At 54.4% G+C, this 127,105-nt stretch overlaps 3 protein-coding genes and 1 long non-coding RNA gene across 21 annotated transcripts; 3 read left to right on the top strand and 1 right to left on the bottom strand.

The window, feature by feature from the left end:
• Positions 1-8,154: 8,154 nt before the first annotated feature.
• IFI6 (interferon alpha inducible protein 6) lies at positions 8,155-11,774 on the top strand. Of its 2 annotated transcripts, XM_086330939.1 has the most exons (6): positions 8,155-8,221; positions 8,494-8,581; positions 9,628-9,731; positions 10,093-10,167; positions 10,254-10,403; positions 11,525-11,774. In XM_086330939.1, exons 3-6 carry the CDS (start codon positions 9,659-9,661, stop codon positions 11,629-11,631), a joined length of 405 nt encoding a protein of 134 aa, XP_086187065.1. In that variant the 5' UTR covers positions 8,155-8,221; positions 8,494-8,581; positions 9,628-9,658; the 3' UTR covers positions 11,632-11,774. The 2 variants fall into 2 exon arrangements, with proteins under 2 accessions (XP_086187065.1, XP_086187058.1); XM_086330932.1 differs by lacking the exon at positions 8,494-8,581.
• Positions 11,775-34,544: 22,770 nt separating this feature from the next.
• On the top strand, positions 34,545-54,588 carry FGR (FGR proto-oncogene, Src family tyrosine kinase). 11 transcript variants are annotated; one of them, XM_086330888.1, is made up of 14 exons: positions 34,602-34,796; positions 37,904-38,065; positions 42,429-42,491; positions 43,462-43,691; positions 44,165-44,267; positions 45,036-45,134; positions 48,676-48,779; positions 49,237-49,386; positions 50,064-50,219; positions 50,335-50,514; positions 51,284-51,360; positions 51,596-51,749; positions 52,592-52,723; positions 52,832-54,588. In XM_086330888.1, exons 4-14 carry the CDS (start codon positions 43,472-43,474, stop codon positions 53,038-53,040), a joined length of 1,584 nt encoding a protein of 527 aa, XP_086187014.1. In that variant the 5' UTR covers positions 34,602-34,796; positions 37,904-38,065; positions 42,429-42,491; positions 43,462-43,471; the 3' UTR covers positions 53,041-54,588. The 11 variants fall into 11 exon arrangements, with proteins under 11 accessions (XP_086186983.1, XP_086187009.1, XP_086187014.1 ...); XM_086330857.1 differs by lacking the exon at positions 37,904-38,065 and having other exon boundaries at positions 34,545-34,796; positions 43,459-43,691; XM_086330883.1 differs by lacking the exon at positions 37,904-38,065 and having other exon boundaries at positions 34,600-34,796.
• A 6,927-nt stretch (positions 54,589-61,515) lies between these two features.
• Positions 61,516-126,775, top strand: AHDC1 (AT-hook DNA binding motif containing 1). Of its 7 annotated transcripts, none has more exons than XM_086330766.1 (8): positions 61,516-61,814; positions 62,122-62,261; positions 62,506-62,603; positions 105,315-105,492; positions 110,767-110,878; positions 111,010-111,047; positions 111,448-116,358; positions 126,121-126,775. In XM_086330766.1, exon 7 carries the CDS (start codon positions 111,522-111,524, stop codon positions 116,313-116,315), a length of 4,794 nt encoding a protein of 1,597 aa, XP_086186892.1. In that variant the 5' UTR covers positions 61,516-61,814; positions 62,122-62,261; positions 62,506-62,603; positions 105,315-105,492; positions 110,767-110,878; positions 111,010-111,047; positions 111,448-111,521; the 3' UTR covers positions 116,316-116,358; positions 126,121-126,775. The 7 variants fall into 7 exon arrangements, 6 of the variants coding, with proteins under 6 accessions (XP_086186892.1, XP_086186905.1, XP_086186889.1 ...); XM_086330763.1 differs by lacking the exon at positions 61,516-61,814 and adding an exon at positions 61,817-61,876; XM_086330765.1 differs by lacking the exon at positions 61,516-61,814 and adding an exon at positions 61,830-61,872.
• On the bottom strand, positions 64,185-73,362 carry LOC147377492 (uncharacterized). Its single transcript, XR_015138618.1, has 3 exons — positions 73,226-73,362; positions 72,850-72,968; positions 64,185-64,316 (listed from the first exon to the last, which is right to left on the bottom strand). It is a non-coding gene; the product is annotated as an uncharacterized LOC147377492 (long non-coding RNA).
• Positions 126,776-127,105: the final 330 nt, after the last annotated feature.

Raw genomic sequence — 127,105 nt, 5'->3', positions numbered from 1 at the left:
GGAGCTCTGGCTAGCTAAGTAAAGCACTTAGCTTGTATTTCTTTCCTTCCTTCTCTGTTTTAGTTCTCTTTTCCCCCCTCGCTTTTGCTTCCTTGGGATTACAAACCCCAAGGAAGTATTAACATACAATCTTTGATTCAGGCTCCATTTTCTAAGGAATGCAGGCTGATATTTAGTGCCAGAAGAGGTTCTAGAAAACAGACCTTTGGGTGTGATTTTGTAGTTGAATTTCTCACACATGTGAAAGCAAGAGGGATCTCATTGCTGGTAGCAAATGGAGTGATAATAACTTTGCCCTTCAGTTGGCATCACAATTAGTAAAGCTTTCACTTGTGGTGAAAGGAAAGCTACATGGGGAAAAAGCACACCCAATCACGTTTTAAGTGGCAGAGTTGCAAAGGTCTCTACAGTACAGTGTCAGTTGATGTCCTATATCAGTGTCACAGTCCTGATAGGGAAAAAGTAAGGCCCTGAGACCTGGGTTAGGAACATCAGGGTAGGCAAACCTAAAACGCTTTGGCTCATAAGTTCTCCTGGGTGGCAGAAGCAGCTCCTGCCCTCTTGCTAAGGAATAACAGCTTCTCCTTATCTTGAGACTATACAATAATCTCACATGAAGCAGCTCCCTCATAAGATATTTGTTCTCTTCAATACAAACGTCATTCCCATCACACACTCAAATAACTGGGGTCAGTTCCTAGCAACTCCTAAGTGGGGAGATTTAAGTGCTGACCCAGGAAAAATAAGCTACAAATCAAAGGAATCGAAAGGTCTAGCAAAAACATATGGGAGTGGCCTTGGAAGTTTTAGACATGGCAGTAGGAGGCAGGCATAGCAGAATATCAGACTGGCTAATGGGGAATCCATCATCACGGACCATGTTGTTCACTCGCCCAGTCACGTCTGACTCTTTGTGACCCCATGGACTGCAGCACTATGCACACTAAGTCGCTTCAGTGTGTCTGACTCTGTGCGACCCCATGGACTGCTGCCCACCAGACTCCTCTGTCCATGGGGATTCTCCAAGCAAGAATACTGGAGTGGGTTGCCGTGCTCTCCTTCAGCGAGTCTTCCCGATCCAGAGATCAAACCCCATCTCTTACATCTCCTATATTGGCAGGTGGGTTCTTTACCACTAGCGCCATCTGGGAAGCCCTCATCATGGACCAGTCTCAAGTAAATCAGGCTTTAATATGCATGCAAGGATGCCTGAGCTGGTCTCTGGTAGTTTCCAAAGCTGGTAACCATTGGGACTTCCCTGGTGGTCCAGTGGATAAGACTCCATACGTCCAGTGAGGGAGGCTGGGACTGGATTCTTGGTCAGGGAACTAGATTCCATACGCCACAACTAAGACCTGGCCCAGCCAAATCAATCAATAAATAAATGTTTTAAAAATCCAACAAAGGCAGTCATCATCACTTCCTTCCCTCCCTTTATGTACACGCCACCCCTCACATGAGAAAATGGCATTTTTTTCTCTGCCTCCTTGAATTTGGACTGGCCTTATGACCTGCCATAACCCACAGAATATGGCAGAAGTGGCACTGATCCAGCTTCAGACCTGGCCTTTGAGAAGACGGGCAGCTTTCATGTCCTCCCTCTTGGATGCCAGCTGCCATGTAAGAAATCCAACCACACGGAGACACTCACACTGAGTATGAGCTAGCCATGCGGAGACACCATACTGAGAAAGAGAGATGCCTAACCAGCCAAGATGTTCCATCCATTCCAGCTGGGCTGCCATTTATGTGAATGAAAAGGGCATCCTGAACATTTTACCTCCTGCGACACCTGCAAACAACAGATGAAGCATCTGAACACTCACTTGAGCCTAACCCAGACTGCAGAATTGTCAGAAATAATAAATTGTTGTTGTTTTAAGCCTTTAAGTTTTGGGTGGTTTGTTATTCAGCAATAGATGATTGAAATCTGATCTTAATAGGTTGCAAGTATGCTTGGTTAAAACAGGGTGATGACCTACAATAAATGAGGTCAAGATGCTAGAACGTCCTTGGTAGAATATGTAGGAAGAGGTCAGAAAGTTTAGGGAGGTGGGAATGTAAGATCTAAGAACTCAGTACCAACATTCTCTAGGAGGGTCCACAGGACACTCTTCACTAAGTCAGTAAGGGGTTCATGATAAAGGGGACACCAGCATTCTGAGTAGCTCAGTGGTGACTGTTTTGGGTACCCTAGGATCAAGAGTAAGAGATGCTGCTGTATAATTGGGATCACTAACGTCAATAGTAATGTTGGGATTCCAGAATGGCAGAGGTGGCATCCAAGATCAGGTGAATATAACTGCTGTCAAGGGCAATGAGACCAGAGTGACAGTAAGGATGCCTCAATCTGCAGGAATCTATGGCAAGTTGATTATGGGGATGGGATGGGTGGATAGCTCAATGGATGATCCTTTATTTTTGCTTTTTTGCTTTTTTTTTTTTTAGCAAGAGCTGGTAAGCAGAAGAGTGACATCAGCTGCTACAATAGAAAACCACCACAGTCCATCATCTAGATTCTAGATCTAAATTCACAGAGCCAGAACCCCTTGGCTACAGGAGAGGCCATTTCCCTTCAGAAACAACTCTACAGTGAGGCCATAATTATATATAGTAAATATTCCTCCACTCCCTCCCCAAAGGAATCTGGTGCCATTTTCCAGGATAACTGTGTGTTGGAAAAAGGACAATATTCAGAATTTTAAAAGATTGTTAAATAAATGGAGTCTAAGTTGACACAAAACACCATCACAGTTCTCTGGCTACAGTGGGGAGTAAAGGAGGCCAAGTGATACAGATGGAGTTTGGTCTAAGTCCAGTGGGTCCCGTAGAAGCTGACAGAATCCTGTCGTTGGTTCCATGATCTACGGAGTAATGGCTATTATGACAGGAAGAGCCAAGCAGAAGCTCCTGAAACTCCCTGCTTTAGTCAGAGTTCTCCAAAGAAACAGAACCAATAGGGAGTGTACATATATAGAAAGGGAGTGATTTATTTTAAGGAATTAGCTCATGCAATTGTGGAGGCTGGCACGTCCACAAGCTGCAGGATAGACTAGCCACCCGGAGAGCCAGGAAAGAATTGATGTTACAGCTGGGCCCAAAGGCAGACTGCTGGCAGAATTCCCTCTTCCAAGGAGGAGTCAGTCTTTTTGTTCCTCCTAAGGCTTTTAACTGATTGAATGAGGCTCACCAACATTATAGAAGACAATCTGCTTTACTCAAAGTATACTGATTAAATGTAAATCTCATGTAAAAACTACCTTCACAGCAACACCTAGAGTAGCGTTTGACCAAATATCTGGGTACTGTGGCCTAGCCAAGTTGACACATAAAATTAACCACACACTGCCCTACAGATGATTTGTGCAGTATTATTTCTGATCTAATACTTTGGCTGAGTTTGGATTCCCCATCATATCCCCATTCAATTCACCTGTCTGGCCTCCAGGAAAACAGATGGATCCTGGTAGATGATGAATAGACTGCTGTGAATTTAATCTTGTGAGAGCCCCCATCAGAGCTGCTCTTCAGGATGTGGTACCTTTACTGGAGCATATCAGCACAACTCCAGCACGTGTGTGTGTGGTTGTTGATTTAGCAAAAGCTTTCATTTCAAAACCCATGAGAAGAAATGATCAAAGGCAGTTAGTTTGCCTTTACATCAGATACTACAATGAGCACCTTTACTCTCTCCCCTAAGGGCTTTGTTAGCTTACCAGCTCTCTGTTATCTATAGTCTTCAGGAACTTTGATCACCTTGAGATCCCACAGAACATCATATTAATCCACTATATGGATGACATCATGCTCACTCACTGGATATGAACAGGAAATGGAAAGCAGCATGTTCGCCAGAGAGTGGAAGATAAATTGCACGAAGATTCACGATCTTGCTACAACTGGGAATATTTTTAGGGGTTCAGTATTTTTTGAGGCATGTCAGGGCCAGTTATCTAACCCCACACATCTCTTAGAAAAATGCAGTTTTTGGCCAGAGCAGTAGAGAGCTCTTTGGATTTTGGAGCCAGAATATATACCCTTAGAAGTACTTCTCCAACCCTTTATTAGGTGACCTGGAAAGCTGCCAATTTTGAGTGGCACCCAGACCAAGAGAGGGGTTTATAGCAGGTTCAGATCATAAAACAGCCAATGCCACTTTGGATTATATGATCCTGCAGAGACAATGTTGCTGGAGGAATCTGTGGTGGATATAGTTTCTGTGGGGAGTCTCTGAAAGCTCAGATAGAAGGGCTACAGTGAGGACCCCTAGGATTCTGGAGCAAGGCCATAATTACCATGGTCCATTTGAACAAAAAGGTTCTTCTGTGTCTCTGGGTCCCAGTAGTGACTGAGCATGTGACCACCAGAGGTCAGGTGGCTATATATCTAAAGCTAGATGTTATCAGTTGGGCACAGCAGCAATCCAACATGATGGAAGTGGTACATTCAGGGCTATGCTCAAAGGATCCAGAGGCATGAGTAAATCAAATGAACAGACATCTCAGACTCCCATGACATCTAACTCTGTGGATCTGACACTTCTTTAACTCATACCTATGGCCTCATGGAGGATTCCCTATAACCAACTGATAAAGGAGGAAGAGAGTAGAATACATTTTACAGATAGATCATCGTAGGCAGAAGATGCTTGCTCCTTGGAAGGAAAGCTATGACAAACCTAGTCAGAGTATTAAAAAGCAAAGACATCACTTTGCTGACAAAGGTCTGCCTAGTCAAAGCTATGGTTTTTCCAGTAGTCATGTACAGATGTGAGAGTTGGACCATAAATAAGGCTAAGGGCCGAAGAATTGAGGTTTTTGAATTGTGGTGCTGGAGAAGACTCTTGAGAGTCCCTGGACTGCAAGGAAATCAAACCAGTTAATCCTAAAGGAAATCAACCCTGAATATTCACTGGAAGGACTGAAGCTAAAGCTGAAGCTCCAGTACTTAGGCCACCCGACGTGAACAGCAGTCTCATTGGAAAAGACCCCGATGCTGGGAAAGATTGAAGGCCAAAGGAGAAGAGGGTGACAGAGAATGAGATGGTTAGATAGCATCACCAACTCAATGGACATGAACTTGAACAAACTCTGGGAGATAGTGAAGGACAGGAAAGCCTGGAGTGCTGCAGTCCATGAGGGTCAAAAAGAGCTGGACATGACTTAGTGACTGAACAACAGCGACAGAATAGGCACCAGCTGGAAACGGACCACTCTATTACAACCCCAGGTAGGGGCAGCCCCCAAGGACAGCAGTCAATCCCCCCTGGGAGCAAAATTCCAAGCAGTATACTTTGTCATTCCCTTTGTGTGAAGGAAGCGATGGGCTGAAGCACAGACATACACTAACTCCTGCTGCTGCTGCTGCTAAGTCACTTCAGTCGTGTCCGACTCTGTGCGACTCCATAGACGGCAGCCCACCAGGCTCCCGCGTCCCTGGGATTCTCCAGGCAAGAACACTGGAGTGGGTTGCCATTTCCTTCTCCAATGCATGAAAGTGAAAAAATAAAGTGAAGTCGCTCAGTCGTGTCCGACTCCTAGCGACCCCATGGACTTCAGCCCACCAGGCCCCTCCATCCATAGGATTTTCCAGGCAAGAGTACTGGAGTGGGTTGCCATTGCCTTCTCCGACACTAACTCCTACTGACTAGCAAATGGCTTGGCTAGTTGGTCAAGAGCACAGAAGAGAAAGGGTGGGATTTCAGAGATAAGCAGGTGGGGATAAGGGGCATATTAGATGGACTTATGGGAGTGGGTGCAAGGCATGCAGATCTCTGTGTCTCGCACTAACACTCACCAAAGACCATCAAGGCTCTCCAGCCAGAGGGTCAGATGTCCCATCTGTGGATGTCAGCCATCCTCTAAACTTAGCCACCCTGCTGTTTTGCAAAAGACCCATAAAAGGATAGCCCCAGTGGCAAGGATGGAGGCTATGAATACACCTGACAACTTGGGCTCCCTTTCATCAAGGCTGGCCTAACAACAGCCAACAACTAGCCAACCAGGCAGCAGCAGGCAGCTGCACAGAAAAGTTGGTTAGGGAGAGCAGCCAGTCACCTGGGCACAGGTCAGTTACATCAACCCCCTTCCAGCTTGGAGAGGCAATGATTCATCCTTACTGGAATTGTTCAGTTCAGTTCAGTTGCTCAGTCGTGTCCGACTCTCTGTGACCCCATGGACTGCAGCACACCAGGCCTCCCTGTCCATCACCAACTCATGAGTTTACTCAAATTCATGTTTATTGAGTCGGTGATGCCATCCAACCATCTCATCCTCTGTCGTCCCCTTCTCCTCCCACCTTCAATCTTTCCCAACATCAGGGTCTTTTCCAACGAGTCAGTTCTTCACATCAGGTGGCCAAAGTATTGGAGTTTCAGCTGCAGCATCAGTCCTTCCAACGAATATTCAGGACTGATTTCATTTAGGATGGACTGGTTGGATCTCCTTGTAGCTCAAGGGACTCTCAAGAGTCTTCTCCAACACCACAGTTCAAAAGCATCAACTCTTCCGCACTCAGCTTTCTTTATAGTCCAACTCTCACATCCATACGTGACTACTGGAAAAACCATAGCTTTGACTAGACAGACCTTTGTTGGCAAAGTAATGTCTCTGCTTTTTAATATGCTGTCTGGGTTGGTCATAGCTTTTCTTCCAAGGAGCAAGCGTCTTTTAATTTCATGGCTGCAGTGATTTAATTTCATTTGCAGTGATTTTGGAGCCCAAAAATATACTGGAAAAAAACCTGGAATTATTTACTCCAAATATGGGTTGCATTCTAGTTCTTCAATCATCACCATCCAAAGGTTGAAAGAATGCTCAATCCAATACCTAGGGCCGGAAGACCCACTTTATGGCAAAGGATCTGAGACAATGGCCTCATGAACATGGGCTTCACTGGTGTTACTACATACCCATCAGCCAGAAGCAGCCAGGTTGAGAGAACAATGGAATGATTTCATTTCCACAAGCTTTAATCTCATCTGCAAAACACGATTATAAATAGTGACAGTACTTCTCAAGACTGTTGTGAGACTGGATATCTTTCCTGGACCTTGTGTGCAGCAAGTGCTCAATATATGACTTGTTTAGTCACTAAGTCGTGTCTGGGTCTTCCCCAGTGACTCAGTAGTAAAGAATCTGCTTGCAATCCAGCAGATGCAGGATATGCAAGTTCAATCCCTCGGTCAGAAGATCCCCTGGAGGAGGGCATGGTAACCCACTCCAGTATCCTTGTCTGGAGAATTCCATAGACTGAGGAACCTGGTGGACTACTGTCCGTGGGGTCTCAAAGAATCGGAAACAACTGAAGCGACTGAGCACACACGCATGCAAGTCATACTTGACTCCTTTGTGATCCCATGGACTGTAGCCCACCAGTCTCCTCTGTCCATGGGATTTCCCAGTATTCCCAGAATACTGGAGTGGGTTGCGATTTCCTTCTCCAGGCGATCTTCCTGACCCAGGGATCAAACTCGAGTCTCCTGCATCGCAGGTGGATTCTTTACCTCTGAGCCACCAGGGAAGCTCTTCAATAAATGGTAGGCATTATTATTAATTCAATTAAATTGTGAGAGACTTTCTGCCTTAGGAGGAACTGGTGGTCTGGCTTCACTAAGCCCAGTAGGACTGTGGATCCCAGTCTAGTTTGACCTGCTTTGAATACTTTGAGCTGTTCAGAAAGTCTCCAGCTTGAATTACATCTTTTAGCTACTAGGCAGCTCAGCAAAGGGAGAAGACAATGGCACCCCACTCCAGTACTGTTGCCTGGAAAATCCCATGGATGGAGGAGCCTGGTAGGCTGCAGTCCATGGGGTCGCTAAGAGTCAGACACGACTGAGTGACTTCACTTTCACTTTCCACTTTCATGCATTGGAGAAGGAAATGGCAACCCACTCTAGTGTTCTTGCCTGGAGAATCCCATGGACGGAGAAGCCTGGTAGGCTGCAGTCCATGGGGTCGCACAGAGTCGGACACGACTGAAGCGACTTGGCAGCAGCAGCAGCTCAGCAGAGATGCTGTCCCTGAGCAGAACTGGAAGGGAGGAGAAAAGATGCTGCAGGGCGCGAGAAACTGAAACTAGAAACTCTGATGCTGATTGGCCACTTAGAGGCAAACTGAAAGGGCTATAAAAAACCAGCCTGAGGACTGTTACTTCACTGCTGCTCCCTTCCAGCAGCAGGCTCCATCCAGGCAGGAAGATTCTTTCTCTGCTCTCCTCCAAGGTAAACCCAGAAGCTATAAGGTGTGGGTGTCAAGCTGCCAACCTCTGCCAGGCTGCCTGCCTGGGAGCCTCATTCCATAAGAGCTAGAATGCCCATTCCTCAGGGAGGCTACATTCCTGACTGCCTTGGACTAAGACTGGTCTGAAGGGATGGGTTGGTGGGCTTTTAGGGGCTTGGGTTGCAAAACCCAAAGAGTCGTGAGATTTAGCTTATAGGTGCCATGTCAGCGGTCTATGGCCTTAACCCTGTCACTTCATTTCTCTGGGCTTCAGTTCTGTAAACATGAGGATCAAGCTACTCCACCTGCCCAAAGGACTGGATGATTTCTGAAACCCCTTTATTATAGGCTCTAAAGTGATGGTGAGTTTATCTTTGAGGATAGATGTAGTGATTGGAAGCAGATGTTCAAAGTGTGGGTGTGGCATCAGTTATCTGTGGCTTTAAATCTTGACTCTGCTTCTTCCTAGCTGGGTAGGTTCGGAAGTATCCCTTTTCTGAGCTTCAGTTTCCTTATTTATAACATGTGGTTGAGAACAGTGGCACCTACCTCATGAGGTTGTTATAGGTATAATTAACCTTGTGCCATAAAGTGCTGAGTAAGTGCTCAGTCCAGGGGAAGTTTTGGGGGAATTTCTGCTTGTTTGTTTTTATTTCAAGGAAAACGCATTGAATGGACAAAGATCACATTAAAGGTAAACTGTGGTGGGGGCAGGGAACTGTGTTTCTATTTTGTGGTATAATGGAAAGAGCATAGGTTTTGGATTCTGACGGTCTTGAGTGTGTGTCTAGGCTGCAGGATTTGGGTGTGACCTTGGGCAAGTTCCTTTACCCCTTTCTGCTTTCTGAAAAATGAAGTTAATCTGAGGCAGTATTTGGTGCCTGTACATATTCAATGCATTGGAAGAATAAATCTATCAACAACCATTGTTTAGAAAATGCTATGTGACAGGTACTGTTCTAAATGCTAGGGATCCAGGGGTGCACAGTTGCAAAAACCCACAGCCACCCCCTAAAAGAGGCTCTATTAACATCCCCACTTTAGGGTTAAAGAAACTGAGGCTCAAAGAAGTCCCAGGTATCCTGCTTAAGGTCACACATCCAGAAAAAAGCCAAGTACAAAAACCACAGTAAGGATACTAGCTGACTTCTGGTGAAGTACATGCCAGGCATAGTATCAGAAGGGGATTCTCTCCTGTAATTCTCACGACCAATAGAGTGGCAGAAACATCAGCGCCGCTGGTGCAGCGAGGAAACGAAAAGCCTGCGGCTCCTTAGAGGGGGTCCTGGGCTCAGTTCAGAGCATCTTGCTGCTTTTTGTGGACTCATCCTCGAATCGAAAGGGAATTACCACCGAACGGGCGTGGTTCCAATAAGGGGACCGTCTCTTTCCTCTGCCCCTAACCCAGATACGGTGACAAAGCCTTGAGCTGCGCCACCATGCGGCAGAAGGCGGTATCGCTCTTCCTATGCTACCTGCTACTCTACACCTGCGGCTGCTGCGAGGAAGAAGGTAAGGATCTTGGGGCACCTAAGGATAAAGAAGCGGAGAGTTTCAGGATCCCTCGTTTAGAGACTCAGGCATGCCTCTGAATGAGAGGAGCTATTCCAATGGACAGCGCGGGGTGGGGGTCGGGGGCTCCCTGTAGCCAGAGTCCCAGGTTCTAATCCCTTCTCTGTCCGTTGGTCCATTCTCTCGAAATGTATTCAAGCCAGTTCTGTGCCAGGCCCAGCGACCTGGGAAAAGCCGCTATCCTTCACTGAGGAGCTCCAAAATGGGAGGATGGTGGTCCTACCTGTCCGGGTGGTCTGGAGCTTCTGGCACAGAATAAGGGACCTTGCTCCCCACTGGGCTTTGTCCATTCTCCTTCCAGACGAAAAAAGATACTCAGAGGAAAACAGCGACTCGAGCTTCTGGGGCATGGTGACCTACATGGCCGTCGGAGGCGGTAGGTCTGCAGGGTGGGGAGCGCGGGAAGACGCGGGCGGGCCCTGCAGCCGGCGTCCCTCACCCACCTGCCTCCTCTTCCTCCAGGACTCATGGCCGCGGCACTGCCCATGCTGGGCTTCGCGAGCACCGGCATCGCCGCCAACTCGTTGGCCTCCTCACTGATGAGCTGGTCGGCCGTGGCGAACGGAGGCGGAGTGCCGGCCGGGGGGCTGGTGGCCACGCTGCAGAGCCTGGGTGAGTCCTGGCGGGGTTCCTGGAGGAGGGAACACCCAGGCCAGGGGCCTCCTTTACTGTCCTGAGCCCTTTCCACAGCCTAACTCGGCTCTACACACCGTGGGAAAACTGAGGCACCCACCTGGGGATTAAGGAATTGACTCAAATTCTCCCATATAGTTAGTACCACCGCCAGTATTCAAGCCCAGTCAGTAGGCCTTCTTGCTTTCAGCCTGTAAAGCCAGAGGCCTCACTGATGCTCTGGCCAAGTCACAAGTCTCAGTTTCCCCGTTAACCAGGATAAGCATCCTCAGTTTAACACTTTATGAATCTCATCCATCCCGGAAAATCAGAGTGGCAACGAACCGGGGAGAAGTGACCCAATTCAATCTCATGCTCAGCCTGGTCTTGCATTTCTTGAGCATCATTACGGGGACAGATACAGAGCACAGAGTGGTGCTTCTGGAAAACATGCTTTCACTTCTCTCTCTGTCTCCCCGCCCAGCCCTGTCTTTTCTTTTTCCCTCTCTCCCTCTCTCTGAGGCCTCCCACATCCTTCAGAAAAACCACCCCTGACAGACTGCCCCTCTGCCTTCCCCTCCATCTTCCCTAAGTTCTGGATGACAAAAGCCCAAAGAAGCGGCTCAAGAAGACAGGGCCCTTCTCGGCGGGGGCAGCGGGAAGACAGCCTGAGCCATACCCCCAGCGGTGGGAGAGGAAGGGTGTGGGCAAGCCGAGCAGCAGTGCTGTGCTGTGAGATGGCCGTCCTCTCACATGTCACAGGATTGTGATAGGTTGTCCTGTCACACATGGCGGGGGAAGCTTGACATATCTCACTTGCAAACCACCAGCACCCACTGAGGCCTCCACCAAGGAGGCGGTTAGCGTTACTAATAGTACAGTGTGTCCACTGCAGACATGAAGAGAATGCGCTCTTATTTTTGTCATTTTCATCTCGGATTTGAGATGGCAAGTTGGGAGGGTGGCGATGGGAGTCCCTTTGCAGAAGTCCTGTCCCCTCTGGGCCTCTGTTCCTCTAGCTGGAAATAAAAAGGGTACACTTGACCCGCTGTTTCCCGACATTTGGATTCCCGGGCCTGGTGCCTGGGCTCCAAGGGACCGGGCTGTCATTTGCATTACAGGCGCTAGCGGTGGCAGTGCCCTCATGGCCAAGATCGGGGCCTTTCTGGGCTATACTGTCCACAAGCAAGTCGAAAGCAGACAGAAAGAGAGCAAGGAGAAGAAGTAGCCGGCAGCTGCCTGGAAGCCCCGCCTTCCTCCTTGTCTTCCTTTTCCAGCTGCAGTCCAGAGCTTCCTCTGTCACACTTGGCAATGACCAAGGTAAAAAAAAAAAACACACACACAGAATAAACGTCTCTCAGAAAACACTCAGTCCTGCTGTGAGTCGTGGTTGCTATGAGAAGCCCAACAAGATCTGGCTCTGGTCTGCCTCATCCACACACCCCACCCCCATTTCCCTCCCCAGAGCCCATCACAGCTCCTGGAGCACAACCAGCTGGTTTTGCCTCTGAGCCTTGGTGTGTTCTGGTCTCTCGGCCTAGGACGTGCTTCTGAAGCTCACAACCCACCTCAGACATACCTCGTCCTCCGGGACTCCTTCCTGGCAGAGCCTTCCTGCTACCCCTGTCACAGCCTGGGCGCCCAGGCTCCATTTCACAGGGTGCCTGGGGAGGCAGATCTGTTCTCAGTGAGCGAAGCTTCCAGCTACGTCCCTGATCAGGTAGAGATGGAGAAGCCAGATCTCTAGTCCCCAAAGAAGCGCTAGACGGGTCTCCCTTTGTCATGGGGAAACGGTTTAATAGCAGCTTTTGGGGGGTGGGGGTGGTCAGCGAGGCCTCCCTTCCTTTAGAGAGCTCTGGGGACAGGGTGGGGAGTTTGCAGCTGGAGCCCACACGCCTTCTGAGGGGGAAGGGGAGGCCCAGCCCTTGGGAAGATCTGAGGTTCGGGAGGCCTGTCCAGGGAACCAGAGTGCCAGGACCTCGGCTGAGGGGAGAAGGGCAAAGAGGCCCCGGAAACCACTCTTCAGTAAAGCTCGGGGTGGTTCTGGCACTAATGGAGAGAGAGACAGACTCGAGCTCTGGTTCCGGCCTGAGTGGGCGTGCCAGACGCGATTCCAGACCAGCCTTCTAGAGAGATCCGCACCCCCGGGGAAGTGGCCATGTGTGAACCACAAACGCCGGTCACTAAAGGGCCCAGCCAGCTGTTCTCAGGCCTCCCCCACCCCACCCCACTTCTAACCCAGAATTTCTCCTTGGATTGCCAACGTGCAGAGGCGGCTAAGAGGCTATATCGTGCTCGCTCCTGTCTCCCGGTCGGATGCCGCCCTGCGGGTGGCAAACTGTTGGCCTCAGCTGGCTCACCCCAGGGCCCCAGAGAAGCCGGGTTTGTGAAAGAGGGGGCACAGGTGCTGGAGGCCCCACCGGCACCTCAAACACACAGATCTCCACAGTTTGTTCCAGGAGCGGAAGCTGAGCTGAGTGCCCTGCCCTGAGAGTCACCACAGGGCATCAGCTGAGCCCCACCTCGGTGGACTTCTGCCCACGTCTCAGGCATCACACTCCCCCAGGCGTGCTAACTGCACCCCAGTTTGTCCACAGAGTTGATATCCCAGAGATGGACGTGTGTTCCCTCAGCCCCTTCACAGCAGGCACTGCATCTCTTTCATCTCGCCTCCCCAGTGCCTGGCATACAGCAGGTGCTCAATATATGTGCGTAGAATTGAACTTGAGGCCAGTCTCCTTCCATCCACCTGTCCCTTCACCTCACCCAACCTTCATGGGAGGCAGGGGCTAGACCGCTTGTTCTTTTCCTGGGGAGCCCTTGATAATACCCGCTGTCACTACCATGCAGGCCTCAACCCCCTTTAATGCTGTGGTCAGGCAAACACAGGCCCCTAACTTTTGCTCAGTATTCTCTAGCATGGGTGAGGCTGAGTTTTCCATGAAGCAGTGGAGCAGAGTGGTTCGGGGTGTCCCTCTGGAGTCCCACAGACCTGGGTTCAAAGCTGCCTGCCCTCTCTTACCATGCTTCGTGCCCTGCACAAGTTCCTTCACTGCCCTGTGCTGCACTTCCCTTCCCTGTAAACCGAGAACAATAATAGCCTCTCTGTGTTAGTTGCTCAGTCGTGTCTACTCTTTGTGACCCCATGAACAGTAGCCCACCAGGCTCCTCTGTCCATGGGATTCTCCAGGCAAGAATACTGGAGTGGATTGCCATTTCTTATGAGATTAGATGAAACCATGAACAGAGTTTAGCATGATGCCTGACAAATGCTAAACACTCAGTAAATGTCCATTATTATGACTAGGGACTTGCATAAAGCAAAGAGGAGACAGCCAAATAAAACCAAGAATTACATCATCTAACTTTGGAGCCTGGGTTTACATTCTAGCGCTCACAGCCCTGGATCTTCTTTTTTCCTAAGTGTAGGCATCCTGCCCCCAGGGGCATACACCGTCCTTAGATATCATATTGTCCTGAACAGCATTTAAGGCCAGAGAGAGGTGGACGACTCTGGCCCCAGATTTTAGATCTGAGGCCTCAGCAGTTCTCAAGCTGAGTGACACTGGCAATGATCCGTCTTTAAGGTGATCCTCTGCCTATCACAGGATCCCTCTGGGCCAGTGCAGGATAACTCTTGACTTTCATTCCACAGCATTTACTGGGCACTCACTCTGTGTCTGGCACTGTGCCAAATATTAAGGACACTGCAGTGGAAGAGATCCAGTTCCTACCTACTTGGAGCCCCCTGCATACAAATTAGAAGCCCCTCAGAATATTCATGACCCCCCCTTTCTCCTTCCCTGTCACCACCTCCTCGCCCCCATCTCTTTTCACCCATCCTGGCCCTTGTCAACTTTCATGGACCACAATCACCTTGTCTATAAAGTATGAGACAGAATGATGAATGTAAACCCAGAATTCGCTAGTGCAACAAGTCAGGAGATGCTAATCACCTTTGGACTCCTCCTTGGCAATGGTCTTCAGAAAGACACAGCACCAAATCCTGGTTCAGCTCCAGAATGGGGCACTCACCCTGCCCACTCAAGGAAGGTTACTTGCCTTCCTTGAGTCCCAGCTTCCTCATTTTTAAAACAAGGGGAGGTTGGACATCAGTGTCTCTGGGCACTTCCTGCTCTAAAACTGCTGAGCCTGAAGCACAGACTTCTGAATCCCCTATGCCTGTCATGTCCCAGCCCTCTGAGGTTTCATTTTTGGAAGCGGCCAAAAGCCACCTTGTAGTGCCAACTTCGGTGACTATGGTGCTGAGAGATGCCTATTTGGTCACAAAGAAGGGTGGCTAGAAACTAGCAGGGCTGTTCCTCACTCTGGGACCGCACCCTAAGACAAATCCAAAAATAGATCCCATCTGCGTGGCTGACTTGATGGAAAACAACGTTGAGGTCCCCTGACATCATTTCTCTCTGGACCTCAAGATCCTAGTCTACAAAACAGAGGATGGGGAGAGCTGGACTCTCATCTAGACCTAGAATGTCTTTCCAAAGTGCTCAAGTCAGAGGTGTCTTGCTCTTTGATAAAAATCCCTTTATCTAGAGATTTATTTTATTCTTTAAGGAGCCCCCTGGCCCCCAAGACCCTTGAAAGTCCACTCACTCCCTCTCAGGGCAGGCTTCCCACAATCCCATTGTGCTAGCACGAGTATGACCACCAGGTGGCAGTGCCGTCTCAGCCTGAAAGCCGCCTCGGCCTGACTCATCCTCCCGCAGCTCCACTGTGATCAACAGCTCTCCCTGGGGCCAGCCCCACCAAGGATGCTAGAGACTAAAATGATTCAGGCTCTGCGCCGGCTCTGCGGCAGGAGCTCCTGAAGCTCACAGGAGTGGTCAACTCTGAGGATGCCTGCAGGGCTGCCCTCTCCTCTCCTTCTAGGCCCTCGATCCTGCAATGCTGGGATTTCCAAACTCCTGACCACAGCAATCAGGACACCCTGTGACCAGGTTTCACTTCCAGGCTCACAGCCTGTGCTCCCAGACCTGAGTCATGCGGGATTTAAAGGCAATGAGAGGAGCACTCCACACAGACCCTTCTTGTCTGGGCAGGAGATGATGATTCCTGGAACAGGGCATCTCTGGACCCAGCCTTGAAGGGGACCTGGGCCAGGAAAGGGCTTGGGTCAGCAGTAGCTGGAGGGAGTAGAGGCAGAGGAGGCCTGTGGCTTCCTGTGAAGAACTGAAGAGCCACTTCCTTTAAGCTAGCCGGTTCTGGGGGAGGGGCAGAAGGTTAGGGAGCGTGGACTTCCTGGCTCAGGGGGAGAGGAAGGCCCTAGGAAGACCCTATGAAGAGGCCCAGAGCCCATATTTCCTTTCCCTCTGTGGTTTCCATGAAACGGACAGGACTGACAGGCAAGCTCACACCTTTTCCAGGTTCTGTGAAGCCACACGGAGGTCAGATTAGGGGAGGTTCATTTGCAGCACATCAGTAAAGAAATGGGGTCTTGATGGCTCAAAGAAATAGGCCCAAAGTCACCTCCAGGTATGTAGGAACCTAGGCTAGACATTTGACCAAAGGGGCCCCCCTACCCTCACCGACCTTCCAATGATAGCCTTCTTTACTCTGGGGTCTCCACTCCAACATCACCTACTCTGAGAAGCCCTCCTTGACCACACTTTAAAGGAGCCTCCTTTTTTCTCGCTACCATAGCAGTTCCCAAACTTATCTACAGCTGGAATTACCTGGAGGGATCAAAACATACTGATATGTGTCTTACTCACAAAAATTGTTATTTAACTAGTCTGGGGTGTAGCCTGGGCTTTGGAAGTTAAGAAAAAATCTCTGGGTGATTTTTATGTGCAGATAGACAAGTGTGGGAACCACTGGGCTAGCGTGTCATCCTGTTTTAATTTTCTGTAAAAGGCCAGTAAAGAAATGGAGACTTGGATGTCCTTGGTGGTTCAGTGGTTAAGAATCTATCTGCCAGTGCAGGAGACATTGGTTTGATTCCTGGTCTGGGAAGATTGCACATCCCTTGGGGCACCGGCGCCACAACCACTGAGCCTGCATTTTACAGCCCGTGTTCCGAAACAAAAGAAGCCACCGCAAAGAGAGACCTACATACCGCAGCTAGAGAGCAGCCTCAGCTCACCGCAATTAGAGAAACCCTGCATGCCGCAACAAAGACTCTACGCTGCCAAAAGTAAATAAATTTTTTAAAAATAAAGTTTTAAAAAGAGAACATCCTTTTTAAAAAAAATTAAAGAATGGAGCCTTGGTTGCCTCAAGAAGCAGACCCAAACACTCAGCCCCAAATTCAAGTCTAAGGAACCTCAGAACCTAGTCCCAAACACCCAGATCCAAGGTTTTACTTATATCACCTCATTTAATCCTTACCACAATCTCCTTAGATGTTATTAGGATCCTCATTTCACAGAAAAGAAATGAAGGTAGAGAGATGCCAAGTCACTTCCCCAAGGAAAACAGCTGGCAAGCGACAGGCCAGGACTTGAACCCAGTCAGCCGCACTAGGACAGTGCCTGGCCTCCAGAGGGGACTCTATAAGTAACTGCCCAACCAAGGGATTTAATTTTCATCTCCTTCTGCCTCACCCATCCAACCCCATTCAACTGAGCAACCAGGCAACCTGTAGATCTATTTTCTAATTATTTCTTGAGTCTGTTCACCAGTCTCCACCCACATGGCCCTCCTCTCAGCATCCAGGTCACTACCCTCAGGCCTAGAGGGAACCCACAAAGTCCTTCTAAGAGGTTACCCTGTGTCCACTCTTGATCCTTCTGTTCACTCTTATTTATTTTCCACACAGGGCCAAGAAGATCTGAAAACAAAGGAGATCAAGCAACACTCCCCCCAAAAACCCAACCAGTAGCTGCCCATCACACTTAGAATAAAGTTCTACTTTATTTTGGCCCTTGAGGTCTTTAATAATCTGCTCCCCCCAAATCTCCAGAGTCTTACCTCACTGTGCTTCCCCTCCCCCAACTCTTTTCCAGCCACACTGGCCTCTTTTCCCTTCCCAGAACCCTGCAAGAGCCTGCCAAGTTCAATGCCTTTCCACAAGCTCTTTCCTCTGCTTGGAACACTTTTATTGCTTCAGGAGTCAGCTGGAAGGTAACTTCTCGAGACCCGAGCCCCCAATCTAAATTCAACACTCCTTTATTCCGGCAGCCGGTTCCGTATGTTGCCAGAATTGATCACGGTTGTAATAAAAGCATGATGGGTGTAAACATTTGTTACTGTCAGACTTGCTCACTAGACTTGAGCGTTCACCAGCACCCAGCTCAGCGCCTGGCACACAAGAGACGCCCCAAAGCTTTGGCTGAGCGGACAGTTAAAATGGACAGCTGGATGCACAAACCGATGAATGGGTGGATGAGTGACTGAGTGAATAAATACACTTTAAAACTTAGAAAACGATTCACCTGCTTGTATATTTCTCATACATGCGCGATTTACAAGGGAGTTATTTTCACCCTTTGACAAGCCCCACCCACTGGCCCTTCGAGGCTTTTCCCAGGCCCGGCCACTGGGCGGGACTTCCAGGGCCGGATGAGTGACGTCACGGGGCGTGCCCGGAGTCGGCCTCTGCCTCCTGATTGGCGGGCGCCCAGGGCCGCGGCTCTCACCGCCACTGCCGTCGGCGTGGAAGCCGTGGGAGCTGAGCCGAGGGACCTCGGCGAGGTGTCCCCTTGGACCTCGGCGACGCCGTCTGCAGCTGCGGCGGCCTCGGCTCATCGGGGTCCCATGGGGCATGTTCACGTAGCGCTGAGCCTTTGGCCAGTCTCTCGCCCTTCTGCCGGGAGATGGGACAGCGCAGGGGGCCCGCGCTGCGGCTGGACCGCTCCCCGCAGAGGGCGGGGCAGAGAGCTGGTGACCAGACCCCTACGCGCTCGCCGAAGCGCCACTATTTCGGGCCTCTGACCTCAGCGAGGAAAGTCCCAGAAACACAGCCCTACACACCACCACCACCTCCCAACTCTTCTGGACACGCTTCATCTCTTCCCCAAACCCCCACCCCAAACTCAGACCCCAAAGACCTGAACGAGGAGTAGCACTGATTCCTATTGCCTCCGTCAGACTCCATGCCCGCCCTGTAAGGCGGGAGATGCTGTTCCCATTTTACAGACAAATGGGTTGGGGTTTCTGGTTGGATGCTCTTTATCTAAGGTCGCACAAATGAGATAGTGGCCAAGCCAGGGTAGACTTGAAAGCCCAGCCTCTTTCTTCTACCTCTCAGCTTGGTGCCTCTTGTCTACTGACCCTGCTACCAGAAGCATCATGAGGTCCTGAGGGTCCGCGGCTCCTGGATCCAGCTGGATCCCACCCACACTGGGGCCTCGGCAGCCAGCTAAGAGCTGACTGTATGCCAGGAGTCGCCCCTTCCTCTGTACTTGGTCACTCCCCAAAACCACGGAGGGACCTAGGCTAAAATTAGGCAGTGGCCAAGGAGCATTCTGGTAACCATCAAGTCCCTGAAACTAGACTGGGCCAGTTATTTCCTGCATGACCTTCAGTGGTTTCCTTTCTTGGAGCCTCTGTTTATCATTTGTAAAGGGGGAATATTATCCCTCCCCGGGGTCTCTGTGTGCCGGTCTTCAGGAAAACTGCTCTTCTCTCTCCCAGGTCTCCTACTACTATAGATAATAATGTTTAAATCCTCAATAATTAAAACACCCTTGTACCCTCTCAGAGAGCATGGCCTCCTCTTCAGGGTCCCTGTGATGGCAAAACGCCAGCATAAACTGCATATAACCTGGTCCTTGATGGAAGTCACAGACCCTGGGTGGGGCAGGCAGCAGGTGAGGGGGGGGTGCATAGCTTCCCCAGCTTCAGCCCCTCTTGGCCTCCATCTCTGCTGAGGAACCGGCTCTCTCATAACTTCGACTCACTCTCGGTTCTGTGGCCTTTGCAGAGCCGTTCCCCAGGGGAACCCTGACTCTCCTGCCGCCTCCTGTTATCCTCTCTCCCTTCTCCCCACCCCCCCAATTGTTTATCCGTGCCTACTCTGTGCATCCGTCACTGAATAAGCTCATTGCCAATGCTTGCAAAGGAGGAGACTGACAAGGAAACCGAGTTATAATTCATTCACCCATCCCCAGTGCTATTGCCCTCCCCGGTTCTGCCCTCAGCGGTGCAGTCTGCTCTCTACTCGGCAGCTTGAGCCATCCTGATAAAAGGGAGGTCAGAACATGTCACTCTTCCGCTCAACCCCCTCCCAAGGCTCCCCAGCCCAGAAGAAAAGCCAGCGTCCTTGCTGTGACCTGGACGGCCTGCCTGAGCTACCTCATCGCCTCCCACTCTCCCCTCTGAGAGCTCCATTCCAGCTGCACGGGCTGCCTTGCTGTTTTTCAACATGCCAGGCATGCTCCTGCCTCAAGCCTTTGCATTTGCCCTTGGTGCCGCTGGAATGTCTTCCCCAGATATCCAGGTGACCTCCTCCCTTCACTCAGGTGTCTCCAACTCATTCAAGGGCTTCCTTGAAATACTGAATACTACTTCCTACTTGCCTTCTGTCCTTTTATCTGCTTTATTGATGTTTTCTTGGCATTATCAAGCGACAGATAATTATTTGCTTATTGTGTGTTCCCCTACTTACAAGAGTGTAAGTCCCATGAAATCTCCTACAGTTTCTCACCCCTCAGGAAAAAAAAAAAAAAAAATGGGGGAGGGAGAGGAAAGAGTATCAGGAAACTATAAAAAAAGAAAGGCAACACTCACTATACTACTATAGATAATAATGTTTAAATCCTCAGTAATTAAAACAACTTGCTTTTGGTGCAGGAAGAGACAAAGGAATGGGCTGGACTAGAATGTCTAGAAGTAGACCCAACTGTAGAGAAGAATTTAGTACTTGATGAAAGCGGCATCTCAAAGTGAAGAATGGACTCTCTAATAAATAGCGTTGGGACAGCTAGGTAACCAATGGAGGGAAAATGAGATCTCTACCTCACATTACAGCATTAGGATAAGCTCCAAAGGGGTCAAAGTTTGAAATGTTAAAAAATTAAAAGCACTAAAGGAAAACAGGAGAGAATCTGTAATTTCATAGTGGGAAAAGTCTAACTGACGACTCAAAAACCAAAATGTCATTAGAAAAGATTGACAAAGTCAACTATATAAAAATAAAAAACTTTTGCATGGAAAAAAAATCATATAAATAAAAAAATCGCATAAATCAAGTCATAAGATGAATGACAAAATAGAGGAAAAGATTCACATCTCAGATCACAGACAAAGGATCATCTCTCTAATTTATAAAGAATTCCTGGAAGGCCACTAAAAGGATCAACAATCTAGTAGAAATAGGCAAAGATATGAATTGACAGTTTGCAGAAAAGTAAATACAAATGGCTTTTAAACATATGGAAAGAAGATCAAACACAGTTGAAAAAAATGAAAATCAGGAAAAACATGGTTGGATACCATGTCTTATCCGTCTGGTGAAAAATCCAAAAGTTTAATAATATACTCTGTGGGCCTTTCTGTAAGGAAACCATACTCTCACACCTGCAAATATAAATTGGTACAAGTCCCCAAAAGGGCATTTTGGCAAAATCTATCAAAATTACAAATGCATCCAGATATTCTACTTCTGGGAATTTATCCTTCGGATATACTTGCAGAAGTGAGAAATGATGTATGGACACGATTATTCTCGGCAGCGCTGTTTGCAATAGCAATAGACTGGAAACAACTCAACTGTCTGTTAGTAAGTGCTGGGTTAGGCAGAGTACAATCCATTCATAAAATGAGATACTCTTTAACTATGAAAGAGAATAAGGGAGATCCATGCATCCTGACAGGGAAAGGATATCTGTAAGGGATAGTAAGTTTTAAAAGCAAGGTACAGATACTTCCCTGGTGGTCAATGGCTAAGACTCCATGCTCCCAAGGCTGGTCAGGGAACTAGATCCCGCATGTCACAACTAAGACCCAACATAGTCAAATAACAAATAAATTTTAAAAATAAACAAATAAATTTTTTAAAATATATGTTAATTTAAAAAAGCAAGGTGCAGAGCAGCATATATGATATTCCACCTTTTGTAGGAAAAAGAGGGAGAATTATACATACAGCTGACCCTCTAACAATTCAGGGTTACGAGCTCTGAAGCCCTGCACGGTCAAAAATCTGTGTACTGCTATGTCTGCCTCAAAAACGAAGGAATTGATAATGACTCACACAAAAGCAGGAAGTGAGGAACCCCCTAGTGGTCCAGTGGCGAAGACTCTGTGCTCCCAATACAGGGGTGCTAGGTTCGATCCCTGGTCAGGGAACTAGATCCCACGTGCCACAACTAAGACTCTATACAGCCAAATAAATAAAAAATAAATATTTGAAAGAAAAAAAAAAAAAGCAGGAAGTGGGAACAGTTCAGATAGAATCAGGATTCAAACTTCAGTTCTTTTGATTCCAGATACTGGGATCTCTAATCAAACACAAACTTTCCCCCACACAATTAATTTAAAGATCTATAAAATGAAATCCCTTGAAGTCTCCTAGAGATCTTAATATACCCATTCTACAGCTGGAGTTTGTCCAGGTACCATATTTATTGGGGAAAAAAATCTATGTATAAGTGGACTTACACATCTCAAACCCATGTTGTTCAAATGCCGACTGTATAGTCATAATCTTACTGAGAGGCAGTATAACCAGTGATTAACAGCACAGGCTCAGAAGCCAGACTGCCTGAGTGCAAATGTACTTTTGGGTGCCAGGCTGGGTTCAGTAGTGTCCCACCAAAATTGATGTCCGTCTGGAACCTGGGAATGAATGTGACCTTATTTGGAAATAAGGTCTTGTTTGCAGATGTAATCAAGGTAAAACAAGGTCATTCCTACATTCAGTATGAATGGTATTCTTATAAGAAGAAGAAAATTTGGACACAGAGACAGGCAACACACATATGAAGACAGAGGCAGAGACTGGAGTGATGCATCTACAAGCCAAAGAATTCCGAGAATTGCTGGCAACCACCTGAAACAAGGAGATGAGAGGCTTGGAACAAATTCTCCCCAGAGCCTCCAAGAAGGACTGAACCTTGCTGACCCCTCAGTTTTAGACTTTTAGCCTCCAGAATTGTGAGAGAATAGATTTCTATTGTTTTAAGCTACCCCGTTTTTGATAATTTCTTCTAGCAACCCTTGAAGCTGTAGTGGTAATATAGCTACTTAGAAGCTGTGTCATCTTGGGCAAGTTATTTAGCCAGCCTCTCTGTGCTCCAGTTTTCTCATTGGTTCTGGAACCAATCCCCAGCAGATACCGAGGGACAATAGTCACCAAGTCTCTATATTCTTGGACAAATAATTCAGCCTCCCTGGGCCTCAGTTTCCCCATCTGTAAAATAGGAACAATGAGATTGACCTTTCTGTACATTTACTGTGCACAGTAACCCAACAGGCACCTCACATGCATCGTTTCACTTCATCACAAAGCAGATTTTATTAATATACCCATTTTACAGATGAGGAGGTTTAAGGAGTTTAAGCAGCTTGTTCAAGGTCACTTGGTCAGTAAATCGAGAAGTCAGGATTTGTCTAGAGGCCAGTGTCAGGGTTATGGAGAGAAGGCAGTGTGAATCAGTTCAAGCAGACCATGGGTCAGACCCCAGCTTGTCCATTCATTCACTAGTTGTGTGACCGTGGATAAGTCTCTGGAGCTCTCTGGCCTCTAACCTTATTAACTGGAAGAATGACTCTACTTTGTAGGGAGATACTGCAGGTAGAATGTTTAGAACAGGGCCTGGCACACAGTAGGTGCTCAATAAAAGAGGATCCCCGCCCCCTTCCTTCTTTGCCCTCTCCCTCCCTTCTTCCCCTTGTCTGGTAGGGATTTCAGGCCTGTGGGCTAACCTGGCTGAATTGAGACATTGTTGGTGTTCCCTCCTCCCATACTGATGAAGATCGGAGGACTTCTGGGGGCATACCCACTCCCAGGGTTTCTCCATTCCCAGGGAGCCTCAGCCTGCGGCCATCTGGGGATGGTCTCCAGTCTGATGTACACACAGCCCAAGCCAAAAGGGGAGAGCCCAGCTCCAGGCCTGACACGGAAACCAGAGCATTGTGCCACCTTGTTGCACAGCGTGTGTGTGGCTGCGGTGTGCACACAGGAGATAGAAGCATTGGCACTCTAGCAGGGGGTGGGTGCGGGGGAAGTGTCTGACCCTCTGCTCTATGTTGAGTGACCTGCTGGGGCCACAACCTGTTGGGAGGCGAGTGTGTTGTGTGGACGTCTGTTGGCACGGTCCAGCTGGTACTTGTCAAGTGACAGCCCAGTAGGTTGCTAAAGCTACGCATGGTGGAGCAAACAGGAATTGTGCCCCGAGGGCCTGAGCCACCCATACTGGCCCACTCTCTTCCGCCCACCGCCCATCGTCACCGCCTCACTTAGCACCCTGGCCCCCAAGGGCCTCGGGTCTCACAGGCTGCAGGAAATACCAGGGAGCACTGGGGCAGAGTAACCTCCCCCACCCCAGGAGGGCTCCTATACTCAGGAAATAAACAAGCCCCCCATAAAACAGGAGGGGCTGCAGGTAGACTGCAGACACACCCTTGGAAGCAAGGGTCTGTACTCAGCAACGCTCCCCACTTCAACCAGGAGTCCCATACTTGAGAAAGGGTTGCTGAGGAAAGGAAAGGAGTCCTGCCCAGAGGCAGAGGGATGGCCAAGTTAACCTGACCCTTATCTGGAAGCTCCAGGGTGCCAGTGGGATGCTACATAAGGACGGGCTTCTTCTTGGTGCCACCGACATGGAGGCAAATTGGATATTGGACCCCAAGGCCCTGGTCACCAGCATCACCTTGGAGGCCATACTGAGGGACTGCGTGTGGCTGAACTGGAGTTCGATAACCAGCCCTGAGGGGCAGGAGAGAGCATGAGACTGGACTTCCAGGGACTCCAGAATCGTTGGACTGCAGACTCAGGGCTGAAGGAGTTCTCTGGCAACCTCCAAGGCCATACACCATCTCCACCACTATTCTCACTCACCTCTGAAATATCCCAGTCCACCCCATGAAAAGACTTCAGCTGCCTCTGAAGAACTCCTGATCCCTCTGAAATAATCCAGCCTCCCCCAGAAGACTTCAACCTTCTCTCTAACATTCCAGCTTCTCTCTGAAATACTGTAGATCCTCCTCACTCCCCATAATACTCTGGCACAGAGGTCCCCGACCTTTTTGGCACCAGGAACTGGTTTCACAGAAGACGATTTTTCCACAGACCAGGGGTGGGAGGATGGTTTCAGAGTGATTCAAGCACATTACACTTACTATGCACTTTATTTCTATGATTATTTCTGTAATTATTTCATATTATCTCTATGACATCAGCTCGACCCTCAGATCATCAGGCATTAGATCCTAGAGGTTGGGGACCCCTGATCTAGCATCTTCTGAAATAACCCAGCCCTTGGTGAAGTCCTGTAGCTCACCCGCTCCGCATCAGACAATATTCCAGTCGTCTCTGGAGTACTCCGGCCCTTGCTTTGAAACTGCACTCCACTTTTAAACTGCAGCTCAACTTTAAATGTGTGCTCCAAGTTCAGCACTCTTGTTTTCTATCTGCAATATGCCAACGTCCTTAATACTCCTCACCCCACTAGAGTACTTTAGTCCTAACTCTCATTATAATCTCCATCCCCCATGAAGATCTTCCAGCCCCTTCAGTAACACTCCAAGCCCACTCTATAGCCCAAAACCTCTGGAATGTTCTGCCTGGCCCCAGAGATGGACTCCCAGGCCTGCCTAGGACACACTGCAAGGTAGTTCTTGCTCTGGCACTCAGTCTGCTGGTTCCGATGCCCTCCTGGGCCTCATATGGCTCCTGGACGTCCGCGTAGTGCACAGTGTCAGTATCCCTTCTGGGAGGAGGCTCCCACCAGCTTCCTCACAGTCCTCCAGCCAAACAGACTCTCCTTCTAGAAATCTTCCCCCGGCTCTGCCCAAGTTAAGAGCCCCACTGACCAAACATGATTGTAGTCCCCAAGGGTTAGGGGCACCCAGGGTCTGGGGGACAGCACACTGCTGACCTGCCTGGTTGACTGGTCAGGAGCTCCCTGCCTGGGTCAGCCACCCAGGGTAATCCTACAGGTTCAGCCCTAGCACCTGGCCGGTTTCCCCCTCGTGCTGCTCTGAGACACCTGTCCTGTGGCTCCATAGGTCTAAGATAATAAGGCAGATAGGCCAAGACCAAGTTGCCTCTGTTCAAAAAACACAGTGACCCACTGTGGCCCCCCACCAGGGAGCAGAACGGGGCCCATGAGGAAGGTTTGGGGGGCCACCGGCCCTTTTCTGTGCTTATGTAAGTGTCACCCACTGGGTCACCCTTATGTGAATGTAGCCAGAATCTAGCAAGTCCCTGACCACAAGGTGGCCCCATGGAAGGCGCTATTAATTATGGGTTAGCAAATGAAAGGAACTAGGTTCCAAGCCCAGCTCTGTTGTGTTACTTTAGGTAAATCACTTACCTTCTTTGAGCTTCAGTGGCTTAGCCTTTGGAACAGGTAATAATCCCTTTTAAAAAAAATATTTAGTTATTTGGCTGCATTGGGTCTTACTTGTGGCACTAGGGCTCAGTAGCTCCATGGCATATGGGATCCTAGTTCCCTGGCCAGGAATTAAACCGCGTCCTCTGCACTGAAAGGTAGATTCTTTTTTATTTTTTTTAATATTTATTTATTTATTTGGTTGTGATGGGTCTTAGAGCATGTGGGATCTATTCCCATGGCCAGGGATCGAACTCGGGCCCCCTGCATTGCAAGCACAGTCTTAACCACTGGACCACCAGGAGAGTCTCCAGATAATAACCCTTATCTTGCCCTGTACCAGTTTGCTTCAAGGCTCAAGTGAACTAGTAGTTAGAGAATGAATCTTTCATTTAATAAATATTTATTGAGTGCCTACTATGTACCAGATCTGCATCAGACATAGACATAATATATTTATTATTTCTCCCTGCACCAACCAGTCTATGAGCATGAAGAAGGTAAAGTATAGAGTGATAGAGGAGAGATTCCAAAACTCCAATTCAGACATCCCTCTCCGGCTCCTAACAGCCTGTTGTACACCTGCTATGTACAAGGTACTTTCAAAGACATCATATCCTTTACTCCTCATCCTGGAAGATGAGGAGTTCTGGTTTTACTGATGTAGAACTAAAGCTTAGAGTTGTTAAGTCATGGTCTAAGATAATATAGTAATTTATGGGGCCTAAACTTTGGTCCATCCTGCCTTTGACAAAGAAGAGGTCAGAGCAGCACCACACCCCGCTGCCCTTCACGAACCAGGTCTATTCCTGGAGCCAGGACCACTTCTGTCCTCTGAGAGTCCCTGGTCCATACAAGACAAGAAGACTAGACTCCAAGCCAGACATCTGGAGGTTGAATAGCCCTCATAGGGCATCTTGTCCCACCCTGTCCTTGTACAGATCAGGAAACAGAGGCCCAGAGGTGGGTAGACACTTGTTCGAGGTCACACAGCCCATGAGGGGCCCTGCCTCTTACCCAGGTGAAAACTTGCTGCGTACTGGAGTGGGTTGCCATTTCCTTCTCCACTGTAAAAGACAGAGCATGCCAATAGCCCTCCTTCCCAGGTGGTGCTAGTGGTAAAGAAGCTGCCTGCCAATGCAGGAGACATAAGAGATATGGGTTCGATCCCTGGGTCGGGAAGATCCCCTGGAGGAGGGATGGCAACCCACTCCAGTATTCTTGCCTGGAGAATCCCATGAAGAGAAGAGCCTGGCAGGCTTGGCAACCCACTCCAGGATTCTTGCCTGGGAAATCCCATGGACAGAGGAACCTGGCTACAGTCCATAGGGTTGCAAAGAGTTGGATAGGACTGAAGCGACTTAGCACAGTACAGACCAGAAGTGCTCAATGGCCAGAGAAGGGGAAAAAAGTACTGCCTGCCTATAAGACTGAGCCTGGGCAAGAAAAGAGGAGAGACAGGCTGCCGGTCAGGGGGACCTCTGGGCCAACGGTTGGCAATCGGTCTCGTGTGCATCACCAGGGGGTCCATCCCCTACCCATACATGAGGACAGTCCACGAGGATGCCCTCTGTGGCTCACCCAGGTGTCTCCTGAGACCAACCATTCTGCTGCTGAGCTATTCTGAGAACGTGGTTCTTCCTGCTCCTGAACTGAAACTCGGCCGCCCGAGGCTGCACCGCTGGTCAGAATTCTGTTGTCCGGGTCTCCAGGAGCATCAGCCCAGAGCCACTGGGGTAGGGGAGCAGCTCTATCAAAGTTCTTGGCAGTGAGCCATCTCCTACTTCTGCTTGAAGACCCACCAGACACTCCCTCCTCTAAGGAGTCATTCTTCTCCCTCAAGCAAGGTTCATTCCTTCCTTTATTCAACTTATTTTTATTTGTGGCTGCGCTGGGTCTTTGTTGCTTTGCCTAGACGCAGTAAGTGGGGTCTACTCTTCGTCGCAGTGTGCAGGCTTTCCCACTGCAGTGGCTTCTCTTGTTGCAGAGTATGGGCTTTAGGGCACGTGGGCTTCAACAGTTGCAGCCACTAGCTCAGCAGTAGTTATGGTCCATGGGCTCTAGACCGAGAGTTCAATAGTTATGGCACAGGGGCGTAGTACTCCGAGGCATGTGGGATCTTCCCAGACCAGGGATCAAAGCTGTGTCTCCTGCATTAGCAGGCAGATTCCTATCCATTGCACCACCAGGGAAATTCCTTTCATTCTTATTTTCAACCAGTGTCTATCTATTGATGTGCTGGGAACTATTGATATGCTGCGAAGATCTAGGGACAAAACCCCTGCCCTAGTGGAGCCAAAAGCCTAGGAAGGAGAGAGGAAAACACGTTGACCAATACACACCATGATAGCTGTGTTTTTCCCAAGAACTCTCTAGCCAAGTTTTATATGCTACATTTGGCAATGATGTTGTCTCTTTGGTCTCTTTTCATATAACACAGTGACCCCCATCTTGCCTTTAAAAAAAAAAAAGACAAGTTTTTAAAATGACCAGGTCAGTGGTCTTCCAGAATATTCCACATTATAGCTGAGTGTGAAGGTTCCCTCTAGTGTTGTTTATCCTCTTCCTCTAAATCCGGTATCACTTGTAAGTGGAAGTTAGGTGGAGAGCACAGATTGGCAAACATTTTCTGGAAAGGAGCAGAAAGTAAATATTTGGGGCTTTGCAGCGCATACCAGAGAAGGCAATGGCACCCCACTCCAGTACTCTTGCCTGGAAAATCCCAGGGATGGAGGAGCCTGGTAGGCTGCAGTCCATGGGGTCGCTAAGAGTCAGACACGACTGAGCGACTTCACTTTCACTTTTCACTTTCATGCATTGGAGAAGGAAATGGCAACCCACTCCAGTGTTCTTGCCTGGAGAATCCCAGGGATGGCGGAGCCTGGTGGGCCGCCCTCTCTGGGGTCGCACAGAGTCGGACACGACTGAAGCGACTTAGCAGCAGCAGCAGCAGCAGCGCATACAGTCTCTGTTGCAAGCATTCAGCGCCGCCGTTGTAGCATGTCCACAGCACACAAATGGAGCGTGGCTACGTTCCAGTGCGACTTTATTCAAGGATGTTGAAACTGAGATTTAATGCAGTTTTCGTATGTCACGCAATATTATTCTTTGATTTGGGGGGAACCATTTAAAAATGTAAAAATTGGGACTTCCCTGGTAGTCCAGTGGTTAAGAATCTGCTTGCAATGCAGGGGACACCGGTTCGATCCCTGGTCTGGGAAGATCCCACAAGCTGCAGGGCAACTAAGCCCATGTACCACAACTACTGAAGCCCCCATGCCTAAGAGCCTGTGCTCGTCAACAAGGGACATCGCTGCAGTGAGAAGCCAGAGCACAGCAATAAAGAGGAGCCCCTGCTCGCTGCAACTAGAAAAAAGCTGGATGTAGCAATGAAGACCCAGCACAACCAAAAAAATATTTTTTTTTAATGTAAAAACCATTCACAGTTCATGGGCTGCACAAAAACAGGCAGAGACCATCTTTGACCCATGGTTTGCTAAGCCCTGATTGGATTTAGGTTAAGCATCTGTAACAAGAATTCTTCATAATGATGGTGATTGTCTAACAGTTATTGAAGGAGGAGGCACAAGGGCCAACTTACACGAGTTATGGGTGAGTTACGGGATGTCCACTAAATCTCTCCATTGAAAAGAGAGAACCTCTTTGCAAAAGCCCAGTCAGCTGTGCAGGACTCCTTCTGCACTATGTGAACACTGCGTTCTTTACAACCTTTCACTTAGGGACTTCCGCGATGGTCAAGTGGTTAGGAATCTGCCTGGTAATGCAGGGGACACGGGTTCAATCCCTGTCCCACACGCTGCAGAGCAACTAAGCCCCGTGCACCACAGCTACTGAAGCCCACATACCTTAGAGCCCATGCTCCAAGACAAGAGAAGCCACCACAACCAGATGGCCGAACACCTCCAACCAGAGTAGACCTTACTCTCTCCAACTGGAGAAAGCCCACATGCAGCTATGAAGACCCAGCACAGCCAAAAAAAATAATAATTTTTTAAAAATTCAAAAGAAATCCCTTTACCTGGTGTTTTTGGTACCTTCGATGCACTGAACTGTGGCCTCCGTTTAAATTCCTAAGTCAAAGCCAGAACCCCAATGTAACTATCTTTGAAGATAGGGCCCTTATGGAAATAATTAAGCTTAAATAAGCCATAAGGGGCTTCCCAGGTGGCACAGTGGTAAAGAATCCACTTGCCAATGTAAGAGACACAGGAGACCTGGGTTCGACCCCTGGGTTGGGAAGATCCCTTGGAGGAGGAAATGGCAACCCACTCTAGTATTCTTACCTGGAGAATCCCATGGACAGAGGAGCCTGGTGGGTCTCAAAGAGTCAGACACTGAGCATGCATTCATATAACCAAAGCCATAAGGGTGGGGCTCTAATCCAAAGCGTATCCTTATAAGAAGAGACAGTGGAGAGTGCCTTCTCTCTCTGCCAGGTGAGGACATGTAGAGACGCTGGCCATCTGCAAGCCAGGAAGAGGGTTCTTACCAGAAACCCACGTTGATCTGGAACTGCTAGCTTCCAGAACCGTGATAAATAAATGCTTGTTGTTGGAGCCACACAATCTATGGCTTTGGTATGGCAGACCGAGGTGACTAATGCAACATCACTGAGAGTTTTTGCCTAAATCGATTATCAGTTGAGGCTACAAGATGGAGTTTTTCTAGTTCTCACATTCCTTCTAGTATATTCACTTCAGTTCAGTTCAGTCGCTCAGTCGTGTCCGACTCTTTGAGACCCCATGAATCGCAGCACGCCGGGCCTCGCTGTCCATCACCAACTCCTGGAGTTCACTCAGACTCACGTCCATCGAGTCGGTGATGCCATCCGGCCATCTCATCCTCTGTCGTCCCCTTCTCCTCCTGCCCCCAATCCCTCCCAGCATCAGAGTCTTTTCCAATGAGGCAACTCTTCGCATGAGGTGGCCAAAGTACTACTGGAGTTTCAGCTTTAGCATCATTCCTTCCAAAGAACACCCAGGGCTGATCTCCTTTAGAATGGACTGGTTGGATCTCCTTGCAGTCCAAGGGACTCTCAAGAGTCTTCTCCAACACCACAGTTCAAAAGCATCAATTCTTCGGTGCTCAGCTTTCTTCACAGTATATTAGGTGACATTTTTCTACAAAGAAAAGCTTTCCTTCAAGTAGCAATGAACAGCAGCCTCTCCAAAGAAAGGCAGGATAAATGCTACATTTTCCAAGGGAAAGTTTGGAGGTTTTTGTGTGTTTTTTTGGGTGGGAACTTCTGTTTGTATGCTGAGAGGTTAATTCTTTGGAGAGGGAGAGACAGGGTGCAAGAGAGGAGGTCACAGAAGGTGTGAAGTCCTAAAAAGGTGTGAGGATGTGGAGTACAAGTGGAGGAAGGAAGGGGAGGACAGAAGAAACGGTGTGAACTGGCCCTCTGGGTGGATGTACAAGGCCAGCTTACTAAGAAATGTGCCAGAGGATTGCTGGGCTTGGTTGCATGCATGCTAAGTCACTTCAGTCATGTCTGACTCTATGCAACCCTGCGGACTGTAGCCCGCCAGGCTCTTCTGTCCAGAATTCAGAATTCCTCTGAATTCTCCAGGCAAGAATACTGGAGTGGGTTGCTATGCCCTTCTCCAGGAGATCTTCCTGACTCAAGGACTGAACCCACATCTCTTATGTCACTGGCATGGGCCCGCAGGTTCTTTACCATGAGCACCGCCCGGGAAGCCCGCTGGGCCTCGTTAGTGTTCTTGGAATCTGGGAGCTGTCACCCTGTCTGTCTGGCAGGTGTTTTTCTCCTCCACACCCAGAAAAGGTAGATAGTTTGATTGCTGCAGGTCTGGGGCTTTCCAGGCAAGCACCCTGGGGGGTGAGGGGTGTGGCAAAGGGGCACCACCACAACTGACCACAGAATCCAATATGGTTGAAAACAGAAGCGAGAGCAAGAGTGATGGCTGGATGGGAAATGGATAGGAGTGCTCAGCTACTTGCTGGCCCTTGGTTTTTAGTTTTGATATCAGTTTTCAGAATTTATTTAAAGGAACATGCAAGCATGGGAACTACAACCACTAATGACAGTGAGAGAGGGTGTTCAACAGGCCCCTCCTATGGCCTCTGTGTCCTGCGCCCATCGTGGGGAGCAAGTGCCACATGGAGGGCAAGGACTGGACCTGACTCCTGTTCGAGCCTCTACCACCCAGCCTGGCACAGGCTAGTGACGGAGAAAGTTGAGTTTGATTGGCTGAATGAAAGAAGGACAGCAAACACTTTATACAGCGCTTACTATGTACAGGTCACTAGTACATATGCACAAGTCACTTGCTAGGTACGAGCACGCTGATTTCTCCCAAGACTCCTGGAAGGTAGACCCCCCCCCCATTTTACAGATGAAGAAACAGAAGCGCAGAAAGCTAAAATAATTTGTCCAAAGTCATGGAGCTAGAAAGAGGCAGAGCTGATCTACAGACCAGGCAGTCTGGGCCCAGAGAGTCCGTATTCCTCATGACCAGGATATTCTGAATGGATGAATGAGAGTCATAGAATCGGCTTATCTCTGTCCTGGGTGAAGCCAGGTATCTCTTGAGGCCAGAGCCCAGATCTGGTCAAGAGAGAGCCAAGTCAACCAACAATGAACTGAGAACTACTCTGTTCTAGATTCTGACAACTGCCATGAAGGAGACAAACTCGGTGCTAAGGGCAAGAATAAAGGGACCTCCTTAGATGACGTGGTCAGGGAAGGCTTCTCTGAAGAGGCAGCACTTCAGGTAAAGGATAGAAAGGAGCCAGTGCTGTGAAAACAAGGGAAAGAGTGTTCTAGGAAGAGGAAACTGCATATAAGAAGATCTTGAGGCAAAAAGTCAATGTATTCTAGGAACTGAAAAAGATTGCAGTGTGACTGAAGAGGAAGAGGGCCCAAAAGGAACTTAAGAGGTGGGTAGGGGCCACGACTCTTCCGAAGCCACGAAAAGGGTTTGGATTTAGTTATTTTTCGCTATTATTGAATTGTATTTTTTTTATTCTAAGCAGAATGGGAAGTAAGCCATTTGAGTTGGGTTTTTTAGTTTGTTTGATTTTTTGCCATTAGTGTTTTAAGCAAGGAACTTCTGTGGTCTGATCTGTATTTTAAAAGCAACAGTTCTGTTCTTCCATTCATTTGGATAGTCAGTCATTGATTCTTCGATATTTTCATTTGTTCTTTAATTCTTACATTCATTTATTTTTTCACTGGACTTTCATTTGTTTGCCTGCTAGTTCCTTTGCTTCTTGATTGACTCATGCACTCCTGTACTCAGAGAACCTGCCTCTCTGTGCCAAACCTTGCCCGGACTCCAGGGGCCTTGCCAAGAGCCAGACACAGTCCTTGCCCTTGAGAAAAACATATCCCACACCCCACACCCCAGGAACCAGTGGTCACCAAGCAAATGATGCTGAGTGTTCTGCTGGAGATGAGAAGCCAGACCTTGAAGGATGACAGAGCCTGATAGATTGGTGGGGCGGGGGGGGGGAGTCCCCAGGGGAAGGGACCAGTGCCTTCATGTCTATGGTCCCTAAGCCTGACACCTGACCAGCAATGATAAATATCTGTTTGTTAATTGAACAGGTGGGACAATGGTCAGGCAGGAAGTACTTGATGGTGTCCAGGAGGTGATAGTGTCCAGCCAAGGTGAAGCCACCCTCCACAAGTCCCTGCAACTCTAGCTCCTCCCCTGTGCCTTCTTCCCCACTCTTCCTCCAGTAAGAAAGGCATTCTTACCTGTACCCTTCTGTTCTCTGCTGCCCCGCAATCATATTGAGACACACCTGAACACAGGCATGTGCACAGGCATTCACAGCCATCCCTGCTCACACACAGAAACACACATGCCTACATAATGCGTCCCTGTTGTTGATTCCAAAATTGCAGTCATCGTGTTCATTGCCTACAACCACACACTCACACATCTGTGCTTACGCCCCCTCCCGGCCTCCCCACCATATCCCAACACACATCCTGCAACAAACAGCCCTCCCACACACATCTCATCCTCTTCTGACAAGAGAGATTGTTGTGGTCCTGGTTGAAGGCTGAACCCCAGGTTGAGGGGAGGGGCATCGAACCCTACTAGTTGGAAAGGCTAGAACTATTGTGATAGAAATTGCTATACTTAGTTTTTCTAAAAGTTGGGGGGTCGAGGGAGGCTGACACCTTCTTGTTTGCTCAGTGTAGCGGGATGACTGATTCCTTTGAAAAGCAAAGAAGGGTCTTCTGCTGCTCCTTGCTGTCCTAGAACCTCTCCAGTGCCCAGTCTCCAAGGATGGCAGAGCATGCTGACTGAAGACCAAGTGGCTCTAATGACAGCAGCCTTGGGTCAACTGGCTGTGAGAACTTGGGTTAAGGCCTGTCCTGGTGTGGTCTTCGAGTTTTCTCAGTTGCAAAGGCCAGAGAGCAGAGCAGTGGTGGAGAAATGCCCCCTCTTAACCTCAAATGCAATAATTCTAAATGAGCAGGTGCTTCTGGGTGTGAGGAACCTGCCCCTTTGAAGGGGGTCTCCGGGAAGTCTGTGCTAAGGGTTCAGGTCTGGGGAGAGGAGCCGGGGTGGGGTCGGGGGTCCGGGGGAGGCCTGGGAAAGCTGAGCAGCGGTAACTCAGGGGAGGTGGGAAGCGGGGGCGGGAGGGCCTGGGATGTGAGGGCCCCTCCCCGCTGCCGCCGGGCAGCTGGCTTGGGGCTGGGGCGTGACTGCAAATTCTCCCCGTCGCCACCGCCACCGCGCGCGCTGCCGCGGCTGCAATAAGAGAAGTCCGAGAAGTCCGAGGCGGCTTCCTCCTCCCTAACCAGAGGGGGCCGCGGTCAGAGGCGGGCAGCACCCCCGTTTGCTCGCCCCCACCCCTGTCGGCACTCGTGGCTGCTGGGAGCCCCGGCCGGCTAGCCCCGGGGTCAGTCAGAAGCGGTCTCGCCTGGGACCAGGTAGGAGCCGTCGGGGGAGCTGGAAGGGCCGGCGGTGCCCCGCCCCCAGTCCCTTCGTGGCTGGGAAGAAAGGGGGACGTGGGGTGCGGAGAGGAACCCCTAAACTTGGGGAGGAGAGCTGAGGGAGTTGAAGGCCAAAGGGTCCTCACCCCGAAAAGGACATAAGAAGGAAAACGGAGGAACCCTGGAAAGTGAAAAACTGATACAATTTGGGGAGAGGGCTGAGGGAAGGCGGGGAAAGTAGACTAAAAGGATCTGGTGGGAACCTGCAAAGACGAAGCTGGGAAGGGGCTGAGTCGGAAGAGGGAAACTGAGGGGATCCCCAAAAGGGTCTGGGTTGAGAAACTAAAAGGGACCTTGAAAGTGAGAATCTGGGGAGAAGCTGAAGGCTCTGGAAGAGAGGAACGACTTTTAGGTGGGTGGGGAGGGGGTCTGCCAGAAAGGAGTCAAGGAAAACCGTTTCTGGAGGACGCGGAATGTGGGTCGCAATCCCGAGGGTCCAGGAAGTCCCTCTATCCGGAATCGGCAGAAGTCGGAGGTGGGGTGAGGCCAGCGGCCGGGAGGGGAGGGGAGGCTGTCACAAGCGCCCCCCTAGACGCTCCAGCCTCGCACAGGTGGGCGGGTTCCGGCTGGCGAGGGGAGTCCTGCAACGCTCAGGAGGCGTGGGTCCTGGTTTCCTGGGGAAGTCCCCGCCCTCGGCAGGGATGGGCCTCTCTGGGTGCCCCCTCCCCTCCCGCAGCGGCGATCTCGGTCCACGTTCCTCGGGATCCGGGAATTGCTGGCCGCCCCGACGGAAATCCTGCCTTTGACCGCGATTGCCGGGAGGGGCTGTCTCCATGGTAACGAGAGGGCGGAGGGACCGAGCCCAGCGCTGGGCTGCCTCGGGGCTCAACGCCCGCGCTACCCTCTGTGGTCTCCTCCCCCGCCCCCATTTTGAGTCCTTAGTTCGGGGCGAGCTGCGGGGCAGAGGAGTAAGGCGAGGATGTGCAAGTGTTCAGGGATTGGGAAGGTGGGGGATCTGCAATCTCCAGGTCTTAGCCAGACTGGAACCTTGATTGCTGTGTGACTTTAGGCAAATTATGGGGCCTCTCTGGGCCTTAACTTCCTCATTTGCATTATGTAGGAAATTATCCCTGCCCCTACCCAGCTTCCATCCCCCAGCTTATCCCCAGTCGTGGGACTCGGGTGCACTAAGCAGTTTCCCCCACCCCCACTCCCCACCCGACCCAGTGTCCTGGGGGCTAGCCTCTTCAGTTTCTCATAAGTATAGAGTTGGACCACAAAGCCTGACAGGGCCTCCAGGGACCAAAACACAGGTGACTTCTTATAAAATAAATATTTGTGGGTCTGTTGAGGCCCCATACTGGGAAAGTCAGCCGATTTGAGACTGTCCTTGACCCTCCCCCTTATTTATTTTTATTTTTTTGGTGATTTTGTGTGTGTTTATGGTATAAACACTGGTTTGTCAGCAAGTTTTGCTCTTCTCAATTCCAAATAATGCAAAGTTCAAGAATATGCATTTTATTGAAACTTCATTTTCTTTTTTTAAATTGTTTTATTAAAAAAAAAAATGTTTGGTCATGCTGCGCGGCACGTGGGATCTTAGTTCCCCAACCAAGGATCGAACCCATGCCTCCTGCATTGGAAGCGTGGAGTCTAAACCTCTGGACTGCCAGGGAAGTCCTGAAACTTCATTTTATTGAAACCAGTGATCCCTGAGTCTTTTAATATCCTTCCGTTTGTGAGTGTGGTGGTGGGAGAGTGAGGCTCTGTTCCCACTTCTCAGATGGGAAGATGGAGGTTCGGGAGTGAATAACTGACAGGTCAGCAGTAGGGACCCAGAAGCTGGGCATCCTGTCCCTGATGTGGTGAAGGATGTAGACAGAACTGAAGCCTACATTCCCTCCTTATCCCTATCAAATTCCGTTGCCCTCTGGAGAGGAGAGGGGAGCCAGGGGGGCAGTGGTGAAAGAACATATGGGTTTCCTGGGCTGTGTGGCTGGTTCTTGCTTTCCAGTGGGTGTGAAGCTGTGAGTGAGGGTGGAGAGTGTTTTTGAGTATGGTTTGGGCTTTGAGTGAATGAGCTTGAGCGTGTGAGCATGTGTGTGGGTGTTTGGGTGTTCTCTGCAGCCACCTGGGGCTGTGGCAAAGGAAGTGGCCAGACCTTGGCAGGATGGGTAGGGGGACCTCAGGGCTGGGGAAAGAGGACCCAGAGCCCTTCCTGCACAGAGTCAACCAGGCTGGCCTCTGACCAGACCTGGGGAAGGGGACTGCCTGTCTGAGCGTGCTATGAAATTCAGACTCCTACTCCCTCAGTTCCCCCTGGACCAACTCATGGCTTTCCATCCCCCGAGAATCTCAAGTCCCTCAAGATCTCTATTTTAGAGGCTAGTGGGTAGGTTTTCAGCAACCGATGAGAAAACATTTTTACCCACAAGAAGTGGAGAAAATTCAGCTGACACGGTGAGGACCCTGTGGAGGGGAAAGCCAGTGTGGCCCTTCCCTCACCCCCACACACTGGCCTTACCAAAGTGATAGAATCAGAGCCGGCTGTGTCTTCTTAGCCCCTGGGTGTTAGGGGTGGGGGTGATAAGGCCTGAGTGATGTGAGGTGGTTGGAGGTTCTATGAGAGATGAAGGCCTCAGTGAGGGAGATGGAGGCTCAGGAAGGGCACTGGAGCCAGGGAGGGGTGGAAGGTCTCAGTGAGGGATGGAAGCCTTCATCAGAGGGCCAGGCCTTGGTGAGGATGGGGTGCGGTGAGCCTGAGACTTGGGCCTGCCCACTGGGCCAGCCTGAAGCCCTGAGGAGAAGCCGGAACTCTTGCTGGATGGTGGTTTCCTGCCCCTGTTCAGTCCCAGTTCCCTTTTGGTGAAATCCCCCAGGCGGCTGGGCCGGCTCAGCCCTCCCACCTCACCCTGAGCACTTCTCTTTCTTCTCTGCCTTGTCACTTCTCCTCCCTTGGCCCTGGAGGGGGCTTCCTCAAGGGGAGGGACCAGAAGTGAAAGTTCGCCGAGCAACTACAGTGCGCCCGGTGCTTTCAGGGGCTTGACCGCAATTGAGGCTCAGGAGCAACCCCAGGAGGCAGAGATCTGATTCCTATTTTCTAGGCGAAGAAACTGCAGCTCAGCGAGAAGTGAAGCAACCTGCCCAATGTCTCAAGTCGGGTAGAATTTGAGCTCAAACCAGTCTCCAGATCCTACAGATACTTGGCAGAAGTCAGGGGGGAACAGGACATCCTGTGTCTACATCAAAGCCCTGATGTAGTGTTGGCAAGTATAGACCAAAGAAAGGATGGGTGCATCTGGGGCTCCTATGTCCAGGAGGAGGGGTGGGAGGGGGGCAGGTTCTCCGCTTTATGGCCAGCTGCCATATATATGGCAGGGGTGGTATGATCAGTTGTCTGGGGACTGGGTAGGAAATATGACATTCACCAATCAAGGAGAGCGTGACCCCCCTGCTCAGGCTTTGGAGAGCACAGCTGGGAACAGAACTCTGTACTTGAATTAATAGTCCTGGCTTTGAATCCCAGGTCTGGCTGTTTGACCTCCAGCAACTCACTTCCCCTCTCCACACGAGAGAGGTAGACTGATAAGTCTTCCCTGAGGGCCCTTCTAGCTTTGCTGTTTGTGGTTCTCAGCCTCCCTTAACCACACTGGCCAAGAGCCTTCCCGATAACTGCACAGAAGATACAGATGCAAAAACAGATGCTCAGAAGGCTGATGTCATCCAATCAAGGCCCCAAAACTTGGGAGGGCCACACAGAGGGAGAGATGCTGAAGGTGGGAACACCATGGTCCAGGATTGGACCTCAGTTCTGACATCTACAACCTGATCTTGACCCAGATCAGACTTTAGAAGCCAACTCCTGTCAACCAGATGTTCAAGAGGCCTGTTTATTAACAGATTCAAGTCCCTGCAGTGACCAGAATGCTTGTGGCGGGTCTCTGAGCCACTCCCTTTGTAAGCAGGCAAAGGGAGAAAAGAGACTTGGATTCAGATTCTAAGGGCTATTGAAAATCAGTGGTTGCTGAGAGACCCTTCCCCTTCACTGGGCTATAATGAGGATTCAGGGTGTGTAGCACAGGGCTTGGCACTCTGTGGGGGCTTGTGAGGGTACATAACTGTATTGCTTTCACGGGGACTTCAAAATACAGCAGTGCTTATGATGGACTTTGGAGCCAAATTGATTGGGGTTGTGTTTTAGCTTCCCCTTATTCGCTGTGTAGGTAGTCTTTGGGAAGTTATTTAACACTTTTGTGACTCGGTTTCATTATCTGTAAAATAGGGGTAATAATAAAACCTACCTCACAGGGTCACTAAATGAAATCAGTCATGGGACTTGTTTGGCACTGTGCCAGGCACAGAGTGAAGTGAAGTGAAGAGAAGTGAAAGTCACTCAGTCATGTCCAACTCTTTACAGTCCCATGGACTGTAGCCTGCCAGGCTCCTCTGTCCATGGAATTGTCCAGGCCAGAATACTGTAGTGGGTGGCCATTCCCTTCTCCAGGGGAATCTTCCCAACCCAGGGATGGAACCCAGGTCTCCCGAATTGCAGGTGGATTCTTTACTGTCTGAGCCACCAGGGAAGCCCCAGGCATAGAGTAGGTGTTTAATACTTTAACGTTTTAAAACTAATAGCTATTTGCCTTCCCACCCGCTTCCCCAGACTTCTAGGAAGTCAAATTATGCTCCTAGGCATTGGTGGCTTGTAGCTGAGATGACAGCTAGCCGAGGACAAAGATTCCTGGGGGCTGTTTTCATGCAGATGCTGAGCAGAGAGGACCCTCCGCGTTCCCTTTCTCTTTTTTCTGTCTTTGTCTCTTTAGTTCTCTCTGTCTCCACCCTCTCTTTCTCAGTCTCTGTCCGTCCGTCTCTCTGCCTCTCATTTCAGTCTCTATTTGTCTCTTTGTTTCTTTCCGGCAGTGCTGTGCTGGAGCCAGCTACCTAGTACCGGCCCTGGGGAGCTGATTCTGCAAATCTCTTTCCAGCCCAGCGTTCAGCAAGTCACTTCAGTAACTTGAAATCGGCCATGGTGGGAATATTTACACCATGGAAATCAGCAAATGCTACAAATCTGGGCCTTTTTATTCCCCTGTTTCTTTTAAGAGTCAGTATACCAGCACAGCATCACCCCTGCCCCCTCTGCCCACACGGTCAGCCTTGCCAGAGCTCTCCCTCTGCCTCTTTCTTGGAGGGTCTCTGGACCCCCTCCCCATTCCAGGCTTGCAGAATTCCGGGATCCCCTTAGGCTGACTTTTAAAGATGGGGGTAACATGTACCTGTGTATTGTTGGAAGTGGCGGCATCATGTCTAATGGGAACTCAAGAGATTGTATAAGTTTGAAACTCTTATCGAGAGGAGCTCTGTGTGGGTCTGTGACTGGGGGCGGGGAGGACTACATATATCTCTGGGTTTCCCGGTGGAGGCTCAGTACACCTGTGTGTGCTTAAAGGAATGGCTGGAATCCTCTGTGTCTGTGACCAGGCAGTGGAGAGAAGTGGTTCAGATCCTGGAACCAAGGGCCAGGATACCTCATCTGTGCGGCCTTGGGCAAGTTTCTAAACCACTCTGTGCCTCGGATGCCTTTGCATTAATAATAATTCTTAACCTCGTAGAGTTGTCGTGAGGATAAAATGAGGTAATATGAATAAGGTGTTTAATGCAGTGGCTGACACAGAGGAAGGCTATAATGGGAGAGGCTCTGTGTGTGTGTGTGTGTGTGTGTGTAGATGGGTGAAGGCTGAAGGTGTGTGTCTGTTCATAGATGTCTGTGTCTGTGAATCCGTACAGAGGAGCTCAGAGAGTCCATGTGAGGCACTGTTGTGTAGCTGAGGTGGCGGGGGTGTCTGAGAATGTGTTGGGAGGGCTCTGTGCCATCTGAGATGTGCGTGTGTCTTCCTGTGAGAAGACCTCCATTCTCACCCTGTAGGTTGTGTTTTCCTCTTACCCCCATCTGTCCCCTGAGTGCCTGAAATCCCCTCCCTTGGCTCGAGATGCCCCTCCTCCACCTCTGCGTCTATTCTCTCCCTGAGCCTAACCAGCCCTGTAGCACCTTGGAGCCCTTCAGACAGTGGCTTCACCCCAGGGGAGGGGTCCTGAGGTCCTGAGGTGAAGACCTCCTCAATGGCTTGGTGAACAGGGGCTATTTTGGAGCTCAAACCACAGCCCGCCTCATAGTTCACCACATGGGTGTCACCCCCTACACATACACGGGAGAATGGTTGCAGCGGAGCATGAGACAGGCTGGTGGGTCTAAAGTGGGGATCACAAGGCACTGATGTGACAGAGCCATCAGCCAAGCAGCTAGATCCAGTGGATCCAGGAAGGCTTCCTGGAAGAGGTGAGTGGTGCTGGCTGGACAGGTGGGGCAGGACCCACAGAGAGAAGAAGGAGGATATCTATAAAGGGAACGGAACTCGGGAGTCGAGAAAGGCAAGGCGGGACACCTGTCCTGAGGGTCCTCTGGGAGAAATGAAGGCACACCGGGTTAGCCCCACCCTATCGCTCACATCCGGAGAAGGCAATGGCATCCCACTCCAGTACTCTTGCCTGGAAAATCCCATGGACGGAGGAGCCTGGTAGGCTGCAGTCCATGGGGTCACTAAGATTCGGACACGACTGAGCGACTTCACTTTCACTTTTCACTTTCATGCATTGGAGAAGGAAATGGCAATCCACTCCAGTGTTCCTGCCTGGAAAATCCCAGGGATGGGGGAACCTGCTGGGCTGCCGTCTATGGGGTCGCACAGAGTCAGACACGACTGAAGTGACTTAGCAGCAGCAGCAGCAGAGCTCACATCTGAGGAAGTCGAGCCCTTTCCCCGGCAGTTCCTCTCTGAGTGTTGCAATGGCAGAGTTTCTGGCAGGGCGTGGAGAGCCCTTGCTCAATGACCTGCCTGCCCTGTCACTCAGAAGACACAGCTACCGGGAAAGCCTTGGCTCCCTTGGGGGCTTCCCAAGGGACCTGGTGGTCCTGACTTCTGACCTGGGCCTTTCCATGGTGTGGAACAAGCTCTGGAGGTATGTGTCCACCTTCCCCGGCTATTCAATGTAGTCCTGGGGTTGCTGGGGTTTACCCAGACCAGGAGGGGTGCCAAGGCAGAGCTCAGAGGGAGGGCTTGGTTTTAGGAGACAGTGACCAGAGGCCTAGGGGGAACTGAACAGGGCTGACAGAAGTCCTGTTAGAGACCTGGGTCTAACCCAGAGATGTGCATACGTGAGTGTACGAGTCTGTTAGCCTGAGCAGGCAACCTGTGTGCACGTGCGCGTGTGCGCGCTGCCGTGCACCGGAGCTTGGGCTGGTGTGCGTTAGTTGTGTTGCTGTGTGCTGGTGCTGCTGAGCCCACTCACGCAGGGGTGCGCTGTGAGTGTCGCGGGTGACTGTGCTGCCGTGTGTGCTGCTCATGTGTTGATGTGTCAGATGGAGATGAGTGTGAGAGGGCTGGTGTGGGTGGTGGGTCTTGTGTGAGGTCTTTAAGTGAGCCATGGAGGCCAGGAGGAAAAGGAAGGAGGAGTCCTGTCGGGGCAGAGCCCAGGCCCCTGGCTTCCCTGGAGAGGACGGGTGTGGGCATCTGGCCGCCAGAAGCCTGGCAGGGACTTCATCTTCCGTGTCCTCTGTCGCCCTGCCCTCAGGTCTCCGGCCCCTCCCAAGGACCATGCCGCAGCCCCACTGACGCAGGAGTAGAGGCCTGAGGGGTGAGTGGGGGCTGAGGGCTCCCCGGGTCAGGAAATGGGGTGGCGGTGGCCTTTCTGGGCCCCACAATTCCTCACAGCCCCTTCTTCCTACAAGGGCCCTGTTGCTAGGTAACAGATGGGGGAGCGAGAGTGAGGCAGCTTGAAAGGCCAGAGGCTGGACCCACGACAGGAAATGGCCTTGATCCCCCTCTGCAGGGACTCTCCAGGTGCAGGCACACAGCCCTCACACACTCACACATAAACATGCATCAACACACAGACATGCGCACTTGCACAGACATGCACATACCCACACGGACTGACGCAGACCTGCACACACAGATACACACATGCAGGCAGGCACAAATACTCCCACACAGGGCTACATGCATGGTCATGACACACAGATGCACTCACTCACACACACCTGCAAACACAGAGACACACACATACATGCTGATACAGAAACGCATGCATATGGACACATTCCAACAGACATGAGCACACAGAGTCGTTTCATACAAGAACGTCCACACACTCACACACACACAGACACAGACATTCACAAAGAGCTGCCTAGACACACACAAAGACATGCACCCACAAGCAAACTCACCAATACTAAGAGACACATGAAAGACACACACACACACACACACATGCAAGCACTCTGAGGGGGGTCATAGAAACCCAACACACTGAAGCAATAGGAGGCAAAAACATATAAATAAACACAGAAACATCTCGAAACAGAAAACCAGTCCTGTGGAGGAGATATATACTCTCCAGAAACACTAAAGCAGCTGCGGGGGTGGACAGAATGGTGACCCTGCCCCGCTTTGTCCCTCACTTAGGGAGGACTTCCTCCCCCCAAGCCTGAGTAAGGCAGCTGCACGCCTCTGCACGCTGTATGTCAGTGGCGTGCAGGTGAGCCTAGGGTGGCATGTCTCACATGGACCCCTGAGTGAAGCATGCACCCCTTCTATAGCAGGGCACCTGGCATGGGCTGTGTGTTCTGCAAGAAGTTGGAGCCGGGGGCCAAGGAGGATGGTGGCCTAGAAGGGGACTTCAGGAACTATGGGGCTGCAGACCGCTATGGCCCCGACCCTACTCAGAGCCGGCCTGCATCTTCCTTTTCCCACATCCCCAACTACAACAGCTTCTCCCCTCAGCCCGCCAGCCCCGCCTTCCTCGATGCGGGCACCATCCGGGGCATCTCAGGTGAGTCCAGAGGGCTGGAGGCAAGCCCTGACTGGACCCTCACAGGACCTCAGGGGAGAAGAGGCTTGGCCTTGTCCTTCGGAGCCTCCAGGATGACTTGGGAGACACAGCCCTGCTTTTAGCGCACAGTCTGAGGGAGCCCGTCCAGCCCTACCCTCAGAAACTCCCATCTGAGGGGCAGACAGAGCTCTGTTCCCCGTCTGACAAAAGGACCCCGAAGACAGTTACCAGTGGGATGTCTGCTTGGTCGGGAAGAGCAGAAGGGACTCGCAGGGAGCCCCCAAGGAAGGAGGGATGAGCTCGATGGTGTGTGTCCTGAATCCATGGGGTCCAAATCAGAAATCCACTGGATTCCAAAGACCTTTGATCTCCAGGGCACTGCCGCAGTGGGGAGGCAGAGTGCCTGTCTGAGGAACAGGACTCCGGGGGTGCAGCTTCCGGGGGCCCCCTGATGAGTAACCCTGACTCTGCAGGGATTGGGGTGACCATGTTCATCGCCCTTTATGACTATGAGGCCCGAACGGAGGACGATCTCACCTTCACCAAGGGCGAGAAGTTCCACATCCTGAACAACACGTAAGTGATCGGGCCTCCCCAGCTCAGGACCCAGAGAGGAATCTTACTGGTCCTTGTCCTCAGGAAACGCCAGTCTAACTGGAGAAGGAGACATGACAATAACAATGTCTGGGTAACTGCTACTATGTAGGGGAAGCCTGAGGAACTCTGTGCACGGAAAGAACACCAACCACGGCCTCTAGGGTAGCAGTGATCAGGGCAGGCTTTCTGGAGGAGAAGATTTCTAAGCTGAGACTAGAAAAACAAAGAGACATTGAAAGAAGAGGTGACAAAAAAGGAAGAGAGTTAGAATGAAACTAAATGATGACTTCTGGAAACCACCAAGTGGTTCAGATTAGGAGGGTCATAAAGTCTGAAGTGCGGAACAGATCCTGGAGGACTGGGTGGGAACAGAGTCCGCAGGGCTTTTTAAGCCATCTTGAGGAGTCTGGATTTTATCAAGAAGGAAATGTAGCCATTGGAGGGGTTTTTAATGGGGAAGTGACCTAGTTAGCTGTTCACTGCCTGCCCAAACCCCAGCCCAGCTGAGGTGCCAGAAAAGAATGCCAGGAGGCCCAGATGTCCCCACACATACTCCTTCTGCGGGGAAAAGCTCCCAGGGCAGCTGCAGTGGCTGGGGGCAAAACAGGCAAAAGCCCTGGGGGTGGTGTGTTCCGGGTGAGGGGTTGGCAGGGCCAGTGTTCGCCTGATCTTTGACGTGACCCTGCCTGGCCCCATGGTGCCCCAGGGGCTAGGTTGCCAACGAAACCCTCTGTTCTGTGTCTCCAGCGAGGGTGACTGGTGGGAGGCTCGGTCCCTCAGCTCCGGACACACTGGCTACATTCCCAGCAACTACGTGGCCCCCGTGGACTCCATCCAGGCTGAAGAGTGAGTAAGGTGGGGGGACGCCAGCCTTAAGGGCAGGGCTCTGGAGTCCAGATTCAAGGCCACTCTTGAGCAAGTCGCAGCTACACTCTGAGCCTGTCTCCTTATCTATAATCCAGTAAGGTCATTGTGAGGATACGAGAAGATAAGAGAGATGATACTAATAGTAGGTAATATTATCCAGCACGTACCATGTTCTGAGCATTATTCAGAGTGCTTTCTGTGTATTAACAAAGTCAGAAACTAATACTATACTGGTTTACAAATGAGGAAACTGAGGCAGAGAGAAATTAAATATCTTGCCCAAGTTCACATGGCTAGTAAGTACGTGGAGCTGGTATTTGAACCCAGTTAGTCTGGCTACATTTGCTAAACGTTATTTATTTATGAAAGTGAAAGTCGCATAGTCGCATAGTCGTGTCCAGCTGTTGGCGATCCCTTGGACTGTAGCCTGCCCGGCTCCTCTGTCCATGGAATTCTCCAGGCAAGAGTACTGGAGTGGGTTGCCATTTCCTTCAACCCAGGGACTGAACTCGGGTCTCCTGCATTGCAGGCAGATTCTTTCCCAACTGAACCACTAGGGAAGCTATATATAGATATATATTCTCTCAGCGATAACAACTGTGTATGAGCTTTTTAAAACACTGGGAAGTGCTAAACACATAGAAGGAGACATTACTTAGAATTAATTCTGTTAAGCAATCAGAGAAATATCATTTTTTAATACCCTGATGAAATTGAGATACTGTGATGGGTACTTTACATACCTTGATTCATTTAATTCTCTGTGGACACTATTATTATCCCATTTGAAGGATGAGGAAACTGAGGTTCACAAACACTTTTTAATCTAGCTTCACATATACATCCATATATAGGAAAAGTAGAGATTGGAGAGACCTCAGAGTGGGAGTCGCCAGGACTTGGTGACTGATTTGCTGCTGGGCTGTGGGAAGTGAGAAGGATCCAAAGTGACCCACAGGCTTCTTATGGAGCCAAGTAGGTGCTGTTTGCTAAAGTGGGGGAACCCAGGAACAGGTACAAATACATGAGAAGGGGCTTGTGAGGTTGAATTCATGGAGAGGAACACCCACAATTAGGTCAGCAGTTAGATTGGGTGTGCTTTGCATGAGAGCTGCCCAGCCCATGCTAAGGCATGTGCCTGCATTAGCCCAGAAAAGGGGCATCCTTTTCTAACTAGCACTGAGATTCCTTAGTTTGTTGGCTGTGGCTTTTGCAGAGGTCATACCTGGGCTGGGGTGGAAATTCAGGACTCTTCAGACGAGAAAGAATCATCAGAGCTGCACAGAGGTGTGAAGGAAGAAAATGAAAGAGACTGGTCCTAGGACCCAACTCTGGAAAAAGCCGGGCGTGAGGGAGAAGGAGCTGTTGGCAGACCAGGCCAGGCCGAGTCAGAACAACCAAGAAGGCAGCGGGGAGGTTTCAGGAAACAAGAGAGGGAATGTCAGAAGCTGCCACTGGATTTGGCAACAGGGTTGACCTTGGTGAGACATCCCTCCGCATGAAGTGAGGGTGGAGGCCAGACAGCAGAGCCTGGGAGGGAGTGGGAGGTGAGGAAGCAGAGACCCAAGTGTGAAGGGCTTTTTCAAGTGAAGGAAGGTGAGAGATACAGCAGAACGTTGGTGATAAGATAGAACTTAGAATGGTTTCCTTTGGGGAAAGAAGAAGTGTGGCCACATGTAGGGGCTGGTGGGATGGAGAGGAGGCAGATGGGGCTGGTCGGTGGGGGAGAGGTGTCCCTGAGCAGAGGCCAGTGGACGGGCTCCAGAGCTCAAATGGCAGGAGGCCTTCATCTGGAGAGGGTGATAGGAGGCTTCTTAGAGGAGAGGAGGTGATGAGGCAGGTGAGAGGTCTGGGGGTCCACATCTTAGAGGCAGTGTCGTGCAGCTCTGAGAGGAGCTCCGGGCAGCATCGTGGTTAAGAGCGCTGTCGTGGTTAAGAGTGCAGGCCCGAGAGCAGACAGCTTGGGTTCCTATTCTGGCAGCACAGCTTAAGAGCCGCGTAGCTGGGTAAGTTGCTTAACCACTAGGCATTTCAATTTCCTCATCTGTCTAGTGGGGGTTAATAACAGTACTTATTTCACAATATTGTTATAAGAATGAAATAAATACACACATGTAAGACAGCAGAGCCTGACACAGAACAGGTGCTGTTCTTGTTATGTCAATGATTAAAGAAGTAGCTAATGTCAAGGTGTGAGGAGGGGCAGAGCATTGGAAACACTTGAGAATGTGATCTGTCTACACAGCTTCTCCTTTCCCCACCCTGCCTGCCCTTCTGGGCACTACTTGCCAATGCCTTTCCTTGTTCCCCAGACTGTGCCTAGTAACCAGGTGTGGCTTGACAGTCCCAGAGTTCACTGAGACCGCCACCTCCTTTAATTTGAAAACGGTGCTCCTTTTAATTCAGCCCAAGGTGATCACAAGCCAATTTAGTGATCAAATGACACCTGAGTCTTCTGTGGCACCTGTGGTCACTTTGGCTCTCCTCCCATTGTAGTCTCACCATTGGTTCAAGGCTACAGCTCAGTCCCAGGAAGTATATCCAAGAGACAGCAGGAATGCTTGAGATCTGAGTTGAAGTTGAGACTTAGGACAACATCCAGGCTTTAGAGAGTGGAGGGAAAGCAGCAGTCAGAACTAGGCAGGAGCAGTCCAAAAGAGGGAAAAGGGGACTTCCCTGGTGGTCCAGTACTTAGGACTCGGTGCTTTCACTGCCTTGGCCTGGGTTCAATCCCTGGGGCAGGGAACTAAGATCCTGCAAGTCATGCTCTATGGCCAAGGGGGTAAAAAAAAAAAGAAGAGTAGCAGAAAAGAGTGTTGTTCTAGATGCCAAATGAGGAAAGTGTTTGAGGAGTATGTGGAGAGAGGAATCTGAGTGACTGTGTGGGTTGGTGGGTAAAGAAGTAGGGTGGGAGGCAAAGGTTTTAGATAGAGCTCATCAGCTAGCCTTGTGGGAAGGTCAGTTCCCCTCTCTGAACCTCAAGTTCCTCATCTGTAAATGAGCCTATGGAAGGAGCTGTAGTGACCCCCTGATGAAGTCTAGCAATTTTAATTCAAGAGAAACTCAGAGAGGTGATTTCCCTAGTGGCCCAGTGATTAAGAATCCACCTTCCAATGCAGGGGACAGGGATTCGACCCCTGGTCCTGGAGCTGAGATCCCACGTGCCACGGGGGCAACTAAGCCCATGCACACAACTCCTGAGCCTGCCCTCTAGATTCTGTGAGCCCCAACTAGGGAGAAGCCCTCACAGCGAAAGGAAGATCCCTTGCAGCCAAATAAATAAATAAGAGAGAAACCCGGAGAGTGAAGAGAAGCCTAAGCTTCACTGGGCACCTCCTGTGTGCCAGGCATGCTGTATGTCCCTGCTCTGTGATCCTCCTTGTCAGGCTGCAAATCAGGTGTTTGATCCCCTTTTCATGGGTGAGGAAAGCGAATCTTGGCTAGTGAGGTGACTTTTCCCGGGAGGCTGAGTTGGGGGTTGAGTCAGGTGTATCTGACTCTTGCTGGCCTTTCCCAACAGGTGGTACTTCGGAAAGATCGGGAGGAAGGACGCTGAGAGGCAGCTGCTCTCCCCAGGGAACTCCCGCGGGGCCTTTCTCATTAGAGAGAGCGAGACCACCAAAGGTGAGGGCTCTGCCACTGCCCACCCAATGGGGGCGGCCTAGCCATTTGGGTGGGGCTAAGAGCAGTGGGCTTCCCTTGTGGCTCAACTCGTAAAGAATCTGCCCGCAATGCGGGAGACCTGGGTTCGATCCCTGGGTTGGGAAGATCCCCTGGAGAAGGGAAAGGCTACCCACTCCTATATTCTGGCCTGGAGAATTCCTGTATAGTCCATGGGGTTGCAAAGAGTCGGACACGACTGAGCAACTTTCACTTTCACTTCACTTTCAGGAGCAGTGGGGTGGGGCTTGGGTCAGGGCCAAGACTGGGACAAGGTTGGAGGGACTGAGCTAAGACAGGGATTGGGTTCAAGAGGTATGGCCATCCAACTTCAGAGTCCCCAGCCTTTTGGGCTTCCCCAGGCTCCCAGACTGGGGCTGGTGAGGAGGAAAGCAGACCCAAAGGTGACCCTTGCCCACAGGCGCCTACTCCCTGTCCATCCGGGATTGGGACCAGACCAGAGGCGATCATGTGAAGCATTACAAGATCCGCAAACTGGACACCGGTGGCTACTACATCACCACGAGGGCCCAGTTTGACACTGTGCAGGAGCTGGTGCAGCACTACCTTGGTGAGGGCAGCCCTTCAGGCTGGCGTGCGTTTGAGATTCCTGAACCAATTGGCTGAGACTGAGGTGCCCAGGGAAGGGAAGGGGCTCCCAAAGCAATTGTGCCTGGACCGGAACTAGAACCCAGGTGTCTGGACGCCTGGCCCAGGATCCTGCTCTGTAAGTTTCCAGAAACTGAGGCGTGAAGCTCTGCATGGCTGGAGAGCGCCCCCCCTAATGTCTGAGCTGAGTAAGAGACTGAATGGACCTGACTTGGAGGATGGGCTCTAGGGTGGAGGAGCAGGTTAGCATCCAACCCTGGTTTTTGCTTTGGTTGGTTAGGCCAAGCATAGCTGTGTGGAAGGGCGAAGGCTTCATGTCCACACCTTTGTCTGGAATTCCCAAGTCCATTTCCACCTGTCAGAATCCCATCTTATCCTTGGAGGCCCAGCTGGAGGTCACCTCTTATGGGAAGGCCGCCAATCCTTACAGGAATCATCTCTCCCTCCAGTGCCACCTCCTTCCCTGGCCACCAACGTGTTCACCTACTCAGTGGGCTGGGGTGCCTTCTGCCCTGGCCTGTGACCCTCAGCTGCCCTAGTGCCTTATAACTGGTCTTGGAGGCTGGGGTGGGGATGAGGAATATGTGGACCATCCTGGCCAGCCTTTGACCTTCAACTTCCCAATGCCCCACTGCCCAGAGGTGAACGATGGGCTGTGCCATCTGCTCACGGCGGCCTGCACCACCATGAAGCCGCAGACGCTGGGCCTGGCCAAGGACGCCTGGGAAATCAGCCGCAGCTCCATCACGCTGGAGCACCGACTGGGCACCGGCTGCTTCGGGGATGTGTGGCTGGGTACGGAGGTCCCGAGAGCGGAGGAAGGGGTGTGGGTGGGGGTGGGTGTGTGGAGGCCAGGGCGAGGGCTGGGGGCGGCAGGAAGCTGGTCCAGACAAGCCTTTCCACGCGACAGGCACGTGGAACGGCAGCACCAAGGTGGCGGTGAAGACGCTAAAGCCGGGCACCATGTCCCCGAAGGCCTTCCTGGCAGAGGCGCAGATCATGAAGCTGCTGCGCCACGACAAGCTGGTGCAGCTGTACGCGGTGGTGTCAGAGGAGCCCATCTACATAGTGACCGAGTTCATGTGCCACGGTGAGGGGCGGGGTCAGGAGGCGGGGTCTGGGAAGGCGGGGTTTTCAGGGGGAGTCCCAGTTTTAGGTGGGTGTATCTCGGGGAGGAACCGGGGTGGCGATTTGTGAAGGGACGAGGAACGATGGGCAGAGTTCGAGTGAGGGGCCCCGGAATGAGAAAAAAAACACTGGAACTTTGGGTGGGGCCAAGTTAGATGGGGCGGGGTCTGTGCCTGGGGGCGGAGCCTCGTGGGGCGGTCCAAGACATGTGGGCAGAGTAGGGTTGTCGGTGGGAATAGGGTCTGGGCGAAATCCGTGAGGGGTTGAGGCACTTGGCGGGATCCCGAGTGGGTGTGTGTGTGGGGTTGGGGGGACACGGATCTAGGGTGAGAAGGACTGGGAGCAGGGGGCGGGGCCAAGCGAGAGAAGGCAGGCCCAAGGCTGGGAGTAGGGTCTTAACGGCTGCTTTTCTTCTTTTTTTGTTTTTAATTAACTTATTTTAATTGGAGGATAATTACTTTACAATACTGTGATGGTTTTTGCCATGCATCAGTATGAATTGACCGTAGGGATACATGTGTCCCCTCCACCCTGAAGGTCCTTCCCGCCTCCCTCCCCACCTGTATCCCTTCAGGTCGTCACAGAGCACCAGCTTTGGGTGCCCTGCTTCTCACATCAAACTGGCACTGGTTATCTCTTTTGCATATATGGTAATACATATATTTGGATACTATTCTCTCAAATCATCCCACCCTCTCCTTGCTGCTGATTTTCCGAGTTCTTCTCCCCAGGTAGCCTGCTGGAGTTCCTCAAGGGCCCGGAGGGTCATGTTTTGAAGCTGCCCCATCTGGTGGACATGGCGGCACAGGTAAACTGAGACAGCCACCTTTATCTCTCAGAGCCCCTCCTATTATCTTCCACAAACCCCTGGGCCCTCCAGCACCTAGCCTGCTCCTGGGAGTTGCAGCCCCAACGCCTGGACCATCTGTGCGACCTGAGGCAGGACCCTGCCCCTCTCTTTGGGCCCCAGTCTGAAACAGGATTTTTCAAATAATCGCTTACACAAATACGGTGTCCTCATCTCTCTGTACCTTCGCCCCCAGGTTGCTGAGGGCATGGCCTACATGGAGCGCATGAACTATATTCACCGTGACCTCCGGGCAGCCAACATCCTCGTCGGGGAGCGGCTGGTGTGCAAGATCGCTGACTTCGGGCTGGCCCGACTCATCGAAGATGACGAGTACAACCCCCAGCAAGGTGCCTGCCTCACCCCTCCTTCTGAGAGCTCCCCAGTGCACCAAGGGGCTACCATGGGGCCCCGCCTCCTCCCAGACCATCCAGGACACTCCTGCGCTACGCTACGCTAAGTCACTTCAGTCATGTCCGACTCTGTGTGACCCCATAGACAGTAGCTCCTACTCCGATATAATATAAAAGGCAACTCTGGGTTCAAACCCAGCTCCTCCACTTACCAGCCATGTGGCCTTGGGCAAGTCACTTAACCTCTCTGGGAGCTGTCTTTTCTCATAATGGAATTCTCAGTGAACAATCCCAATGAAAATACTCAGACAATAGATATTTATCAAGCACCTCCTATGTGCCAGGCACCTCTATAAATCTCAAGTGAAAGACCATAGAGTGTAATAGCAAAAACGCTGTAGCCAGAATGCCTGGGTCTGAATCTTAGCCACTTGGAAGTTGTATGATTTGGGCAAGTTATTAACTACTTAGTGCCACCTTTTCTTCTTCTGTACAATAAGGATAATAATAGTAAAAAAAAAAAAATAGTAATAAAACTCACAGGGTTTTCCTGAAGGTTAAAATGAGTTAATGCATGTAAATTGCTTAAAACAGTGCCTGGCACATGGTAGAGGCTATACAGGTGTGAGCTATAATCATGATGAGAATTATTACAATGTTTGCCAAGTGCCCAGCACTATACTAGACTCTTAGCAAGTTCTGGCTAGATACCAGGTCTTTCCTGTTATGCCCAGAGACCTCTGTGCTTAGGGTTCCCGTTCCCAAAGATGCCATTCTCTTAATCCAGCTATTCCCATGGATTTCCTCATTAACTTTCTCTTCTCCCTCAATCTCTCTAGGGACCAAGTTCCCCATCAAGTGGACAGCCCCTGAGGCTGCCCTCTTTTGCAGATTCACTATCAAGTCAGATGTGTGGTCCTTTGGGATCCTGATCACTGAACTCATCACCAAGGGCCGAGTCCCCTACCCAGGTTTGCTGGGGGATGGGGAGGTGGAAAGGTGGGCATGGGAAGAGCTTCTTCCTAGTTGCTTCTTCAGGAGGGGCTTGGCCCTCTGACTGACAGAGCCCTACCTTCCAGGCATGAATAACCGCGAAGTGTTGGAACAAGTGGAGCATGGCTACCACATGCCGTGCCCCCCAGGCTGCCCAGCATCCCTGTACGAGGTCATGGAACAAACCTGGCGTCTGGACCCAGAGGAGAGACCCACCTTCGAGTACCTGCAGTCCTTCCTTGAAGACTATTTCACCTCCACAGAACCCCAGTACCAGCCTGGGGATGACACATAGCCTGATTGGGCATCAACCACCTCTCTGGGGGTGCCCGCCAAGCCCTTCCTATTCCCAGGTTCCTATTTCTAGGTTCCCAGGCCTAGAACCCTATAGAGTCCTAGCATGTCAGAGCAAGCAAGTTGCTTTGGGTTCATCTAGGGCAACCTGTTCATTTTAAAGATGGGGCAAATCGAGGCTCAGAGATCATCCCTCACCCACTCTGGCCCCAAGCTCTATCTCTCCTCTTCCCATTTAAGCCCCTACATGCCTCTAGCTTTCCTGCCTGTGCCCCTTCCCCCCAAAAAGGAAATGCTGAGATTTTTTCTAGTTATTTATAAAATTGTATATCCTCTCCCTCACTTAGCTCCTGTCCCTGGTTTCCTACCTGTCAACCCACCCTGGTCCGGACCCCCAGAATTCACCTACTCAATTCTCTCATATCTGTAATTTACAAAGACAGGGAAAGTCTCTGTCGGATCCCTTTCCCACTGGGTGGATGCTGTAATACACGACTGGGGTCCAAGCCCAGGGTGAAGGAGAGGGTTGCTGAGGGCTCATCACCTCTCTGAATCATGTGTGTGTTTACTGATTTTGTAAATAAGAAGAGTGACCATATGAATCGTTGAGCCATGAAAATCTTTTCCTGTGGGAGGGATGGTGGTCAGTGGGAGGTGAGTGGGCCTGCTTTGGCTGCTGGAAGGAGGAGGAGGTTAGAGATAGCCGTAATGCCTGCTAATCACAGGGCACCCAAGGTGTGTTCTAGGACACCCCAAAGTCCTGAATCTCATCCTCATATGAGCTCAGGATGAACTGAGAGATGGATATAGAATCAAGTAACTGGAAATCAAAATATCCCCTTCATTACTGATGTGGCTTTCAGTCTGCATGCAGTGGTTTCACTAAGTCTTTACTTGATTTCAGCAGATTTACTGTTCATCACAGGCACCTCAGCAGAACCTCAGGCCTCCTCCACTGAGGTCAGGGGGAGGACCACAGTGGATCCTCTGCAACTCCCCAGAAGGGACAGGGGTAGGGCTGGGTGGGCAGAGGCCTGAGAGTCTAGCTCCTTGGATTTCACTTGGGACAACTCTGCCCCCAAGGGGCTTTTGGAGAGGTTTGGAGGCAGTTCTGTTAGTCACAGTGATGGGGGGGTCCTGCTGGCATGTAATGGACAGGGAGTGGGGTACTTAACATCCTGACATGTACCTGTGCAGTGAAGACTTGTCGTACCCACTGGGTTCCCCTTTGAGAAACTCCTGCAGCTGATGTGACTCTGGGTAGAAACAAGAACAGGGAATAAGGATTCCCCCCTCTCCCATCAACAAGTGTTGACCCTTAACTTACAAAAAGAATAGCCAGGGGAAAGAGTCTGGGAGCTGGGAATTACGCCCATGCTTGGCAAACAATGACTAAGTATTGGCTCTGTGAAGGGCCCTTTGCTAGGCAGGAGCCTGGGAACACAGACCTGAACAAGATCTGTCCCTGTCCTGAAGGAGTTCACAGTCAGGCTGGGGAGAAACAGTAGTAATAATAATAACTCATTTATTAAATGTCAACTGAATGCCAGATGTGTTCACGGTTATCTTTTCATTTAATCGAGTCCTGAATCTGGTTCCATGATTAGCACCCCCATTTACAGGCGAGGAAACTAAGGCCCAGGGATTACCTGATGTACCAAGGTCACACATATATATGACAGAGCTGGGATCTGAACCAAGGCCCATGATCTGTCTATCAGACCTTGCTACCTCTGGGTTTTGGGAAAGGATCCTGTCTGCCCCAGTGGATGTTTAGGGGATGCTTCTGTCTCTAAATATTGGTAGAAGGATTCTCTGGAAACTCCCCAAGTTGAGTGACCTAAAGGAAACAGAATAAGGTGGCCAGTGCAGATGGAGCTTTCCCTGCGCTCAGCCCTCTGCTAGGGATGGCTGAACCGGAGCAATAAGATGCAGAGAAGCCAAATGACTGCTTAGAGAAGTGGTCACAGCGCTGGGAGCCTTCGCTTTGCATACTCCAAGTCTCAGGGGCCAAGGCTTCCAGAAGGCCATGGTTTCTGGCCAACCGAATTCACAAGAACCTGATGTTTAAATCAGAGGCCCAGTGTTTCCATTTGCCATGGAGTAAGCACATAATAAGAGCACAGCTCTGGAACTGTCGTGTAATGTTATGAATCTGGCCTCTACCATTTGCTAATTGTGTCATGTTGTGCAAGCTATTAATCGCTCCAAGCTTCAGTTTCTTCTTCTGTGAAATGGCAATAAAATGCACAATACATGTTAGTTGTCTTTGTCACTACCGTTTATAGATCATTCACTCTATGTAAGGCATCCTATACATGCATGTTGCCATTTAATCCTCGGAAAGTCTTATGAGGAAATAGCTATTATATCTTGATTTTACCAGTAAGAAAACCGAGGCACAGTGAAGTAGACTATAGGACATAAATGGCAGAGCAGGGGTTTGAACCAAATCCTCTGACTCCAAAATCAGTGCTCTTAGTCTCTAGAGTCTTTTCTTGGGACCAGACTATTCCTGTCTGCCCCCAAGGGGCTCTGCCTGGTACCTGGATATCCATTTAGTTTAGATGATGGCCCAGCAGGGCAGTGAGCCACCTGGAGTCCCCCAGGTCCCTGTGACTCCACAGCGGAGACCAGAGCTGCCTGAGCCTGGAATCCCTCTGTCTACTGGTTCCCCGTCCCTCCCTCTGATGCAGCCGAATGAATTCTCCCTTGCACCCCCTTTTCTGTGCATTCTTCTGTTCCCGTCAGATAGAGCACAATGCAATTGATTAGGCCTCTGTTTTCTCAATTTCAATCACATCCTTGCCCTGCCTCCCTGAGATTACAGGCGGGTCACCTTGATTGCGGTTTCCACCGTTCACAAAACTCTTCAGTCATTTACAAAACCATCTCTCGCCTCATTCACTCCCCCACCTGGCTCTTCTCCTCTGCGATGCATGATTTTACTGGCTTAAGACTCAGAGGGCAATTTTATTTCCAAGTTCATGGTGGGGGAGGAGGACACCTAATTGACTAATGCTGGGTGTTTCACATGCATCATCTAATTCGAGCCTCACCATGAGGCAGTGCAGAAGTAGGATTATTCCCGTTTTACCAAAGTGGAAACAAAGACTCTGAAAGGCCACAACGCTTGCTCAAGGTCACTCAGCCGGATGATAGAGTCAGGATTTGAACCCAGATTTGTGTGACTTCAGAGTCTCAGGCATCCCTCTGTGTCTCATTCCCTTATTTGATGGAACAGCATGGGAAAGTGTGATACTAACCCAGAGTCAAGCCCAGGGAGGACATACTGCAGACTGGGGGTGGGGGTAGCCCCACATGTGCCGGACTGTTTTCATAAAAGAGCCGACTCATTTATTAATTTTACACACATCTACTGATGTCTCCTGTAGGCTGGTCCTGACCAGGAGGCAGAACAGTAAACAATTACAACACTTAGGGGCAAGGTCAGTCTGGAGGCCAAGGGAGACTTCTTGGAGGAAGTGAAAGAAAAGTCTGCCTGATGAAGCAGCCAGAGGGTGAGATCATCTCCCACTGAGGGAATAGCTTGTGCAAAGGTCCAGAGGTATTGTAGAGCAAGGTCAAGTCAGGCAAGTACAAATAATTATATATGGGAGGGTTGAGGCAAAGGATGAGGCATGGAAGAAGGAGGTTGGAAGGCCAGAGACAAAAGATACTGGGGGGTCAGGAAAACAAGGGTTATGATCCCTGAGTTGAGAAAAGTCAGAGAGAAAAAGTCTGGGTGGCCTAGGACATATTGGGATGAGTCTATTCTGGATTCCACTGCTCCGGTACTGAGCTGGGTGGACCCACTATCCACTCCAGGAGTTCTCTCCCAGGTACCATATCAAAGTCTCCCTCCCACTCCGGGAGATACACACACCCACCCACCCACCCACCCCTGGATGGTCTTGCAGTGATGTCTGTACTCTCTCTAGCGGCCATTCTGGGCACTACATCCAACACTGCAGGAAACTTTCTGGGATAGAAGAAACCTTCAGAACCTTCCCATCCTCAGGATGGGAGAGACAGTCATTCGGTACAGTTTATGCTCTCAGAAAGCTCACAGTTTACTGGTGGTGAGTGTGAAGGGCACAGGCAAAGCAGATGTTGGAGATCAGGAGAGGGTCCTAACCCAGTTGGGCAGGGGGACATCTTCTCACAGGAGGTGTTACTGGAGACTTGAAAAAGGAATAAAAGTTTGCTTGATAAAAGCAAGAGAGGGGCATCCATACTCGATAGAATTGAGTAGCTCAGAGGCAGGAAATGGGACTGTGAAGAGAGTTAAAATTAAGTAGCTGTGATTGGAGTGAAAATTTTGAGGGGGATCTGTGGCTAAAGATGAAGATGGCGAGGTCGGCAGGGGTTGTCTGCTGTGTCCTCAAGCTAGGATTCCAAACCTTGCGTCACAGGAAGTCACTGAAGAGTTCTGAGCTGGGGAGTAAGAGAGTCAGATTCACTTTCCAAAAGGAACCCACTGGTGGCCCACACGGAGGAAGGCCAGGTGGGAAGAGGTGGGAGAGGAACACCCTTCTTGGACACAAAGAATCACACCAGGTCACACTCATAGGAGGACACAGAGCTCTGGGCAAGCCTGTGAACTAGACGTAGAGCACAGATGACGACACCTACAGACTTGTCAGTGGGACCCCAGGCTGAGCACCCAGACAAACACACACATACTGACATACACGCAAACCCAGAACTCAGGACCTCGAACCAGAAGGAAGCCGAGGACACGCATTCACTCCCAGTCACAGGCTGACAGTGTGACCGAGCACACTGATGGACGCAGGAATTCACCCGCATGTACTGTGTGGCTGTCAAGGGCTCTACCCTGCCCCGCCCCACCCCCACACCCAGTCCCTCACCACCTCCGGCAGGAACAAAGCTGACCTTTGCCCCCTGGCCTCTGGCCTCTCCTCCCACACCCCCTGCCCAGAGGGAGGAGCTGTTTGAAGTCTGGGCTGCAGCTGGGGTTTCCTGTTGCCTGGAGGAATGTGGGAGGACTTTCAGGGAGGGGTGAATGCAGGGAGGCCAGCACAGGAGGAGGGATAATGGAGACCTGGGGGCCTTGGTTCCCACTGTACCACAGTGAAGGACAGCTTCCTGCTTCCACTGTCTCTGGGGCCCCAGCTCTGAGCTGTTCCCATCCAGAGGAGGGGAAAACCAAGGCCTCAATGGCTGCAGTCCAACGGGCCTCTTGTTCCTGGATCTGTAGCTCAGTGGTTCAGGACAGGCCCACCACCTCTTTGGGCCTCAGTTTCTCCTTCTAGGGACTAGGTTGAATTCCTCTGAAACAATCCAGACCTTTCCTGGGGATAGCTCCAAGAATGAGGCCAGCCCCAGAACTTCTGTAGTCAGGGAGGGCGGTGCCCATTCCTACCCAAGGCTCACTTCACTCTGCCCTTTCCAGGAGCTCCAGGGATGTGGCTCCAGGCTGCTGTGACCTCAGTTACTGTTATTATTATATGGCTCAATAATCCCTCAGCACGCCTGTGCCAGTTTTTCAAACTGCTTTCATATCCATGTGTTCAGTAAATCTTCTCAACAGCCTTGCCTGTAATACAGAGAAGGGGTTACTCTCAGTTTTACACATGTGGAAATGGAGACTCGGAGAGTTAAGGACACGCAAGCAAAAGCCGAATCAGAACCAGGTCTGGAGAATTCCCTGGCTGTCCAGTGGTTAGGACTCCACGTTTCCACGGCAGGGGGTCCAGGTTCAATTTTGGGGGAAGGGAACCAAGATCCTGCAAACTGTTCAGCACAGCTGAAAAATAAAAAGAACCAGGTCTGCCTGCTTCCTATTCCACATGCCCTCCAAACTCTTAGGCCCCACAACTTTTAGCCCCTCTGGACTCTCACTTCTATTTCCTAGGTCTAGCTACATAACACCTTCTGCTTACATCGAGACAAAAGTGGTTGCAGTGAGCTGAACCTAGAATGGGATGGTTTAGGTTCTTCCTCTCCTTCAAGTCTGCTTTCTCTGGGAGTTTATAGGTACCCTGACCAGCCTGTGGCTACTCCAGATGCTGTTTTTAAAGACCAGGTAGCCCCCAGTCCATCCTAAAGGAAATAGTCCTGAATATTCATTGAAAGGACTGATGCTGAAGCTGAAACTCCAATACTTTGGCCACCTGATGCAAAGAACTGACTCATTTGAAAAGACCCTGATGTTGGGAAAGATTGAAGGCAGGAGAAGGGGACGACAGAGGATGAGATGGTTGGATGGTGTCACCGACTCAATAGACATGAGTTTGAGTAAACTCCAGGAGTTGGTGATGGACAGGGAAGCCTGGTGTGATGGACAGGGAAGCCTGGCCTGCTGCAGTCCTTGGGGTTGCATAGAGTCGGACACCACTGAGCTGAACGGAGACCCCTTCGGACTAGGCTGGTAAACAGATATAGCAATTGGACACTAGGTGGCAGCAGCCACCCACAGGAAGACTTTGCTTGAGTTTGGGGAGGACCCCCGCCCACCCTCTCCACAATACAATTTAAAGAGGCTCCAAGAGAAAGACCAGTTCCCAGATGACTGGGAAACCCTGTAGTGCTTGGTTTCCAGCAATGCCCAACACCTTGGGGGCTAAGAGCACCCAGCCTCCCTGGGAAGGAGGCTGCTCAAGCAGCCTGGGGTGGGAGAGTGTGCATGGACAACCCTACCTAAGTTCTATTCCCCTCTCACTTACAGAGCCATGGGCCCTACTAATCTTGGCCCCTGTACCTCATCACCTAATCTCTCCCCTCCCGTGTCTTTCCCAAACTCCTCTTCATCCCACTCCACCTGGGGCTCCCTATCTCCCAGAAGCCATCCTGTATTGCCCCCCAGTTCCTGCCTCAAACTTGATTCAGCCTAGGTGGGGTCTTCATTCCCTGGGGCAGAGCCTAATACGTAAGGATGTTGTGAAGGTGTAAAAGAAAAGGGAACCTGGGCCTCTCCTAGCCTCCCCAATGCTAAAGTCTCACCGGTGGGGGACCAGCTGGGGCAGGATGCCAAAGCCTCATCTATTTGTGATAACTTTAGGTCAGGCTTGGGAGCTGCAAAGGGCCCCTAACAACTTTAACCATTGCTTTCGTTAATATCTGATCTTACAATGGTCTCCATTCAATTGACAAATCTTTGAACCCAGGGCTTGCCTATAAGGAGAAGCTGCTCCCAAATGGGGGCTTCTGCGGCTGGTCAGCAGCCCCATGATGCCAGATCAATAGATGGAACTATTTAGAGCCCTAGACCTCTGCCATGGGCGTGGTGCCCCCAGTCCCTGCAAAGGGCCAACAGTGTCCCCCAGAGCCCCTCCTTTTTTTGTCTTAGAGGAGGGGCTTGCAGGTGGTGACAGGGAGCTGCCGTTGGCAAAACACCTGCCTTTTGTCACACGCTGGCCATCACCTCGTATCACCCCGCAGGGCCAAAGGAAGAGTCCGAAACAGGTGGGCCAAGGACAAAGGCACTGCTGAAGGGACTTCAGACACAGGGAGGGCAAGACAGAAAAAGCCAGCAGACATTGGACAAAGGAATGCCAGACACACAGATGAAGTGGGACTAGCACAGGATCAGTGGGGCTGCTGCTGGTAGATGCCGGGGACAGGACAGCCACCATGCATTATTCATCTCCGTGTCCCCTGTGAGCCCTGCACACCTCAGTTAACATTTGTCGAATTTAAGTGCCAAGGGAGGACACACAGACGCCGGGAGAGAAGGTCAGATGGAGAGCTGGGAAGTCGCAGTTCCCTGCTTGATCCAGAGGTTAAGCAGTGAGCTTTGGAATCGAACAGACCCTGGTCCAGCGCAGGACTCAAGAGCCCTGCGGTGTTCAGTAAGTGGCAGCAGCAGCAGTTCTCCTTCTTGCACTGTCCAGAGACCTCTCCTTGGTGACCAGGCCCTGGCAGTGCACATTCCCATCTGTGGGGATAGGCCAGGCAGGGGGCCAGAGCTAGGGGCTGGATAACAGATGTGACCTGCAGAGGAGGTAGGTGAAAGTGCTGAGTCCAGCCCCCTGGGCCCAGCAGGAGCTCTGAACTGTTGAATCTGAATGCTGCTTCCTGACACCAGGAAGCACAGTCGATTTCAGGAAGGCAAGGTTGTGTGTGTGTGTGTGTGTGTGTGTGTGTGTGTGTGACAGAGAGAGATCTGTGGAGAATCCAGGACTTCATGCTCTTGTCTTCCTCGGACTTCTAGAAAAACTAGTCTTTGGTGGGGGTGGCTAAACCCAGAGCTCAGAATTTGAGACTGGGGTCCCTGAGTGAGGAGGAGGAGGTGCGGGCGGGCTTTGAGTTTTCTGGAGCAGCCCTCTCTCCATCAACCCTTGCGCTTTACTCAATAGGAAACCTCATGAAGGGAGAACGCCTCCAGATTCAGGGAGCCGGCCGTCTCCTGTTCTCGCTTCCTCTCACATTTAATTGGGACGCCCCCAGAAAGTCTCAGGCCCTTTTAGCTAGTCCCTCGATTCCCCCATTCTACTCTTTCCATTCTCAGACCCCGCCCCTTCACTCCCACCCGCAACCTCCGCTCCGGCCAGAGACCCCCGCGGGAGGACGAGGAACGTGGGGAACGTTGGTGATCCTTAGGGAAGAATGCAATCCCCCTTTGTAAAAGAGGACGCTCGCCCTCGGGGCTCGGGCGCTGGGTGCCTCCCGCGGGCTCCCGGCCGCGCCGTCGGAGCTGCCGGCGCCGCCCCGCCCGCCCCGCGCGCGGAGCGGCCGAGGCGGGGACTACAAGTCCCGGCGAGCCGCGCGCGCGCTCCCCCCTGGGGTTCCGGATGGTGAGCGGCGAAGGTAAGGCGAGCTCGCAGAGGCAGCGGCGGCGGCGGCGGAGACGGAGAGAGGCAGGCAGGCAGGCAGGCAGGGCGAGGGCGAGAGACGGCGAGGGGAGGGAGCGAGCGAGGCAGACCAGACAGACAGACAGGCGGGCGGGCGGGCAACGCGAGCCACCCGCCAGGCTGCGCTCAGCCCCGCTCGCCGCGGAGAGAGCAGAAGGCAGGAGGAGGGAGGGGAGGAGGGGGAGGGAGGGAGAGAGGGAATCCAGCTACCACCACCCAAAGCCAGCGTCTGCTTTCTGTCCTCATTTCCTTTTCCCACCCAGCTCTGAGAGCGGAGAAAGGCAGAGGGAGCGAGAGATTGAGACAGTCAGAGGGACAGACAGACAGCCCGAAGAGAGCGGGAGGGAGGAGGGCGGAGGAGGAGGAGCAGGAGGAGGACTACGCGGGGCGCGTTCCCTCCCAGGTTTGCAATTGGGGGGGTGGGGGCGGGGGTGTCCAGGGCTGTGAGAGTGTGTGCGCGGTGGTGGTGGTGGGGGGAGAAAGGGGGCCGCAGAGAGAGAGCGAAGGAGTGATCGAGGTGGGGGGCGCCGCGGGAGCTGGGGGGCCGGGTCCAGCGGAGTTAGCGGCGGAGAATGTGAGCCGAGGCGCGAGCCATGCTGTCAGCAACGGCGGGCGGCTCAGGGCTCCTCCACGACTCCTCTCCCCAGCTGCCGGGCGCCCGCGTCGCTGCCGCCGCCGGAAGACAGACGCCCCCCGAAGCCCCTCGCCTGGCTCGGACCCACGGAGCCGGCAGCCCAGCACTCCGGTGAGTGGCGCCTCCTCCCCAGCCCTAGACCCCCGCTGGGGACCGGCCGGCCGGGCTCTTTTGTGCAGCGCACCGGGGGGGCCCCGCGCCCCCTCCGCGCGCCCCGGTCCGGTCCGCCGGACCCGGTGGCTGCGGTGCCCGCGGTGCGATCGGTCTTTGTTTCCACCGGGGCCCGCGGCTCGGCTGGGCTCGGCTCGAAGCCTGGCAGGCAGCGCCGGGAAGGGGGAGGGGGAGGTGGACGAGAAGGGGGGGCGGGGAGGGGGGGTTCTCGGGTTTCCTGGCCGCCCCGCGGCTCCCCCGGCTCGGGGGCGAGGTGCGCGCCCAGCGCTGCCGCGCGCCCCCTCCTCCTTCCCCCTCCCTCCGTCTTTGGATTTAAAACTGCAATTTGCTCTCCAGCTTGCTGAGAATGTGGGGGGGTGGGTGAAGGGGGGGGGACCGTGGGAGCGGAGAACAAGGCTGGATTTTAGGAACGGCGCTGGGAAAGGGGGAGACTGCGGAGGGGAGGAGCCCCTCCTCTCCAACCCCCAAATCCCAAGGTTCCGCTTGTGCTCTGGGAGTTGAGGGGCGGGGACCTAATGACCCGGAGGGGGTGTGGGGCGGAGGAGGGATTTGGGGGCGGCCGGGGCCAGAAGGGTTGGGCCGCGTGCCCGGTTACCTGGCGAACAAAGTCGGCTCACTTTTGCATAAATAAATAAATAATCGCCCATCAATGCGTTTCCTCTGAGGCTCTGATTGAATCGGGGGGCCCCCTCTTCCCCAGGGGTTGGGGTGCTGAGTGACAGCTGTCAGCCCCCTGGGCCTGTCGCTGGGGGGTGAATCGCTGAATCCCTCCGCTTTCTGGCTCCGGGCGCATTCCCCTGCTGGGTCTTGGTCCCCGGGCAGAGCCAGAGGGGCAGGGGGATGGCTCCGAGTCTAGGAAATAACCTTGTTTCCTGTTCTACAGGAAAAGGGACGGCAACCCAGAGAGTTTGGGGGCTGGGGATGAAGACTGATGGGAGCCGGAGGGGTTCCCCGGCAGCCTGACCCCCCAGCCTCCTGCCAGGCGCAGGGGCCGGCCGAGGGAGGGAGGATGTGGGCCTTGCTGGCCCGAGGCGGGCGCTGGGGCAGTCCCCGAGGCGGGCAGCGGGCACCGAGCAGGAGGAGGGAGACGGAGAGCAGCGGGGGCGGGAATTCTCCACCGCAGACCCTGGGGGCCGGGGCCAGATGTGGAGGGGCGGGGAGTCCCCCTCCCTGCTAGCTTGGGGGCCCCGGGGGCTGGGCTGGGAGGGGCTGAGCCTAGTGCCCTGGGTTCTGCACCAAGTGCCTGACTGGCAGGGCCAGCTGAATTTGGGCCCAGGCGTCACCCTGGGAGGCAGGGCCAGCCTGCACCAGCCTGGTCCCTGAGCACAAGGAGGGACCCTTGGGGGGCCTATGCCTGTCTGGCTGGGCAGGCGTTTCCCGCCGGACCAGTTGGTGTCAGGCGGGACTTGGCCCCAGCTCCCTGGGCAGAGCTCAGGGTGTGAGGACAAGCTTTGCCTCTGGGTCAGGGTGGCCACATTTTGTCCGCTGCTGCTGCTGCTGCCGCCGCCGCCGCCGCCACCGCCGCCGCCGGCGGCGGGGCGGGGGCATGTACCCGGGCCTGGGCAGAGTCCTGCCAGGAGCATTTGGGGTGTTTCTATTGTTGGCTTGTTCCTGTTCCGTGTGGCCCGGTGTGTGTAGCTGTGTGAGCTGGGGCTGTAAGTGAAAGATTACCAGTCAGTCCACCCCCCCAACCCACACCCCCACCCCCACCCCACCCCCTGCCTGTTGGGGGCAGGCTGGGTTGTGGTGGTGAGCTGTGGGGGACCCCCCCAGGTGGCATGTGCCTGCAGCTTGCCATCTCCCTCCTTTGAACAGATGTATATTTATTTTTATAGTAATAGAAAATCAAACTGGATAGTAAGTTGAATTCATTTTTTTTTTCTCTTCTGCTGTGTCAATAGTTGGAATAACCCCCAGAGACGAGTGAACTTCTTGCCCCAAAGCTCCCACCCTCCTGAGGTTGCAGAGATCAGTGAGGGCATGAGCTTTGGGGGGCCAGTGGGCACCAGTTCAAACTGTTGATTCTTGTCCCTCTCTGTCTGGCATTGGGGCAGGTACCCAGGTGGGGAGGCATTGCCCCCTCCCCAGGCATCCCCCCCCACCCCACTCCCCCTAGTCTGTCCTCTCAGCCACCTCCTTGGTCAGCACCTAAGCTGTGCCCAATCCCTCAGGGGACGTTCTCCTGGTGGGCTCTCTCCCCCTTTCTGGGCTCCTGGCCCACGTGCTGATATTTATTTTCTGTAGTAAAATCCATTTTTAATGCCGTTACTTTTGAAATAATATAGAGAGAAACAAATGTGATGTGTTTAAGTTGCCCTCTGTGAGTTTTTAATGTGATCTATGGCTGAGGTAGTGATGGAAGGAGCTGTTGGGCTTGGAGGAATTTGGTGTCATAAAGAAAAAGAGCTTGCTGTTTATTATGTTTGCTGGGCTGGGGGGTCTGAAACAGGGTCGTGGGGGCCTGGAGTCCCAGCACCCCCAGGTGCCGTGATGGACAGCAGTGCTTCTCAGTTTGGAGGTGTGTGGTTTCCAAGACTCTTTTTCCTTGCTCCCCAGCCTTCGATGGGGCCTTTGGTGAGGGGGCTTGGGAGCTGAGGGATTTGTTCCCCACCCCCCCACACACATAATTCCACCTGGTTAGACTTTGGCTGGGAGGCTTCTGGAACCCCCTGCTGAGCTAAGTGGAGGTGTGCTGTAGCGAGGATGGATTTGGACTCTAAAGGAGATTAAGAAATGGGATCTTTACCTGCTTGGTGTGCCTGTGCTGGAGACTTGAGGGGCAGACAGTCTCTGGCAGAAGACCCTTTTTTTAAGGTGGGGGTTGCTGCTGTGGACCGGCAGAGCCCCCAAGGGACATTGCTGGTTTTCAGGTCAGCCTGGAGCACTGGCTGGAGCCACTGCCTCCTGTCGCTTCTGTTCCTCATTGGACAGGGGCTTCCTCCAGGCAAACCTGATCCCCTCCACTTCCCCTCTTCTCCGCTCTGCCCCACCCCAGGTCAACTTTTTTTTTTTTTTTTTGGTTTGTGGAATACAGAGCTCTGTGTCTCATGCCAGCCACCCAAGACCACAGGGTGCCCTGCCGCCTTCGTACCAGATGCCCAGGCGCTTCTGGTCTGATTCGTGAGGTCAAGCCGACTCACTATTATGGGATGGAGCCCAGCTCAGTCGCTGGGTCCCCTGGGTCTCTTGGGACAGAGCCGGGGAGGGGGTGGAGCTGGGAACTGAAGGAGGGGGGGAAGCAAGGGCAACATTGTTACTAATGTCAGCAGATGGGCCCCCCAGGGAGAGAGCTGGGGTAGGGGGAGGTGGGGAGGAAAGAGACCCAGACAGTCACACGCGAGGTGGAGAGAGGGAAAGATGGTGACAGGGGGAGCAGGGAGAGGGGGAGCAGAGAAAACAGTCAGGAAGAGCCAGAATCAAACCCCAAGAGACGGGTCCAGGGGACCTAGAAGGCCTAGGTGTGTGCCACTCCCCACCTCAAAGCCCGAAATGAGCGGGCACTTGAGAGCCTCTCGCCCAAGATCAAATGCTGCTAGGATTGTGTTTGGAGGCGAGACAAGCAAATGTCTCAGGGAAGAGGGAGGAGGACAGACAGGTGGGAGGGGGAGAAGGGAGGACTCCCACAGGAGGAGGGAGAACGGGGAGACTGGGGGATTCCAAGGGTCACTAGACTTAGGCTGCTGCCCCACAGGGCAGGGTCTCCCCACTGCTTTGCCCAGATGTCTGTGGATGGAGCCTGGCTCTTCTTTGGACCTGGGGGCGGGGCCGGAGGCAGGTACAGTGCCCCACAGATTGTGGGCGCTCTGCACCAGGAGGCATTGGGATTTTAAAAACAGGGAACATCAGGAGCATTAGAGGCACCAGGGTGCCATGCAACTGCATCCCCCCTTCCTTGTTTGACGGGAGGAAACCCAGTCTAGAGAGCACCCCCCAGCCGCTGCTTGCCAGGGGTCACAGGCAGCAGAGCCAGATCTAGGACCTAGGCTCTTTCCCTCCACCTCTCTGTAGTTAGAGTTGGAACAGCTGCAGGGGGGCCTCCTGGGTGCGCGGGGGTGGGGGCCAGAGCCTGGGGAGAGGAGCAGGCGGGCACCCTTGTGGCCAGAGCCCCCCCAGGGGAGGGGGAGGCGCCGCTGCCTGCCGGGGGGGGGGGAGAGAGAGAGAGAGAGAGAGAGAGAGAGAGAGAGAGAGAGGGAGGGGAGAGAGGAGGGAAACAGTGAGTCAGGCTTCCAAGAGCTGAGGATGAGAGAGCCAGAGCTGGGAGGGAGAGGGCAGGGAGGGCTGCTCCGAAGCCCGGAGAGGGAGGGGGCCCAGCCAGGGGCAAGGAGAGCTCTGGAGGGAGGGAGCCAGCCTCTGGCCCCAGCCCAGCGGCAGGGCTGCACAGGGCTGTGCGCCCTGCGGAGGGTGCAGCCAACATGGACTCTGCCCACGGCAGGTCAGGAAGGAGCCAGGTCCTGCCCCTGCAGGTCCCTCTCGTCATCTGTGACCCCACCCCAGGGTCTCAGAAGCTCCTGACTGTGTCGTCCCCTTCCCTTCCTCGGTTTCCCCATCTAGCGTGAGATCAGGACGGCAGCTCTTCTCAGAGGAGTAGGGGGAACAGAGCCTCCTGAGAGGGGTCTGAGGGCTACCTCCTGCAGCTGCTGGCTTCCTGCCGGGAGACCCTGTTGGAGGCCGCTGCCAGTCAGGGTGAGGCAGGTCTCTGGGGTCGGGTTCCTATTAAGCCCTCTTGAGTCGCTGGGCCACAGAGTGGGGGCGTTGGGCTGTGAGTGCTGGTGGGGGGGCCGTGTGTGTATATGTGGGTGTGAGGTGCTGGGCTGGCTGTGGTAGGTGGACTGCCTGGGGTCTCTCAGGATGGCCAGTGCCTCGACAGGGCAATGATCTCTACATGTCCAGAACCAACCTCCATTTGGGGAAGGGGGGAGACATTCGAGTGATTTCCACCCACCCATCCCCAACTCTGCCTGCCATATCCCTGTGGGTCAGAGGCTGTAGGGCAGCAGGGAGGTGGGAATGGCCCCTGTGGAGCTGATGAGAACTGCATGTGCAGCCCCTCGTGTCGTGTCTGGAGCTGGGACCAGAACTGGAGGGGTCCCCAGGGACTGCCTGGAAGGGAGGCGAGGCGGGGAGGAGCCCCCCTTCCACCAAGCTGACAGGAAGCTGCAGCTCCAGCCCCTCCTTTACCCAAGGCCTGGCATCCTCCAACCCTTCCCTCCTGGATCCCCCAGTGTCTCTTGCATGGGTGAGGGGATGAGGAAGGTGGACATAGAAGCTTCCTCTCCTCCAGGGCCTGGCTTTGGGGGGGAAATGGTGAAATGAGGGCAAAGTGAGGCCCCCTGCCTCCTCTTTACACACACACACACACACACACACAGACTCAGCTGCAAGAGGCCCTGCTTTCTCTCCTCTCTGCTCTGGGGTCCTTGGCTTGGGAGCCCAGGGGAGGGACCGCTTCTGCAGCTGGCTGGCCCCGAACTCCCAGCTCAGCCCAGCTGCTACTGAAGCTTCCAGAAGCTGCAGCTCTGCACCCCCCTCCCCACCTTCTGAGCCAGGAGAGGCCTTTGCTGACCTGGGAGAGGGTGGCTTGGTGAGCGAGCGGGTACCCTCCGAAGGACTCGCACAGACAACCAGACAGATGGGTGGTGGAGCAGATGGACACAGACACCCACGCACAGGCAGGCGGAGAGAGACGGACAGATGGACCAGGACAGGGAGAGACGGACAGACAGAGGTGCTGGCAGAGAGAGGAGTCAGAAACATGGAAGGGTCTGGGGAGAGAGAAACAGACAAGAGACTTGGAGACAGGGAGATCCAAGGAAGGAGACAAGGTGACTGAGATGGGAGAAGGAGAGATACGGGGAGAGAGTGAGAGGCAGGAAGAGATAAAGAGAGAGGGGGAAACCCAGACGGAGAGAAAGAGAGGCTGGAGGCTGCAAACCACAAACAAGGATTTGATGAGAATCTGGAAGGTGTTTTCTCCTGCTTCCCTCCCCAAACCCCCAGGCCAGCCAAGTCTCCATTCCTTCCACCCCCAGCTCAGTTTCCAGCTGCTAAAGAGGTCAGGAAGGGAGAGAGAGGAAGAGAGAAAGAAACACACGCGCACGCACACGCACACACACACACTCGCCAGATCCCAGAGACCCTCCCTGTTGATCTCTTTGTGGGGGCAGGGAGTCTCAGAGGGCACCTCTCCTGGCCCTGACCCCTATTCACAGATGTACATACCTCTTGTCTCAGGAAATATTCCAGAATCCTCCCCACTCACTGGGTGTGTGTCTTTTCATACAAGTGCACCCCCCGCCCCATACTCATACCTGTCCACACAGGCCTGGCATCACACACACTCACAAACACACGTTTTGTGGCTCTCGCACTCCTCTTGAATCTCACAGACAGAACCCAGTGAACTTGTCCCTGGGCCTTTTACCCACGTGGGCAGTGACACCAGGACTCATCATGGGTTCTCAGAACCTGTTCCTACCCCCATATACAGTCACACTCAAACAACAGCAGCAGTCACCCCACAGCAGAGAGAGGACCCTTTCTGGAGGGGAAGATCAGGGTTCCCAGGGAGCCATGGTGTTGTGGGGGCAGGGGAGGGGGTTTACCCCCCACTCTGACTTGGCTGGGTGGAGTGGAGGCCCTCTGAGCTGGTGGGAGCCCTCCTGGGAAGTGACAAGGCCTGTCCTGAACACTGATCAGCTGGCTGGTGTGAAAGAGCTGAGAGTTGGTGAGAGTGTGTATGCATGCATGTGTGCACATGTATAAACCAGGGCACATACATGCAGGTGTAAGGGATGGCGAGTGTCTGTTACGGTGTGTGTGAGAGACTGAATGCATGTGAGATGGGGTATGGGTGTGACAGGGAGATCCGAGGTGTGTGGCGTGTGGGTGTGGGTGTGATCGCTGCTTGTCAGGTATATATGTGTGTAGGCATGTATATGTGACAGGTGTGTGTGGTCGTACCTGGCTTTGCAGCGTGGGGTGGGGTGTGATGGGCATGCGTGTGTAAGGACTGGGACCCTGGGGCGCAGGTACACGTGTGCCAGGGTGCACTGTTCTGCAGATGTGGAGGTGTGGGGGCCGTGTGTGCGGGAGTGTAGGCAGGGTGCATGTGTGAGGGGTAGCTGCCTGTGTGAGCCTGTGAGTGTGGAGCCTGGCTTGGAGGGAGGGCTGTTTTCCAAGGCAAGGCCGCCGCCATGAACACATGCGAAGAAGGGGCTCCAAGGCGCACAGTCGGGCGCTGACCCACACAGGCGCCCAAAGGACAGACAGACCCTCCCCTGCCCTCCCTCCCTGCGTCGGTGGTTTTCAGAGGAGCCTCCGTGAGAGCTGTTTTCTCTGCAGATCCCCCAGCCCCCAACCTGTCTCTTCAAACACAGTGATGCCCTCCAGGCAGCTTTGTGGAGGCTCCTGCCTCGACCGTCTGAAGGCAGATGGGTGGGCTGGGATCTGCTGCCACCCCCCCACCCTGGGGATCGAGGAGGCGACTCTGCTTCTCCGGCCTGGCTGGGCACAGGCTGAGACAGATGGACAGCCGGTCTCGACGCCCCCACACAGGGGTCTGAGGGCGGGCAGGCACCCCCCCCCCGCCCCAGCAGAGGGGTTCCAGCAGCAGGCAGCCCCCAGGTGGGTCCCTGAGCAAAGGCCAGGACTCTGCCCTTCACCTCCTCAGAGGGGTACCCCACCTCACCCTGCAGCCCCCCACCTGTCGGGACAGCCGGGGGGACCCAACTGCAGCCCCCTCATGCCTCCTGAGTATACAGCTACTTCCCCACTCACGGTGGCAACACCCCAAAACACACAGCCCCAGCTTCTCCACAAACACACAACCTCTCCACATTCCAACACCTTCCTCATATCTTCTGCTCCGTGCACTCAGCCGCAACACACCACCACCACATGCCTACCCCCCCACACACATAGTCACAGCTCTAGTACTGAAAACCCAGATTTTTATGACCCCCAGTATATCCCCAAACACCCCAACACACACACATGGCTTCTACCACATCCTCAAATGTATCAACTCCCCTCTCTAACCCCAGCATCTCCCCAGATACACCCAGGACCCTACTCCAGCTCTAATACCTCCCACACACCCAGACTCTCAGAGCCCCAACACCTAACAAGATACCCATGGACTCTCCCTACAGCCCCGATGTTTCCCCCAGCTGGAGCCCAGCATGTCCGTAGACACCCCAGTACGGCTCCCTACACCTTTCCAAACTCACGGCTCCCACCCCTCACACAGACACAGACATGCACACTGCCTCACGCAGGCTGCCGCAACAACCACTCAAATGGCAACGCCTCCTGTGGCCACGCCATTCACCCCAGACACACAAATATGGCTTCAGTTCTACTGTATCTTTAAACAGGCAGTGTCCCCCCAGCTTCTCATACCTTCCCAGGCATGCATGTGCAACACACACACACATACACACACCCCAGATCCCACAACATCTCAAACAAGCGGTCCTCTGTACATCCCAACAAGCTCCAGCTCCAGCACCTTGCTCTGCCATCCAAGGGCCCAGGGACAGCCTCCAGCCTTCTCCAAAGACCAGTCCCGCACTCATACACACACACACATAGCCCCAGCTCCATCACAACCCTGCACCCATTCACCCCTCAGAGCAGCTCTGCCCTGTACCCCCTGCACCCCCACCTCAGCCTGCAGCCCTTACTCCCACTAGCGCACATTCCAGCACAGCTTCCCTTGTTCTTCCCAACCCGCGCCCCCCCCACCAAACCCCCTCTGGATAGCCTCAGCCTTGCTCACGCATGCGCGCGCGCACACACACACACACACACACACACACACACACACAGGCCCACTCTTCTGTGCTGTCTACTCTGCTGCCCAGTCCTCCCCCACTTCCCAGTGCCTCCTCTGCCTGGGGAGGCATCTCCACCCCGCCTCATTGCCCCAGGCCTTTCATTCCTGGACAGTGAGGCTGTACATCTGGTTCAAAGCTGCCCCACCCAAGACCCTGTGCTCTGGGCACCCTGGCCTGGGCTTTGGGGGTTTGAGGCCTCTTTGGGGGCTCTTGGCACCTGGTCATCCTGGTTTCTCAGCCAAGAACTCTTCGTACCGAGCCCTGCCCTGACTCTGGCAAGTATGGTGGTAGGGGTGGGGTGGGGGCATGGTGCTGGGCAGGGGGATTTACCCCCAGCCTGCACTTTGTCAGGTGCTTGCCAAATCCCCCTCCTCCTTGGCTCACCTGAAGGGGGACATCAGGCCTGGGACTTCAGGGAAAAAGATGGGGAAGTGCTGGCTTGACCTGATACCCCCTCCCCAAACACCGCCCCCCCCCCCCCCAACCAGGTCCGGGCTTGGGGCTTGGTCTCCCTGGGAGTCAGTTCCGACAGTGAAGGTTACTTTACTAGATGCATGATTTTAAACGGAATCTCCACCATCTGTTCCACCCCCTAATTACAGATGCACAGAATCCGCCTCAGAGGGCAGCGTGAGGGAAGTGATTTAGAGGCTGAGCTGCTTCTGCCTGCATTAGGGCTGAGGAGATTGGGGTGGGGGGGGTTCTGGGTATTGCTCACAGCCCCTCAACCCCACCTCTTCCCCAGGGGCCCCTTGTGCCTCTTCTCTTGCTGGGGGAAGGCTCCTAGCAAGGTGCTCTGACCCAGTAGACCTGAAAGAGGAAGCAGCTGCAGTGCCGCGGGAGGGGTCCCTGAGACATCGCCCGTGTCCCAGGCCCCAAGTCTTGGGATGCAGGCTCCATTAGAGCCTTAAAAAATTCAGTGGATCGATCTCCTGCCTGCCTTCTTAAGCCCTGGGGAGACACAGGCACTGGCCTGGCCCAGCTGTCTGCCCACCCCAGGGGTAGCAAGGAATTGGTGAGGTAGGGAGGGGGCAGTTAGAACAGAGGTGGGGACATCGGGGTTTTTGGCAGCAGAGGACGAGAGCAGGCACGTCAAAACCCCCCAGGTGTGTTTGTGCATATGTGCCCCAGCTGCCTTGGCGCCACTGGCAGGCCTGACCCCAGCTTGAGCCTCGCCCTACGGGGCTGGAGGGGCACCAGGGGCCAGAGGAGATGGGCCAGGGCCTGGGTTTCAGAGGCTCCTAGGGGACACCAGGCTACACCCCGAGGATGGGTCCAGGGACCTGGGCCTCCAGCAGGCTCAGCGGTGGCGGCCGCGGGCACACTGTGGTAGGAGCTGGAGCATTTACCTTGGGGAGAAAGGGAGCGAGGCCGGGCTGGAGGAATTTTAAAGATTGCTGCAGGCAGGAGGGTCTCAGGAACCCTGTGGAGCAGGCAGTCATGCAGAAGTAATCCTATCGCCGCCTGCCTGGAGGAGAGGAGGGGGGCAGGGAAGGAAAGAACTGGCGGATGCCCCCTTCCCACCTCAGCCCCTGCCCCGGCCAGTGGTGGAGGGAGCCTGGGACCCCAGGGCGCCCCTCTCCTGGGGGAGGCACCACCCTTCCCTTCCGCTGCGGCCTGTGCCCCCTGGAGGGGCAGCACTGCAGCTGTTGCTGGGCCTGGAGCGCTGGGTTTTATAAATAAAGCAGCTTGGAGGTGGGGGCCAACTCAGCACCCCCCAGTCACCTTGAGTCACCCCCTGGGGGCATCAGCTCCAGCTGGCGGTCCTCTCCCTTGCAGCTTGCTCCTCTTCTTTGGCTGTGTGAGCTTGGGCCAGAGGTCCAGCCTCTCTGGACTGGACCAGGGGCAAAGGTGTGTGGAAGAACCTAGAATCCCCTGTCCTCTTGTACGCCGCCCACCTCCCCCTGAGGCTTCACAGGTTAACTGGCCACTGGCTCAGCACATCCAGGCTGGGAAGGAGTGACTGGCCATACAGGAACCTCCCCCGTCCCCAGCCCCTCCATTTTGCAGATGGAGTAACCGAGTCCAGGGAGGGCAGGATGGCCAAGGCCAGCCAGCTGATGAGCACCTCCTTCCTGCCCCGTTCTGCTGTCACTCAAGACTCTTCTCAGCCTCAGCTCAGCTAAGAGCAGGGCCTGGGGGGGGGGCGGTGTGTGTGGGGTGGGGGATGTTTGGGAAAGTGGTTGCGGCTGAGAGGTTGCCATGGCAATGCTGCAGGATGCCGAGCTGAAGTGGGGGTCCTACAGGGTCTCTGGGGCCCCCAGCTCCACACCCCTGTGGTCTTCTCCTCCCCAGCTCCTGTCCCCCAACCCAGATGCCTGTCAGGCGGCTCCGGTGACAGGCGGGGTGGGTGACAGGTGGTGCAGGTGATGGGCTGGGTGGGTGACGAGCTGGGTGGGTGACAGGTGGTGCTGGTGCGAGGCAGGCAGGTGACAAGCTGGGTGGTGACGGGCCCTGCTGATGACAGGCAGGGGGTGTGGTTGGCGGGGATGCTGCCTCCTGGCTGGTGGCCTGTTGCAGCCCCCCACCCGCATGCGTGTGCACATGCACAGACTCTGGGCTCAGAGCTTGGGGCTAAGATACTAATGAGGCTTATTACGTGTGGAGGGGCAGGTGCCCAGGCTCACTAATGAGAGGCCTTTAACGAATAGGGGAGACGGCTGGGGGGCTTCCAGGAATTTGGCTGGCCCTCCTGGGCCGGAGGATGAGCCAGGTCAGGACCCCTCCTTGTCTTCCCCCCTGGCCACTTGGCTTTGTGTTAATACTACCCACAGTCAGGATAGCTACCACTGTCGAAGCGTTTGCTACACTGGCCGAGCCCATTACGTGCATTTTTTCTCATTTCAACGCAACAGCCCATAGGAGCGAGGCACTATTGCCCATTTTACAGATGAGGAATCTGAGGCTGAGAAGGCAAGGGACTTCACACAGCAAGTGTCTGTTGCAGCTGGCATTTTAATCTAGGTCTTTCTGACCCTGGAGCACATGCTCTTAACCATCCCACCAGTAAAGCTCAGGTCTTGGTACAGACCCCAAGCCTCTCTCAGGGCCTCAGTTTCACTCTTCTGGAAAACAGATGCATCGTTGAGTGGGGGGAATCACCAGGCTCTTCAGCTCTGAGTTGGGTGCCTTCAGGGACTCCTCCAGGTAACCACGAGGCCTCACCCCATCTGGCCCAGATGGTCGGTGACAGCCCTGGACTGGAGAGAGGTCAAGTCTTAGCCCTGAGGAGCGGAGCTAAAGGGGAGACACCTGGGATCCGAACCACTTCCTGCGTCATGTGGTGGGGAGGCTGAGGTCTGGAGAGGACCAGCAACTGCCCAAGGCCACACACCCTGTGAACTATAGGGCCCCCCCTGGATCCCAGGTCTCTTGGCTTGTTGGAAGGGTGGGACTGGGTGTGGTGCCAGGGCTGGGAGGTCACCTCCTCTAGCCTAGCTTCTTTCCTGGAAATTGTGAGCCCTTACCTCCTGGGAGGGTGCAGGGGGCTCTCGGCTGCTTCTGTAGGGCCTTGTCCCATCCCCATCAATCTGGGCCCTGCGTGTCAGTTGAGCCCCCTCCTTTTGGGACCCGTTGGGGTGGAAACTCCCTGGCAATAGCTGATGGATGGGTTAGGGCCTTGACATTGGCCTGGGGCCACAGCATGACCCTGGAGGGACCAGGCTAGGGCTGGGGGGCTTGGAGGGGAATTTAAGGGAGAAGAATTAGGCTCATAAATCTTGGAGCTTCTCGGTTCTCTTCTCCTCGACCTTAATCTCTTACCAAACCTGCTCTTCGGCTGCTCGTCCTCCAAGGCTGGGGGTTGAGGGAGTCCACCTGGCTCATTCATTCCCTTCTCCCTCCAACAGATGCCTCCCCCATCATGCAAATGCACTCCCTATGGGGAAGAATGTGTTGCCACCACTGTTGTTGGGCAGAATTAAGAACTTGTGTGTCTTAAACTCCTGGCTGTGGCCTCTTCTTCATGATGACAGGCAGGGCAGAAGGCTCCATTGCCTCAGTTTCCCCAGCCTTGGGTTTGAAATCCTTGCCTGGTGCTTGACTGCTTAGTCAGGAAGGAATGCTAAGATTAAGTGGGACGTCACAGCTGCGGGACACATAGCCCTGTCCTCAGGAGCCCCAATGAGGTCAGCAGCACAGCCCTGGCCTTTGGAGCCCTCAGACCCCGGGGGTGAGGTCTTGAACCGAGGCTGGGCGTGTGCAGAGGCTCAGGCAGGGAGTGGATGGTGCTGGGTGGCTGGTCCGCAAGGGCCCTCTGAAGCAAAGGCTGCAGCTGGGGAGACGCCAGGAGAAGGGTGGCGCTGTGCCTGGGGGGCCGGGGAGCCGTTGTTGATGGTTGGGGTTGGAGCCCGGAAGGGTCTGGCTTTCCCATAGGTCTGGACAGCTGTAGCCTCGAGTTCTGGGGCCCTCCAAGCTCCCCAGGGAACCCGCTGCTGCCTGGCCCTAGGGACCCAGGCGTCCTGGCGGGTGAGGGCGGGTCTCCAGGAGGCGCCCTGCCAAGCCCCGCAGCCTGCTCACCAGGAATCTTGTTGCTGAGAGATGGAAAATCCCGGCCGGGCCTGCAGCTCATCCCTCCCCTCCGGGAGGAGGAGGGGCCCAGAGATTCCTTCCTGCACCCCCCCTCCCATCTGGGGCAGGGCCCTCCAAAGTAGTGGGTGGGGCTGGGGGGGCCCAGGACAGGCCTCTAAGGCTCCATCACATGTCCTGGAGCCTAGCCCAGCCCGCAGTGGGCACCAGGGCACTCTGGAGGCAGAATGGGCCTGGCGTGGCAGAGGAGAGGTGGGGGTGGGGCGCTGAAGCCACAAGGGGGTCTGGACGGAGGCCTAAGCCTGGCCCTGGCCCCACGGGCTCCCCCAGGGCGGAGGGTGAAGAGTTGGTTCTCTCCTTGGACAGGAAGACGAATGATCCCATTATGGGAGCGTGATTTTATTCCACGTGTCACGGAGTCTGAGATTAACTTGCTCACCAGTCTGTGACAAACCCCTCACACCCTCACATCCAACACACGCATCCACACACAGAGGCACACACACAGATCCTTGGTCTCACAAACACACATCCCACAGGCACACAGGAGCATTTCCACACTACCACGCGTGGCAAGAGTCTCACAAACAGAAACACAAGCACACACTCAAACTGGGGTACCCCACGGTCTAGACCCACAGCCTCAAAAGCACAACAGTTCTCTCACTCACACCAAGGCCACCCATCAGAGACGCAAACAGGCGGGCCAGGGCATGCTGGCAGCCCTCCTGAGACATGCACAGCTCAAGGACACACAGCGCTCCACGGACACAGATACACCTAGATGCACACACCGCCCCAGAGACAGTCCTGTGGGCAGGCCTAGACCAACAGCCACACACACCGAGACAAAGGCCCAGATACAGACAGAGACAAAGACAGGCAGCGACACACAGCCGGCAGCGCGCGCACAAGCACAGGCGTGCACACCCGGACACAGACAAAGACAAATACATGCCCAGAGGTTTCGCTGTGGACACATGTGAGGCACACACACACAGCTGGGCCTCCTGCTCGACCTGCCTGCCTGGGGACGTGGTCAGCTGGCGCCTGCGGCTCGGGGGAGAACTCTGAGGAATCTTCTGCTCAGTCAAAGCCCCCCCCACCCACCCACCCTGGGCCCAGGGCCAGCCCCCCACCTCTGGCGCTGGGCCCGTGGCCGAGGCCGTGGCAGCCACACCCTCAGCAGAGCCTGACGTCCCTTACCTCATTGTGCACGCTCTCGGGCACACCGTCTCCTCTGCACACGCTCACGACGCCCTCCACGCCCACACGCTGACAGTTTTTCACTCACACCCCTCAGGTGTCCCCCTCCTGGTTGTCTTCCCCAGTCACTGCCCCCGCCCCCACAGGCATGCACAACCCCCAGCACCACGGCGTCATGGCCCACACCCCCGCCCCTCACACAGACCCCCGTGCACAAGGATAACGCACGGGCTCTCCTTCCCAGACCCACGAGCCACGTCCGTGCGCCCCTGCACAACCTTCCTCGCCACTGCTCACAGGCTGATTCACAAATGCAGCGCGCGCGCACACACACTCCCCCGCATACATCCCCACCACTTTCTCACATGCATGCGTGCACACACACACACACTTTCAGAGCCTCCCTCACACCATCACTTGCCTTCCTCTGTCTCTCACAAACACTCCCTCTGCCAAGAGGGTGGCTCTGCTGCAGAGCAGCCCCCGAAGTGTTTGTCACTGTTCTCCATCACGTCCTCCCTGGCCTCAGGCTCTTCCCTTCCACCTCCAGACCCGCATCCTGGGGCCTTGTGCTCTTCCGTCATTTCTCTGTTTAGTCAACAATAATACACGGAGGGTCCATTTACTTCATTCAGCATATGTTGATGGAGCGCTGATCATGGGTTAAGCTTTGGGACTACTGTGGAGACGGGCTTCCCTGGTGGCTCAGCGATCAAGAATCTGCTGGCAGTGCAGGAGATGCGGGTTCGATCCCTGGGTCGGGAAGATCCCCTTGGAGGAGGGCGTGGCAACCCACTCCAGTATTCTTGCCTGGAGAATCCATGGATTGAGGAGCCTGGCGGGTTGCAGTCCATAAGGTCGCAAAGAGTCAGACACGACTGAGCAGCATGAGCACACACACGCACATACTGTGGTGACAGAGGTCCTTCCCTCTTTGAGCTCTCGGTTTTGTGGCCAGTTTGTTGGCTGCTTGTCTCGTCTGACTTGATTGTTAAGGTAACCCTTGATCTTCGATGTTGAGACATGAGTAGGGATTCACAGGAGGAGAAGCAGGCGGCAGGTGTTCTAGGCAGAGGGAACAGCATATGCCAGACCTACCAGTGAATCAGGGTATGGTAGGCTGGAAACCAAGGTGATGTTCAGAGACTGGAGGAACCGCTGCCAAGAGGGCAGAAGCCAGATGTCACAGAGCTCAGAGGCCATGCTCAAGGGTTTGGATTTTGTCCAGTGGCCCCCCGGAGTCATGGGAAGTCTTCAGTGACAGGACAGGGTGCGGAGATGACGGTGGTCTGACCTAGAAGAGGTGAGTGGGAAGGAAAGGAGACTCATCTGGGAGCAAGGCCCGTGGTAGGGGTCCAGCTTCAGAGCTGTGACCTCGGAGAAGTCACACAACCTCTGTGCCCTGGGTCCATCATGGGAGGATGGGACAGGACAGGGGCTGGACTTGTAGTAGATGCTCAATAAACGATAGTTAGCAGTAGGACATGGCAGAGCATCAGATGAAGAGGAGACTGCACACCTACTGAGTGCTGAGTACCGTGCCAAGTGCTGGGGCCCAGAGGCGAGGTGGTCTGCGGCTTCAAGAAGCTCACACGCCACAGCCACAGCTCACGTGGACAGCAGAGAGTGGGGAGTGGGGTGGGGGTGGAGCACCTTGGAAGGTTAAAAGAGAAGGAGGGCTCTGGGGGCTCCCAGAAGAGCTGGCACTGACCCGGACCCTAAAGAGGCGGGGTTGAACTTAAGCAGGCAGAAGTGTAAGAAGGAGCTTCAGCAAGGAGGAGCCATGTGAACAACAGCCCAAGGGCAAGGAGTCTAATCCGGCTGTTGTGTGGGACACAGGAAAGGGGGGTCGTGGGATGGGATTATGGAGGCAAGACCGTGGTGGCCAGGCTAAGAGGGAGGTCAGCACAGGACTGAGCTGCACTCTAGAAATGCCATGTTTTGGAGGTGACATGGAATATGTCCATTAGAGACTTAGCTCCAGGCTCTGCCAGGAAGCCATGGGTGACGGAGAACAGATGCCTTGCCCTCTTTGACCTCGGTTTCCCCATCTGTGTGATGAAGTGTTTAGTCTTGTTTAGGAGGGAGTTCCAGTATCATGTCCTGGGATTGGTCCAGCCAGCTTTGCTAGACATGGGATTCTGGGCCTCAGCAGTGCTTCCTTCCTGAGCATTCTCTGCCAAAGAAAGGAGCAAAATGAGGGGTTCCCCGGAGGAGGTTCTGGGCACTCCAAATGAGGGGCCAGGAGCCCCGCACAGAAGGGAGAGGTATGCACCAGGACCCAACTCCAGCCCCAGAGGGAGCCCGGAAGAGAAGGCCAAGGTCCCTCTTCCCTCCTGCCTTGACCCGTATGGCGGCACATGTGGGCCATGTGCCCAGGAGGGCACAGTGCCCAGTCCCTGGCCCAGAGGGCATCAGGACCCTTCTTGCCCACTGACAGAGGAGCAGAGCTTGGGTTCAGGAATGTGGCCCAGGGCTTAGAGTCCCCTGAGATTCAGGAGCCAGGAGGCCAATCTCAGGGTGGCAGAGCCAGTGAACACCCCCGGGTGGCTGGGTTCATGGTTACTTGGTGTTGCCTGGAATTGTGATCTAAGGCGAGTCCTGGTGACCCCCCAGCCGCCCGGAATCCTGGCTGCAAGGGGCTCTTTAAGCATCTCACCTGTGAGGTGGGGCTGGCAGAGAATTAATTTCCTGTGCTATTTTAATTTTGCTGTATTTAATTTGCTGTTTATTTTAATTAATTAACGGCGGGTAATGGTCTATCGTAACTTGCTGCCTGCCGCTGGCTCCTCTTCCTTTTCGGAAGGGTGGAAGGCCGGGCCAGGCAGCTGCCGAGTTGGCAGTGGGGGCCCTGGACAGCCTTGGGGGCCTGCCCCTCTGCCCCTCTGTCCCTCACTCCAGGGGTCTTCTCTGTTCTCCCCAGTTCTCCAAAGCGGGACTCTCGTCTTCCCCCTCACTGGTAGCCTCTCCTACTTCTTCCTCCTCTCCCCTAAGGCCTGCCTCAGAACCTCAGATGCCGTAACTTCATGAAGAGAGGCCAACATGAAGCCCCTGCCTGTCCCCCAAGAACTGTATTTTTATGTCATAGGTCGTGGACTAAAGGACAGGGCACTTGGCTTGCAACCTAAGTGGTGCTTACGGGCCGTTGGGGAAACTTGTATAAAGTGTGGGTCGGTTTTAAATGGCAGCTCCCTTCACCACCTTGGTGCCAAACAGCTCGCCCATCCCGTGTGGTCAGGCCTGTGAGACACTCACATGTTCAGATACCTGTGAACACATCCACGGGTGTGATGTCAGTTATTAGTTAATCTCTAGGACAGACTTCCAGGGGAGGATTATCCCCTATAGAGAGGAGGAAGTGAGATTCAGAGAGGCTAGGTGACTTGTCCAAGGTCACACAGCAACGAAGGAAAGCAGGGCCTGGACTCTGTCTATAATCAATCTGGCTATATAGAAAGAGTTAATAGGTAGAGGGAAGGGAGGGGAAGTGGCTTGGGGCTTAGGGTAGGGGGATTAGGTCCCGAAGACTGAAGAGGCCAGGAAATGGGGTCCTCTGGCTCTTGAGGGTGTGGGGAGAGGAGGAGAGTGGGTCCCTGGCACAAGGGGCTTCCCGAGGCGTGAGGTCTCTGCCACCTGTTTCCATTTCCCTCGGTGTCTTCGGTTATCTGTTTGGAGCTGGGGCTCGCTTTGTCACTTGCACTGTACTTCACCAGGGTGACCCTTCCGTGGCTAGATGGAAGTCTACTTTTACTTATTTAACAAACACATAGCACTTACTGTGTCCCAGATACTCTTCTAACTTTATAAATAGATATTCATGTAGTCATCATGGTAGCTGCATTATTATTATCTTTATTTCACGTATCAGAAAAGTAAGGCTCAGAAAGGTTAAGTAACTTGTCCAAGGTCACACAGCCAGTACCTGGTGGAGCAGCCTTGGAACTTGCAACAGTGGGATCCATTAGTCCTTGTTTTGAGCCACCCTAACCATCCCACTCCCCTTGATGCTCTACATGGGAGCCCTGAATTCCCAGGAGATGTGGCATCTTCGGGGAGCCTCTAGTCTCAGTTGAAGGGAGATCTAGCCCCTTACTCACCAAGCCCAAATCTCATAGGGCAGAAAGAGCCCACAAATCAACAGCTGCTTTGTGGGGGAAGCTGGCAGAGTGTCCATGTGGGCCTGGCTGGGAGGCGCAGGTCAGTAGTTAGGAAGCCTCTGTAGAGCATGGGCCTGCAGCCACAGTGCTGGCCACGGTAGCGGGTGGGGGACACGGAGACATTGACGAAAGTGTTGGCCTCAAACTGAGCCCTCAGAGAGCTTGCCGTCTGACTGACTAGAAAGACAAGGCAGGCATGTGTGACCAGTTAGCAACAGTTGTGTAAGAAAGTGGGAGAGAAACAGCATAAAATCCGATGCAATTGAAAGAGTTTGGGCTTGGAATCCTGTGTGGCCTTAGTTATTTGACCTCCACTCTCAGTCTCCTCACCTGTCATGGGGAAATAATGATGGCACTGACTCCATAGCGTTTTGTGAGGCTCAAATGAGACAAAATATGAAGGGTTTGAGCTCTGAATCTGGAGCCCAGTGAGCACCCGAGAAAGGCTCAACACCCAGAGAAAGAAAGGGACCTGCCCCTGGGGCTGGCTTTGGAGCAGATCAGGATGGGAATAGTGAAGATGAGGAGGCCAGTGAGGGTCTTGGCTCTGGAATCAGACTGCTGAGGTGTAAATCCCAACCATGACGAGTCACTTACCCTCTCTGGGCCTCGATTTCCTTGTCTGTAAAATGGGTATAATAATAGTGCCCCCCCCGCCAAAGGGTATTCTGAGGATTAAACTAGTTAACTCATTTATTCAATAAGCAATATTGAGGGGACTTCCCTGGTGGTCCAGTGGCTAAGACTCCTCACTCCCAATGCGGGGGCCTTGGGTTTGATACCTTATCAGCGAACTAGATCGCACATGCTGCAGCTAGAGATCCCGCGTGCCGCAACAAAGATCGAAGATCCAGTGTGCTGCAACTAAGACCCGGCGTGGCCAGATAAATAAATAAACAAATAATAAGCAATATTGAGCACCTGCTGGGTGCCAGACATATCTCTATTCACCGCAAATAATAAACAGTCAATACACGTTAGTGATCTTATTATCTTCATCAGTCATTTTCAGAAGGCAGGGGACTGTTCAGGTAGGAGAAAAAGGAGGCTGAGGGTTTTCAGGGTCTTTGCCTAAATGGGGAGGCACAACATCCTGATCACAAGCTGATAGGTGATGAGTGCTTACTATGTGCTGGGCAGGTCAGCTCATGAGACAGGGGATCATGTCATCCCCCTTTTGCAGGTAGCAAACAGGTCCAGAGACGTGCAGTGACCTGCTCAAAGAAACACAGCTGGTGGAGGTGGAGCTGGGGTTTGAGAGACTCAAAGGCCAGGCTCTTGATTTACAAAGCTTTAAACTTGATTGAGAGATGGCATGGGGTGGGGGCCGTGATCCAGGAGAGGAAGGAGGGAGAGACCTGGCCAGGAAAGGGACAGACATGGGCAGAGCCTCCAGGTTGGGCAGATAGTGAGGAATGGACCAAGTCAGCATCTGCCTCTCTGGTGGGTTTTCCCAGCAGTAAACAACTGAGGGAAGACAGTGAGGGAAGATTAGCTGCCAGGCTTCTCAGAAGAGGTGGGTCTTAAGAAACAGGCCGAGTTGAAAGAGATGACAAGCCAGTGCCTTCCTGGCAGAGCGCACAACATCAGCAAAGGCCCTGAGGTCAGCACGCAGCATGGCATAGGGCCGAGAAGCTGCCGGAGATGGCTAAGGGAGGTCAGAAAGAGGATTGGGAGGGCTGGAGGCCTCAGGGGCACAGGGAGAGTGACAGCCCCAGGGAGATAGGGAGGGTGACAGATTCTAGAGGCCTAGCTAATGTAGAAATAGAAATAACCTCCCATCTGGACAGGAAATAGAGCACAGTGATCAAGAGGGCAGGTCCTGGACATTCTAGTCAGGCTACTTCCTACCGTGTGGTCAGAGCAAGTCGCTTGATATCTCCTTCTCAAAATAAGGTACCTCTCTCCTAAGACAAGACCATCTGTGAGGGGGGCTTCGTGCAGTGCTGGGCACGTAGAAAGTGCTTGATTCATTCATTTATTCCTCAGCTACCAAGTGCACCCTTAGGCACACAGCAGAAAACAAAGTAGATAAAAATCGCTGGCCTCAAAGAGCTTATATTCAGAGGGTAACGACGCGAAAACCAGTGAAATATATGGCTTGCTGGATGGCGATATGTGTCAAGGAGAAAAACAAAACATGGAAAGGGCTTGGGGACTGCCAGGGTTATGGGGTGGTTGTAGTTTGAAGTAAACTTATAAATAGAGGCTATTGTGTAGAATTATTGTATGGCTATATTATAACATTATTTGCAGGACAGGTTGTAGCAGAAAAAAGTGCCTTGCAGTTTATGAGGCATTTATCCTTCATTAGAATCACTCGAGGTGTAGGTATTGCAGTTCCCATTTTATAGATGAGAACGTTGAGGCTCAAAGAAAAGAATCTGACCTTGGAATCATGACTCTGAGGACAGGCTGCAGTGCCTGACTCCTAATGACTCCCTGTGACAAGAAGAGTGTTGTTCCTAAAAGTCTAGAGGAGAGGTTAATTGGGGTGGCAGGGGGACAGGGGGTGGATATAGACAGGGGCCAAGGTGGGTTAGCATCTCGGGGTGGGGCGGAGCTGGGGAGGAGGAGCAGGGGCCTCCTTCCAGGGCCAGAGCTGTGGTCAGCATACCTCGGCATGGCCTGATCAGAGTGAGTTCGAAGTGGCCGGACCCAGGGGCAACCCTGAGGGCAGAGCGGGGGCAGCAGCAGGCTGGCCCTGAGACACTGCATGATTGAACAGAGGGGCAGAAGCTGTCCAGAACTGAGTGAGTGTGGGGGTGGTATGGAGAATATGGGGGAGGGGGGAGGGCTGACCAGACCAGAGAGAACAGTGAGGAGGTTGCAGGGCCGGAGCTAGCCATCCAGCTCTTGAATAGCAGGATGGAGACCTCGGCCTTGATGTCGTCCTCAGCGGTGGGGAGCTCTTAAAAGTTTCTGGAGCAGGGACACGGGTGTCATGAGAATGAGATTTGAGGAAGAAGAATCTAGCACTAGGTGGAGCAGATTCAGGGGAGGTGTTTGGAAGTGAGGACCCCTCTGGGGGACTGCCATAGCTGACTGGGCAAGAAGTGATGAGGAAGTCAGACCAGAAAGACCGCTTGGACTAATGGACAGAGTGGGGCCTGGGATACCCTGCTTCTAGGTGCTAGCCTTGGGTCTGCCTCGCATTTACTTTTTTTTCTTGGACTTGCCGTGTGCTGCTTGAGGAATCTTAGTTTCCCTACCAGGGATCAAACCCAGACCCTCAGCAGTGAAAACACCGAGTCCACCAGAGTACTCCTTGCCTCTCATTTTCTGAGGGACCCAGGGCTAGTCCTTTTCCCTCTGTACCTGTTTCCTTATTTGGATTGAACTAAAGCCGCCCACCACCCCCCTCCTTTTTTTTAACCCTGTGGGCTAAGAATCCATTTTGAGAAGATGATGGACCTCTTCAGAAAAAATACTAAAGCAAATTTTGGTTAAAATTTGCTAGAGGTTTACAAACTTGTCAAAGACCATTCATGGAAACAAGCTAGATCATCAATAATAGAAAAAATAGCAACTAGCATTACATGCTTTTTTCAGGGGTAGGGGGGGCATGCCACGGCATGTGAGATCTTAGTTCCCTGACCAGGAATTGAACCCAGGCTCCCTGCAGTGGAAGCATGAAATCCTAACCACTGGACTGCCAGGGAAGTCCCTAGCATTACATGCTTATTATGGGCCAGGTGCTGGGCAAAGTGCTATTATATACATCATAATCCTGTTAAGTCTGCTCAACAACCCAATGAGGCAGGTACCATTGTTTTATTGTTAACCGATAAGGAAGCTGAGGAGGCCTAGAGAGGTGCAGTGACTTGCCCAAAGTCAGAGCTGGAATTGAAGCTTGGCTGTGTCAGCTCTAGAGCTTGAGATCTTAGCTCCTTAGGTTAAGGGCTAGGATTTTTGGATGGAGTAAGGAGAAATGGCAAGAGGAGAGTAGATGCGGGGGGATTTTCAAAGAAAGCCGTGGAGAAGCAGCGCAAGAGTAAAACCATGGAGTCCTGAGATGATGGGCACAGGTGGCTGTAGGGGAAGATTCCATTTGGAGGTGCCTTGTCTAGCTTCCAGGGTGTTGGTAGCTGTCCCACACAACCCCCAGCTAAGTGACCTGCTCTGGAGCCTGTTGGGAAGGGGAGGGGCTATTCTGTTTTCTTGGCTTGATTATGTCCTGCCCCCTTGGCAGGAAGAGCTTACCCCTGACTCTTGACTCAGCCTCCAGTGCTGTCTCTGGAATCTACCCTCCCTCCCCCTTCCCAAGGCCATTGACAAGGGCCAATGAGCCTTGATCTCTCTAGGAAAGTTCGGAAGAGGGAACACCCTTTCCAACCCAGAAAAGAGTACTGAGGCCCCTCTCCTGAGATCAGAGTGGAATCTGGAACCCAATCAGCATGGGTGCGTGTTAGGTTCTGGTTTAGAACCGGATCAGCAGTACCATCTAGGGGGAGGTTTTCTGGATTAGACCAGGCCATCATCTCAGGCTGGAATCTAGATTTATGGTGGGTGGGACTTGCTGGTCATCTAGAATAGGTATTGGAAACTTTCTGTAAATAGTTCGATAGTAAAAGTTTTGGGCTTTATAGACCACTGGGTCTCTGTCATGACTACTCAGTTCTGCCACTGTACCTTGAAAACATTCATAGTGCGTAAAATGAATGAGCATGGCTCTGAACCAATCAAATTTGAATCCTAAAAACAAACAGCAAGCTAGATTTGGCCCTTGGGCCATAGTTGCCAACCCCTGGTCTAGAACCTTATTCTTCCTGTAGATGGCTAGATCTCAAACATGACTAGACAGTAATCTAAGCAACAAGACTGGGTGATCTAGAGCCACTCTCTTGCTGGATCTAGATATTGAGAACTGGTGATCAAGAAATGTACTAGACCGTGCTTTCAGACAGACTAAGGCATAATCTCTGGCTGAGCCAGATTCACAGAAAGCTGGGAAGGGCTGGTGTGGGGTGGTAAGATTTAGACCCACACATAAGGCTGTGGTCTGAACATGGGGAAGTGGATGAGCTAAAGCCACACAGATATTGATCTACAGCAAGCAAAGTCTTGGTCCAAAGCCAGAACACCATATGATCTAGGACAGGACCTGTCCAATAGAAATGTAATAGGGGACACATATGAATCTGCATTTTCTAGTAGCCACATTAAATAAGGTAAAAAGAAAGAAGTGAATTAATGTTAATCATATATCTTATATAACCCAATATATCAAAAATGTAATCATTTCAACATAAAACCATTGTAAAAAATCATTGTGCTATTTTATATTCTTTTTTTCATATTTAGACTTCAAAAGCTTACAGCACATCCCAGTTCCAGCTAGCCACATTCCCAGCGCCCAGTAGTTAATTTATACCACATTGGGTGCATATTCTTCCAACGTCGGGCAGTTTGGAAGCAGGCTTTTCTTTGGGACCAGGGTCCAGAGGAGTGATGAGCCAGAATGACCTGGAGTAAATAGAGCTGGTCACACCGGAAGTTATATTCTTAGCAGACCTGAACTGGGTATAGACTGGCTTATCCTGGGAGAGCATCTAGGCTCTGGATTGGGAGGAGGAGGTGGTGGTGCTGGTGGTGTCCCTCCCTTGGAGTCCTGACCAACTGGCCTCCAGCTCTCCCTCCTTCCTCCCAGCGTCACCTCTGAGTCCCGTCTGGTCTGGCAGGTGGGGGTGGGGCAGGGTAGCAGCTGGACCCTTGAGGGAGCAGGAGCTCCACCCCTCCAAGCCAGCTGCTGCCAGCCTTCCTGGACTGACTCTGTGGAAACAGGGGGCCCAGAGACAGAAATAAACTGCCAGGTTTCCGGGGCGGAGTAGGGGGCCTGCCAACCTTTGTGCTTCCTTGCTAAGGGGTAGTGGAGGGGGACAGGAAGCAACTCCAGGCCCTCTCCCAGGCTGTTACCCCTGCATGTCATCTCTCCTCACTCTCACGTGTCTTCATTCTCATGGGAAGGCTGGGCTAAGTCTAGAATTTGGTGGATTAGTAAATCCTGGGGGCCTGGGAGTCTGGGCCTGACCCTTGAGAGCAGAGTGTGATCCCTCAGGGCCCTGGACACAGTTCTGTGCCCATTTCTAGATCCCATCTTAGGGCCCCACTCGCTACCCCAGGGCAGGAACTGAACAGCTTCAGAGTGTTGAACAGCTTCAGAGTGCTGCACAGGGCATTAGACTAGGAGTTGGAAATCTGTGTTAGACGCTCAGCTCTGCCACTAACTGGGCAAAGGCAACTTGGGACAGATCGCTTTGAGCCTCAGTTTACCCTTCGATGAAAAGGGGACAGTGTTTGTCCTGCTTGTCTCAGGGCATTCTAGTTCAGTGGTTACTCAGACTCTGGAGCCAGAGCTTATCTGATTCTGGCCCCTGCCACTGTGTGACTTTTGGAGAGTCACTTAACTTAGAGCCTCAGTTTCCTCATCAGCAAAAAAGGAACATTACCTCCTTTATGGGAACTTTTTAATTAAATGAGTTTACTGCATGCAAATTATACAGGGCAAGTGCCCAGTATTGGTTCTTGTCCCTGGGTAGTCCATGAGCTCAAGTAGGTTGTAGTGAAAATGCGTTATTCAAATATAAGGGATTCTTCCTCTGTTAAGAGTTCTTTCGGACTCCCTCATTTTATGAACGAGAAAACTGAGGCTCCCAAAAGAGAAGGCGTTTTGGCCAAGGAGAGGCATACGGCGAGCAAAACCTTTATTTCCGTAACCCCTCTTGTAAAGCCAGGTAAGGCTCATCCCCAAGTTACAGGTAAGGAAATCGAGGCCGGTGATTGGCCACTGGTGCATAGCCGCGCCATCCAGTAAGGCCTGAGTCCGTCGCTGGGGAGGGAGTGCCCTGGCCGCCCGTGTTCACCGGAGGAGGGGCGTGCAGGTAGCGGGCGCCGTGGAGCCGCAGCCGGAGCCAGGCGCTCTATTAATAATCCCGCCGCTCTGCCTCGGCCGAGAAGCGCAGGTCCGCACCGCCGCCGGGCGCCTCCTGGGCCTGGGCCGGGGCCCGAGCCCCAAGCCGGATCGCGGCGGCCCTCCCTTTCCACCAGCCTCCCCCCGCCACGTGACCCCCTCTCCACTGCGCGGGCAGCCGAGGGCCCGGGCTGGCGGGCCGGGGGCCAGGAAAAAGCCAAAAAACACCGAGGCCGGGCCGCTCCCCTTCCCGCTGAAAATAGCCCCCGGCCGGGGCTGCCACGCATTCCGCTGGGCCCGGGGCGCGGGAAGGGGCGGCCGGTCGGGCCCCCCGCCCGGCCCGACGTGGCTGCCCGGCCGGGTTGGAGGCGGCGTGGGGCGGGGGTGGCGGGGGGAACCGAGGGCGGGCCGCGCGGCCGGCCGGCATGTGGCTCTCCTTCGGGGAGCCTTGGCAGCCCGGGCTGCGCGCTGCGCCGGGATGATGGAGAGCTTCTGGAATTTCCTGCAGCTGGAGAGCGCGGCCGGCCGGGGGAGCGGGCTGAGCGCGCGGCTCGGGAAGGGGCGCCTTGCAGCTCGACCCTAGGGGGCGCCCCCGCGGCGAGGGTAATAGGGGGTGGGGTGGGGAGGGTAAGAGATCTCCCGCCCCGCCTCCGCACGGCGCACCAGGCGAGACGAGCTGCACACACCGCCTCCGTGTCCCGCCGTGCTTTTTCGGGGGGTCTGGCTGGGGTCCAGTCCCGCCCCCTCCCGGCCGGGGCGGCCTAGAGGGACCAGGTGCAGGCGGCGCCCCTCCCCCAGCCGCCTGGTTTCCCTCTCGGCCCGTCACCTCCTCCAGGAGTCAGTAGCTCAGGCCTCATCTGGGAGGGATGGGGGGGCGGGGGGTGGCAAGGCTTGAGGGCCGCTCAGGCCTGCCAGGTAGCCGGAGAGGCGGCGGCGGGAAAAGCCGCGGACCGTTCGGCCCGAGAACCGCTGGGGCTGCAGACCAGAGCCTCCTGCTCAAGCTCATGGCCCCCCGAGGGCTTCTAGGAGGGAGGTGAGGCAGCCAGCTCACAAGAACCCCCACCCCCATTCCTCGCAATTGCGGACCCGGTGGGGGTCGGATGGGCCAGAAAAATCCTGGATAGTTTTCTCGACGGCTGCGGCAGCTTTCTTTGGGGGGCCGGCTCTGCACCTTGCAGGTCTGGGAATCCAGAAAAGGGCTCCCGGGAGGGCTTCCTTTTACAAGGAGCCCTGAGATCCAGGGGAGTAGGTAAGTGACCCCTTAGGGCTCACTCTTGGCACGCTGGCTTGCGGGAGGGAAAGAGGTCTACCTTACCCTTTGTGGGGGAGGGGAAGGGATGCTTTCCCACCACTTCGCTAGTTCCAGTACCGTTTGGTGCTCTGCAAACCGTGGAACCGTTTGGCAACTCAGCAGGCACCTCCCCCTCCTGGGTTGGACCCCACCCCCGCCCCCCCCGCACTTGCCAGTGGTCCCTGTTCCACTTCATGTCCTGCCCCAACCCAGCAAACCCTCACTGCGTGAAAGAAGCCGAGGGGATCGAAGGTACAGTTCTGATACCTTCTCTGTCGCTCCCTGGCTGAGTGACCTTGAGCAAGCCCCCTCACTCCTTAGTCCCTTTGCTCATTTGAAATGGATGGTAGAAGGTAGGCCACAACAAAGATAAACAAAACAAAAACGAATTAGAAGGTAGTCCGCGGCCTTGTGGTGGGGCTTAAAGTTGCACAATATTTAAAGCAATTCCCATAGTGTCTGCATACAGTCAGGACAGGAAATAAAGGGCACCTGTGTATGAGACAGCCAGCCCCACTCAGAGCCTTCAAAAGTGTTTGAATCTCTTCTCCAAAAGCCCTGAGAAATTTGGCCTTGCAAGGTAAGTAGTGCCTCTCAATTGGGCTGGGAAAGATGGAAGGAGCTTGGTTCTATTGAGTGTTCATTTATTTACTGAACACACACTTACCGTTATTCTCAGCTCCAGTCTGGGGGAGAGACTTACACATTTGCTCTGGAGGCTGAGAATCAGGATGGTCACCACATTGTTAAAGCTGGAAGGGCCCTTAGAAATCCTTCCTGCTAGGCTTTCTTTTTTTTTAACCTGGGAATTCCCTGGTAGCTCAATTGGTAAAGAATCTGCCTGCAATGCAGGAGACTTGGGTTCAATCCCTGGGTGGGGAAGATCCCCTGGAGAAGGAAATGGCAACCCACTCCAGGATTCTTGCCTGGAAAATCCCATGGAAAGAGGAGTCTGGTGGGCTATAGTCCATGGTATTGCAAGAATCGTACACGGCTTAGCGACAAAACCACCAGAGGCTAGCTCTTAGTACAGATGGAGAAACTGAGGTCCAGGGAAGGGGTGGGGTCTTCTCACTCCTTCTACTGTTGGGATGGGGGTGGGGGCAGGGGCTGGCAGAGAGCTCTGGGCCTGAGAAGTTGGGGCAGCCCCTGGCCCAGCTCCCTGGAGTATGGTCCAGGCTGGCTGGGAAGCTGATGGAATTCTGCTTTCCTCTCCCTCTCATCTTCTTGCTGACCTTTCACTCCACCTCAGCTAGAGTGGGTGGGGGTGGAACCCAGATACCCAGATTCAAATTCAAATGCTTGTTGGCTCCCCCTCAGCCCAGGATGTTGGGCCTGGGCCTGTGTCAACTCCCACCCTTCCCTCTCCTCCTACCCCTCCTCCCCCCAGTTCTCCCTGTTTCCTGTTGGATGGGCCTTCCCTGTGTACTGGAAGGAACTCAAGGCTCCATTTGTTGTCTGTGTGAACTTGAGCAAACTACACCACCTCTGTGAACCTCATTTTGCTTTTCTGCAAAGTGGAGTTGAAATAAAAATTACCTTGCAGAAAATCTCTTTCGCAGCATCCCAAAGGCTCCGTGGCAGAGATCTATTTAAATAACAAAAAGCAGGGACTTCCCTGGTGGTCCAGTGCTCTGGACGGTGCCCTTCCACTGCAGGGGGCGAAAGTTCGATCCTGGTCTGGGAACTAAGCTCTCATGTGCCACTGCCAAAAAGTAGTAATAATAATAAAAAAGGCAGGGATTCCCTAGACGTTCTAGGCGAGGTATAGGGAACAGAGCAGCCTCCTTTCACCTTTGATTTGGGGAGGGAGCTCTCTGGAGCCCTGGAATAGAAAGTGGGTTGGAGGTGAATGTGTACCAGATCATTTTGGCAAAGTACAAATTTGAGCAAATCCATGTGGACCCCAGATTCTGAGGCTGCCAGGGTCCCATGTATCTGAAGACACCGCAGCGCAGTTCTCATAAGCTCTCCAGGACTACAGACCCTCCCTCTCCCAGCTAATCCAGTTCCATCTCACTCTGGGCTGAGTGTCCTCTACCCCCAACCCCCATTATCACAGAGGACTCTCAGAGACTAGAAAAGAAGGGCTGTGTGGCTTTGGGCAGGCTGCTTCCCCTCTCTGGGCCTCGGTTTCCTCCTGCATAGAGGAGGAGGCTGGATTAGTGACTCCCTAAGGCACCTTCCAGCTCTGACAGGCTCGGAGCCTGTGTTGACTGATGTATCCTAGGAGATAGGAGCACACAGAACCGAGTCAGCTGGGAGATTCTTGTTGAGGTATATTCCACCCGGCCCCCCCACCCCAGAAAGCTGGAGTGCCTCCCTCCCTAAGACACACCCTCCAAGGATACTGGCTGAGATTGTGGTGGGTGGAGGGGGGCATATCACCCAAGTGGTGCTACTGATTCCCTGTCAATAGAGAGGCCTGTGCCTAAGAACAAGAGCTGGTGTCAGGCGGGGCTGTGAGACTCCTTGCTTCTAGGGGAAGGGAATGTGTGTGTCAGTGACCAGTCAGCCTCCAGGGAATGGGGGGCGCGGTGCATGAGGCAGTTAGCTTGTGGGACGGTCCAGAAGAGTGGTCACAGGGCCAGTTTACTGGTGTATGCAAGACAAGGAGGCTGACAATGGGAGGGAGGAAAAAAAAAACCAGATGAACCACAGAGTCAGGCTTTAGGTTAGGGCAGGCTGTTGGGGAGGCACCAGCCTCACGGGGAAGTGTTGGAATATTCAACAGTCTGACACAGTTTTGCCTGTGCCCAGGATTGTCAGCTTGTTTATAGGTGCTGTGCTGAACCGTACTGTTCGGAATTGCTGTTGTCACATTCTCATGTGGGGGTATCTGTGTAAGGGTGTTGTCAAGGTTTAGTCATCAGCAAGAGTCTGGCTGTTTTCGGAGAGTATCTGTACAGGATGGCATTATAAGGCAGTTAGGCAGCTTTTGTCCATTTGGGGTGCTATCAGATTGTACGAGGGGCGTCGGTTCTGGCTGCTAGGAAGCCTTGAGCCATCTTGGGGACATTGCCAGGCTGCTAGGGAGGGTGTTCTTAGGCTGTGGGAGCATCCTGGCCATGCTTTAGGTGCCTCTTCCTCCTCCATCTCTTACACACTGGGAGAGCGGTCTGTCTTCATCAGTCCCTCCACAGGTAGGCTAGCAGGCAGTCACAACCCGCTCACACTCGCAGTAATTTTACCACGGTGCCTAAATCAGGACCAGGCGTGAATTGACCTTTTAACCCCTTCCCCGCCAGGGGATTAGACTCTGTTTCCTGTTCAATCTCCTCCAGAGCCAGTTCCATCCCTCCTGGGGAGGACCCCCAAGGAGTGGATAAGCAGCCCCCACCATCTCTTTTCTCCCCCTCCTCTGTAGAGCCTTGGCAGCGGTGGGGGGGGGCACAGGGTGGATGCTGAGGTCCAGGCTGGTGCAGGGCCTGGCAGGAGCTGAGGGCCCAGGCGGGAGTGATAAATATTGAAGAGGAGGGATTTCAGTGTGGGCTGGAGCAGCTGCAGTGGTTCGAGTGTCACACTATCTCTCCCCAGGTTTACTGACCCATTTCCATTCACGCGGCTGCTGGTTTCCTAGCAACGGCAACAGTCCCCCCAGAACAGGCGGAGTGTGTGTCTGCCATTAGCGACTGCCGCAACTGTGTCAAGGTTACCCCGCTCCCTGCAAACCCACCCCGGCGGGTTTGTTTTCTGCCAGTGCCTGGCACACACCGTGCCAGCCAGGGAGGGGGAGGGAGGGGGCCGGGGGCCAGCCCAGGGGCTTGGGTGGGGGTGGGGGGCCAAGGAGGAGCTGTAGTTCCCGGTCCAGTGAGAGCCAACTTGGACTCAGGCCGAAGCAGGCCCCCCCAACCCTTGGCTGGTGGAATTCCTGAGCCCGAGGGGAGCAGGGGGCGGGGTTGTCCCTCAGCCCTGACCCCCGAGATTCCAGAGCCTAGGGGGAGGGGTGTGGGCCGAGGGGCCTCCGGGAAGCCTGCCCGATCTGACCCCACCTGGCTTGTTCTGCTCCTGCCCTGGCTTCCTCCCACTTCTGCGCAGCTCCGTGCTCTTCTCTGCTCTCAGCTCTTTGTCCCAGCCTCTGTGCCTGGTCTCCCCCCTCAGACTCCCCAGGGCGAGGTTGTATTTCTCCCATCAGACTAGGAGCTCCTGAGGTTGGGGTTCATGATACCTCCTTTCCTTCTCTTCCCTCAGCTCCAGTTCATGACTGTTTTTCTAAATGTCATGGGAGATGAGACTAAACACTTGGGGTAGCAAAGGATAAGTTTCCTTAACAGGGACTAGCAGGGCAAATACCCCCATTCTACCTCCTGGGTGAAGTAGGTTCTGCCTGCACCGCCCAGGCTGGCAGCACTTGTAGGGGAGGGGCCACTGGAAATAGAGGAGGACCCTTCTTTTTCACCCTGAAAGCCTGGCTGCAAAGGGTTAAAGCAGTTCTTCCCCCCACCTTGGTATGTAAGCTCCCCTCCAGGCTGGGGAGATGGGAGGAAGAGGGGGGGCGTCTGTCGCCTTATAGCCACTCATGTGGTCAACTCAGACCTGACCAGTCACATTCCTGCCCAGGAGGATGAGGCTTGAGGTGGAGAGGTAGGGACCTGGAGGGGGCTGGGTGTGTAGGATTTGGGGAGTTGGGGTACCGAGAAGGTGGGGCACGGGGCTGCTGGGAACTTCGAAGGATTGTGCAATGTAAACCTCTGGAAGCCTGTATCAGCCTCCTGTCCCTCTGGAACTGTCTCCCTGTCTTTCCTCCTAGTTTGCACCCCCAGAACATTCCCGTGGTCCCTGTCACTGTGACACAGGTACAGATGCAGTCCCAACTCTAAACAAAGAAAAGTGTGTTGCGGAAGCAGTTTCCCACATGCAGGATGGCGCAGAGATTTGTGGGTAGTCTCCACTGTGACTTTCTGGTGCTTGGAGGAGGTCGGCTGGATTTTTGGCTGGGTCGGAGGCTCTAAGATCTAGGGTACAGAGCAGGCTGTGCTTGACAGTAGAAAGAGACCTGGGCGGGGACACAGACAGCCTGGTTCTCTGCCCAACCTTGTGCCTGACTCCCCGTGGGCTCAGTCTCCCCATGTGAGGGGCTTAGGCCAGTGGTCTCTAACAGCCCTCCTGTCCTGTTGGTCAGTGGTTCTGGGTGAGGGATGAGGAAGTGAGGGGCAGTGGTCTGGAGGGACTGTGGGAAGCTGCCAGCTCCAGGGGGAGTTTGCAATGTGATCCCAGAGCGAAAATAGCCCAGGTCATTTTCAGCTGCTTGGGCGGAGGTATCTGATCCCGCCAGGGCAGGGCAGCTTGGGCAGGGGGCAGGGAGGAGCATTCTGTAAAGCTCTCTGGGAAACCAGACCCCAGGATGGGATGGTGGGGAAAGGTTGGCATGCCCGGCTGGACTTCCTGAGGACCCCCCCACCCCCACCCCATGGGGGCTCTGGAATTTTAAGATGAAGAATGCAGAGGGTTAACAGGAGGTGAGGGCTGGACTCCAGTCCCCTTTGGGTCCTGGCCTGGATGAGGTGAAAGGTCAGCCCCAAGGAGTCCAGGCACAGCTGGGGAAGGAGTAACCCGATCCTTCTCCCTAGCCCTGCTCAGGGGATCACAGAGCTGCCTCCCCCAGGAAAGGTACTTTGACATCCCCAGGAAGAGTTTGTTTCAACTTGTTCTCAGCAGGCAATGAGGGGTAGGGGAGGGTCCTGGCCTAAGGGGTCAGGGAGAGCTCCAGGCCTGGAGCCCCAGCCAGTATGGCAGTGCTTTGTCATCCTAAGGTCAGGGGAGGTGGAGGTGAGCTTGCTGGAAAGGTTAGAGGTAGCGTGTTGTGGCCCTGCTCCCATTCTGTGTTCCATTTATGACTCTGATGGCCAACACTGAGGATTGAGGAAGCTTAAAGTTAGGAGACTACCCGCCCTCAACACACACACTGATTGGTGAGAGAAACTGCCAGCTACTAGACAGTGACATTACGATGCGTTTGGGCTGGTGAATTACCCTGACTCTGAAATGGCTTTGCTGTGTGTGATGGGGTCGTTACAGAGATAATACACAGAAGAACATGGACTCTGAAGTCAAGCCTGACCTGGGTTCAAATCCTTGTCTGTCTCAGACAAACTTTTTAACCTAAGCCTCAGTTTCCCCAACTACAAAATGGGACTGATCGTCTTCATCATAAAGGGCAATCGTGAGGGTTGGGAGAGAGCAAGTACTCAGTAAAAAGTAACCCTTAATGGGCCTCATTGTGTCCCAAGGCTCCAGAGGAGTTGGTGAGCTACAGCTGGTCTCAGGAAGAGGAGAGTTACGAGACTGTGACGGGGTCAGTGTCCCCAGGGCTCTGCGTGAGGCTGTGGGAGTATCCAGGTCACTTGGGGTTGGATGGGGTGAGGTAAATGATGTTTAGTCTGTAGCAAGGGGTGGTTGGGGCAAGGTTCTTCTTAACAGCCGACCTCTGAGGCTGGCGACAGCCCCCTCTGCTGCCTACCCCGGCGGGTTTGTGCAGCCATGTGTGGGTGTAGCCTGTCCCCGGAGTGTGGCTGTAGGTATGTTTGAGAAGGCGCAGGCATCCCAAGAAAGAACAAGTTGCCTTTTGTACAAGCCCAACCCCGGGGCGGGTTGGGCCCTCTCTGGGGGATCCCCTGTTTCTGCGCCCGGCTCTCAGCCCACGGGACAGCGCCCCAGCCGCGCCGGCCACCTAAGGGGGCTGCGAGGCTGCCTGAGCGCCCCCTCCCGGGGGGATCCACGCTTCGGGCCTGGAGCTGGGGGTGCGGGGGGCGGGGAGTGGTCTGGGGTAGGGGGCGTGCTTGGAGTCCTGGCCCCGCCCACGTGACGTCACCCAGGTGCTACCAATCTCTGGGAGCCGTGCCCACGGGCGGCCCGCCCCTTCCAGGCTCCGCGCTCTGAGAGCTGGAGGCGCCGTGGGTGGAGGAGGCGGCAGGGCCGGCCCACGGGGCGGGGAGACCATTGAAAGGCTTCGCCCTTCCTGCCTTGGGCGGGGCTGAGCACACGACCCTGAGAGCGAACCGAGCTGCTCTCTTTGAAGAACCTCACAAGACCTCCTTTCTTCCTGGAGCACTCAACCTTCTTGCCCACCTGTCCAAATCCTACCAGGTACCACTTTCTGCAGGAAGCCTTCCAGAACCGACCTCTCCCCCACCCCCCACCAATCTTTTTTCTTATTACCTACACCCTTTTAGCGATCCTCAGTCATACCAGTACTGACTGCTACTAACACCAGCAGCTGTCTACTGAACCATTTACTGTGTACCAGGCCTTTACGGGTCTTTCATGGAATATCTTACCTGATAGATCTCTGATTGCTTTCCACCTTGTATTATGAGCCTTTCGCACCCACTGGATTGGAAGTTCCTCTGGGAAGTGGTTCCAGACATGGCATGGCTCAGAATAGGCACTACTGAATGTTTAGGATGGATAATAAATGAAGAGACAGGCTCATGGAGGGAAAATATCCTGGCAGAAGTCCCACAGCAAATAGGTAGAAGAATCAAAGCTAGAAATGAGGTATCCAGGCTCCATTCAGGCCTTTAGTTCTGGTGTGTGACTAAGTAGGGAATTGCAAAGAAGGATGGCATAATCCTCCTCTCTCCCCGTAGGAGGGCTTCTCCCCCCACCCCCCCACCAAAGATCAGAGGAACCCGAAATCTGTTTTCCTCTGCAATTCACACACCTTGAACCAGAATCTCTGGCTCTTGAGAGGATGAGGAAGAAACAGTGATGGAGGAGCTGGGAGGGCTTTTGTAGGCCAAAGTGTTACCTCTGGGCTGTAAGGAGTAGTGTGGTTCCAGTAATTGGGGGTACTGGTTCTGGGGACATAAGGCATTTAGTTTGCAGGTGGGAGGTTCCAAGTTGAGCCGCAAGGAGGGTTGGGAGCCAAGGTATGTAGGGATTCAGTGCAAGGGAGGCAGGGTTTGTGCTGGGCAAGCACCACCCCCCACCACCACCAGGCTGGCCTGGTGGAATGCTGGGAGGCCCAGGGGATGGGGCCAGGCAGCCAAGGTGTCTCCGGTGGTACAGAAGCAGTTAAGAGCTGCCTCAGCCCGTTCCTTCAGACAATTAGTGACATCTCGCTTGACAACACCACACTGAGCCGATGCAGACCTCAGCCCCCCTCCCGGCCCCCCCACGGCCGCTTCAGCTGTTTATTCTTGGGCTTTAACAATTGGGATTCTGACTTGGAGGAGCGGGCGCCCCGCGCTGCCCTCTGACCCTCCGTCGCCTTGGCAACTGGAGCCCGGTAGGCCTGGGCTCTGCGTTAGGATTACAGATCCTGAATTCACAATCTTGCTGCTCCCCTGCAAGCAGAAGCAGCAGCGGCAGCATGTGGGATCTTCAGCTAGACTGGAGGGGACAAGAAAGAGGATCCCCAAGGGCCAGCCTGAGGCACAGGTGGGGAACCAGGGATGCCCACAGGCAACCCAGAGCATGGTGTGCCCCCATGGAGTGGAGCAGGGCCCAGAGCTTTTCTCCGTTCCCAACATCTCCCATCCTCTGTCTGGAAACTTTCTTCCTGGTAGAGCCCCCAGGGCAGGGGCCAGCCTTCTTCATCACCCTCCCCCTGTTTTTCCCCCAAGTCAGCCCCCTACCATGCCCAGACCTCCAAGTGCCAGCAGACTGTGCCCCTGCAGTGCCTGCAGCCATGGCAACAGCCCCCCCCCTTGTGAGCTCTCCTCCTCCCCCCCACCATCCCCCCCACCCCAGCAACCAACTGCCCCAGCTGAAACCGGAGCCGACGCATCTGTGAGCCTCATGCCCAGACTCACATTCCATTTCTGTCCGCTGTCCCCCCCAGCTCTGGCGACGACATCTCCCCCTCCTCCTCTTCACACCCCCTCCCTCCTTGCCTCTGTCTACTCCTGCTGCCCCCATCCCACCCCACACACACACTTTATCACTTAGTGTCTCCCCCTTCCTGCCTTCCCAGTCTCTGAGTGCCTCTCCCCCTCTCCCTCTGTCTCCAGTGGTCTTTGGGTGTGTCAGTCAGTCCCTCTGTCTCCAGCTTCCTGTGGTGTCTTCAGTCCCCTGTGCCTTGCCCCGTCTGTGGCAGCCCCTTCTCCATCTCCTTCCCCTCTGCAGGTGTCTTGCTCTCTCTCTCTGTCTTTGTCTCTGCCTCGTTCTGCTTGTCTCTCTGTCTCTTTGTCTTTTTCTTCCTCCTCTATCCTTCTCTCCCTGAAGGGAAGACTTCCTGTCTCTTTCTGGCTCTTTTCCTTCCTCGAGCGTTTCTCTGTCTTTTTGTCTCCCCATCTCTGTCTTCTTAACCTCATTCTGCCCTGTTTCTCTTGCCCCCCGACATGCTTCCTGTTTCCGCCTCTCTCTCCCTGAATCCGATTCTCTGCCTTGGTTTCTCCTTTGTCTCTCTTCCGACTCTCTCCTTCTAAATTCATAGATTTCTTTCCAGTCTTCTTTCTCTGTTTCCTAGTCATGAGGGGTCATTCCCCTCATGGCCCCTGGGATGGTGGGGGTCTCTCCGGAGTCACCCCAAAGGAGTCCTCTTTCAAGATAATCCTGGTGTTCATTCGGCACATGTAGTTGAACCTGAGATGAGATGGGGAGGTTCTAAGGGCAAAGAGTCAGCAGGGCGTGGGGCACAACGAACCAAGATTACCAGGCCTCTCTTCCCTTCAGAGGACGGGCTCCATCATCTAGTTTACCTTCACCCAGCCTAGGTAAGGGCAGACGGTAGTTGTTAGGGGCTGAACTGGCCCAAGAAGCCCCCTGGCTCTAGGAACTCCACGAAAAGCATGTTTAGGCCTCCTTCCCTGATTCCTGGGATTTGTTTCTCCCCCTCATACAATGATGGCTGCCTCAGACTGTGCCTCAGTTTCCCCTCTGGTACAGAGGGTATAGTCCCCTTGCTCTATCTCTGACTCCTCTTGAGTGCTTTGAGTTCCTGGAGCAAAATCAGGGTTATAAAGAACAGGGAAAGGGTGGAGTGACTTCCGCCGCCCTTGCTCACCAATACTTCTGTGCTGGAGGGGGACTTCAGCACAGAAGAATTGGTTTGGCTCAGGGCTGGGGTGGAATAAGGGTCCTGTCTCCTTAAGTGTCTGGTGGAGGACAGTGCCCCCTCTCCCCCCCGACCCACGACTGGCAGCCCTTGCTGTCAGGCCCTCCTCCTCACACCCCCTCTTTGGAATGAGCTTGGAGTCATGGGAAACAGACCCTGGGATGGCGGTGCCAGGCCTCCAGGGCCTAGCCCTTGCCTCTGGGTGTGATGAGACCTGGGCGGGCAGACAGTTCTAGGACTCCTGGGTCTGGGCACTACTCACCAAGGGGCCAGGCAGGGGAGTAGGGGTGCCTGGGGGAGGCGGGTTTGCACGCAAGGCATGCCGGGCCCCCTCGGCGGGTGGGTGGGGGGAACAAAGCTGGCATCGAGGCCTCAGCTAAAATTAGCCGCTTCCCTGCGCGGGAGCGAGCATGCCTGCCAGCCGCCCAGATCGCCGCTGCCTCGGCAGGCCATCTGTCGCCACGTTTTGCTCAGTCCCTCAGGGCCCCCCAGCTCCAGCCACCCCAGGGGCTAGAGAACTCTGCTCTGAGGCTGTCCCTGGCCAGGATGCTGGACACTGCTGCTGTCGTGCTGTGTGACCTCAGTCTAGGCCTGTCCCTCTCTGGGCTCCTGTACAACAACAGGGCCCCGGATGCTGACATCCCAAGACCCCCCCCAGTCCTTGCAAGCACCAGGTGCTGGCGCCACTCACGGGGGCTGGGGTGCAGGCTGCCTCCCTAGCCTTCTGGTCTGAAGTCTGAAGGTGGACCACGTGGGTAAAGGTCAAGCTATATGACAAACTCCTGTCCATTTTCTTGATCTTCATTGGACAGGAGAGCAGCTCTGTAAGCAACAGTACACACACACACACACACACACTCACTCACTCACTCACTCACTCTCTCTCTCCCTCCAAGCAGTCCTACAGAAACAGCTTCAGGTGGGAAGCCTGGAGGCAGAGGCTGGATTCAGCTGATACTAACTTGCCCTGTGGTTTGGGCAAGCCTCCTGCCCTTTCCTAGTCTTATCTTCCCCTCTTCAATAAGAAGCTCCCATTTCGGGACTTCCCTGGAGAGCCAGTGGCTAAGACTGCACTTCTAACGCAGGGGGCGTGCGTTCGACCCCTGGTCAGGGAAACCTCTCTGCTCTCCAGTTGAGGCAACTGAGCTCCAGAAAGCAGAGGTTCCTGGTGAGGAAGCAAGCAGTGGGCCAGGGTGTGAGCCGCCATGTCCTTCCTCCTCAGCACCTCCCGGGTTGCTGCCTCTTCCCCCTCCCCAGAGCCAAAGAGACTGAGCCTCTGCTCCAAGGTCACTCCGCTTGCCCTGGGAGGAGCTCAGACTTGAACCCAGGCCTCTTGGCTCCTGTCCTCCTCACTTTCTGGCCAGCAGGCTGGGCCTGTTCCCTGGGTGAGTCATGCCCCTGGACTTTGGCCTCCTTGTCAGGCTCTGTGGCCTGAATTGGAGAGGGGGCCTTGGTAAGAAAGAGGGGCTCCTCTGGCCGCAGTGGGTGTCTGAAGCGATCATCCCACCCTGTCCATCCTGGGCCCCCGAGCGTGTGGTGACAGCCACCCCTACCCCACCTGACTCCACAGCCTCCGAGAAGTCCTGTTAGGACCTGCTCCTCAGGCCTTAGGGCCAGGACAACCTCGTTGGCCTCTGCATTCTATTCCCCCCAAAGCAACTACGTTCTATTAGAAATGGGGGGGAGCGCTGCTTGGGAAGGTGGCATTTTCAGGTTGTCCATGCCCAGGCGGCCTGCCTTCTTCCCGGTACTCATCCTCCTGGCCCCGGACTACCCAGGAGAGAGGCCATGGCGCCGCCCCTCCTGGTGTCCAGGGACCAAGGTCACGCCCAGAGCCCTGTGCGCCTCCACCTCCTGGGGCCAGCGGTGTTTGTCACTGGGGCAACGTGTGGCTGTGCCCGGCGCTGGCAGTGCTGGGGTGACATTCATGCCCTGTGAGCTGTGACGCCTCTGCAGGCAGAGGACGGCACCACCAGGCTGGCAGTGATGGGGGAGGGGCCGGTGGGCTGTCACCTGTCCAGAGCAGCCCGGGGTGACATGTCCTTTACCCACCCAGCAATCTGGAGGGGGAGGACTCACGGGGAAGGTTGTGTCCCCGGCTTATACTCGATGTGTTGTGGGGAGGGAGCTGTACCTTTGTCACACCTGGAAAGTGAGGTGTGTGTGTGTGTGTGAGAGAGAGGTTCTCTGCATTTTGCACCCTGTTGGGGTCCTATTTGTGTGTCGGTCCCACCCTCTGGAGGGTGACAACTGTGTTTCTGTCTCAGACTGTCTGGAGTTATCAGGTGTGCCCATCTCAGGCTTTGGAGGAAGTGACAGGTTCTGTGCTTAGCCCCTCCTGTTAGGAGGGTAGTCACCCACTCATCCGCCTATCTCTCTGACTGTTGGGTGTGTGTGTGCGATGTCACCATGTGCCCATCTCATGCCAGTGTAGGGAGTGACGTGTGACTATCTCGTGCTGGTGGGGGGCTCTCAGGAACTTGGGAGCTTGTCTCTCGACTCTAAGGAGAAGACATGTTGCCCAGTGGCATGGGGCTGTCAGTTGGCAGGGCCTCAAAAAGCAGGCCAGAGCCAGGACGCAGACCATGGGCACAGGGACAAGCTGGGATCGGGGCAGGGGTGCAGGGCAGGAGGGTCTCGGCTCCCCAAGACCTAACTTGTGACCCAGGTGCCAGCCCTTGGGACTGTTCCCTGGGAGGAAGGAATTTGCTGTTTTTCAGATGATGTGGGCTGGGGCAGGTGCGACCTGGTAGGCAGGGCACCAGGCAGGGGTGGCATGGAGGGGCTTGTGTCCCCACGAGTCTGGGGGCCCTGTGCCTCGCCTCTCCTGCCCCTGAAACTGTTAAACTAATTAAGGCTGTGGAGCCGCAGGATTAATCGGGGCAGCTCGGCGCGGGCCAGGAGCTCAGGTAGTCGATTAGTGCGCCGCGGAGGATATTGGATTTCTGAACCGCAAGTCAGCACTATTCGGGCCTGTTATCTCTCCCAGGCTCCAGGGTCAGGAGGCGGGAGGCTCCAGGGCTCGCTGGCCGCCCCCGCCCGGCTGCTCCAGGGCGGCCACTCCCCCTGCCCACCCATCGCCTCTGCCCTCCCTGACCCTGCATCAGGTTCCCCCTGAGTCTCCCCTCCATCAGGCTTGCAGCCCCAGCGCCCCCCACCCCGCCCTCTCCCTCTCGGTCCTTCCAGGCCTGACTAGCACCCTGTGCCTCCTCGCTGACACGCTCCTCAGCCCCTGACCAGCCTCTCTCCACCCTGGTCTCCTTAGCAGTTGCCGGCCCTGTTCCCCACTCTAAGCCTCGCCCAGCATCACCCAGTCCTGTCTCTGCTTTGGGGTTTGTGTGTCCTTGTCTCTGCTTCTCCTGTCTCTCTCCCTGTGCGACTCTGTTGAGTCTTTCTCTCCCTGTGTCTTTTCCTCTCCCTCTCTCTCTCTCTCCGTCTTTTCCTCTCTCTCTCTTGTGTGGTCTCGGCTGGTGTCTGCAACCAGAACAAATCTCCCCCAGCCAACACCCCCTGAACAAGGAGGCCAGAGCAGCTAATGGGAAACATGTGATGCTGCCTTGCGCCTGGAGCACCGTGAAGGGAGCCTTAGTCCCAGCTCAGCCCCTGCTCCCACCCCCCCTCCTTGCCGCATTCCCCCCACCACGCTGTCCCCTGCCTTCCAGCCCGTGTGGGCACAGTCACAAGTTCCTCAGTCATTACCATCTAAAGGGGCGGGCGAGCTGGCCATTATCAGTTGGGGAATATCAGGTTGGGGAGGGGCTGGGAGCAGCTTCACTCCTCAGGTCGCCCCAGCCCCCAGGGCCAGGCAGACCTCATGCAGACTCCCCCCCAACCACCAGCACCATATGTAGGAGAACAGGGCCAAGATGAGCTGAGTTCCAGGGGCCTGAATGGGGGGCCGCCAAGCCACCCCCACTGGAGGGCTCTGGGGCCACCCAGATTTCCATCTTTTCCACCCTTCTGGGCCTCTGGGGAACCGCAGAGGTGGGGGCTCCCCGAGGGCTTAGGAGCTGCCGGGCTGCATTTCTGTGCCCACCCAACCATGGGGGGAGGGGGGATGGATCAGAGGAGGGAGGCTCTGGCAGGTTGAAATTCTCCTTCTCTGCCTGTGGATAAATTGTCCCTAATCCAGGCTTGGGGAGTTGTCTGGCTCCTACAGAGAGAGAGAGAGAGAGAGAGAGCAGGAGATAGGGAGGGAGGAGGGAAGCAGGCATACAGACACAGTGACACAGACACACACTATCACAGAGTCTCACATACACGCGCGCACGCACGACAAGTTACACAAAGGTATCACATGAGCACTGAAGCACCACTGTGCTGACAGGCACACCATGGCACACACTCACATGTTGCGCTGACACAGACATACGATGACATGGCACAAGGGCCCACTGACATACACAGGTGCACAGTGATGAGGTCTTACAAGACGCACGTGCAGGGTCACAGTCAAGCACACACTGACCCGCGGTGAAACAGACCCACAGGGACACTGTGACCAGTCGCACCACGAGCCTGAAAACCCAGAGAAAGGCAGAGGGAAGGAGGGAGATGGCACTGATCCAGTGACACCAGTGCCCCCAGTCACTGGCCTCGAGACTGGAAACCTGTGAGGACAGTAGAGGGTCCACTCCCCTCCCCACCCCAATGCACACACATCCAGAGATGGGCAGAAGTCAGTTCGGCTCCTGACACGGCCAGATGCAGAGTGTGTACACACGGGCACACATGCCTCAATCACAGCTGGGTACACTGGTCACACATTAGGCACATATACCTGTGTGTCCCCATAGGTGTGCGAACATAGGCTCAGCTGGACACACACAGAGAACTGAACAGACCCAGATACACACATGAAGACACCAACTCTAGTAAATAGCAGCTCTCACAAACACACAGAGACAGTCCTATACATGGGCACTCTTAAACACACATATACTTGCATAGACATACAAAAATACACAGAGAAACATACAGAAGGCTAAGTAGACCCAGGAAGCCACACACAGGTGTGTTTGCCCAGACAGCTGAATGCTCACAGACGTGCAGGATCTCTTTAACACGCATGTACACACACACATTCCCAGGCAACCAAAACCTATAAGCAGTCCATGAGGCCTGGTTCCCAGACCCCTCAGGGCTCAAGTACAAACCTCAGGGAGGTAGACAAATGGGCAGGAAGCAGAGGGGGTGAGGAGGGCCCTAGTTATTAAAGAAAATAAGAGAGAGAACCAGTCTTGGATGGAGAAGGGTAAATGCTAGCTGCGTATACACCCCTTGTGAAGATCTGCAGTCACCATCACTTTGAACAGTAACTCTCACACCTGCATTGTAAATGCTCTTAGCATTTATAGTTTCCCTAGAGCACTTCTCCCCGTTCATAAACTCTCCCTATTTTATACATTAGGAAACTGAGAGCCAGAGAGGTTAACTGACTCGCCTGAGATCCCACAGGTGATGAAAGTTGAGCCAAGGACCATTCTGACACCCAAGACCAGGTTCTTTTCGCCATAGCGTATGTGTTCTTGTTCATGCATACATATCTGCCCATGCAGAGATACTGCCTGGGGATTCAAGACACAGTTCGTAGTCCCCAGTGAAATGAGGTTGGAGCCACTTTCTGTGTACGTCTAGACTCACCTAGGATGGCCTCCTGGTCCCTCTGTCTGGTTCATCCTGTATCCATGCTTATGTCTGGGGTGCTGTTTTTGTTTTCACAGATGGGAGCTTGCCTACCTGTCTACCCATTGGCCTGGACACCAGAGCCTGCCCAGCTAAGTGCGTGCAGAGGGCCCCGGGTTTGGGGCGATTCTCAGGCTGCGGAAGAGACCACCCTGGAATCACTGGCGAAGACAGGCCTTGGCTGCTGAGCTGGGCCTATCTGCACAGCTTGCTCAGGTAACAGTGTACAGAGAAGCTGGGTCTGCCGGCCACCCCAGGAAGTGGGGATCAGGGGTACTTCTTCTCAATCCTATCAGGGATCCCTCCCCTCTCAGCTTAGGCCAAGAAGAGGCCCTTTAGTATCAAAATACTGTAACTACACTTACTCAGACTCCCCGTTATCCAGAAAGGCAAGGTCCATGGATATACAGCCAGTTCCCCCAAGTCCTGCCTCCTAGTCGGGGGACCTGCACCTGGATGACCTGAGAGAACTGGGCAGTGAAAGGGGTTGTCCCAGTGATCAGAACCCAGGGCAGAGGTAGAAACCAGAATGCCTGCTGTGTGATGCTGACCCCCCAGGACCCCTGTCTCCTAGAGTCTGTGGAAGCTGAGAGGACCTGGGGAGTTGAGGTACGCTGGGCTGCCCTCCTGGGATGAGATGGGGCAGGGGCGGGGGCAGGAACCATCTCCCTAGCCTTGGCCCAGATGAGCCCACCCAGGCAGGCTAGAGAGCAGCAGAGGCCAGGTGGAGCGGCCCTGCCCTGCAGAGGCAACTCCCCGAACTGACACATGAAGCCTCAGGCTCCAGGAAGCTCCCTAGAGCCCAGCCTGCATGGGGACCCCACCCAGCTTCCAAAAGAGCATTCCTGGGGCCTGAGGTCTGTGGGGGTGGAGTCTCCCGGGATTGTCAGGGTGGGGATGTCAGAGCTGGGTGTACCCAGTTGTAAATGTACAGGGCATCTAGTGTGCAAGTACTCCAGCTTGTGTGCAAGCAGGCGTGTGTAGGACTCTGTCCTGAGGTGTGCAGGGTGCTGTACATAAAAGTCTAGGTGGACTGGGCTGGGAGACATTCACTGGCTGCATACATGGTACATGGGAGTGAGTGTGTAGGACTCAGGGTGTGTCCTGTGCAGGTGTGGGGAGGCTAGAGTGTTGTGTGTGCCATGCTGGGTGGCATTCCTGGGCAGGGTGCTAGTGTACACTGGAGAGGTGTGCAGACAGGACTCTGAATACACCCGGGTGATACACGAGTACACACTGGGTGGGGTGGATCATGTACACAGAAGTTCTTCTGTGTGTCACCAGGGAAGCGTGTGTTCAGTGGCTGCAACACTGGGGGATGTGTGTGCACGTGGCTCCATTTGTGCTTTGGAGGTGGGCTGGGCAAGGCTTCAGCTGAGCTGGGCTCAGCAGTGCCCAGTCTTGTGGCCAAACTGCTGAAGTCACTTCCTTTCCAGCAGCAACTTTCCAGGAGGAGGAGTTTTTCAGACCTGGGTGGGGAGGGGTGGGGGGGCGGAACAAGGAGCTCTCAGGGGAAGGAGGTGGGCGGTGGTGAGGCTGTGGGGAGGGCCTGGTGGGGCTGGAGGAGGGGTGTCCTCCGGGAGACAGAAGGAAAGACAAGGACAGGAGTCTGGAAGGGCCAAGGGCAGGAGGGGATGGGGGCGGAGCAGGCGGGAAGCACAGTCCCTGGGTGACCTCGGAGAGAGGAAGGGAGGGCCGCCCGGCAGGGTGACCCTCGGGTTCAGCCAGAGCTGGGGGTGGTGCCCACACACCTGGCACCCAGGGCAGGGGGCTGGCAGGGGGCGGGTCTAGGGTAGACCTGCTTGCCAGGTGCCCTGCTCCGGGCAGGAAGGGGGTGGGCAAGGGCTGCACAAAGGAGCTCTGTGTGGCTGGGGGTAGGGTGGGGTGGGGTGTGCTGTGCTATTGGGGGGGTTGGCCCTGATGATTCCAGGGGGGCGGGGCGGGGCTTGCTCCCCTTGGGGGCATCAGTGGCTCTAAGGGGACACCTAGTGGCGAGGGAGGGTAGTGCATTGAATGACCTAGGTGGGAGGGGTGAAGAAACTGAGAGGAGGGGGTAGATTTAGAAGTCAAAAATTAGACCTGGTTGTTGGGACCAGGACAGTTCAAGGAAGCCGCAGGGGAGGGGGCTGACTCTCTGTGGACAGTGGAGAAGTTTGGTTCAGAGGAGCTCAGCAAACCCAAGTGCAGACACTCTTCCCTGTCATGGCTGTTTGTCCTTAAGGGCTTTTCTTAACCTCTCTGAGCCTCCATTTACATGCCAAATAAGTGACAGCTGCCCGTTATTATTTTCATCATCGTTATTTTTTTGGTAACAATTCTGGTCCAGAGTCAGGTTGGAAGGAGATCTTCAGGGGTGGGTGGGAGGGGGCTGAAGAGAAGGAAATTGAGAGGGGAGGGTGATGCATAGTTCCTGAGGGGGTGCAGATCCTGGGAAATAAAGGTCCCTCCCAAGGGAGGTGATTGAGGGAAGGTTTCAGCGCAGCAGTGATAGCCCCCTTTGAGGCCGAGTTTTCCATTTGAGGACATCTCTGGGCCTTCAGTCCGGGCTGGGAGGGAAATGGTGTGTGTGGGGTGGGGGGTGGGGGTGGGGAGGAGGCTGGAGAGAGGGTCATGAGGCCGGAAGTGAGAGCTGGGGCTGGCAGCCTGGCTCCCCTGGGGAGGCTGCGGGTGGGGGAGGGGGAGGCTGGCTGGGGAAGGGGTGGGGTGGTCAGAGCCGCAGCGGGGGAGGGTGGGGCTGGGGACTCAAGGATGTGGGCTGGCCCTTCCCGGCACTGTGCGCAGCAGGTTGGGGCCCCCAGCCCCCCTCCCAGCCGGCGGGTGTCCCCACAAGCAGGCTCAAGACACACTGACCCAGAAGCAGACAGACGACGGACAGAGGACCCTTTGCCACTTTGTTCACAGACGTGGGGATAGGTGGTACCCTTGGGAGGGGGTCCAAGAAAACGTCTGCCTGGGTGTGGTGGGGAGGGGAGCCAGTTGCTTCCCTCAGATCCTGGAGGCCGCGGACAGTCAGGAGGTCTGGCAGGACGACGCGCCCAGAGGTCGCGCCCAGAGGTCTTCACGGGTGGGTGGAACAGAAGCAGCCGCTGGAGAGGCGGTTTGTCTCTTCTGCCAAGGTCACACCCTCAGGCCCCCAGTGGGAGGTCTCCAGAGTAGGGAGGGTTGGTGAGCCCCACCCTCAGCGAGAGAGGGGCGGTGGCTTGTGGTAGGCATCTCGAAGAGGGCAGCGGGATCCACGGGTCAGCCGTGCTGTTGGAAATAGGACCTGGAGATTCCAGAGTCTGAGCCCCTTCCCTCCTTCGTGAGTGTCTTACTCACAGTTCTTCCCGCAAGAGCGGCTGTGAGATTCTTCAAGCAGAGAGGGCCTGGCCTAGAAGGGGCCCGACCACAGTCTGCAGGCGGGCATGAGAGAGAACAGAACCCGAAGCAATCTAGTAAATGGGACGGTGAGGAGCAGCTGCGGCCTGGGACCTGAAGAGACACGGGGGTGTTCTGCTTGGATGAACAACACACTGGGGGCCACCCCTCCCCATGCTATCTTGTGGTCTTGGGCACAGTCTGTTTCCCTCTTCCGGTCTTAGTTTCCTTGTCTGAAAAATGGGAGGGGCACGAGGTGACACTGGAACAGTGTACCCACTGGGGGGAAGCTGATTAAAAATGCAGATTCCCAGGGCCTTCCCTAGTTAAGTGAAGTGAAGTGAAAGTTGCTCAGTTGTGTCTCTCTTTGCAGCCCTATGGATGTAGTCCATGGAGTTCTCCAGGCCAGAATACTGGAGTGGGTAGCCTTCCCCTTCTCTAGGGTGGTCCAGTGGTTAAGACTCCGTGCTTCCACCACACAGGGCACAGGTTCGATCCCTAGCTGGGGAGCCAAGATCCCACAGGCTGCACAGTGCCTCCAAAAAAAAAAAAAAACCACCAGATTCCCAGATGTCCCTTCAGATTTATGAGTCAGACTCCCTGGACTAGGGTCTGCATATCTGGAAGGTTGCACAGCTCCCCAGGCCCAGGGTTTAGAAGCCCAAGGGTTAGGTGATTTTAAGGTTCCTCCCAGCCTTAATTTAGACCGCAGCTCTAGAAGAAGCACTTTCAGGAGTGTCCAGAGGAGCATTGCAAGAGCTAGGAGTGGAAGGAGGCTTTGGACTTGGCGGAATTAGAAATCTTGCCACTTAGCAGCTATGTGACTTCAGGCAAGTTATACAACTGCTCTGAACCTGCTTTCTCTGTAACATGGAGGTAATAATCCACGTCTCCCAGTTCACTGAAGATGCAGTGGGTCATATAGGTGGAGGTGCTTTGTAGGTGGCATGTTGCTGCCCACCAGAGGGGAGTGGACAAGTGGCCCTGCCCATACCTCCCTGTCCCCAGGTCAGCTCTGCTGTCTTCCTGTGGAGTACAAAGTGATCCTCCCAGTGATCAGGGCTCATTCAGCTTCCTGCTCCCCCAAACCAGCTCCTGGGGATCAACCAGGGCCCTGAGTCCCCTGGCTCCTTTGGGAGTCAGACCTGCCTGGATCTAAATCCCAACTCAGCCTGACCAGCTCAGGGAGTTGCTCAGTAAATGTTTACGTAGCATCCATAGCCCAGGCCCTGGGGCCAGGGGATACAACGGTAGATAAGACAGACTTGGTCCTTGCCCCTGAGAGCCCACACTCCGGGAGAAGACACACTGAACAGCCAGTCACACAAGTAATTGACTGCAGTCCTGATAACTACTGTGAAGGTGAAATAAAGGGGGCTCTGAAAGTACGTGGCAGGGCCAAGCCGAGGCTAGAGGTGGCAGGGGAGCAGAGAATGTCCCTTTTCACATTCTTAATCTCCCTCCCTCCTTCCACATCCTACCTGGGTCCCACTTTGGGGTCTGGAGAAGAATGAGAGAGAGCCTCGTGGAGAAAGGCTGATTGTTTTGTGTGTCTCATTCATTTATTTGTTCAGTAGGTATTTTCTGAAGCACATTTATGGGCCGTGGTGGGGGATACACTTGACAGCAGGGCGGAAATCCTTGCCTTCATGGTGCTTACCACCTTCCAATGGATGGCTTCCTCGACTGTAAAAGTGGGGGTGATGATCGTATTGATTTCAGCTTTGCAGGGGGGGTTAGATAAGATGATCCGTGTAATGCACCCAGGGCATGAACTTTTATTGTTGTTGACTCTTGGTATGATTGTTGGACCTCGGACCTCAGGCGCTCTTCAGTTTTTCTCTGCTGCTGTTATTCCACTAATTACGTCACTTATGATTGTCTCATCAGTGTTTGTCTACCCAGTGTTTGTGCACAGTAGACACTTCACAAATACTGAGTATATGAATGAATGAATATGTTACTTCGTCTCTGAGCCTCCGTTTCCTCATCTGCAAAATGGGGTTATTAATAGCCCCTACCTCACAGGATTGATATGAAGAATTAAATGAAACGATGCCTGGACAGCTTCCAGCCCAGTGCCTGGCGCCCAGTAGGTGCTCACTAAACCTGAGCTGCGATGGTCCTTTCCAGGCGCTGTCCACGCCCCGAGGCCTGGGCTCGGGCCAAAGTTGCTTCACAACACCCCCAGCTGACAGCCAGCGACTGGCAGAGCCCCCAGGCACGGGGGCCCTCTCTCTTCCAGGTCAGCCAGAGTTCCTGGGGAGCTGGGCTTGGGGTGGGGGTGGAGACGGGGCCCTGTGGGCAGGTGGGCAGCGGTTGGGCTATGGCTCCCAGACCACTGAGATGGCCTCTTGTCTGTCTTGTTACCCACAGACATCTCCAGTGTGACAGCCCAGGCGGCAGAGCCGAGGGTGAGTGACCAGGGTTTGCCTCAGGGGTGGGGCAAGAAGGAAGAGGCCGTGTCCTTGACAGGACCTCCAGGCCCTCAGACGGGCCTGGCCCCCTCCTTAAATTGATCTGGAGTGGTTGCTCCACCCCATTCATGAGCGTCCCTCTCAAAAGCAGGTGAATTATTCTCCCCCAGTCCTTAGCCTGGGTCTAGACAAAAGTGGGTGCACTATTAGGAAGTGGAACTGGGGCCCATGGGGGTTCATGGTGCTCCTGGTGGCTTAGGAAATGCCGAGGGCCACCAGAGGTATTGGGCTTTGGGAGGGGTCTCAGGAGAGGGGTGCAGGGGGCCACAGGGGATATGGGAAACTGATGGGGGCTTGGGTGTTCAAGGAGGGACCTGCTGCCTGTTCCGCCCAGCAGGTCCTGGTCCCGGCTTCTCGCACCCTCATGTCAGTCCCGGCCCCGCCCGGCGGCCCTCGGAGGACAAGGTCAGGATGCGTGTGAAGCCCCAGGGCCTGGTGGTGACTTCCAGTGCCGTGTGCAGCTCTCCTGACTACCTCCGGGAGCCCAAGTACTACCCCGGCGGCCCCCCCACCCCCCGGCCCTTGCTTCCCGCCCGGCCCCCTGCCAGCCCACCCGACAAGGCCTTCGCCCACACCTTCTCCGAGAACCCGCGCCCACCCCCACGCCGGGACCCCAGCACCCGGCGCCCACCAGTCCTTGCCAAGGGGGACGACCCGCTGCCCCCGAGGGCGGCCCGTCCTGTCTCCCAGGCCCGCTGCCCCACACCCGCGGGAGACAACAGCAGCAGCTCCCGAAGGCACTGGGACAACGGGCGGGCGACCCTGCGTCCAGTGGTCCAGCTGATCGACATCATGAAGGACCTGACCCGGCTCTCCCAGGACCTGCAGCACAGCGGCGTGCACCTGGACTGTGGTGGTCTCCGGCTCAGCCGCCCCCCCGCCCCACCCCCCGGGGACCTGCAGTACAGCTTCTTCTCCTCGCCCAGCCTGGCCAACAGCATCCGCAGCCCAGAGGAGCGGGCCACCCCCCACGCCAAGTCCGAGAGGCCCAGCCACCCTCTGTACGAGCCTGAGCCTGAGCCTCAGGACAGCCCCCAGCCTGGCCAAGGCCACAGTCCTGGAGCCACGGCCGCGGCCACCGGTCTGCCACCGGAGCCTGAGCCCGACGGGCCCGATTACTCAGAACTCGCTGACGCCGACATCCTTAGTGAGCTGGCCTCCCTCACTTGCCCTGAGGCCCAGCTGCTGGAGGCCCAGGCCCTTGAGCCACCGTCGCCTGAGCCCGAGCCTCAGCTCTTGGACCCCCAACCCCGCTTCTTGGACCCGCAGGCTCTAGAGCCGCTTGGGGAAGCTTTGGAGCTGCCGCCCCTGCAGCCCCTGGCTGATCCTCTGGGGTTGCCAAGCCTGGCGCTACAGGCTCTGGACACCCTGCCCGACTCCCTGGAGTCGCAGCTGCTTGACCCCCAGGCACTTGACCCCCTGCCCAAGTTGCTTGACGTCCCCGGCCGCCGCCTGGAGCCCCAGCAGCCCCTGGGACCCTGCCCACTGGCTGAGCCCTTGCGCCTGGACTTATGCTCACCCCATGGCCCTCCGGGGCCTGAGGGTCACCCCAAATACGCCTTGCGGCGCACTGATAGGCCAAAGATCCTGTGTCGCCGACGGAAAGCCGGACGGGGACGCAAGGCAGACGCTGGCCCCGAGGGCCGCCTGCTGCCCCTGCCTATGCCCACTGGGCTGGCTGCTGCCCTGGTGGAGCCACCCCCACCGCCACCGCCGCCACCTCCTGCCCTGCCCGGGCCAGTCCCCGTCCCGGAGCTGGAGCCCGAAGCCTCCCAGACCCCGGTGGTCCCTCCCCGCAAAGGCAAGTGCCGGGGTATCCGGCGCATGGTGGTGAAGATGGCCAAGATCCCCGTGTCCCTGGGACGGCGGAACAAGACCACATACAAGGTGTCGTCTCTGAGCAGCAGCCTGAGCGTGGAGGGCAAGGAGCTGGGCCTGCGCGTGTCCGCAGAGCCCACCCCGCTGCTGAAGATGAAGAACAACGGCCGCAACGTGGTGGTGGTCTTCCCACCGGGCGAGATGCCCATCATTCTCAAGCGGAAGCGCGGCCGCCCTCCCAAGAACCTGCTGCTGGGCCCCGGCAAGCCCAAGGAGCCGGTGGTGGTGGCGGCCGAGGCAGCCACCGTGGCAACAGCCAGCATGGCCATGCCAGAGGTGAAGAAGCGCCGGCGGCGGAAGCAGAAGCTGGCGTCCCCCCAGCCGTCCTACGCGGCAGACGCCAACGACAGCAAGGCCGAGTACTCAGACGTCCTCGCCAAGCTCGCCTTCCTGAACCGCCAGAGCCAGTGCGCTGGGCGATGCTCCCCACCCCGCTGCTGGACGCCCAGTGAACCCGAGTCCGTGCACCAGGCGCCTGACACCCAGAGCATCTCCCACTTCCTGCATCGCGTGCAGGGCTTTCGCCGGCGAGGTGGCAAAGCGGGCGGCTTCGGTGGCCGGGGAGGGGGCCATGCAGCCAAGGCTGCTCGGTGCTCCTTCAGTGACTTCTTTGAGGGCATCGGCAAGAAGAAGAAGGTGGTGGCTGTGGCAGCCGCGGGGGTCGGGGGCCCCGGCCTCACTGAGCTGGGGCATCCGCGCAAGCGAGGCCGGGGGGAGGTGGACGCTGTGACTGGGAAGCCCAAACGCAAGAGGCGGTCCCGGAAGAATGGGACTCTGTTCCCGGAGCAGGTGCCCAGCGGCCCTGGCTTTGGGGAGGCGGGCACTGAGTGGGTCGGGGACAAGGGTGGCGGCTGGGCCCCTCACCACGGGCACCCAGGCGGGCAGGCTGGCCGAAACTGTGGTTTCCAGGGGACCGAGGCCCGGGCCTTTGCCTCCACTGGGCTAGAGAGTGGGGCTTCAGGCCGTGGCAGCTACTACAGCGCGGCCGCGCCCGCGAGCCAGGCCGAGCTCAGCCAGGAGCGCCAAAACCTCTTCACCGGCTATTTCCGCTCCCTGCTTGATTCCGACGACTCCTCCGATCTCTTGGACTTTGCCCTCTCGGCCTCTCGGCCCGAGTCCCGGAAGGCATCAGGCACCTACGCAGGGCCCCCCACCAGCGCCCTGCCTGCCCAGCGGGGCCTGGCCACCTTCCCCAGCCGGGGAGCCAAGGCCAGCCCAGTGGCCGTGGGCAGCAGTGGGGCTGGGGCTGAGCCCTCCTTCCAGCCGGTGCTGCCCGCTCGCCAGACTTTCCCACCCAGCCGGGCAGCGAGCTATGGGCTCACCCCGGCTACTTCAGAATGCCGGGCTGCAGAGACCTTCCCCAAGCTGGTGCCCCCACCTTCCGCTGTGGCCCGCTCACCTACCACCCACCCGCCCACCAACACCTACCCCCCACAGTACGGTGGCTATGGGGCCGGACAAAGCGTATTTGCCCCGGCTAAGCCCTTCACGGGCCAGGACTGCGCTAACAGCAAGGACTGCAGCTTTGCCTATGGCAGCGGCAACAGCCTACCTGCCTCACCCAGCAGCGCCCACAGTGCCGGCTACGCCCCACCGCCCACCGGTGGCCCCTGCCTGCCACCAAGCAAGGCCTCCTTCTTCAACAGCTCCGAGGGGGCCCCCTTCTCTGGTTCAGCCCCCACACCTCTGCGCTGTGACAGCCGGGCCAGCACAGTCTCGCCCGGTGGCTACATGGTGCCCAAGGGCACCACGGCCTCTGCCACCTCCGCCGCCTCCTCGTCGTCCTCGTCCTTCCAGCCCTCGCCTGAGAACTGTCGGCAGTTTGCGGGGGCTTCTCAGTGGCCTTTCCGGCAGGGCTATGGAGGCCTGGACTGGGCCTCGGAGGCCTTCAGTCAGCTCTACAATCCCGGCTTCGACTGCCATGTCAGCGAGCCCAACGTGATCCTGGACATCTCCAACTACACCCCGCAGAAGGTGAAGCAACAGACAGCCGTGTCCGAGACCTTCTCCGAATCCTCCTCCGACAGCACCCAGTTCAATCAGCCGGTCGGCGGCGGTTTCCGGCGTGCCAACAGCGAGGCCTCGAGCAGTGAGGGCCAGTCGAGCCTGTCCAGCCTGGAGAAACTGATGATGGACTGGAACGAGGCCTCGTCCGCCCCCGGTTACAACTGGAACCAGAGCGTCCTCTTCCAGAGCAGCTCCAAGCCGGGCCGTGGACGGCGGAAGAAAGTGGACCTGTTCGAGGCCTCGCATCTGGGCTTCCCGTCGTCCGCCTCGGGCGCTGCCTCGGGCTACCCGTCCAAACGGAGCACCGGGCCCCGGCAGCCTCGGGGTGGCCGGGGCGGTGGAGCCTGCTCGGCCAAGAAGGAGCGGGGCGGGGCGGCGGCCAAAGCCAAGTTCATCCCCAAGCCGCAGCCCGTCAACCCCCTGTTCCAGGACAGCCCAGACCTTGGCCTGGACTACTACAGCGGGGACAGCAGCATGTCCCCACTGCCCTCCCAATCGAGGGCCTTCAGCGTGGGTGAGCGAGACCCCTGTGACTTCATGGGACCCTACTCCATGAACCCATCCACGCCATCCGACGGCACCTTCGGCCAAGGCTTCCACTGCGACTCGCCTAGCCTGGGGGCCCCTGAGCTGGATGGCAAGCATTTCCCACCGCTGGCCCACCCGCCCACGGTGTTTGACGCAGGCCTGCAGAAGGCGTACTCGCCTACCTGCTCACCCACCCTGGGCTTCAAGGAAGAGCTGCGGCCGCCACCCACAAAGCTGGCTGCCTGTGAGCCCCTCAAGCATGGGCTCCAGGGGGCCAGCCTGGGCCATGCGGCTGCAGCTCAGGCCCACCTGAGCTGCCGGGACCTGCCACTGGGCCAGCCTCACTACGACTCCCCCAGCTGCAAGGGTACTGCGTATTGGTACCCACCAGGCTCAGCTGCCCGCAGCCCACCCTACGAAGGCAAGGTGGGTTCGGGGCTGCTGGCTGACTTCCTGGGCAGGACGGAGGCCGCGTGCCTCAGTGCCCCACACCTGGCTAGCCCACCGGCCACACCCAAGGCCGACAAGGAGCCGCTGGAGATGGCCCGGCCGCCCGGCCCACCCCGTGGCCCCGCTGCAGCCGCTGCTGGCTATGGCTGCCCACTTCTTAGTGACTTGACCCTGTCCCCTGTGCCGAGGGACTCGCTGCTGCCCCTGCAGGATACTGCCTACAGGTATCCAGGCTTTATGCCGCAGGCGCATCCCGGCCTGGGTGGGGGCCCCAAGAGCGGCTTCCTGGGGCCTATGGCGGAACCTCACCCTGAGGACACATTCACCGTCACCTCCCTGTAGTGCCAACTGAAGTGCCGACTGGACCTCGAGGTTTTGTTCCTGGGTGAGTCTGAGGATGTGGGTGCAGTGGGCAGAAGAAGCCTGGGGGCTGGGACTGGGGAGGCGTGAAGACATTAGAGCTTGGGCAGGGGGCAGAAGGATGGCCGCGAGCCAGAAGGACTTGAGGGCAAGACTGGGGACCCGACAACCGAACAGGGAGTTGGGATTCAGGGAGTCTGGCGTTAGCTGTTGGCAACAGTCTTGGGGAGGAGGTGAGTGCTTGGGTGGGGAACCCAGTACGGGGCTTAGACATTCCGGGGACCCATTTTTTAAATGGCTGGAGGACTGTAGACTGGGTGGGGCCATCTGGTTTGGTTCATCAGGTGTCTGTTCCCCTTAGCCATGCTCGGTCCTGAGCAGGGACCACCTGAGTCCCAGCACACACTCATCACTTGACCTCTTGTAAGGGAGGGTGTTTGCATCACTCTGCATGAGACAGATGAAGGAAGAAGCAGGTTGGATAATTACCCACAAAGGCCCATCCAGGATACTGATCCTGCCGGCTTCCTTGTCTCCCTGGGAACTTCATTTAATTCAAGATGCAGTCTGACAAAAGCCAGGCTGAGGGTATGGCTAGGATGTCCTTTTCTGGCCTCACAGGGTACCCCAAAGGCTATTATTCCACAGGGGTATTGGGATTTCACTGTCTGGGAACCTCCAGCCAGTGGGTCTGTCCCCACGTAGGATGTCGCCTACCTAAAAAATCCCAGGCCCTTTCCTGAAACCAAATTCATTCCTTAAGAATTCAGTTAAGTATTATTAGGTATTTTGATATTGTTTTATCAGGTACTGTCACCTCCTTCAGTATTCTTTAAGATTTTGTGTTCAAGAAAAGGAAAATAAAAGAGGGGGGAAAATGCCCCCAAAATGGTCTAAGGGGACAGAGTTGAAGGAATCATTTTCTTGATGAACAGCCTGCTCCAGAAATGTAGCCATTAGTGGCCCTTCATTGACCTGGACATGGTGTATGCATAGTGATGGAGTGGGCTGGGGGTCTGTCTGAGCCTCTCACCCCACCCCACACCTCTGTGACTGCTGCAGCCTCCTGGGAATGTCTTTTCCTGGAGAAGGAATGACAGGGCTTCTGGAAAGCCCCATCCCTGCTCGCGGAAGGCCATTCGAGGCCAAGGTGACTCAGGGTCCTGAAGTCATGTCAGTGGAAACTTATTACCCCCTCTCCGCCTGACCTCAGCTTCCTTGGTGCATGGAGATGGCAAAGGGCAGCACGTGGGAGTCAGGAGGCCTGGGGAAAGACCATTCCTCAATTGGCCGACTTGCTATGTGCCCTTGACCAAGCTTTTGCCCCTCCTCCTCCCCATGCCCCCCAACCTCTGTTTCCCCATCTGTTCAAGGAAATTGACTTTGGTGTTCTCTTGGGTTCTTGAAACTCTGCATGGCATAGAGAAAGGACCAGACTTTCTTGAGGGCAGCATATTTTTCCTCGTAATAAAGCCAAACCAAGATTAAAACGGCCTTCCATTCCCCATGCACCTCATTGCAAGCAGCAGAGCCACAGATCTGAAGCAGGCCAGGGAGAAGCTGCTTAGGGTTTAAAATGTCAAACTCTTGATCCTTCTCACTGGAGGGAAGATGTCTCGTGGATAATCCAGAAAATGTGAAATAATCTGAAAACCTTTCCTCGCGGGCTCTGGGTGGGAAAATAAACCAATGTGGGGGCTGGGTGTTTGGGCAGGTCATGGCTCACTGAGATACATAATGGAACCACCCAGCGAGGCCTGAACGCAGGAGGAACTGGGACACCATCCAGCCCCACATTCTGGCCCGCTCCCCACTCAGAGCTGGGAGTTGACAGCACTAGTCCTCAGACCGAGGCACTCAGTCGTTCCAGAGACATCCATCCAACACCCACTGCCTGCCAGGCACTGGGGACACAGCAGTGAACACCACAGTGAGCCCCTGGTCCTCAGGGGGCTTCCAGTTTAGAGGGAAAGACGGGAAACAAGAACACAAAGCATTTGGTAATTGTGGCCATAGGAAGGACCATGCAAGAGAAGAAAAGGTAGGAGGCCGTAAAGGTCTGCAGTCGGCTGGCCATGTGCTGAGGCTGATGTCTGAAAGATGAGGGGGCGTCAGCTAGATAGCGAGTGGGGCAGAGGGAACAGCAGTGGGTAAAGCCTGGAGGCCAAAAGCAGCTCAGCTTTGACGACCTGATGGGAAGACAGTAACACTAATGACGGGGTGAGGAGGCAGGGCCAGATCATGCAGCCATTGGAAGGAGTTTGAAGTTTGTTCCAAGACAAATGGGAAACCATTGAAGGGTTCTGAGCTGGGGTACCGCGGGCGGTGGCGGAGCAGGCAGGTGTTCAAGGAGGGAGACCAGCTGCAGTAGCTCAGGCGAGCAGTGGTGCTGGCTTGGACCGTGACGGCGGGAAGGCTGTCACCCCTTCTTCATCCAGGATGGCATATACTCCCTCATCTCAGGCAGCCCCCGCTCCCAGTGCCAAGGACTGATTAAAAGCATTGTGGGGAGTAAGGAAGTGTTGGGGATGCAGGGAAGGAGAGTGGTGAGGAAGAAGAGTTAACAGAGGGAGTGGCGCTCGTTAACAGGGAGTGTCATTGTCAACAGAGGGCTTAAACAAGGACAGTGACACACTCATTCACCAGCAGGGCAGCGAGCCCTTTTGACCCAGGGCCGGGTGTGGGAGCAGTCACTGAGCTCAACCTCGCATCTTGAGCATCACCCCCACCTACCCTCTGATGCCTGTCCCGATGCCAGGCACGGCCCCTGTCCTCGAGGGCCCATGGAAGCTAACCCAAGCCCACAAAGAGCCTCAAGCGTCTGGGCATGAGATGGTAGGGAAAAGCAAACCTTGTGCACCAGGAAGGTGGGCCACGGCCCCGAAGTCACCTCTCTGTCCCTTTGGTAAGAAAAGGGACATGTATTCATGCTGGGCCGTTTGTACAACACAGCCTCACTGGCCGTTCACAGCAGCCTGAGGGGTCGGGGTACTTGCCTCTTCCATCAGCGATTCAAATCTCTTGGAATGCAGGTGCAGCTCCGAAGGTTGCCCAGGGAATCCACGGGTAGGAAACATCAGAGTCGGAATTTGAAGCCAGCACCCCACCCTCATGGATCCTGGATACTGTGCATTGCTGGTCCCCTGCGCCTCTGTTCCCCCACCCGCAAGATGACGGAGTGGTTGGATGGTCCCCACAGCTCTGTCTGGGTCTGACATTTTAAATGGATTTTGAGGTTCTGTGAAAGAAGCTGCATCTGAGCTCAACCTTGAAGGATAGGCAAGATGTGGACACGCAGGAGACTGGGGGAAGGGCAGTTCCAGGCAGAGGAAACTGCGGGCAGGGGCAGGTCACATCCCGATGTGAGTTAGAAGAAGAAAGCTGGGAGGAACCAGAGCAGGGAATGTGGGCCCTGACTGTCTGGGAGCTGAGCTGACAGGGAGGGAGGGGGGCGGGGGGCGCCCCGGCCGGCAAACATCTCTAGTCCCTTAGATGGAACGCAGAGCCAGACAGACTGGCTCCGCCTTGGGCCCTCACAGCTGAAGATCAGTCCCTTCTAGACTCTGGGGACAGTCTGCAAGGGTGGGAAGGGCCCCTCCAAGGTGTTCAGGGATCTCGAGTCCCCCTCTCCTCCCCATTCCCTCTTGGGTCTGGACCTGAGGCCAAGAGAAATGTCACAGGTCCTCCAAGGTTATACCAGCTGGGGCAGGAAGCAGCTTCCAAGGCCACCAGCCAGCCAGGGTCAGCAGGCATGCCCGGACCTGGGCCAGGCCCTGGCCGCTCTGGGCTTTGTCTCTCCCTGTCTTGAAACCTCAAGAGGTCACCTGATGTTGCCTCTGGCCCTGAGCAAGAGGCCCACACCTCAGGGGTCAGGCAGGCTTGCCCGGGCTCCTCTCCCCACTGTCTGGTGCTGTCCTCTCTCCCGGCCTGTCTCTCGCCTCTCCTGCAGCCATTTTCAGGCCAGGCCTTCTTGTTCTGAGCCCTTATTTCCTGGAAGTGTAATCTCTCCGTGAGCATCCCCTCTCAGGCCCCTCCTTTCCCATCTCCCCGCATCTCTGTGGACCTGGAAGAACCCAGGGAGGCTGGAGGGTGGTGGCTGGGAACAGGCCTGTGGGTGCAGACAGGCCTCTGTGCAGAGCCCGATTCCATCCCTTCCCAGCCATGTGACCTGGTGAATCATGTCACCTCACTGCTTCTCTTGTGAGAATTAAATGAGATTACCCGTGAAGCACTTAGCCCAGTCCCTGGCACGCAGGAAGCACGTAATCAGTGGTTGGTAGATGAGTGAATAACATACCTCCTCGCAGTCTGCATGAGTCACACACCTCTGACCCTTTTCTCCAAGCTCAGGACTCTTGTAGCCAGCCCTCCTTCACCTGCTTTCCCCGCTTCCCTCCTAGAAGGAGCTTGTATTCTAGTGTAGGTTTGGGGCCTTTGGGTTTGGGAAACTGTGAAATGCCACCTGGTTACATGCCTTAACAGTGGGGCTGAGTCCTCCCTGGGGGGTGTCCAGAGTCAAGGTGAGTCACAGGTCCCACCCCAGTGGACCACCCCAGTGGACCTAAAGCCTGATGGGCAACAGGCCCCAGACTGCTGCGTGATCCAGGTCGGCTGGAAACTCTGCACATAGTTACCCACACCAGTTCTCTGTCTCAGTCCAGATCATCTGAAAAAAAAGATTTCTTTGTCACTTTGTCATCTAACTTTGGCTACCATGTGCCCTCCGTTGGTGCCGGAGGGCAGGAGAAAGTAGGTTAATTCTGGGTTCAGCCCACACAAATGAACCACCTAGCCTGAGCCAGCCATTGCATGTGGTACTAAAGGAGCCACTGAACAAGATGAGCAGTGTCCTGCCCTCATGGAGTTTGCAGCCTTTAAGCGGGTGTTCATTACAAGCATCCATGTGGGCATCACTCACCAAGGAAGGGACTGAGACACTCCCACCAGATGTACCAGAGACCACCCTCTTGAACCAGGGGCAGGACTGGCAGGAAGAGCTTCCGGTGGGGGGCGGGGCAGCAAAATGGGTCTTGAACAAACTCAAGGCTTCGGAAGCTATAACCTTGGCTCAGCCACTTGGGTCAGCCCAGCCAGCACCTGGCAGGTCTCTTCCCCAATATCTGTCCTCCCACTCCCCTCCCCCGGGGCCCATACCCCTGTTGTGGCTGCCAAATATCCTTCAGCTTTGTGGGATGCTGTGTCTGGATAGCTCCCCACTCCCGAATATTTACTGGATGAATTGATTCACACATATCTGCTCTTGTGGCTTCATTGCGTAACACCTTCTGATTGCATCCTCAGCCCTTCAGCCTCCTATCCTGGTGTTCTAGGCATTTGAGGCCGCTTCTTCAGCCCCGACTTCCTGCTCGCACAGCCTCCCTTCCCAGCCCTAGACTGTGGGGTCTGGAGAGAGCTTTCCAGGCCCCTCCCCAGCGTGCCTGTGCCTTTGCGTTGGCCGTTCCCTGGCCTGGGCCGCCCTTTCCTAGCCACCATCCATCTCCCACCTGTCAGGTCCTATCTTTCACTCAGACACTGCCGCCTCCAAGAAGCGTTCCAGGATCCTTCCCAGGCGCAATTAATCTGCAGCCCTTTATGCAGCTGTGACAGCTCTTCCTGGGAATGACTTCCTCACTGCGCCATCAGCTCCTTTAGGCGGGTTACTCATTTCTGTGCACTGTCCCCTCAGTGTCTCATCGTGCCTGGGACATTTCAGGGGTCAGGGTCAGGGTTCCCCCCCTCCTTGAGTCAAAGAAGGGCATGTAGACCAGGGAGAACTGTGAGAGAACGGGTTAGGCATCGTGCTCCCAAGGATGGAGCAAGGGTGGGGTGTGTAAATGAAACCAGTTCCAACTCTCATGGCTCCTGGAGTTCTCCCAGTGCAGCCCCTTCCAAGTTTATAGAGAGGAAGAGGGACTCACCCAGCCACCCAGGCAGGAAATCACAGAAACAAAGAGCCGGGATCACCCAGGTCCGTGTTCTTGCCACTTCTCAGCTTCCATTCAATTGCATGCCCAACACATTACCTGTGGGTGACACCTGTCCTGACACAGGCATCTCCCATTGGGAAGAGAGAGATGGGTGTTAGGGGGACATGTATAGCCTCCTCCCAGAAGTAAGGAGGTAAGGAGTGTGAGGCTCCAAGAGGTGAGAGATATACACAAGGTCCCACAAGTTGGGTGGGCAGCCATGGGTGTAAACCCCGCTTGGTCTCACTGGCATCCCTCCGTGTGCCCAGTAGTGGGGTAAGCAAGGGAGGGTCCCTAAAGAGGGAATGACTGGCAGAACTGGAGTTTAAGGAATGCCTCTGGTCACTGGTGGGTGGATTTTGAAAAACTCTGGGGCAGGGAGAGCCACACCCACCCATGCCACAGCTACCCACCCCCAGTTGGAAGCTTTATCCCTAATAGATGTCTGTCTGGGTCCCGCCTACCTGAGAGTATCCCCATCTGCCAGGTATGTTCTGGGTCTCAGGTTAGCAGTCTACTCTCCACATTTAAGGGACTCGCAGGCCTGACTGCCTGAAAAACCTCAAGGGATGGATCACCTTTGGGCAGCTGTGGTTTGTCTCTGACCCCTTGTCTTTGGCACATTATCTCAGTGTCTAAAGATCTTCCCGCATTCCCTGTTCAACCCCCTTATTTTGCATAGAAACTGAAGCCCAGAGAGGGCAAGGACTTGACCTAGGTCACACAGCAAATCGGTCTCTCAAATTCTCATGCACTCTTCGCCTTCTGTTCCACTGTCGTATTGGATGTTGAGACCCCCCTTTCTGGAGGGTAGAGACTTGAAGATGGGGCTATACTTTAGACTATCCCTCCGCTGGTTTGCTTAAGTGAATGCACAAACTTGTGCTCCTTTTGCTGGGGAGAGCAGCTCTCTTTGGACAACCTGGTTTATCCGTGGTCTTCAGCATTTTAAATTCCTGCTCAACTCAGCTCTCCCTTGGTGTCCCCAGTGCCAGCCCCCACTGACAGGCAGAGGCCACTGAGAGACCTGGCCCCACAGACCGGGTAAAGCTGCTGGAGCACTAGGCTCTGTGGAATATAGCTCTGCAGCCCTTCATTATGGAGGTACTAAAAGGTTAAGTCTCGTGAACAATGGCTGGTGTCCTGGGGCGCTGGCCACGTGCTGGCATCCGGGATGCCCAGGAGGAGCTCGGAAGGGAATGACAAGTGCCCCAGTAGCTATGGTAACAGGGTGGTCTGAGGAGGCGTCTGGAGGTATGCAAGACCTGAGCTGGACCCTGAGTCCCCCATCGGACGTAGACTGGTCACAGCTATGTCATTCAGTCCCTGTGTACCACTGGCCCAGCATGTGCCGGGTGCCCTGCTCAGCAGTGAGTTGGAAGAGTCAGTCTTTCCCACCAAAGCTGGGTAAAGTGTGTTCCCTGAGCCCCCCAGGGCTTTTCTTGCCATACCCCCATCTCCCTGCCTTGTCATCCCCTGGTTTGGGGGTCTGCTTTGCTTCCTTCTCTGCTCTGTGAGCCCCTCCTGAGCAGGAACCAGATCCGTCTTCCTCTCTGCTTTGTCCCCAGTGCCCAGCACTGGGCCGCTTGGCCCAGCAGCATTGGTTCTGGGCTGGGGCGAGTTGCACCTAGTAAGGTCAGGGTTCTACATGGCCACAGCACTCTGTCTTCCTGGCTCAGGAGCCTCTGGTTTTGATTCTCTCCCCATCCCCCACCCCCCACCATCCCCCAGATTCTGGCCAAGTCATGAAAGCTGGGGAGGGTGGCGGGAGGAGGAAGGTGAGACAGCGGTGGCTTAGCAGAGGGTGAGAAAGCCTCCCCGCTGCCTGGCCGCCGGCACCACGGGAATGGTTCTGGCAGGAGCTGCCTGCTGGGCTGAGATCACCATGGAGACCTGGCTTGGAGAGGGTCACTGGCAGTGGCTAAGGGCTGGAGGGGGGCGGGGGCGACAGGGATTTGTGCAGAGGCTCCCAGCCTGCCCTGGGGCCCTTAGGGGAAGCAGGGGAGGCTGGGGTTCGGTACAATTTGCTTGTTAAGTGGTTTGGAGCTGCTCGTCCTGAATCTCCCCCTCACTTGTCACCCCAATACACCATATCTATCACCCCAACGGCCATTCCTTAGCTTGGCAGCTGTTCTTCAACTGCAGTAAAGCTGTCTTACAGATAGATGCCCCCAGCCCTCCAACAGAACCTGTGCCCCCCTACCCGTTTATCACTCCCCTAACTGGAGAACTGGCACCCACCCCAACTGCACCCCAGGTCCCCACCACCCCAGTTGTGATACAGCTGTCACCCTAACAAGCACACCTCTTACCCCTGCGGCTAATTTTCCATCCTCCTCCCACCAGCAGGAGACCTGACAGCCTAACAAAGATACAGCTCCTGCCCTCCCACTCACGCCTCTGCAAGCCACCTGGGCTGCTGCACCAGGATGGGATTCTGTTCCACCTCTCAGGGGTCCACCTGGCTCCCCTGGCCCTTGAGGGGAGTCCTGGCAAGTCCAGCCTCAGGACAAAAGTCTTCCCCGGGGCTGACTGCCCAGCAGACAGCAGTCAGGGCTGAGCAGAATTTAAATGTGGACCCATTGGAAAGGGAAGCCAAGAAAGAGGACAAGAGAGGAAAGGCTTTCAGTGGCCGCTGGTTCTTCGGGGGGGTTGGGGGGAGGAGGGTGGATGGCTCCCTGAGGAGTCTCAGAAGGTGGTTCTAGCACCTCCCATGCCTGCCCATTTTCAGTGGCATGGTCACTCACCAAGTATAGGAGACGTGAATTTTAGGGCTCTGAGAAGATGGAGCCCCAAAAGAGCCAGGATAGTAACTAGAGGTCTTGAGAATATCACCTCTTTCCCACTGGACATCTTCCTGCTCACCCCAGCAAAGCTGGGGGTCTGGATAGGAAATCAGGTCCCCAGAGCCCTGCAAACATAATTAGGACCATCTAGGGGAGTGGGTGACTTCATATCTCTAGTGTCTGATGATTGTAGGGACTGGGGGAGTTTCTGAGCTTCCGGAAGGCAGGGGCTGCAGACAGCACAGATGCTATTGTGTTGTCTTCTTTTTTCCTTTATTCCGACAGACTTCCTCATCACCTCACCTCTGTAAGGAACAGAATGGCAATGGTAGGGAATGGGGAGAAGGTTGGATTTGGAAAAAATTAAAGCCGCAGTTCACACCTGTGCTGTGCTAGGGCCTTGTCTTCCCATTATGTCATTCCTCAGAACAGCTTCAGTAGGAGGAATTACTAAACTTACTGTTACATTAGGAAATTGAGACGTGGAGAGCCTAGCTGGCCCAAGCCCCAAGAGGATAATGACTCGTGCTAATTAGTATCACTTATGATGCATTTATGGACCAGCTGTAATCTGCCTCAAACCACTGAATCTTCCCAGCAAATACACAGGATAGTTCTGTTATCCCCTTTTTACAGATGAGTAAACTGAGGCCCGCAGAGATCCACTGACTTGCCCAAGGTCATAGAGCTGTGAAATGGAGGTGCTAGCGTTTGAGCTCAGCTGTGTCTGACTCAGGAGCTCAAGTTCTTAACAGGTTGCTCTGCCTGAAACTCCACCTTCTTATCCAGCCCATCCTTTATCCCTCAGTGGCGTGGGCCTTGGGGACACACCTGTTTTACCAGTGGGGAAATTGAGCTCGAAGCAGGCCAGAGTTTCATGAGCGGAGCCGTTTGGAATTTTCTGGGAGGAGGAACAAGGCAGTTCACTTCTGGGTGAACTGGGTGGGGGGGTCCTGCTCTTAGACTCCCTGTTCCTAGAGCTCAGGGTCTGTCCCTGCCACTGACTTCTGCCTCTTCTCTTGTGTTTCTTTGCAGCTTTCAGAAAACCAACGCCAAGACCCCTCCCAGTGTCCACATCGTCCTCCTCTGCCTGCCCCTCTGCCTCCCGCCGCCCCCCCACAGCCCCTGCAGCCCTGTCCCCTGCTCCCGCCCCTCCCTGCCCATCTCCTCCACGCAGAAGCCGAAGGTGAGCCCTTTCTGCACAAAACCAGCAATTGTAAATACTTTTTAAAAATGTACAAAACTTAAAAAAACAAAACACAGTTTTAGAAAAAGACAAAAAAAAAGAGAGAGAGAGAGCGCGCGCGAGTGTGCAAGAGGTTGCGAGCGGGGCCTCACGGTGTCCAGAGCCCCTGCAAGTATGCACTGAGAAATTTATCTACAGGTTGTTTGACAAAAATGAACAATATCCTATTTATTGTATATACTGTTTTATTATAAATCGTGGATTGTATATTGCATTCTGTAAACCTGCTGTGGTCCCGTGGTGTGCAAATTCGCATGGTTGGGGGGAGGGAGAAGAACCTCTTGCGGGAGCTTTTTTTTTTTCTTTCTTTCTTATTTTTCACTCTTTTGGGTTTTCTCTTCTGTTGTTGTTGTTGTTTTCTGTTGGCAGGACACACCCAAAGATCCAAGTTTGTATTAAAAAGAAATGAAAAAAAGCAAAAAAAAAAAAAAAACAAAAAAACAACCTTGTGTCTTGTGAAAGGGGATGAATGAGGGTGGACAGAATGGAAGGGGTGACAGCTGGGGATCATCACCATCCACCGGGTCCCCAGAGAACTTGAAATATCTCCGCCACTTTCCCTCCCTCAGAGTTCTTCCTTCTGCCTGAGATGAGTGTCACTTGCCTCTGGGCCCCTCTCTTTGCACACCAGGCCTTGGGTCTCCCCTGCCTCTGGGCTCCTCAGTCTTAGCCCCAAAGTTTCCTAGGCCCTGATGCATTCTGTCCCAGGGCCAGGGAGTCTGCCTTTTAGAGCTTCATTTTGATTTAGGTCCTGGGTCTCCCCTGATTTGAGAC

The sequence above is a fragment of the Bos grunniens genome, chromosome 2 (genome assembly GCF_055505025.1).
Source record: "Bos grunniens cultivar Pamir isolate PY7600 chromosome 2, Bosgru_T2T1.0, whole genome shotgun sequence".
Lineage (NCBI taxonomy): Eukaryota > Metazoa > Chordata > Mammalia > Artiodactyla > Bovidae > Bos > Bos grunniens.
Note: the sequence above shows the minus strand (reverse complement) of the source record. Positions and strands in the feature narration are given on the sequence as shown.

Bases quoted from the DNA above. Each gene is read 5' to 3' on its own strand.
- FGR (XM_086330852.1), top strand. From the start codon at position 43,442: ATGCACCCCTTCTATAGCAGGGCACCTGGCATGGGCTGTGTGTTCTGC. The intron at 50,515-51,283 runs GTGAGGGGCGGG...TCTTCTCCCCAG, and splicing joins GACCGAGTTCATGTGCCACG to GTAGCCTGCTGGAGTTCCTC. The intron at 51,750-52,591 runs GTGCCTGCCTCA...CAATCTCTCTAG, and splicing joins CGAGTACAACCCCCAGCAAG to GGACCAAGTTCCCCATCAAG.
- IFI6 (XM_086330932.1), top strand. From the start codon at position 9,659: ATGCGGCAGAAGGCGGTATCGCTCTTCCTATGCTACCTGCTACTCTAC. The intron at 10,168-10,253 runs GTAGGTCTGCAG...CTCTTCCTCCAG, and splicing joins CTACATGGCCGTCGGAGGCG to GACTCATGGCCGCGGCACTG. The intron at 10,404-11,524 runs GTGAGTCCTGGC...TTTGCATTACAG, and splicing joins GGCCACGCTGCAGAGCCTGG to GCGCTAGCGGTGGCAGTGCC.
- AHDC1 (XM_086330766.1), top strand. From the start codon at position 111,522: ATGCGTGTGAAGCCCCAGGGCCTGGTGGTGACTTCCAGTGCCGTGTGC.